Here is a 115,124-nt window from a genome sequence, read left to right as displayed (position 1 = left end):
TACACCCCCACACCCCACACTACACCCCCTACACCCCCTCAGGGTCTCCAGCCTGCTGCCACATGGTTACTAGCCCTGCACACAGCTGATTGGTCAAGGAGCAAACATGTGACTCAAGTGGACCTATCACATCCTTCCCTGAAATTTGTCAACTTGAGGTCTGTTTCTCTGTGGCGGTGACCTGCTCTAACCCATGGCATTTTCTACTCTGCGTACAGATGTTCCCACCCAAAGCAGGATTTTGTGCAGCCATGGGAACATAGGAGATTTGAGCTCAAAATATGTCAAGATCTTTGCCGAGGCTGTGGCAGGTTAGAACACAGGCTTTGGAGTTCATCCTGGGTTCAAACCTGGCCTCCATCACCAGTTTAGGGTGTGATCTTGGGCAAGTCTAGGCTTGGTTTTTTGTTTTAAATCTTAGAATGGGACACCAGCTTCGCAGGCTCCTGGATGGGGCAGGTGCTCAGCATTTGGCTGAGGCACTGAGGTCATGGAGTAGAAGGTGCTACCCAGAGATGAGCCCCTCCAGGCCAGCATGCAGCAGGCTCAGACCAGCTGGGTGGCCTGGGGTGAGTTACTCCACCCCCGGGGGGTGATTTCTGTCTCCATACAAGGTGAACGGGCTACACTGATCATGTGAGTGCCTAACCCAATGCAGCTCTCCCTCCCACGTCTCTGGAGGACAAGCTTCTAAAGCTGGACACATGCCTCCTTCCTTGACTGTACCAGCCACCAGACAGCCCTCATGCACCTCCCCGAGGCTGTGCCAGGCCAGCCCAGCTGGCAGCTCCTGACGTCAGCTGCTAATCCGGGAAAGCTGCCAGCCAGAGATAGGGATGAGCGGCAAAGAAAATCGGAAACAGGTTTGAAGGTGGGGGGCCCTGGCCCCCAGCCCCCAGCCAGCCCTTCCTGTGCTCCCATCAGCTTCTTCAGCAAACCCTCCCAACCCCGGAGGCTGATGTCTGGACATGGTGCTGCTGGGGCCTCTGGTCGTGAGCCACTGCTTCTCTGTAGCAAGAGCCGGGGCCGTGCAGTGCGCCGTGCTCAGCCGCCTCCAGCTCCAAGGCTGCAGGTGTCTCCAAGTTTGTGGGGGGGGCGGCACCACTCTGGCTTGGATTCTGGGCCGACTCTAGCTGGTCCCATGTGGGCTGCAGGAAAAGCAGAGGAAGGTGGAATCTCAGCCAGTCTTCGAGCCCAAGCCAGGAGCATCATTCCTCACTGCTCTCCTGTCATCTCAGCCTCACGGCACCTAGGATGTGTGTCCCATTTTACAGAGGAGGACACTGAGGTCATAGCTACTGAGTAGCTGAGCTGAGAGTCCAGCCCAGGCCTGGTCGCTCCTAAGCCCAGCTGTTCTGCTGTGTCAGTCATCTCCCGGCAGAGGTGCTGGCGCTGCCCGCGCCCATCCACCTGGGAAGTACACCCCCGCCTCCCACCTCCCCGACATCTTCCCGTGGACTGTCCAAGCCACCCTGAGCAGCAGCAAAGAGGCCAGGCACAGCTGCTGGCGGAGGGGAGGAAAAGACTGATCTTTGTCCCACACACAGGGCCAGAACCTTCACAGGGACTCCCACTGGGCTACTGTGTTCACTGAGGTTTGGAGAGGGCACTGACTCTCCTGAGGCGGACTGCGGCTCCTCCCCACCCCCCTCCCAACCTCTTCCTTGGTCCGCATCCAACCCCGGAGCAAGGTCTCTCTTTCTCCCTCCCTCAAAGCATGTCCTCTCCTCCTGGGTGCCAGGGTCAGAGGCTTTGGACAACAAGGACCTTACAAATTATTACCTCCAGGCCCTCCTGGAATGGCTAGGAGAGGGGCCCAGAGAGGAAAAGGAGCTATCCAAGCGCACGGGACAAAATGAGATTGGGACCAAGGGAGCTTGCAGCTCCACATGTCCTGGCTCCCTGAAGTCACGTGGAAGCTGGGTGTGGCCCCTCACTCAGGGCGGGCGGGGGCTGTTCCGACGCCTACCTGAGCCCTGAGTCCTTCACAGAAACTTGGGCTCACGTGGAACTGGCCCCATCCCGGGTCCATCTCCAACTTGCTATGTGCCCTCCTGCAAAGCACATCCCTTTCTGAGCCCCTTCTTCTTCATCAGCACCATCACCTTCCTCGCAGACTTGCCGCTGCCTGCAGTTCTCCCGTTAGAGAAGCTGGCTGGAGGCCAGAGAAAGAGAGAGAGAGGAAGGTAGAGGCAGGAGATGGGGCTTGAAGTCAGCAGGGTCAGGCCACTCAGCACTGAAGAGCCTGGCTGTCCTGCTGCGGGCTGAGTCCAGAACTGCTCCGACCCATGTCTGTGGCAGAGCTGGGCCGCACCCCCACTCCCGTTACTCTGAGAAGCTGCTAGACTGAGCTCAAATCACCTTGAAATCCTACCCCGAGAACCTTGCTAAGGCCCCAGGTGCGAGCCTCAGGGGTGTGACCAGAGCCAAAGGGAGGCACCCAAAGCTGGGCCAGTGCCCAACCTACCGTTGACTCACTGTGGCCCTCCTTGTTCTGGGCGTCAGTTTCCCCATCTGCCCGAGAATGCTCGGTACTTGGGTCTCAGTACTGATGTTCAGACTCCGTAACACCACAGGCCTTTGTCCGTGCTTGGGCAGGTCCAGCCTTTCCTTCCCTCTCTTCTCTGCCTCACAAACTCCTGGTCATCCCTCCAGGCCCCAGTCAGCCGTCACCTCTGCCAGGAAGGCCTCACCAACACTCCTGGGGACAAGTTGCCCCTGTTGCATGATTCCCCACCTCCTCCTGCAGGCATCCAGCCAGGCCCAGGCCCGACTTCACACTCAAGGTAAGGGGCCCGGGAGTGACAACACATGAAATCCTCAGAACAGCACCAGGCATCGAGCAAGCAGCCATATGCACCACCCCCACCCCGGCAACCCACCCCCTGTGTCTCCAGCCCCATTCCTTCCCTGAGCTCCTGACACTTCCCCAGCACCGCCACCGGGAGGTCTCACAGGCATTGCCCCCTAACCTGCCCAGAGGCTCTTGGTCTCTCCCAAAGCTGCTCTTCCTCAGTGTTCCCCACACAGTCAAGGGCCTGGCCATTCCTCAGGAGCTCAAACCAAAGCCTGATTCCCTGCTGTATCTCCCAGGCCCAACGGATCTGTCCACAAATCCTACCCATTCTAGAATCCAGTGTCTCCTTACGACCCCTATGGCCACCCCTGGCGTCTGAGCTGCTTCTGTGTCCTGCCTGGATGGTGGCAGCATCCGCCCCCCCATCCCCTCCGATTTCCTCTATTTCCACCGCACTCTGTTATCAAGACCTCCTTTCCGGTACCTACCATGTGCCACGGCTCCCATCACACTCAGAAACAAATCCAGGGCGCCTGGGTGGCTCAGTGGGTTAAGCCGCTGCCTTTGGCTCAGGTCATGATCTCAGGGTCCTGGAATCGAGTCCCGCATCAGGCTCTCTGCTCAGCAGGGAGCCTGCTTCCTCCTCTCTCTCTCTGCCTACTTGTAATCTCTCTCTGTCAAATAAATAAATAAAATCTTTAAAAAAAAAAAAGAAAAGAAACAAATCCAAACCCCTTCCCACAGCCCTTGACCTGCCCGCTCTCCACACACACACCCTTCCCCCTGCACAGGCTCTCACCACTGTGCCCTTGGGCTCCTCCCAGGTCACCCCCAACTCCTTCCCATCTCAGAGCCAGTGCACTTGCTGTCCACTCTGCTGGAGTGCTGCCCCCCAGGTCTTCTCGGCCTGGTCTCATTCTCCATGCCTGGTCTGCCCAGTGCTGGGCACCTGGCAGCAGCTCACTAAATGACAACAGAACCTGCCCCTGCCCGGACAGGGCAGCAGGAGCAGCAGGGCCGGGTGTTGGCAGGATTGCCGTGTCACCACTAGGTGGTGCTGCAGACACGTCCCTAGGCCGTGACCTCGGGTCCGGCCTTCAGATTTGTTGTCCAGCAAGCCTCCCCGCCTCCCTCCCGTGCCAGGCGGTGCTGTGGGCCACCAGCCGACTCGGCCCCCGCCCTCCCTGTCCTCCAGCGGCCACGGGCGGGCGGATGTGGTCCAGGGCTATCCACAGAGGGAGGGAGGGAGGGAGGCCTGGCTGCCTCCCATGGCCGGCACTTCTGGCTCTTTCTGGGGAGGGAGTGGGTGTGTTGGCATGAGGGGGCGGGGTGGGGAACCGGGGGCTCAGCCAGAGCAAGGGATCTGGAATGAGGAGTTCTGGATTTGTATCCTCCCTCCTCTAGTGCTCTGGCCCCTTCTGACAAGCCTGGTCCTGTCTCTGAGCCTCGACTTCCTCATCTGTCAGCAGGGGATAAAATGTGAGCAGGGACTGAAACCCTGTGCCAGGGAGCCGAGGTGGGCTGCTCTATCAGGAGGACGCAGAGGGGCTTTTTGGGGGGGACTCCCCAGTGATGTGTGAGTGGATGGTGTGTGCATCTGGGGAAGAGGCAGGTGGACAGGAAACTGGCCAACCGGGGAAAGTCTCCAGGGCCTCCCTTGCCTTGAACCCTGTGACCTGAAGCATGTGTGGTGCGTGTGTGTGTGTGTGTCAGAGTCCCTGGATATGTGTGTGTGTGTGTGTCAGAGTCCCTGGATGTCTGAGTGAGTGTGAGTATGTCTGTGTCTAGGAGCCCATGGCGGGGGATGGGCCGCTCACCTTGGCCGTGGAGGAGCAGGAATTCCAGGGAACCAGGGGCTTTCATCTCCCTGCCATGAGGGGCCCTCAGGGCCTGGGGCATCTGCTCAATCAGTACCAGGGATGGGGCCCTAAGAGGGCACCAGGGCACCCCACTCCTTTCCCAGCCCCCCACGCACCTGGTAGCTGGATCTTCTCTCCCCATTTCTCCCCAAGAGCACCTGCACTGCCTGATTTGCATACATTTGCATCCAGACCGTCTAGGCCCTCCTTCCTTCAGATCACAGTGTCGTTCTCATGCCAGTCAGCCCCATCACAGTGGCTGCAGACCTCCTGTGGGCGAGGGGCCAAGGGTTATGTTGGAAGGCCCTGTCCCCTGGCCCGCCCACTTCTTCATGCAGTCAGCCTGGCTCTTTCCCTCCTTAAGAGGTAGAATTATTAAGCACTTACTGTGTACAGATGTTTTATGTACCCGTTCATTCTATCTTCACTTTAAGGTATCTTTATGCCCATTTTACAGAGAAAACTGAGGCTCAGAGAAAGGAAGTGACTCGGCCCAGTCAGTCAGCTCTGGTGGACTTTTGCACACCCACTGGGGTGTGGGTGTGGGAGTGGGGGACACAGCCTCTCTTTCTTGGCTCCCTGCCTTCTGGGTGACAAGCCATCTGCCTTGCCACCTGGTTCTTGGCCTTTTCACTCAAGTGACCCCCTCAGGAGATGGGTGGGTAGTAGTAATGGCAGAAGACACAGGGGCTGCTGAGATTTTGGGGGTTCCTGAGCTGGCTCTGGCCTCTCTCCACACACCGACCCCAGTCTGGTCAGAGGTTTTCTCTACAATTCCTTCCCCCAGACCAGCTGAGCTAGCTGTCCCCCATCTCCTGATGGCCCTGTCCAGACACTGTCTGAAGAGGCCAACCTTCCAGGTCCAGGCTTCAAGATGAAGATTCAGTGACTATTTGCTTTAATAGTAATAATAATAATAATAATATCATCTGCCATCAGTTGAATGCTCACTAAGTATCCAGCCCATGCTGAGTGCTTTTCAGGCAGTCTCTCGAAGCAATATTTCCTGCAACTAGAATTGCAGCCTATTTTTTTTTTAATTTATTTATTTGGGGCGCCTGGGTGGCTCAGTGGGTTAAAGCCTCTGCCTTCGGCTCAGGTCATGATCCCAGGGTGTGGGATCGAGTCCCACATCGGGCTCTCTGCTCAGCGGGGAGCCTGCTTCCTCCTCTCTCTCTGCCTGCTTCTCCGCCTACTTGTGATCTCTCTCTGTCAAATAAATAAACAAAATTCTTTTTAAAAAAATTATTTATTTGGGTGCCTGGGTGGCTCAGTGGGTTGGGCCGCTGCCTTCTGCTCAGGTCATGATCTCAGGGTCCTGGGATCGAGTCCCACATCGGGCTCTCTGCTCAGCAGGGAGCCTGCTTCCTCCTCTCTCTCTCCGCCTGCCTCTCTGCCTACTTGTGATCTCTCTCTGTCGAATAAATAAATAAAATCTTAAAAAAAAATTTATTTATTTGACAAAGAGACACACAGCGAGAGAGGGAACACAAGCAGGGGGAGTGGAAGAGGGAGAAGCAGGCTTCCCGCTGAGCAGGGGGCCTGACGTGGGGCTACATCCCAGAACCCTGGGATCATGACCCAAGCTAAAGGCAGATGCTTAACAACCGAGCCACCCAGGAACCCCAAATTGCATCCTATTATTATCCCCTTTTTCAGGGGGAGAAAACTGAGGCACAGAGAGGTGAATAACTTACCCAAGATCACACAGCTAAGAAATGCCACAGACTGGTTTCAAACTGAGTCTATCTGGGTCTAGAGTCTATTGAGCTGAAGTGAACAGTCAAGAAATGGATATTCTTTTTTTTTTTTTTAAGATTTTATTTTTTTATTTATTTGACAGATAGAGGTCACAAGTAGGCAGAGAGGCAGGTGGGGGTGGGGTAGGGGAAGCAGGCTCCCTGCTGAGCAGAGAGCCGGATTCAGGACTCGATCCCAGGACCCTGGAATCATGACCTGAGCCGAAAGCAGAGGCTTTAAGCCACTGAGCCACCCAGGCGCCCTACGAAATGGATATTCTAAGAGCTCGTCCCCGCTAGTCGCTGTTGACTGCAGAGGGGTCTTAGACCACCGACCCCAGGCTGGGCTGGTCTGGCCAAGGCAGGTCAATCTCATGTCATGTGGACTAGAGGACAGAAGCACCCTGGATTCCAGCCACTGTGCAAGTCACTCTTCCCCTCTGAGCCTCAGTTTCCCCATTTGCTGAAGGAAGCTCTGGGCTTGCCCAGCCTCCCAAGGGCAGCTGTGAGGATGGGGTCCAGGCTGCCATCATCAAATAGATTTTTCCACTAGAACCTCATTTTCTACCATCATACCCGCAAGGCCAACGTATGAAGCTGATAAAAGGGGTGTTTCATCAGCATACATTTCTAAACTCAGGGTGCTGACAGGTCCTTTGTCTAAAGTCAGTTGAGAGAGTAAGTGTGTGACACTTGTGAGGGGATACACATCCTGCTTGGGGTGTTGGTGAGGGCTGTGGTGCCAGGAGCTACCGCAGCTCCCAGTCTCTTCCTGCAGCTTGTCTGAGCTACACCGCATCAAGGACGCCTTTCCTGCAGGCAGAAAAACAGTTTTTAGAAAATGAATTTTTTTTTAAGATTTTATTTATTTATGAGAGAGAGAGTGAGCACAGGCAGACAGAATGGCAGGCAGAGGCAGAGGGAAAAGCAGTCTCCCTGCCGAGCAAGGAGCCTGATGTGGGACTCGATCCCAGGACGCTGGGATCATGACCTGAGCCGAAGGCAGCTGCTTAACCAACTGAGCCACCCAGGCGTCCCTAAAAAATGAATTTAAATTAAGCTCAGGTGACAGCCATCCAGCCCAGCCAGGGGTTCCAGGTGTCTCCAGAGCCCATCTGATGCTGGGGGGACCCTGGGCAAACCCTTTACCCTCTTTGGGCTTTAGAAGGCACAGGAGGCTGGGGTCCACCTCCGGGGGCCCTTCTGTTTACCTCAGCAAGTCTGGAGTTGGTGATCAGAGACACGTGCCGATGACCAGGCTTCCCACAGCCCCTCAGAAGCCTGGCAGGTGCAGCAGCACACGTGTGTGTGGAGAAAACCTTCAAGGCCTGGCCTGGGGGCTCAGCTGGGATGTGGGAGACAGCTGGTGGGGGGGGGGGTGACGTGGGATGGGGAGGGAGCAGGGAGCTGACCATGCCCTGAGAGTTTAAAAATAAATCCTGTCTGAGTGCTATTCCCTCCAGCCAGACCCAGCTTTCCAGGCCCTGGTGACATCACCAGGGCACAGGATGTCCTTGGCAGGCCTGAGGGTGGCAAGGGGAGGGCGGAGGGGGTTCTGATTTGCCCTTTCTGTTATGTTTGGCGAGAGCCAGCCTGGGTTGTCCCCAGGACTTAAATGTGTCCCCACATTTAAGAACATTCCATTTCACATCTGAGAAAACTGAGGCCCCAACTTGGAGAGATTTGGCAGGTCCAGACCTCAAGGCCAGCAGCACTAGCTCTCAGGTAGTGGTTCTGAAGTCCAGTGAGCATGGGATGGGGGACCATTTGGGGAGAGGTCTCACTTGGAAGGAGGGCAGGGGGAGGCTCCGAATGAGCAAATGCCTAGCACTGTACTTGACATTGTTCGGGAACAAACAAGTTCCTCCTGACCATCCTCCGCCTTTGCATCTCCCTCGCACCCTAAGGAGGAACTGGCAGGGATTCATGCCTTTCCCATTTTACAGATGAGGAAACTGAGATCCAGGGAGACAGAACCACCCACTCTCGTCCTCACAGCCAGCATGTCATGCCCATCTGGGATGGTGTCCCGCAGCCCCAGCCCGAGCTGCTAATGCAGAGGGAGCTAAGGTGGAGCCAGGGTGGGTGTAGGGGCTGGGGCAAGGGGGTGGCAGGATACAGGGGACGGCTGGAAAGGAGACCCTGCTGCCTCTGCTGTTCGGTGCCATTCATTGGGCCTCCCTCCCATTGCTCTCCCTCCTCACCCCTCCTCTATGGGCTTCCTGCCCCCTCACACTGAGGACAAAGTCAGGCCTTGCCTGGTCAAGGCTTTCCCTGCAAATTCAGGCTCATCTCTCATCACGTACTTGACACACTCCAAGCCTGGGCCTCCAACTGCTTCTAGATCCCTACGGCGACTGCTATTTCAGGCCTCTGAGCATTTGAACAAGCTGTTCCCCCTGCCTGGAATGCCCCCTCCTGTGTCTTCCTGGGGAACTCCTATTCATCCTTCACAGTTCAGCTCTGAGCATCCTGCTCATCAGATCACAACCCTGATCCTGAGGATTGCTACGTTTGCTGCCCACCTCTTTTCTGGACCCGTAACTCTTTAAGGGCAGGAACCGTACTGTAATCCCCTTTCTGTGCCAGTGTTTGACTGGTGCTTGGATGAAGGGATCCAACTGGGTCCTGAGCCTGCTCGTTTCTTACCAGGGACTTTGTCCAAGGCACATCCCTTCTCCGAGTCTTGTTAGGCAGGGACGAAGACCACTTTGCAAGCTTGTTGGAGAATGGTGGGATCTCCTGGGTCCCTTAGTAGGCATTAAAGGGCTTTACCGGTGTGGGGGTGTTGTTCCACCGCCACAATTCAGTCTCTGGCCACAAACCGAAGTCTAACCCCCCCACCAAAGGTAGGCCCCTCACTTGCTTTGCCCTTTCCCCAGATGACCATCAAATGCAAGCAGCGGCAACCCCAACCTGACACCCTCCTGCTGCTTGCTTGCTACCCTCCCCAAGGCAACCCCAAGACAGCCCCTCAAACCTCAGAAAGCCCAAGATTCCCCTAGGAAGCCTGTTTCAAATACTGAGTTCCAGGCCTCATGACCAGAAGGACCACTCGGAGGGGTCTGGTGTAGAATCCCAGAATCATCGTTAAGCAGCCGCCCGGTGGCCCCGACCCGGCTTTTGGAGCCTCCTGAGGGCTGCATGGAAGCCCAACACGATGCCCTGACCTGGGGCAGGCAGGGAAAGCCAAGGCCATCATGAAGGGGCTGGGGGGTGGGGGCGATCTCAGGTGGTAGCTGCCTGCAGCCTTTTCTCCCTTTCCGGGGGTGGGGTTGAGGTGGGGACGCGAGTAGGCCCTAAGCTGGGGGCTTCGGCAAAGGACTTCCTCGGCCTACAGGCCAAAGGCGGACCCCCAGGCGGCCGGTGCGCGTGCGGGCCCCGGGCCGGCCCCGCCACCGCCTCCCATCAGAGCCGTCGGCTGCCGAGCCAGACGCGGATATAAATAACAGCGAGTCCAGGCCGGATGAAGTAAGTGCGAGCGGAGGGAGGCAGGAACCGCCGCCGGGGAGCGGGGGAGGCAGACGCGCGCGGCGGGGAAGGGGCGGCGCGGGCCCGGGTGACCTTGGAGGAGGAGGGCGGGGTCTCCGGGCCCGGAGGTGTGACGTCGCCCGTCCCGCGGGAGCTCAGGGGCGCTGCGGGGGCGACGGGCCTGGCCGGGAGGCTCGGGGCGCCGAATGCCGGCGCTGGGGAGCCAGCCAGGGGCTCCGGGTCCAGAGCGCTCGCCCGCCGGAGAATGGCCTCGGCCCCCGCGCACGCCCCGCCCGGTCTCAGCCTCTCTCCGCGGGTATCGGCTCGCGCCCCAGCCCCCCGTCCCTCTACGTCCCCGCCCGGAGGCTCGGCGCGCGCGGAGGGGGCAGTTCTAGTTTCGGAGGACGGAACAGCCGGGCTATTCCTGGGGGGCCGCCCCCATTGGCTGCCCTGGCCCGCCCCGCCCCCCGCGCCGCCCGTTACGTAACCCTTCCCCGTCTCCCCCCCCTCCCGCCCCCGCTGGGGTTGGGGGCCAGGATAGGAGAGGCCTCGGCCCCTCCCTGGGCGCGGTCCTGCGCTGCTCCGCGACCTCCCCTGCCGCTTCACGCCCAAGGGGAAACTGAGGCCGTTGCGTGGCGGGGCCCAGCGAGGTGGGTCCCTGCGGGGTTGGGGTGACCGTGCAGCCTAGCTTCCTTGGGCTTAACAGGGCAGCCCAGACTGTGATGGGCGCCTCAGCGCCGCCTCGGGTCACGACTTCCTCCTCTGTGCTAAGGTTCCCTCCCTGGCCGGGACCTTAGGGCACCCCCACCCCACCGAGGCCCCCGGCTCCGGGAACCTTCCACAGCTGCTCCCCACCCGCGACCACTGTGCCAGGGCCACAGTGTAACTTGAATTCCAGTCAGACAGTGATACCTAGTGGTGACTGGTTCCTCCCCATACCCCATACGGGTGACCTAGGGTGGACTTTGCCTCTCAGAGCTTCAGTATCCCCACTTTTAAACTCGGACTGCTTATGGGCCCTCCTTCTAGTGTTTTAGTGAAGAACCGAGGCATGTCACCACCTTCTGAGTACTCAGCGTGGGAACCGTGAACTGCTCTAATTTCTCCCCCAATCTCCTCCCAGGATCTGGCTGGCCGGTGCAGGACCTGAGCCCAGCCTTGGGCTCCTAGGCAGTGGGCTCGCTGTGGACCTTGGCCTTTGCCTAGGGAGCACATGGTCCAGGCCTGCGTGTGGTCTGGCCCACTGCTAGAGGCAGGGCTGGTCCTGGAGGGGCGATGAAGCAGGGGGGACCTTGCCTGGTACCTTCTAAGAGCAGATTTTGGGATGTGAGAAGCATCTGCCCGGCCCTTCTGTGTGCTGCTCAGACGCAGTGGGAGCCTCGGTCCCTTCATCTGCAAAACGGGGACGGTCACACGTTCCTCCTTCCCTTCCTGCTCTTCCTTCTGCCAGGGTAAGAGGAAAAGCCTCTATCCCCGTTCCCAGTTACTGGGCAGGGACTGTGGGCTTCATGCTTATTGTACCTTCCAGCAGGTGAGAATTGGTGTCCTTTTACAGTTGGGGAAACCAAGAGTAACTCCTCAGGGTAGGGTGACCGTCCTGGCTTGCCTTAGATGCAGGGGGTTCCTGGGACACAGCTCTTTTACTGGGAAAACTGGGAGTCACCCTGCCTCCAGGACACACATCCCACAAGGTACAGTGTGAGTCCAAAGTCTGGCAGTCCAGCTCCCGACTGTATCTCTCTCTATCAGTATTTGCTAAATGAATGAGCGCATACCTCCTGCAACCGTCCCTCAGCCTTTGCCGGGCACCTTGGCTCATGTATCAGGACAGAGTTTGGACTCTGCCAGAAGTGTCTTGTGGGAAGTGAGTATGGTCTCTGGGTTCAGCTGCCGGATTCCTAGGATCCCCCTCAGGGCCTCTGTGGTTCACCTTGACCTGAGGGAACCCCCAGGGTCTGCCCATCAGGCTCTTACCCTTCTTCTAGGGGTGAGGAGCCACTTGCTAATACCAGCTGTGTTTTGCTTGCCGGAGCTCAGTTTCCTCACCTATAAAATCGGGGAGATAAAACCTGCCTGCGGGTTGCTACAGGGATTCAGGGAAATGTGGGTAAAGCTCCTGGCACACAGGAAGCCCTCCGTACGTTGGCGTTATGGCTGCTGCTTCATGTGGTTAATTACAGCCCAGGACTCCCCCAGCAAGTCCTTCCTGGGTCAGAGAAATGTCTTAAATGCCCTCTGTGCATCTGAGCCCGAAGAACTGGGTGCTGTCTTTCAGCTGAAGGTCTGAGTTTCAGAGAGTCTGCGACCTGCCTGAGGTCACAGCCGCAGGGGGCAGGGCCAGCATTTGCCGGGCACCGTACCACAGCCGGGAGTGGCCTGGGGAGACTCAGGCAGACGTTAGGGAGGGATTGTGGAGGCCTTCACAGGGAGCCAGGCCCCCTCCTCTCCCTCCCAGACAAGCTGGTCCCCTCCTCGCCCTAGGGGGCAGGTCAGGGTGTACGGGACGAGCCCTTTGCTCAGGCCAGGCCGCTCCCCGCCCCCAGTCGGCCGGCTGCCCGCGCCCTCTGCCAGCTACTGTTCCCTGTCGGCCAGCCAAGCCGTGAAGCAGTCCAGGACTTTGTGTCCAGAGAGAGGGCCAAGCAGGCCCCCCTACCGGTGGCCGATGACCTCCTGCTCTGCCCCTCCGGGCCTCAGGCCAGCCTGGCCTGTCCCGCTCTGTGCCCGCGTGAGCTGGGCCCGACCCTGTAGCCACCCTGTCTGGCTAAGGAAGCTGAGCTGCAGAAGGAGGCCCGATTCTGGCAAAGCCACGGGAGCCCGCTGAGGCTGCCCCGCTTGGAGCAGGAAGGGGCTGACGGGCAGCAGCAACTGGGTGGGGGCAGGGCAGTCCTGGAGGGGCAGGACACACAGGGGACCCCTCTGGTTTTAGCCGAAACGCCACCCCCCGCCCCTCTCCTAGCTCAGAGCCCCTTTCCCTCACTTTCCTCCACCTAGTGTTCCTACCTTGTCCTCTGTTTTGTTTCCCTGAGGAAATCTCTCTACAAGCTTCTCGTTTGTGTATTGGATATTGTTGATCTTTTTTTTTTTTAAGATTTAAAAAAAAATTTATTTGACAGAGGGAGAGAGATCACAAGTAGGCAGAGAGGCAGGCAGAGAAAGAGGAGGAAGCAGGCTCCCAGCCGAGCAGAGCAGAGAGCTGGATGCGGGGCTCGATCCCAGGACCCTGAGGTCATGACCTCAGAGGCTTAACCCACTGAGCCCTCCTGGCGCCCCATGGGTATTGTTGATCTTGCCCTAGAGACTTGGAGCCTGGTGAGGGCAGGCACTTTGTTGTCCTCGCTGCCTCTCCAGGGCCAAGAACACAGGGTTTTGCACGTAGTAGGTCAACCTATATTTGTGGAATGGACAATCAAGTATTGGCTGTGCCCTTTAGTCACCAGAATAAAAAAGAATATATCCATTACCCCCCAAAGTTTCCTTGTTCCCACTTTTAATTCCTTTCTCCGTTCTCTTGCCCTCTTCTCCTGTCCCAGGCAACTACTAATCTGCATTCTGTTACTACATGATTAGTTTGCATTTTCTACAATTTTCTATAAATAGATTCAAATAATATGTTGGTTTCGTTTGTTTGTTTTGGTCTGACTTCACTCATTTTAATATTTTGAGATTCATTCATATTGTGTGTATCAGAAGCTCATTTCTTTTTGTTGTCGTGGAGTGTTCCACAAAGCGATGTCCTGTGTTTGTTTGACCCTAACCCCTTGAAGGACATGTGGGTTGTTTCCCGTCTGGGACTAATGCGTAAAGCTGCTGTGAGCAGTCGTGTGCAAGTCTTTCTACGGACATTCATGTTTCTTACAGGCAAATAATTAGGAATAGAATGGCTAGATCCCATTGTGTGTTAAACTTCTAAAGAATCTTCCAAATTATTCTAAATTACTCACAAAGTCTTTGTAACATTTTGCATTCCCACCAGCAGTGCATGAAAGTAACTAATTCCTCCACATCTTTGTTAACACTTGGTATTGTCAGTCTTTTAAATTTTAGCTGCTTTAATAGGTGTGTTTACTGTGGTGTTAGTTTGCATTTTTCTAATGACTGTTGAACAATTTTTCATGTGTCTATGTACCATTCATATAACCTTTTAAAAGATTTTACTTATTTATTTAGAAAAAGAGAGACCGTGGGAGGGGCAGGGTGGATAGGGAGAGATCTTCTCTATTTTTTTTTTTTTTTAAAGATTTTTTTATTTTAGGAACACCAGGGTGGCTCAGTTGGCTAAGCGTCTGCCTTAGGTTTGTGTCATGATCCCAGGATCCTGGGATCAAGTCCCACATCAGGCTCCTTGCTCAGCGGGGAGCCTGCTTCTCCCTCTGCCTGCTGCTCCCCCTGCTTGTGCTCTGTCTCTCCCTCCCGCATTCTTTCTCGGGCAAATTAAAAAAAAAAAAAAAATTCTTTTTTTTCTTTAATTTTATCTGAGAGAGAGAAAGAGCCGGGGGAGAGGCAGAGGAACAGGGAAAGAATCTCAAGCAGACTCCACAGTGAGCGCAGAGCCCAACAAGGGGCTTGATCTCATGACCCTGAGAACATGACCTGAGCTGAAACCCAAGACTTCGTTGCTCAACCAGCTGGGCCACCCACGCCCCCCTAGGGAGAGAGAGAGATCTTAAGAAGACTCCAAGCCGGGCGCCTGGGTGGCTCAGTGGGTTAAGCCACTGCTTTCGGCTCAGGTCATGATCTCAGGGTCCTGGGATCGAGTCCCACATCGGGCTCTCTGCTCGGCAGGGAGCCTGCTTCCCTCTCTCTCTCTCTCTCCCTGCCTGCCTCTCCATCTACTTGTGATTTCTCTCTGTCAAATAAATAAATAAAATCTTTAAAAAAAAAAAAAAAAAAAGAAGACTCCAAGCCGAGCATGGAGCCTGACATGGGGCTCGATACCACTATCTGAGATCATCTGAGCTGAAATCAAGACTTGGGCGCCCAACTGACGGAGCCCCCCATTCATGTTTCTTTTCTGTGAAGTATCTGTTCAGATCTTTTGCCCAGTTTTGTATTGTGGTGTTATAATTGAGAGGTGTTTAGTTTTGTTATTTATTTTCTTTTTATTTTTTTAAAGATTTTATTTATTTATTTGAGAGAGACACACACATACAGTGAGAGAGGGCACACAAGCAAGGCGAGTGGGAGAGGGAGGAGCAGGCTTCTCGCTGCGCAGGAAACCAGATGTGGAGCTTGATCCCAGGATCCTGGGACCATGACCTGAGCCCAAGGACTGAGCTGCCCAGGCACCCCTTGTTTTTGATTTTATTTTTTTAAGTGATTTTTTTAAAAAGATTTTATTTATTTGTTTGTTAGAGAGCATGCACAAGTGGGGAAGCGGCAGGCAGAGGGAAAAGCAGGCTCCCTGCTGAGCAAGGAGCCCAATGCAGGATTTGATCCCAGCACTCTGGGATCCTGACCTGAGCCTGAGAGAGACACTTAACCAACTGAGCCACTCAGGCATTCCTGTTTTGTTTTTGTTTTGTTTTGACCTATAAAATTATATTAGTTTCAGGTGTATAACATCATGATTTGATATTTGTATATATTGCAAAATGATATAATTGAGTTTTGAAAGTTCTTTATAGATTCTGTATAAAACACCTTTATAAGGGTCGCCTGGGTGGCTCAGTGGGTTAAACCTCTGTCTTTGGCTCAGGTCCTGGGATCAAGCACCCCATTGGGCTCTCTGCTCAGCGGGGAGCCTGCCTCCTTCTCTCTCTGCCTGCCTTTCTGCCTACTTGTGATCTCTCTCTCTGTCAAATAAATAAATAAAACCTTTTAAAAAATAAAAATAAATAAAACACTTTTATCAGATACATATAACTTGAAAATATTTTCTTCCAGTCTGTGGCTTGTCTTTTTGTTCTCTTAACCAGTGTCTAAGGGAGATTTCTTTTTTATTTTGATGAAGTTCAGTGTACCAGTATTTTCTTTCTTTTTTTTTTTTTTAAGATTTTATTTATTTATATGACAGACAGAGATCACAAGGAGGCAGAGAGGCAGGCAGAGAGAGAGGAGGAAGCAGGTTCCCTGCTGAGCAGAGAGCCCGATGTGGGGCTCGATCCCAGGACTCTGAAATCATGACCTGAGCGGAAGGCAGAGGCTTTAACCCACTGAGCCACCAGGCACCCACAGTTTTTTCTTTTATGGATCATTTTTCAGGAGTCAGAGCTCAGACCTCTCTGCCTAACTCAAGATCACAAAGATTTTCTCTTCTGTTTTCTTTGAGGTGGTTTTAGTTTTAGTTGCATATTTCTGCCTTTGGCATATCTCCGTGACTTCTCGAAGGGGATCCTCTGCACTTGCTGTGTCCTTGGCTCTCACTTCTCCTCTTCTGAGCCTTGTTCCTCTCCTCACCTCCCCAGCCTGGAGCCCCCCAGTGCTCACTCTGGGTGTCATCTTACCAGTCCACACCGGAGCACTTGGCCCGTGTCTTGTGCCATAACTTCTCACTCACCAGCTTCTGCCAACCCTCTGAAGGGCCTTGCCGGGCTGGAGCCTCCTCTGGGCACTTGGGTCTCCCTGGGCTTCCTTCTGGCATGAACCTGATCAAGGGGTTGAAGTCATAATGACCAGGTCTGTCTTCCATCACCAGACGTATCCCCCCACCTCCTCTGGCAAGCCCATGCCGGGCCTTTCATCCGTGTCCAGCTCAGAGGCTGGCACGAAGGATGGGCTCCGGGAAGGTTTGTTGATGGCGTGAGAGAACAGTGTCTCACTCTCTCTGCTAGATACAGATGGGGCAACCTGGGGGCGAGAGACTTAAATTTCATATATTTTTTTAAAGATTTTATTTATTTGACAGAGAGATCACAAGGAGGCAGAGAGGCAGGCAGAGAGAGGGGAAAGCAGGCCCCCTGCTGAGCAGAGAGCCCGATGTGGGGCTCAATCCCAGGACCCTGAGATCATGACCTGAGCCGAAGGCAGAGGCTTAACCCACTGAGCCACCCAGGCGCCCCAAATCTCATATTTAAGATAATATCCCAACTCCCCATCTGGGCTCCAGGGCCCGTGGGGTGGCCCTGAGGACCTCTTGACCTGATCTTGAGCTACTTGGCCTTGCATACTGCTGGCCTTTTGGTTCCCTAAAGGAAAGGCCTGTTTCTGCCTCGAGCTGGGAAGGGGCTGACCTCTCTTTGGCTCACTCTGCTAATCCTCTTGTAATTCAAATCTTAGGTTGAGAGCTCCCTGCTGGGGAAGGCCCCTTTTTCCTCTGACTAATCTAAAGGTCACTAGCTACCATTGCTGGCTGGGATTGTCTTCATGGCCTGTCCTCAAGGTCTGACATTTTCTCATTTATTTGTGGTTAATAGAACATGGTCTTTGGGGGAGCAGGGATTGATCCCCTGCTGTTCTCCCTTATTTCCCTCATTCTGGGAACAGTGTCCAGCATGTCTGTGGGCTCCATGTTGTGTGGTGAATAGTGAATGTTGAGTAGAGCCCATCAGGGCAGAGGTAGCCAGAGGACCCGGTTGTCTGAGTGGCGGTCCCGGGCCTCTTCCCCGCAGCCGTTCTCCTTGCTCAGCCTGCCACATCCCAGCAGTATTCTGATTGGGTCCTTGTGCCTTGCACAGGGGTTGGGGGTGTTTCAGCCAGTAGCCGTGTGGTCCTGGCCAGGACTTAGCCCATTACTCTTCCCTCCCCTCCTTGGGAAAGGTGCTACAGCACAGGGTCCTCATTACATCTTGGGAGCCACTGTGACAGGAAGAGGTGTTGGCCCAGGGGGTGGTTTAGCTGGCCAGCCCCCCCCCCCCAGCTATCCCTTGTTGTACAAGTGGGACAGATGTCAAGAGGGAAGAGAGGTGTTCAGGGTTACACAGGACCAGGAGCCCACTTCTCCTGCTGGCAGGGACATCCCCCAAATTAAAAACCGGGAGATCAGTAAGTTCCTATAGCCCAGGGGCTTGGAGACTTCCCGGCTGGTTCCAGCCTGTCCTTTGGCCCTGCCCAGGAAGGACTTGGCCAAACTGGCCAGGCCCAAGGGGAGGAGGAGGGAGGGTGAGAGTGTGCCCCTCCGCCCCTGACTCACTCAGAGGACCAGCCAGTGGCATCCCCTTGGCCTGCGGGCAGGCCCTGAGTCAGGCAGGCGGTGACCCACCAAGCAGGGTTCTCCTGCCGCCATGACTCACACCAACCTGCCCGTCTGCTCTCCAGAGGGAAACTGCCAGGAGGTTTCGGGACGCGGGTCGAGGACCGGTCCCATCCCAAGGCCCAAGGCTGGTTCCCTGCAGGGGACAAGAGGCAATGAGCATACTTTGTGGCACTGGGTCGGGGGCAGTGCTGGGGGACAAGCCGCTTCCCACCTTGGCAGAGGGCGGAGCAGTGGCCAGCCTAGTCCCTGCTCCGAGGATGGAGTTTCCTTTTGCTGCCTAGCCTGGGCCTGCTGCGGCGGGGTTGGGTTTCGGTGTGTTTGCTGATGCGTGGAGGCCTCTGGGAGCCGGCGGGCGGGTGGTGTCTGAGGATAGACAGGAACCGCCCTGGTGAAGGTGACACTTGTTCACTCTGGGCTGGTTGCTGTGCACAGCGTTTTCCACTCCTTGTTTCATTATTTTCACAAGTAGTGCAATTATTATCCCCGTTTTAGAAGGGAGGGACAGAGGATCCAGAATAGGTGAAGTGGTTTGCTTGAGGTGGGATTGGAGCCCGCGTCTTCTCAGGGTGTAGAGGAGTCTCCCCCACGATGGCTCCCCTTGGGGGACGCCTGGCTAACCTGTGCTCTAACTCCTGATCCCCGGGTCCTCAGGCCCCCCGTGCACGCCTGTTCTGTAATGGCCATCTCACCTGTGCTCCCAGGGCAGACTGGGGTGTTCATGGAGGATTTGTCGAGTGAGTAAATGAGACTTTTTCCTGAGGAGCGGAGTCTATTAGAATGCTCTTTCTTCCTCTGGTAGGGCAGGGGCCTCTCAGGGCAGAGCTCTCCAGAACGTGCACAGGGAGTGGGAATGGGTCCCCTTGGGCACCTGTTGTGACAGGACCTGTGCTGGGTACTTCGTTTCTGTTAGCGTAAGAAAGAGCCAGTGTGAGCCGGGCCCTGGGTCCCACAGGTAGGCTGGCAGCCTGTCCACAGGGTCACAGGGACAGGCTACACTTCTCCCTCGCAGGACAGGGGAAGGGGAGAACCCTGGGAGTGGCCTTACGTGCATCAGACAGAGGCTTGGGCATCCTGGGCAGGGGACTCCTTCTGCTTGATGTGCTCCGTGGGGAAGTAGCTTACGGTGGGGGGTAGGGGGACCAAGCTTCAAGAGCTCCTGGGACCCTGTGCAGAGGTTGGAGGCCTGGCCTGAGAGCTTCTAGGCCTCGCTCACACTCCTGTCTGGGGAGGGGTCAGTGTTGGCCTGTTTGGGAAATGAGAGCCACTGACGGCCCAGAAGAGCCACCAGCCCCCTGTGCCAGGCTGGGGGTGGCAAGGCAGCCCTCCCACCCCCTCCAGGGCAGCGGCACTCTTTCCCAGCAGCTGCCACCGCTCTGTAGGTGAGAATGTTCCATCCGAAAGCTCAGCTTCCCCAGTTAGTCTTGTGCATCCAGACTTGGAGCCCTGTTCTCAGTTGTAGGCCAGAGGGAACACCTCTGGCACCAGGTTGCCATGGGGGAAAGGAGATTCCTTGAATCCCTGGCCGCCCTCTTCAACCTGGGGGCCCGCAGGGCTGATGTGAACCACGGCCAGGGATCAGGTACCCCTGAGTAGTTTCCCCAGCGATGGGCCCTGCAAGAGGCAGGCGGCTGAGCTCTTCCCCAACCCCACGCAGGCCCTCCTGCCCCTATGGCAGTTCTGCAATTGCCTGGCCTAGAGAAGGGCCGAGAATCCAAGCCCAAGGGTTTGGGGACAGAACCTGATTTGGGTGGGCTCTTCTCGTCCTTACCCACTTCCGAGGGGGTAGCAGTCTGGGGGAGGTAAAACCCTAGATGTAGAGGAGGAGGGAGGCTGGTCCCTCCCTCAGCCTCCCAAGAACAGGCCATTCCTAAAAAAGCCAGGAAGAGATCGCAAGGCTCGGCTCCGGTACTGGCTCCCCAGCCTATCAGCAGAGGGAGCTTGGGCAGGTCCCAACCTCGGGGAACCGGTTTCCAGGGTGGAAAGGAACCCCTCCAAGTGGGGACTCTGTGTCCTGGGATGATACGATAGGGGGTAAAAGAGGCCCAGGGCACCCCCAGGCGGGAGGTGTGGACGACCAACGGTCTCTGGAAGCTGACAGGGGCCCCAAGTCAAACCAGCCAGGAGCAGGCAGCAGGCTATTATATATCATGCTTTTAATACAAACTTAAAAAAATCTGGAACAATATAAACTGTACAGATTTGATCAATCTTTTTGTTTTGTTTTTAAACTAAATCTCTAAACACACCAATGTCCCATTCCAAAATATTGCACAACATTCTGAATACAAAACGCCTGATTGTATTCCTCCTTCACTAAAGAAAACAAGTTCATTACCCTGCTCCCCCAAGCTCCTCTCCACGCTGCCTCAATGCCCTCCTTCCCATCCCTAGGGGTCAAACTAGAGAATCTGTAGCTCACTGCATTGAGAAAAATACATCATTCCGGACTGAAAGTTTACATTCTTTACAAGACGGTCCACCTTTTGATTTGTTCCTGGGAAAGAGGGGCAGACAGAGAGAGGATAGGGAAAGGGGAGAAATAGGTTTAATTCTCCTCTTTTTTTATTTTAAAGTTTGTTTTTCCTGAAAAAATATCTGTTTCTCTCCTCTTTTTAAGAAAAAATCTTGAAAAGAAAAAAATTACGTTGTTTTTACGTTAGAAATATACATATATTATATATACCTCTTACATTTTACAAATGTAGCAAATTATTCAATACAAACGGACACCAAAAAATGTAAAAAATAAAAAAAAAGTTTTCCTACGAAACCAGGTAAATTAGTGCAGGTTTTTGTTTTTGTTTCCTTAAAAAAAATAAAATTGAAGCAAAAATGCCTAGATTTGAGACGAGACAGACTGAACTGGGCCCAAGAGTCCAGCACGGGAGTCATGCTCCTGAACATACATTTTTCTTCGTATTTCAAAAGACACTAAGGGGTTGGTCTCCCCTCTCCCTAGATGCGGTGAGAAACAAGCCGACCGGGGGTGGTGGGTACCTGTGTCCTTGAGTGTAAGGGAAAGGGGGCCGGAAGAGAGCATAAATAAGGCAGCATCCAACCTTTCCCAGAGAGCAGCCATCTGCCTGGGCCTGTCACCTGTGTGGGAGCGGAGGGCTAGGGAGAGGGAAGCCCGGACTGGGCTGGCCCCTGAGAAACCTAGGGGACAGAGGATACTGGGCTGAGGAGCCAGGGCGTTGCCCCTCTGGGGGAGGTAGAGCTGGTGCCCATTGCAGGGGGAGGAGACTGGCAGTGTCTGTCTGGGCAGGACCCACTGCCACGGCGGTCGCCCCACTTGGGGACACTGAGGAGGGTGGGGTGGGGTGCCGAGGGCTTTGGTACTTTTTGGTTGATGGAGGGCCCTGATGCCACGTGGCCCACCAGCCAAAGCATCACAGCATGCGTGGAAGCTGGCTCACGGGGGTCAGGTGGGAGAAACTTCTCTCTTGGCAGACACGGGAGCCGCTGTGCTCCCGTAAGCCACGCATGCCACCTGCGATGGCCCAACCACCTGCCCAAGCGGGCCTGCCCGATAGACTGCTCCTCACAGCAGGAGGCCCAGCGGGGTCGGGTCGGGCAGTGCGGGGAGGGCAGGAGGTACCGAGAAGTTCTCACGCAGGCAGGGGCAGAAACATACTAAAATCACATCTACAAACAAAGGACTAAGAAGTCTCAGTTCAAGGCTCAGGACTGCCCACTTGAGGCGATGACCCCAAACTCCCACCCTGGGTAAAGGTCACGAAACAGGAGGATCTGAGTCCGGGGACTTGTCTTAGGCATCAGGGGCTGGTAGGCTGGTATTCCCTCAGCCCATCACAGCCATCTCCCCCCTTTTTTGGTCAAAAATAAAAGTGCAGATCCCTCCGCAGTCTGGAAACCAGTTCCTTCTGCAGTATTTTCCCCTGGGAGTGTCTCAAGCTCAGCCAACACGTGACCCACCCTACAAAAGGACTGACAACCCACCCGGCCCGTTCCCCAACCTCCTACATAAATAAGCACGTCCCACAATCTGGAATCATGTTGGGGGCGGGGGGTTCACATGGCTTGGAATCCTTTAAAACAGGACAGCAAACCACGCACGCGCTCGCACACACACCCGCCCCACCTCCTTCCCCACAACCTCAGGCCCAGGGAAGAAGGGGCTGCACGAGAGGCCACAAGTGTCAACGGCTGAGTCCCCAGGGCCACAGTGGGGGTCTGGGCGGTGGCGGGGGGTGGATGGGGGGGGTGGGGGTGGCGGAGGGGGGGCGGTGGTGTAGGGCCACAGGCCAGAGATGAAAGCAATTCCACTAGACAGAGTGCTACCCTCCCCGGAGCCACAGACTCCGCTCTAGCGGGAGGGTGTCCAGTAGACAGCCCGCAGCTCCCCGCGGCTCAGGCCTGAGAGGGAGCGGGGCGGGGCTGGGGTCAGACCTATTTGGGTGGCAGGGCCCAGAAGGCCTGCTGAGGTTGGATGGCTTTGAGTGAAAGCAGAGCTGGGGGACAGAGGCAGTGACACAGGGCAAACTCTCCCTGCTGCGGGCAGGGTCAGGCCCCAGCTGTGGCTCTTCCTTCCCTGTGAGCGTGGACACACCATTCCTCAACCAGGCGTGTGCAGGGGAGGGAGGGAGGGAGCGGGAGCAGCATTCACATCTGGACCATTCTTAGCACAGGAAGCCGCTAATTAAAGATGTTATATAGAAAACTACACGTAAAAAAAAAAAGAAATAAAGAAAAAAGAAAAAGAAAAAGAAAAAATATAAAACCCAAACCAACCAAATAAATCAGAGGCAGGCAGGGAGACAGCAGGGGGTTGCTTCAGGAGCCCCCTCCCACTCCATGCCTGGGCTGGATCTTTTTTTTTTTCCTAGAAGCCAGAGTGAGAAGACTGGGAATCTTTCTGTGTATTTTTCTTTTCCTCTTTTTTTGGCCTTTCTTTTCCTTTCTCTTTTCCGTGGTCGCGGGGTCAGTTGGCCAACACGACGGGCTGGAAGGGCTGGCTGGGATACTGCATGGTGTTCAGGTTGTAGCTGAGGCCTTCCACGAAGGGCGTCTTCTCCAGGAAGAGGCTGTTGGCACCGCCCCCAAACACCTGCGCCACGTCGAAGCTGCTGCTGTTGCACGAGCCGGCCCCGCTGGCCCCGCTGGCCCCGCTGTCGGCCCCATCGAAGAAGAGGCTAGGGGAGCCCCCGCCGTTGTACACGAACTCCTTGGCATTGGGCGAGAGCTGGGACTGAGGGCCCGGGGTGGCCGCCATGAAGTTCAGCGAGTGCAGGGACAGAGACAGGCTCTTGTGCTTCAGCAGGCTGCTGGTGGGGGAGCGGGCCAGGCGGGGCTGCGGCTGGGGAGGCTGGGGGCCGCTGGCCCCACCGCCCGTCACCCCCCCGCTGCTCGCGGCACCTCCCCCCTTCTTCATCTTGGTGGAGCCAAACTTGGTGGCCGCGAAGGAGGCGGTGGTGAAGGTGATGGGCTGGGCAGAGCGGGGGATGAAGGTGGGGCTGGGCGACTGGCCAAGCGACGGCGACGGGGAGTTGGACAAGGAGCTGTCCTGGCTGCCAATGGGCACAAAGACCTGCGCGTCGGGGTTGAAACTGCTCTTGAACTCCTTGTCCAGCTCTGGGGCGACACAGCCCTCGCTGTCATCCAGGTACAGCACCTTCACTGCCCCCTTCTCGCCGATCTGGTAGGACACTTCGAATGGGTCAATCCAGACACTCAGCTCCTCAGGCACGTTGGCCCGCACATCCTCCACGGCCAGGCCACTCCGCCGGGCCGCCAGCTCCACCACGGGGTCCACGAGCTCCCCGATGTGAACACAGCGAAAGCCAGAGCCCTTCAGGGGCTTGTCAGGGTACCAGTGGCCTTCGTATTTCTTTTTCAGGAGCCGCTCCAGCTCCTCCCCGAACAGGTCTGCCCGGCGCCGGGGCAGCTTGTTGTACAAGTAGGAGATGATAAAGTTCAGGGCCACTTTGATCTCCAGCTGCATGGTCCCCTCCGAGGCGGCAGATCAGCTCCGGGCACGTGTATGCAAGCCGAGGGCAGTGGCAGATGATGGAAGGTAGGCAGGCTCCGGCTCCAGACAGCTCTGTGAACCGAGAACAAAGGGCATTATGAGTAGATGTGCAGAAAGCCAGGCGGGGCTGGGAGTGGGGTAGGGGGGGCTCATGCAAGGGAGAGCAAAGCACCAACTTTAGATCACGCAGACTCAGGGCCCCTTTTCTGCTCCACTAGTGACTGGCTTGCTTGTGTGGCTGAGGGCTCACCACTTTCTTCTGAGCCTTAATCTCATCAGTGACATAAGGTTACCATGAAGAGTAAGTTAGCTCAAGGATGTAAACTGGCTCGCAGCAAACCTGCTATGTAGAAGACACTTGATAAGATGAGCTATGGTTTTGTAAGGAATTCTAAAGAAACAGGCGTGCTGTGGTTTCCACTGTTGAGAATCCAAGTCACTATACAACTACTATTAAAAAAAAAAAAAGCAAAAACAAAACAAAACACAGACAAAAAACAAGACCCTAATTCAGCTGGAGAAGGGGAAGCTCTTGCTAACTAATCTTCATGATGTCTTAGTGAAGTCGTGATCTCGAATGGTCACAGGCCAAGATATAAGTTCAAAGTCCTTAGTTTTTCTCCTTAAATGGAAAGGGCTATGGATCACTGAACAGGAAGCAGCACTGCCAACTTTTCACTGGGGGCTCCGGCTCTTGTCACATCCAGTCTGTCATCCTGGGCCCCGTCACTTCTGTGCTCTCTGGCTCACTCTGGGTTTGCAGAACTGATGTAAGAACACAGTGTGACCGGAGGGTGCATTTCCCTCCAGGCAGCCTTCGAGAACGGAGAACACGATCCCCAAGAAGTCAAGACCTGTTACAACCAGAGGTGTGGGCCAAAAGGGACCGCTGACCAGGGGCTGTTTCAGGGAAACCGAGGAAATGGAACGGAGGCAAAGACCCCGTAGGCTGAAAAGTCCTTAAGCGCAGCACTGGTGCGGCCTGAGGGACTCTCTGGCTTTTGGCTAGGGGGTAGGTGATGAGGGGGCAAAGAGAAGAAATTTTCCACCACTCTACAGCCTCCAGCTGGGGACTCATCACCACTCAGTCTCCTGGGGACCGTCTGACCACCTGTCCTTGGCACCAGATCAGACTTCTCAAGTGTTTGGAGATCCCCGGAGAGGAGACAGCCCAAGATAAACACTCAGATTGTTATTTTGGGATTCTCTCACAGCCGGCTCCCACAGAGGTCAAAAAGGTTTACTCCTGAGGTCTGGGCCAGGCTCATGTCTCAGGAAGATGATCTGTAAAGTCCTGAGAGCCAGTGATCACTTTCTCCAAAAGGCAGCTCCAGGGTCATGCGGTGGGAAGACTGAGAAGGACCCCCTTCAAGGGTCAGCGGGGCCGGAATTTGCTCCCAGGCCTCCAGGTGGGAAAGTGCTGCTGAGCTCAGCGAAGAGACAAGACTAATTCATGATCCATCAAGGGCCTCTTCTGTCCTGTAACAGATTTGGAACTGGATTTTCATTAAAATCCCTTCTGGGTCCTGCACAGAGTATTCAGGGGCTAATTTGAGGCTTGGGGGTCTTGAGTACCTTTTTTGAGTACTGGCTCAGCTCATTTCCTTATAATTCTCTGGACTGGGGCCATGGCTCCTAGGGGTACTGTTAGGACTGGATCCCTGGGCAAAGCTCTCTTGGGTGAATATCAGAGAAGAATGGCGTATCATAGGACCCCACCCTCATTTCAGGTCTGAGCAGAGGGTCACATGGGGATTCAACAGAGAGGCCATGAACACAGATCAATTCCAGAAGGTTTAAAGAGAGAGAAAAAAAAAATGGTAAAGATAGGGGGCTTTCTGTTTATAAGGATTGGGTTCATCACCAGATGCAAGGCTGGCCACCAGGGCTACAAGCCTCCCCCAAGAGGAAGTCTACAAGGGCCACAGCAGCCCTCCGGAGGTGTCCAACATGGAGGAGATGAAAAAGTTGTGAAGAAAGTTGGCACTGGTTCCCCAAGATGGGCCTGGAGTTAAAGACAATGTTTTCAAAGTGTTTTTGAAAAGTAAAACAGACTTAAATATGACATGACACTTCCCCAAAGCACCACATGGCCTCTTGGTATATCACTCACACTAAGGGGCTCCTACACCTTTCTAGGCCTCCTCAACCTTTGCTGTGTACATGCCTTACCAGCCAACCTCCCCTGAAGTGTTCAGCCTCAAATGGAAGCATTTTTATTTATCTATTTTTTTAAAATTAGGTTTTCCTTAGTTAACATACAGTGCAGTATTGGTTTCTGGAGTAGAATTCGGTGGCTCATCACTTACATACAATACCCAGTGCTCACCACCACAGGTGCCCTCCTTCCTCCTCCTCACGCATCTAGCCCACCCCCCACCTCCCTCCGTCAACCCTCAGTTTGTTCTCTTATCATTAAGTCTCTTAGGGCTTGTTTCCCTCTCTCCTTTTTTTTTTTTTTTTCCTTTTCAAAACGGGAGCATTTTAAAATGCAGGCCAAAGTCATTGGGAAATAAGCCTCCCACCCCAAAATACAATAGAACCACTGTCATCAGCCCTGCCTAGCTAACCATTTTCTGCAGCATAAGCAACCAAGGCTGCACACCAATTTCTACCTCAGTGATGCTGCCACACAAATAAGGAAGCATATAATGCCATCTTTGCCTCTTTAATTGGAGAACAGGCCTGGCCAGATGGCTGTGGGGTGGAACCTTTCAAAAATGCTGGACAACCAGAATGAGATTTTCTGCTCTATCAGCTCAGGCTCTAATTTTGACTTCAAGAAGCTTATGGAACAGAGGATTAAAGGACTGGTGCTGTCTTGTCTTTAACTAAAGATAGGAGTGACCACTCGGATGAGTTTGTTCATCTTTTTTTTTTTTTTTTTTTTAAGGTTGTGGACAAATTCTACACTCATATATAAAATATTCATAGAATGTGGTAAGATTAGAAAGCTTAGTAGTAACTACTCTTCAGTACAAATAAGAAATAAATTCAAGTTAAGAGGGAAGAGAGAACTCTAAGATCTTCTCCAACCCTGGCTCAGGTGCAAAAGGCCAGAAAGGTGGCAAAAAGTGAAAACAAGAACAAGAGGAACCAAACAACCCCCGCCCCCAAAACACATCAAAGACAGGAAAGTGTTTAACAACAGCAACATCTACCTTTTGTTAATGTATCAAAAAGTTGCGAAGGGCAGTGCTGTCCAATTTCATTAGAATCCAATCCTTCTTCACTTTTTATTCCCAACAGCAAAATTAATGTGGGATTCAGATCCCTTTTGCTGACTTGTGTTTTTTTTTTTTTTAAGATTTATTTATTTATTTGACAGAGAGAGATCACAAGTAAGCAGAGAGGCAGGCAGAGAGAGAGAGAGGAGGAAGCAGGCTCCCTGCCGAGCAGAGAGCCCGATGTGGGACTCGATCCCAAGACCCTGAGATCATGACCTGAGCCGAAGGCAGCGGCCTAACCCACTGAGCCACCCAGGCGCCCCTGACTTGTGTTTTAAAGAGTGCTTAAGAGAAGGACAAAAATGGGGTAAGAAAAGTGGTTGCTGCAGTCAATGATATGGTAATGGAGTTTCCAGAAAAAGCTTATGACAAAAATGCGAAGGAAGGTTTTTTAAGAAGAAAATCAGTGTTTTAAAGGGGAAAAGGAGGGACGCCTGGGTGGCTCAGTGGGTTAAGCAGCTGTCTTCGGCTTAGGTCATGATCCCAGCGTCCTGGGATCGAGTCCCACATCGGGCTCCTTGCTCTGCAGGGAGCCTGCTTCTCCCCCTGACTCTGCCTTCCACTCTGTCTGCCGGTGCTCGCTCTTGCTTGCTCTCTCTCTGACAAATAAATAAATAAAATCTTTTTTAAAAAGTGGGGGGGGGGGGGAGGAGGGATAATGGTAAGGGAACTCCTCGGGTCCCAAACCATGTATACCTATAAAAATATCCAGGCACCTCAAGTCTTAACATCCAATGATCCTACAACCAAGCACTATCAGAATCAAATGAGTCCCGCAAGAGGAGTCGGGTGAAGGGGTCCTTAATTTTGACAAGGCCACCAGGTGTCGCAAACCGGATCCCAGGGAGTGAGAACCAGGGGGGAGCACCAGGCCCCACCCCGCCAGTGTCAGAGGCAGAGACCCACACCAGCGGGTATGCTTGACGGCCTTCCAGGACTTGTGCGGACGGACCGCAACACCCTGCAAGTCTCGACCACGTCCCTCAAACATGGACCAGGCAAGCCCAACTCTTCTGACTAAGAAGGCCCTTTCTGGGGCACTCGATTCCTGTGAAGCCAGGAAGACTTCACTGAACTCCAACGTAGGCCGGCAGCGAAGGCACGCTCTGCACGCTGGGAACTGTAGTTTTCCGACACTTCACGCTCAAATCGGAGCAAGTGACCTACTTTCTCTGCAAACTACACTTCCCTGCGCGCTTTGCGAAGGTTCAGCCAGCGAATTACGCATGCCTGGTAAGGGGAGCTGGCCGAGGTCCGAAGGACCGAGGAAAAGTTTCCGATGCACATGCGCGCTGTGGTGGACGCCCCCCCTCCGCCCACCGCCTAATACATTTTATATGAATTTACCCATAAGGCCTACTCCCCGAATTGTACCACCCCACCGTATTCACGTCTTGGTCTCAAGAAAGGCAGAACTGCCCCCTCCCCCCTTTCACAGCCTCCCTTGACTGTTCAATTAAGGATCTCCATCTAATGAGTTTTTTCTGGGTGAACACGGTGGGCTGGGACAGATAAAGGTCACACCACCGCCCCCCCATTCCCACCCCGCCCCTGCCGCTTAATCTGTATTCCTTGGGCTGGGTGGTCTCCGGCTGGAGTTGCTGTAGGGACGGTGAATTCAAAGAGGAAAAAAGCCTTTTCACTTAATGCCCGGCGGGCTCAGCTCCAGCACCCTGACAGCCAGAAAAGGCAGGAACTAAACCCAGTTCTTCACTCCTCTCGGCCAAAGAAATTCCCAGTTAAGCTGCGGAGAGGGGCCGGGCCAAAAATCAGAAGGCCCAAAGCCAGCAGGGCCCAAGCCTCACCCCTCTTCTAATCCAAGTCCAAGTAACTAGACCCAGCTAGGGAAATGGGAAAAGGTTCCGGCGAGGGAAGGAAAAACTGTGCCTCTGACACCCGAACCACATATTCTAATTCTTGAAATTGTTTGTGAGTCTCCTCCCATTGCAAGGCCTGCTCTATGACCAGACTTACCAGATCCTCGGCAAAGCTCCCCTACACGGTGTTAAACCTCCCTAATCCTTCCTCCCACACAAGCTTCTTTCCCCCACTGCTTAAGAGGGGGATGGGGACAGGCGCCCAAGAAAGCAATAGGAGTGTTTTTCTGCTGGAAAATCAAGGATGAGGGGGTCACTCCCAAGGGAGGGTGGATAGGAAGGAAAAGAAGAAATGTTAGACACTGAGCAAGGCACCCGAGACCCCCTCCGCTGGCCCAAGCTGAAGCCGGCTGTGTAGTGTTCTGGTTCCTCTGCGGGGTGGGAAAAGGCCAGCCAGCTGCCCCTCCTCCTTCTGCTCCTTCCTCCCCTCCCTCTCTGGTCAAGGGCACAGTCCATCCTCTGGGCAGGACGAGAACGAGCTTGGAAGTAGGGCTCTTCCTCCCAGGCATCTCCCCGGGATCAACCAGAATCCACTCACTGGTATTGCTGTAAAGGCACTTTCCCCCGCCCCCCGCACAGTTTTCCCTTAAAATACTAAAGCCAAAACAGTAAATTCTGGTTCAGCCGCCGGAGGACAGTCACCACTGACCGGTCCAAAAGAGGATGTCTACCTTCTATCTCTCAGCTCCACAGGGCCAGAAATAAGCCCTATTAATTATCACCACCCCCTTCCCAGCACACGGGAAAAGAAGCAAAAAACAAGGCCTGGATCCCCTTCCTTCCTCTGATTTATTTCGTGGTGATGGAAGTTATCATTTGAAGGTGGTACAAGAAAAAATCTACGAGGGGGGCGGAGAGGGGAGGAAATGCACCCCACCCAGGAGGGGGCCACACTCAGAACACCGAGCGGAGAGGAGCACCGGGGAAGGGGGGTGTTCTATAGGGGCGATGGAAGGGGAAAGGAACGTGTTAGCCAGTCCTCGGGGTGGGCGCACGACAGCAACGTGCAGCGAAGCAAAGAGCGGGAGTGGGACGGGGGTGGGAGAAGGCGTCTCAGGGGTCCCCGCCGCCCGCACGCCCCCCGCTCACTCACTCGGGTCTCCGCGGTGGCTGGGCGGCTTCTCCCTCCAGGGTGGTCCTGGGCGCGGGGCGGACGTCGCTCTTCCTTTCTGGGCGCTGCTGGGCAGGAGGCTGATGGGTCCTTTTCTTCGTTGAGGGTTGGGGGGCAAGTGAGGGAGTTTGGGGCTATGACTCTCAATTCTAATTCTTTCAGCTTTTTGGAGGTCAGGCTCGGTGGAGAGGGGACGGAAGGCGGGCGGGCGGGCGGGCCGGCCGGCGGCGACGGCGCGGGGATGTCGGACCGGAGGGCGGCTCGTGTCGCGGGCGGTCCTGCCCTTCTGGCCCCGCGTCGCCCAAACCACTCGCTTCTCTCCCGCGACGACCCGCACCTTCCCGCGCCCCGGCCCGAAGTGAGCAAAGTCAATGAAAAGTTTCACCCTTAGCAACCCTGCGCACGGATCCTGCTTCCCCACCCCTGCGTGATGCGTCCCTCCGCCCTGCAGGGGCGGGGCCGGGCGCCGGGCCGGGACTACTTCGCAGCCCGCCGGGCGGCTTAACCCCTCGCGCCGCGCGGTCCCTTGTGCCCCCTGCCCACCCGGGGTTCCCGGGGACCCCCTCCCTTCCGCCAGCCCTCCTGTGGCCGGCCTCTTCTCACTCAGATCCCAGCCCAAATGCCAGCAAGGCCGCCTTTAGCCGGTCTGATGATGCCTGCCTCCCCGCCCCAGCACGGCGCCGTGCCATTTATTTTCTTCATGCCCCAAACCACTCTGAAAGCGTGCTCCTGGGGTACAGTGTTTCCCCAGGTAGACAGCGAGCTGCGGGAGGGCAGGTCCTGGACTGGAACCGGGTGGGTCACTTTAAATGTGTGAGGTGAATGGATTTCGCGGGAAGGGGAACTCCCTCCCCCAGCTCCCTTGGGCCCTGCACCTGCCCCAGAGCGGGTCGTCCGGCGCGTCCCCCGGGGCCACCTCGGCGAGTCCCTCCGGGTCTGGGCGTGTGACTGGCCGACCACCCGCATGGCTCTCGCACCGCCCCAGTTATCATCCTTGGCGGGACCGGGAGCTAAAGGGATGGCGCGAGCTTGGAAGAGGTTTCGCTCCTTTATTAACTAACTCAGGTTGGCTCGAGTCTTCCGAGCGCCCCCTGCCTCGGCTGGGGATGCTAACGTCGAAGGGAGGCCGAAGGGGAAACGGGGGTCTGGGCACGCTGAGCGGGAGGAAGGGGAGGGAGGAGAGGCCGGTAGGCCGGGGAAAGAAGCCTAGCGCCACATAAACCTTCTACTTGTCACCTCTGGCTCCCCGATCACCTCGGGGCCGGAGAAGGCGAGCGCCGGCCCCGCGCAGGCGCGCTCCCGCGCCCCCGGCCCGCCCCGGGCGGGGCCCAGCCGTGCTGCGCGTCCTCTCGTTTGCAACCACCGCTCAGAGGACTAGAGAGAGCAGCATTTCTTCAATGTAGGAGCCCCGCCGGCGGGTTGTGGCGCCTGCCTGTGCCAGGGGCCCTGGGCTCACGCACCCGACGGTCCGTGGGGTTGCAGACCAAGGCCCCCTGGCCCTGAACGGGCGCGCCAGGTCCGCGCGCTCGGTCACTTTTGTGACTGCGGGGCGCGGAGCTGAGGGGAGGGAGGCCTGTGCCCAGGTGAGGTCACAGGCGGACCCGTCTGCCAGGTGGCGAGGAGCGGAGCCTCTAGGAGTTTGCGCGTTAAGGCCTGTGCCGAGACGCCCATTCCCCAATTCTCTCCCCAACCCCCGACCTTTATTCTCATTCCAGACGGTTCCAGCCCAGCGGCAGTCGCCGAACCCACGTGGGGTGGCGAAATCTGAAAGTTTCCAGCTACGAACAGTTTGCATGTTTGTTCCTCGGTCACTTTTTCTGGCAAGGCCAGAGAGCAACGGTAGCGTGGGGGTTTAAAAGCGCTTTCCTTGACTGCAGCAGAAAAACGCTGGACTGGAGGGCAAACTCCAAGGGGACAGGGAGGCGCGAGGGAGCCGGAGCCCGAAACCCCCCATCCCCCACAGTGTGAGCGCTTCAACCCCTGGGGCACCTCCAGGGACTACTTGCCTCGTGCGTCAGCGGGTGGCAGAGCGTCACATATACGCCCCCCTCCGCTATGCCCCACTGCACTCCTCCCCTTCTTTTTTCCTCCCTCTCCACCTCCCTCCCCTCCCCATCTCTCCCCGCTCCTCCCTCGCTCTCCCCTAGCGTGTTCCACGCGAGCAGTGAAACCCGGCCGACCCACAGGGTGCTAGAACGCAGAAGAGCTAAAAATATAACCGGGGTGCTAGCAACAGCCTTCCGGTTGGTCGGCGAGCAGGGAGAGGCGGCTTCTGATTGGGCTTTCCATCCCACCGCTAGGATTAAGAACGGGGGCCAAAAACTCTGGCGCCGGGCCCTTGGGAAAAGTGTGCGTTTGCGCAATGGGGCGTTGCAAAGGATGCTGGTATTTGAAGTCATTAGAGGGAGCAATGGTTTTGAATCCCAATTGTGTCCAACAACCGTGTTATCTTGATTTAATGGTAACAAATCTCTTTACATCATCAAACGTGCTTTTTTGTTCTTATATGGAGACTGTGTGAGGATTAAATAGGATATAGGATGTAAAGCGTGGTTCAAATAGTTGGTATCCTTAATTTAAAGATGACCGTTCAGGCCAGATTGCCTCCTGCGTACCCTGTGCACGGTTCGGTATGTATTCCCGAGCAAGAAACCTTAGTATACAGAATGATGAGAAAGAAAGGCTACGGTGAGCGGAATCGAATTCTCCTAGGGCATCTCAGGAAGGAGGAATGGAGTCCATATAAGTAGATAAAGGGTAGACATCTCTTACCTAAATTTAGTGCAGGCTGAAGGAGGGCGCACAGAATCCCTGGACAGAAGGCATAGGATTTCTGCGTGTTCGTGCTTTTGTTCTAATTTCCCCTGCAGTGCTGGAGACACACCAGGCCTGAGCAACTTAACTAAAACAAAACTGAGAAATCCAGCCTCCTTGGCAGTTGGGAGCTCCGGGTAAAGGGTTGGCATATATAGGAAGGGATAAAATAGAGGGGCAAAAGGTAATCACCATTCTTAACTGATGTCTCCGCTTGTCACGTGGCGAGGAGGAGAGAGGATGATTTCTCTCCTCCGTGTGTGACTTCATCTTGCCAGGGCCTAATTGTGAGCTTAATTCCACTGGAGCATTCCACAGCCCCCTCCCATTTTAGATAATCATAGGTTGAAAGGTACACACGGTGTTTTCAACGTGGTGAGCTTTAGAAGCAACTCCCCTGTCTGAGAGTAAGTTACACCAGATGTTTTGTTGCCTTGACAAGTCAGGCTGGTGATAATTAACACCAATTAGCTCTCAGGGGTGAGTCACTCTCTCGTACACGCATGCCAGGGCGAACTATTTTGTACTTCCTTTTGTGTTATCTAAGAAAATAGCTCCTCATGTTTGATTTTTTCAGATGCCCTGATCCAGCTGGGCAGAAGCAAAGACAACCCCAACAAAACTGGCTTCGGAGAAATATCTGGATGCAGGGCAAAAGGTTCGCTCTTTATTCACCAACGAGGTGAGAGAACAAAGCTTCCTAAAGTTTTGCTAGGACACTGAAACTGCAGTGTTCAAAGAAAGTAACATTTTAACCTTGGTGGTAGCCGGCCACTTGGGATGGAGTTGATAAGCCCCACATCGGGCTCCCTGCCTGCTTTGCAGGGAGGCCTGCTTCTCCCTCTTCCACTCTCCCTGCTTGTGTTCCCTTTCTCGCTGTAATAAATAAAATCTCTAAAAACAAAACAAAACAAAAGAACCCCAAACTGGTGAATCTTAAAGATTTTATTTATTTATTTATTTATTTATTTATTTATTTGAGGGGGTGTGGGGGAGGGGCTGAGGGAGAGTGGGTGAGAGAATCCGGAGCAGACTCTGAGCTTAGTGCAGAAGCAGATGGGGGCCTCGATCTCACAACCCCCGAGATCATGACCTCAGCTGAAATCAAGACTGGGCCGCTCAACCTCGGGCGCACCCAGGCACCCCTAATCCTAATTTAGGAGCTGCTAATTGGCAGGCCAGTGTCCACACCTGGTGGACGTATTGTCTTGGTATATACTAACACATTAACATTTTAAAAAAAGATTTTATTTATTTGACAGAGATCACAAGTAGGCGGAGAGGCAGGCAGAGAGAGCAGGGGAAGCAGGCTCTCTACTGAGCAGGAAGCCTGATGTGCGGCTCCATCCCAGGACCCTGCTTTCATGACCTGAGCTGAAGGCAGAGGTTTAACCCTGACCTACCCAGGTGCCCCACACATTGACATTTTTTTTTTCCCACACATTAACATTTTTAAAATGAGTTGACATTTGGGGCCTCTGGGTGGCTCAGTCGGTAAAGCGACTGCCTTCGGCTCAGGTCATGATCCCGGAGTCTTGGGATCAAGTCCCACATTAGGCTCTCTGCTCAGAGGGGAGGCTCCTTTTCCCTCCGACCCTCTCCCCTCTCCTACTCTCTCCCTCACAAACAAAATCTTTAAAAATAAATAAACGAAATGAGTTGACATTTTAAAAACGGGGAGATTGCACAAAGATATGTCCATTTGCTACTTCTGAATTCATAGGATCTGAGCATCCAAGCGGGCACTTGCCTGGAGTTGAATGGCGGCTGCCTGCTTTAGGCCGAGCCTATGTTCTTGGGTTCTCCAAGTCCTCACCACTCTCTCCTATCCCAGACACTGAGGCCAAGGGTCATATGCCACCGATTGTCTCATCCTGTGGTATTGGGGTATCTTTTACACCCCTCTGTTTTCAATCAATTATACTGCTCACTTAGACTCTTGAACTTGTGACCCATTTTTCAGTTTAATGTAATAATTAATTGAGTGATTATCCTGCAGTGGTGGAAGAGGCAGAAGAGTTAAAGGATCTTACCTTTGTTGTTAAACTCTGGGCTGTGATTCACAATCGTCAGTGGGGTCATGGAATCATGTGGCTTAGTGGATTTCAGACAAATTTTAGAATAGGATAGAATAAAATGAAAATATTGGAGTGTGTTTACATAGTAAAGATTGTTTTGTGAAATTTATTTCTGTTAAATGCGTGTACTAGGCCTGAATAGCCCAAGTGGGAGAGATTGTTCTGGGGTATGGTGCATCTGGAAACATTCATGAGCTGTCAGGAGCTTAGAAGGAAGAGGTACCCAGTTGGCTGGCTCATGTGATTGTGGGAGACTATTTTGAACAAAGGAAATAGAGAGCCAAGAGGACAGGATATGGGCAAGGAATGTCCCTTTAACTGCCTGATGGAAGAGCACAGAGAGAAGCGAGATAAGGAAAATCTTGGGGATAGGGAAGAGGGAACCATTTTGAGGACCTTCCATGCCAGGGCTTAAATGCTTACCTATGAAAAAGTAGGAACCCACTGTAAAAAAAATTACCATTTATGTGAAGACTTCCCCAATAAGGGTAAGGAACTTACAAGGTCAAATTTAATTCGTACAACCTGAAGAGCTAAGCCTTGTTAACCTTATTATTTATTTTTTAAAGATTTTATTTATTTATTTGACAGACAGAGATCACAAGCAGGCAGAGAGAGAGAGAGAGGAAGGGAAGCAGTCTCCTGGCCAAGCAGAGAGCCCGATGCGGGGCTTGATCCCAGGACTCTGCGATCATGACCTGAGCCGAAGGCAGAGGCTTTAACCCACTGAGCCACACAGGTGCCCTTAAGAAATTAATTTTTTAAAATATCTTATTTATTTATTTGAGAGAGAGAGGGAGAGAGCATGAAGAGGGCGGGGTCAGAGGGAGAGAAATAGAATCCCTGCCGAGCAGGGAGCCCAACATGGGACTGGATTCTGGAACTCCAGGATCATGACCTGAGCTGAAGGCTGTTAACCAACTGAGTTAACCAACTGAGCCACCCAGGTGCCCCACTTTTTTTTTTTTAAAGCAAGAGCACATGGAGTAAGTATAATGTTTAAAGGAAATTAAGTACAGTATACTTGAGAAACTGGAGGACACCCATCCTTTATAAAGCCTAGAAATGAATATCAAATACTGAATACTTGATAAATAATAGTAATACCATAAATCTAGGAAAGGGCACTGCTTTCTCAGGCTGAGCATGATGAGTTCAATTATTTCAACTAGACCTATGTAGGTATGCTTGTTTATTTTTTAGGTAGTGCTTTTTTTTAAGAGGTGGGGAGGAGTAGAGGGAGAGAATTTTTTTTTTTTAAAGATTTCATTTATTTATTTGACACACAGATCACAAGTAGGCAGAGAGGTAGGCAGAGAGAAAGGAGGAAGCAGGCTCCCCGCCAAGCAGAGAGCCTGATGTGGAACTCGATCCCAGGACTCTAGGATCATGACCTGAGCTGAAAGCAGAGGCTTTAACCCACTGAGCCACCCAGGTGCTCCAAGCACTTAATAATTTTTAAGACCATTCTGATTTTTTGTAGACATACACAGTTGACTGAGATCATTTTCTAATTTTCTCCGCAGAATTGTATATATAGTTGAGGTTAAAATTCGTTTGTAAGTTATATTTTCCCAACAGCAGATAATTTGGTACTATTATTATCCTAATTTTTAAAATTGAAGAGGACTGAACTTGAAATTCCAAAATGGACAATTAAGGATTTGAACTTCAAGGCCATTCACTGGATCACAGGTGTTCTGAACTCATTCATCGTATTGTTCTCTTGGCCTTGGAAAGGAAACAAACCAAGAATGGGATTATGAAAGTAGGTGACAGAGGAGCAGAGTTCATGAGAATTCACTGGGTTGAGGTTGAACTTGCCCTATTAAGCAACGGAGCATGGAGGGGGTATGTCCTTGAAATTGGGCATTCATATTAAACTTGCAGTACCTTTCAGAGGTTCGCTCACGAAGGCTGATGGAGCACAGTTGAAGTGGTGTTTTGCTGAAACTAAGGAGTAGCTTTTGATAAATTTGCAAATGCAAGATGTTATATGGACCAGGGGGTTAAGAAGCAAATTTTAAAAGTTGATTTGTCTTTATCCAGACAAAACATCTTGACTTACAGTACACATTGAAACTAAAATTACTTTAGGAAAAGTGACACATTCTTTTTTTTTTTTTTAAAGGATTTTTATTTATTTGACAGAGAGATCACAAGTAGGCAGAGAGACGGGGGAAGCAGGCTCCCTGCTGAGCAGATAGCCTGATGCAGGGCTCAATCCCAGGACCCTGAGATCATGACCTGGGCCAAAGGCAGAGGCTTTAACCCACTGAGCCGCCCAGGCGCCCCATCAGTGACAAATTCTAACCTGAAAATTACCTGGTTTCTACAATTTTGACACACCATAATCCTCCTGACCCACACCTTAGGATTGCTCAAGTGCCCCCATCATGAAATTTCTTGAAGATAGAGATTATTTTATAGTTTAATTTTTGACCCTCAATATATCCCAATTAATCAGGTGTTCTGTTGATCCTAACCAAAAGTCTGACAAATGGTCAGAAGACTGTAATTTTTTTCCTTGGCTTTGCTGCTAAATTTCAGTGTAAACTGGACTAAACCCCAGTATTCCTAAGGACTCAGAATGTGTTTCAAGTCCATGGTGTTAAAGACCACTTGACTTAAACCTCAAATTATGGGGGCATCTGGGTGGCTCAGTGGGTTGAGGCCTCTGCCTTCGGCTCGGGTCATGATCCCTGCGTCCTGGGATCAAGCCCCGCATCGGGCTCTCTGCTCAGCAGGGAGCCTGCTTCCTCCTCTCTCTCTCTGTCTGCCTCTCTGCCTGCTTGGGATCTCTGTCTGTCAAATAAATAAATTAAAAAAACAAAAACAAAACAAAAAACACAAAAAAACCCTCAAATTGTTTGTGCCTCTTTCGGATAACCAGCTGACCTCTAGTAGGCAAAACGTATAGATGTGTTAGGGTAAAGAGTATGTCTGGATTTGCCCTTATTCTGTGTATTTACTTAAAAAAAGGAAGGGGGAGACACATAAGTATATGTTCACTTTGTGTTATGAATCGACCAATTTCTGTTCTCTGAACTCATCAATTTGAATACATTTTGTCTCACTCCTGTGACCATTATCAGAAGTCATTTCTTCAAAATAAAGTTGAACAGGAAGAAAAAAATAGCTTCTAAAAACAACCTTGATTTATCTATAATGAAGGGCACCAATGGTTCAGAATCCCTTCCAGCAATACTAAGAAAACACGGTGGTTGATGAATCCCAAGACGTCTATCCTGAATCACAAATTCCTGGGTGACTAAAATAAATTCCTAGAGCCAAACTTAAATTGGGACTGTGACCGAGTACCAGAAAAGAAACACCTGCTTTATTAACACAACAGCAACAGAAAGGGTTTCCAAGTTCTTCGAAGGAAAATAACATGAACAGGCAGCACCTGCTAAGTGTTACAAGACTCAGTGCCCACGCTGATTGTTCGAGAGCTCCCCCCACCCCGCAGATGTCTCCTCCCTCAGGGCTGCTGCCAAGAACAGGCTTCTCACTGCGGTAGCGTCACAGTTAATTCCTCAAACAGGAGACTGAGAGGGTATCATTCCTGTTTCAGAAGATCTTGGTGTTAAAGAAGCGGCGGCAGCAGCAGCTCTTAGTGTAGAGAACATAGCCATTTGGAAAACATGCTTGTTTCTTGAATTCAAGAAAAACCATGAGCCAATCTATCAATTCTTCTCCGCTCTGGTCTGCCAGAGTGGGGTCTGAAGATTCCTTTTCTGTCGCTATCACATGTCTGGGTAAGAGGAGGAAAGGTGGAGGGGGGGCCGTGGACGAGGGCTCTCCTCCCTCTGCGCTGGTGGTGGTCGCTATCTTTTGTGGCAGCTGCAGTAGCAGGGGGGTGGTGGGGAGGCCACCCAGCAGTCACCTCTTCTTGAAGCCATACTTTTTGCGTTCATAGAAGAGATCGGTCTTAGAGCTCCCCAAGTTGACAATCTTTGGGCAACCATCTCTCTGGAAAACAGGATAGAGAAGTTGTTAAAAGCCTCTGAGTCTGAACTGAGAGGGACTGAAGATAAAAATAACTTTTCGGGGGCGCCTGGGTGGCTCGGTGGGTTAAAGCTTCTGCCTTCGGCTCAGGTCATGATCCCAGGGTCCTGGGATAGAGCCCCTCTGCTCAGCAGGGAGCCTGCTTCCCTCCGCCCCCGCCTGTCTCTCTGCCTACTTGTAATCTCTGACTGTCAAATAAATAAATCTTAAAAAAAAAAACTTTTGGATCAGTGGATTTGGCCATTTACTTTATCTGTTCAGTTGTCCTAGTCAATCAATCACCAAGAATTTATTCCACTCTCCAGCCAGGGAGGCCCCCACTTCGAATGCTGGATTCTCAGCCCACTTCTGTCGTTAATACGATGTAGCTGAGGTAGAATTTAACTCTTAAAGATTCCAAAGGGTTTTCTTCAAGTGAAAGGTAAAAACCCTGTAATGATCCTCTATAGATCAACCTCTCTAGATCTCCACTATCTCAAGAAATAGAAGAAGACCTCCAAGGCAAAAAACCCTACAGGCTTTAGGAGATAGTACATTACATGTTAAATACCATAGGGCTTGATGTGTCCTTAATTCATTTAATGTGACACACGGTCTTGGGGGAAGACTGCCCCTGTGCTAGAGATGGCTACTGAAGGTCTGTACTCTGATTTGTAATGACATATTCCCCTGGCCACTCTGTGAGCTTGAGTGGTTTCAGTGAAGCCCCTGGGAAGCTGTGTTCTGCAGAGATGAGGACTACGTAAGTTGCTCGGGGATGATGGGAGGAAAATTGGGGAAGATGCTACTAGACTAAAACCTTCACAGTCCTGATTTTATTAAAAACTGCTGTCAAAGGAGGTTGCTCCCTGGGACACTGGACTTTAGAATGAATTAATTGATCAAGTTCTTAGACGTCACATTTCTAACTTAGGTGATACCTCTTTTGGGGGACCAATATCAACAACACCATACAAAAATCTCTAGGAACACACAAAGCCAACAATAACATTTCATTATTTTATAAAAACATGTAGTATGTATTACTTTGAGGACTGCCGTCTGACAAGTTCAGCGTGCTGAGGGAGCCAGGGAGTGGGCCCAGCCCCAACAGCTCCCGATGTGAACTCAGGCTGTGTAATCTGTACTGAAAGTTCTGGTACAAATGAGGGTGAACCTGCCTCTTATGGTGGAAGTGGCCTGATACCAAACACACGGGTGCTCTAAGCTCTTTATCTTTAGAGATGCTATGAAATTTTGTGCTAGCATAGCCTGTTTAGTCTTATTATCGCCTTACTGACTTATCCCCAGATTCTACCAATACTGTATGAGGTGAGGATGTGCTCTCTGGATCGGGCTGGCTTTTGTTGAATATGCCTGTAAATGGGTAGCAGGAAGAGGAAGAAGGAAGAACTGTTAAGAAATCTTGGAGGCTGGGGCACCTGGGTGGCTCAGTCCATTAAGCATGTGCCTTTAGCTCAGGTCATGATCCCAGAGCCCTGCTTCAGGCTCCCTGCTCAGTTGGGAGTCCGCTTCTCCCTCTTCCCTCCCCTCTCTTGTGCTCCCTCTCTCAAATAAATAAATAAATAAATAAATATATATTTAAAGATCTTATTTATTTGACAGAGAAATCACAAGTAGGCAGAGAGGCAGGCAGAGAGAGAGAGAGAAGGGGAAGCAGGCTCCCCATGGAGCAGAGAGCCCGATGTAGGGCTCGATCCCAGGACCCTGGGATCATGACCTGAGCCGAAGGCAGAGGCTTAAACCCACTGAGCCACCCAGGTGTCCCAATAAATAAACTCTTAAAAAAGAAAAAAAAGAGAGAGAGAGAGAGAGAGAAAGAATCTTGGAGTGTGGGGGTGCCTGGCTGGCTTAGTCCAGGTCATGATCTCAGGGTTGTGAGTTAGAGCCCCAAGCTGGGTATAAAGATTACTTAAAAATAAAAAAATCTTAAGAAGAAACAAGAAACGGGACGCCTGGGTGGCTCAGTTGGTTAAGCAGCTGCCTTCGGCTCGGGTCATGATCCCAGCATCCTGGGATCGAGTCCCACATCGGGCTCCTTGCTCAGTGGGGAGCCTGCTTCTCCCTCTGCCTCTGCTGCCACTCTGCCTGTGCTCGCTTGCGTGCGCTCTTTCTCTCCCTCTCTCTCTCTCTGGCAAATAAATAAATAAAATCTTAAAAAAAAAAAAAAAAAAAAAAAAAAAAAAAAAAAAAAAAAAGAAGAAACAAGAAACAAAAGAAACCTTAGAGTATGATACAAGTATTTATGAGCTGAGCTAGGGGATATTTTAAAAAATACCTGCAAGGGGCGCCTGGCTCAGTGGGTAAAAGCCTCTGCCATGATCCCAGGGTCCTGGGATTGAGCCTGGCATTGGGCTCTGCTCAGCAGGGAGCCTGCTTCCCTTCCTCTCTCTCTCTGCCTACCTTTCTGCCTACTTGTGATCTGTCAAATAAATAAACAAAATCTTTAAAAAAAAATTAAAGAAAAATAAAAATACCTACAGAAGTCTGCCTTATGGCAGTAGTTCTTTTAGCAACTTCAATGTCTGAATACTAGAAATTTTATCCTTTCTCAGATCCCCCCCAGAGGACCGACAGATCTCCCCATTCCTAGCACAGGGGCTTTTATTTTTATTTTCAGCAGCTGTAGTTTGAATTGAAGGCACCAAGTAAATACATCTTATGGCCACTTAATTTCTAAAATTTCATTTTAGTAGACACCAGGGGCATCTGGCTGGCCCAGTCTGTTGGGCACTCACCCTTGATCTCGGCATTGTGGGGGGCACCAAAATATCAAGTGCTTGTTTCAGTTATACTAAATGTGTCCACTGAAACAACTCTGAAGAGCCCTAGGCTGGGCTCCTGTCATGACCACCAAGCAGAACTCAATGCCAATGGGTTTCCTTCCTGAAGAGGACTGTATTACAAGTCCATTTCAGCAGGAAAGAGAGCTACAAACACTACCCTGACCTAGTGACAAAACCCCAGGACTTTCAAGTAATATTTTATTTTTAAGAAAGCTCTACACCCAGTGTGGGGCTTTAACTCTCAAGCCCACTATGGAGTCAAACGCTTCACTGAGCCAGCCAGGTGTCCCTCAAATAATATTTTATTTTACTTTATTTTTTAGTATTTATTTATTTGCGGCATAGAGTGTGAGTGGGGCCAAGGGGCAGAGGCAGAGTCTCAAGCAGACTCCCCACTGAGCATAGAGCCTGATGCGGGGCTTGGTCTCACTTTAGATGACCTTAGCTGAAACCAAGAGTTGGATACTTAAGGACTGTGTCACCCATGTGCCCCCCACAAGTAATATTTTAATTTTAATTTTTTTAATTTTATTATTATTATTTTTTTAAGATTTTATTTATTTATTTGACAGACAGAGATTACAAGTAGGCAGAGAGGCAGGCAGAGGTAGGAGGAAGCAGGCTCCCTGCTGAGCAGAGAGCCCGATGTAGGGCTCGATCCCAGAACCCTGGGATCATGACCTGAGCCGAAGGCAGAGGCTTTAACCCACTGAGCCACCCAGGCGCCCCAATTTTTAAAGACTTATTTATTTGAGAGCGTGAGCGAGCACATGTGCACAGGAGTACGCAAGCTGGAGCAAGCAGGGGGAGGGGCAGAGGGAGAGGAGCAGACTCCCCACTGAGTACGGAGGCCGATGCAGTTGCAGGCTCAATCCGGACTCTGAGATCATGACCCGAGTCAAAATCTAGTTGAAGGGTGCCTGGGTGGCTCAGTGGGTTAAAGCCTCTGCCTTTGGCTCAGGTCATGATCCCAGGGTGCTGGATCAAGCCCTGTGTTGGGCTCTATGCTCAGCGGGGAGCCTGCTTCCCCCTCTCTCTCTGCCTACTTGTGATCTCAGTCTGTGAAATAAATAAATAAAATCTTAAAAAAAAAAAATCTAGAGTTGAAGCTTAACTGACTGAGCCACCCAGGTGCCCCAAGTAATATTTTAAATCCAACACTTCTCATTTCCAAAACATATAACACACCAAATGGAAATATATACAAAACTGAAATGTAGGAAAAGGCAATTAAAAAAAAGTCTGAAATCAGAAAAACAATTACTGGGGCACCTGTAGGGGCCGCTCAGTCAATTAGGTGTCTGCCTTTGATTCAGGCCATGATCTTGGGGTCCTGGGATTAAGCCCCATGTAAGGCTCCCTGCTCAGCGGGGAGTCTGCTTCTCACTCTGCCCCTCCTCCCTGCTTGTGCTCTCTCTCCCAAATAAGTAAATCTTAAAAAAAAAAAAAAAAAAAAATTATTTATTTATTTGACAGACAGAGATCACAAGTAGGCAGAGAGAAGGGAAGTAGGCTCCCCGCCAAGCGTAGAGCCTGAAGCAGGGCTCGATCCCAGGACCCTGGGACCATGACCTGAGCCGAAGGCAGAGGCTTTAACCCACTGAGCTACCCCGGCACCCCTCAAATAAGTAAATCTTAAAAATAATGAAAAATACAATTACTGAAAAGTGGATCCACATCTTTATTTCTTACAAATGATAGCAAAGAATTATGAAATGAGTGTGCCTAGGTGGCTCAGTGGGTTAAGCTTCTGCCTTTGGCTCAGGTTATGATCTCAGGGTCCTGGGATAAAGTTCCTCGTTGGGTTCTCTGGTCAGCAGGGAGCCTGGTTCCCCCTCTCTGCCTGCCTCTCTGCCTACTTGTGATCTCTGTCAAATAAACAAACAAAATCTTAACCCCCCCCCCAAAAGTAGTAGGAGTTGTAAAGGAGGTAAATTTCTTTTTTTTTTTTTTTTTAAGATTTTATTTATTTGACAGAGAGAGATCACAAGTAGGCAGAGAGGCAGAGAGAGAGAGAGGAGGAAGCGGGCTCTCTGCTCGGCAGGGACTCGATGCGGGACTCCATCCCAGGACCCTGAGATCATGACCTGAGCCAAAGGCAGTGGCTTAACCCACTGAGCCACCCAGGCGCCCAAGGAGGTAAATTTCTAAATTAATTTTGAAAAGTACCAAGTGTCTCTCTCCTTTTTTTTTTTCCAGTCTAACGGCTCTGCTGTTCACTAAACAGGGGGAAGAGAATGATGTAAATAGCAAGAGGGAGAGGCACATACTTGACCACCCTGAGAAGAGCAACACAGTGCGGGGTTTGAGAAAATGCTTTGACTTTGACCACCCATTCTTTTTTTATTTTTTAAAAAATTTGATAGAGATCACAACCAGGCAGAGAGAGAGAGAAGAGGAAGCAGGCTCCCCGCTGAGCAGAGAGCCAGACACGGGGCTCAATCCCAGGACCCTGGGATCATGACTTGAGCCAAAGTCAGAGGCTTCAACCCACTGAGCCACCCAGGCGCCCCTGACCACCAATTCTTTTTTTTCTTTTTTTTTTTAATAAGATTTTTTATTTATTTATCAGAGAGAGAGAGGGGGAGAGAGCGAGCACAGGCAGAGGCAGAGGGAGAAGCAGGCTCCCTGCTGAGCAAGGAGCCCGATGTGGGACTCGATCCCAGGACGCTGGGATCACGACCCGAGCCGAAGGCAGCTGCTTAACCCACTGAGCCACCCAGGCGTCCCCTGACCACCAATTCTTAAAGGTGATAAAACCATCTTCAATATTACCAGTTTGTGTTTATCTTCACCCAATGAAATCTTATTCCTTAGGACTTAATTTCTCTCGTTAGAGGGAAAATATAATTTGAATTTTAACCTTTCTCTTGGGGTGGGGAGAGGCAATAGTGAAATGAAAAACCTGAGAAACAAGGAGCCAGACAACTTGGGTTCTAGGCCTGGATCCGCCACTGATTAGCCATGTGACCTTGGGCCAAGTTGTTTAACATCTGGAAGCTTTAGTTTTCTCGTTTGTATCACAAAGACCTGTTAGAAAAGAACATTCAGCACAGCTTGGGGCACACAGCAAGAGCTCTACGAAATGTTAGTGGCTGTTCTCCTTGTCTTCTAGTTGGGAGAGCTGAGGAGAATGTAAGTAAAAGAGATAAATCGAGGGGTAAGGAGACATCAGATGAGAATGATGCTGCACTGTAGAAACTACCAATGAGTCCTCTGGCAGCAGTGGCCCCAGACAGGAGTCCTGAGTAGTCTTGATGCTGAAAAACTAAGTGAAAACACCCATTTAGTCCACGGGTCTAATTCCCTTATAAATTATGAAAGTGGCAGGAAGAGGAAGGAGTATGAGAACTCCGGCTTGCTTTGATGGCAGGATTTCTGCCTAGGAAAGAAGTCTGAGGGACTTAATCTCCATGAAGATCTGTAGGCTGAGAGGCTGGATCAGGTCACTAAACTGCTCTGTGTCTCCTGGAAACTACTGCTGAATAAATGTAAGCTAGATACCGTCTCAAGTATCCTCAGAACACTCCTGTACGTTGTGAAGAAGACGGAGTGATGTCTAGAATAATTCTCAGGAATGGAACGAAGCACAAAGATCCAAAGGTATCAGTTCACATACCACATGCAGACAAGTCAGACAGTAATTAACATTTATCAAGCACTCTGGTTACAAGCTTATTCCAGACAAGAACTCCAGCTTCAACCATGTAGACAGTCAAAAAAATGTTGTCCTTACGGACTCTGGAGCTAGTTTAAGACCTACTCACGTTTTCTCATCATTGCTGTTGCCTTCCCGCGGTTTCACTGCTTACAGATTATAAATGTCAAATACTGCAGACCAGACACTTTATATGGGGCACTACTAGGGATGGCTTACAGAGGAAGCACCGAAATGTGGACCATGCCTGTAATACACAGACACTAAACCAAGAACGTGGGAAAAGAGAGATAAACAGCGAAACCAAGCTCCGTTCTCTAAAGGGGTACAACCCAGTTGGTGGGTCAGATGGACAAAGATATGCTTTGACACACAAAGATAAATGCAAATCAGAGTTCAGGACAGGGTAATGTTCAAATCACCAACTGAAGTTAAGTTTTTGGTATTTTATCTATGTCCTTTCTCACCTCCCTAAAAAATTAGAAGACATAATGGTGTAAGAAACAGTTTCATCTGGCCAGATACGTCCCCCTTCCTGGGGCTAGACAGGCTCCAAATATACAGAATCAGGAGGCTGGGTGTTTCTACTCAACATGGGCACATCCTCCCAGAAGGACTCACAAAAGGATGACAAGGAGTAATGGGGACACCACGAGCTTTAGTCAGACAATCTGCACCTGCCATTTAATAGCTGGTGACAGACTGTAAAATGGGGACAACGTGGGACGCCTGGGTGGCTCAGTCAGTTAAGCATCTGCCTTTGGCTTAGGTCACGATCCTGGCTTCTTGGGATGGAGTCCTACATGGGGCTCCTTGCTCAGCAGGGAACCTGCTTCTCCCTCTGCCTGCTGCTCCCCCTGCTTGTGCTCTCTCTCTGATAAATAAATAAATAAAATCTTTTTTAAAAAGGGGATAATAATAATCCCTATTTAACAAAGTTATTGTGAAGAATAAAGGATGACATCTATAAACTACCTACTGTGTACGTGGGAACGTTAAGAATCATGTATCTTTTTTTTCTTTTAAGATTTATTCGAGGGGCGCCTGGGTGGCTCAGTCAGTTGAGCGTCTGCCTTCGGCTCAGGTCATGATCCTGCCATCCAGTCCCAGGCTTCCTCTCATCCCGCGGCCTGCTTCTCCCTCTCCTTCTGCAGCTCCCCCTGCTGGGGCTGTTGTGCAGGCACACACCTGTGTGTGCACTTGAGCACCCTCAATCTCTCTCTGTCAAATAAAATCTTAAAAAAAGAAAGAGAATTAAAAACAAAAGTAGGGAGGCAGAGAAGCCTCAAGCGGACTTCCTGCTGAGCGCAAGCCTGACCCCAGCTAGTTTCCAGGACCCTGAGATCATGACATGAGCTGAAACCAAGAGCTGGCTCCTCATTCTACCAAGCCACCATGGCATCCCTCATGTATCTTTTGCCTTACCCCAGATTTAGGTAACCAGGAACCTTCCATTAGTGATACTATTATGAACACTTAAATTTTTTTAAAAAAGACTTTGTTTATTTGTCAGAGAGAGAGCATAAGCAGGAGTGGCACAGCAGGCAGAGAGAGACGCAGGCCCCCTGCTGATCAAGGAGCCCAATGTGGGGACTCCATCCCAAGACCCTGGGATCATGGCCTGAGGCAAAGGCAGACGCTTAACTGACTGAGCCACCCAGGCGTCCCACGTTGTCCCCGTTTTACAGTCTGTCACTCAGCTAATAAATGGTCCTGGGATCATGACCTGAGCTGAAGGCAGACGCCTAACCAACTGAGCCACCCGGGCGTCCCCACACTTTTTAGTGTGTCATACGTAAGAAGAAGAAAACAAGCAGATTCACCGTCCCCACCCTCTAAGAAGGCTCCTGCTTCCAACCTAAACAAAAACAGTAAAACTTGCTTTTATTATAGATCTACATGCCCCCTATCCTGGCATTTGACTAAAGGAATTGAATAAGTAGCCACCGCCACTACACAATGTCAAGGAGCAAAAATGTCACGAGACAGAATCACAATCCTGCACTATCAGCCCAAAGGCATTCTTTAGCCAGTTAAAGTGGAAATCAACTTGAGGTGTCCCAAATTCAACTGTCACCACATCCACTCAAACAATCTTTCATGATAGGAAAGAAAATGACTGAGCAGCTATTACCTACTGTGCACTGTGCCTGGATTCACAAAGGCAGGATATTGTTTCTGAAGAAGGATAATCAGAGGGGTGCCTGGGTAGCTCAGTGGGTTAAGTCTCTGCCTTCGGCTCAGGTCATGGTCTCAGGGTCCTGGGATTGAGCCTCGAGTCAGGTTCTCTGCTCAACAGGGAGCCTGCTTCCCCTTCTCTCTCTCTGCATCTGTCTCTGCCTACTTGTGATCTTTGTCTGTCAAATAAATAAATAAGCTTCTTAAAAAAAAGAATAATTAGAGAGAGAGATCAAAGGAGTAGAGAGAAGGCTCTCCAAATTGCTGACGTTGACAAAGTTTTGTTTCTGTTGCATTTCAGCCCTCGATGCAAAATAACTGCCTTTTATTGGACGACACCCAGCTGACCTCACAGAACTTGAGGAAATTATAACCTGCGTGCCTAGTTGAACATAGTAATCTCTATGGGCCATAGGAGTTTGCCCTGGTTGGCAAGAGTTACTAAATAAAAGCAGCAAAGATCAGATGGAAAGCTTAGTGTACACTCACATCCTTCTCCTGGATGGTGCACTCCTTACAATAATAGGCATCCGAGACTCCAGGGCCTCCACAGATCACACAGCGCCCCTGGTAAGAGCCATAATTACACTCATCACATATGCGCACCAGAGTGCAGGGACGCACGTAGGAGTCACAGATCACACACTTGCCATCACCTGGGAAGAAGAGAGAATGGAATTACGCCCACATACAAGTACCTCCTTAAGTCTACTGCCCTGCTCCTGCTATGGGGAAAATACAGTGGTCTCCACCCCCTAGTGACTTTAGGACTCTCTATTTTGGTATTACAAAACTCAGCTAACCCTGTGTCCCTCTCAATCCCTTCAACGAGTAAGTTAACCAACTAATATATAAAGAGATTAGAACATCACCTCATAGACAAGAAGTCTCCATCACTACTGGCGAAGAACTGTGTATGGGTGGTTTGGGGACAGGGTCAGGCTATCTCCTGGCCAAAGCTACAAATTTTCTCAAAAACCCAAACATAATGTTTAAAACGTGCAAGTTGCAACGGAGAGATGGAGAGGGCTTTGGTTGCAGCCTGGTACTCAATGTTCACAAACTTGCAGGCACATCTGCCCAAAACCCTCTTTGTGGCACTGCTGGAAATGCCCGTTTGCTGGCTTTAAACAAACTGTGAGGGGAAGGAGTGGGGGTGTTTGGGAGGGCGTGTTCACTCACATTTTTCACACAGTCTTCCGATGGCTGCAAGATCAAAGATGGTAAAGAGTACAATTAGAACTGGTTTTGACGAAGAGGGGAAAGATCCTCGAATCTGGGGTGGCGACACAGCAGGGACTGCAGTGAGCCCTAAGGGCTCCTATCCATCTAACCCTCACCGTAAGGTTCCATCCGAAGCAAACCCACACCCTTCTCAGCCCGCTCCCAGGTCCTGGGCAATCTGAGCTTCCACGGACCTCACTCCCGTCGCCTGCCTGACTCTCAGCACGCGCGCCCCCGCCCTCTTTGCATCAGAGACCACAAACGCGCGCGCTCCCATGCTATCAACCGTGAGGCGGGAAACGTGGCGCCTCCGAGGCAAAACCCGAAGGATGAGATCGGAACCTCTGACCACCTCCTACCCTCCAGCTCCTGACACCATCCCCACCCTGACAGCCGGGGGCAGGAAGCTGCCTCACCAACACCAGCCTGCTTGCGGCAGAAAATCAAATCCGGATGATGTTTAGCCATAGTTCCAGCGCAAACCGGCCACCGGAAACTTAGAGAACTTCCGTCCGACCTTTAACCTCCATTTTCCAGCCCCCCGGTCGCCGTGATTGGTTCTCCAGGCTTCATCAAGACCCGCTCGCGCTCGCTCGCCCGCGCTCGCTCTCGCGTGATCTAAGCCTTAAGTTAAAAAAATAGAGGGAGTTTCCGTGCGTGCTTGGGAGCCAGGTCCTGGCAGATGCATGGAAGTCATTAAAAAATTTGCCTTTCCCAGATTTGGATGGAAGAGACAACTGAAATTTGCCCTTCGATAGCACATCTATGTGTCTGGTATTTATTTCTGCAAGTGTTTTTATGCAGCTCTTTCCCTTTCAGGCGTCCGTTTCTAACACGGGAGCTCCGCCCACTGCGCTCCCCGCGCTCTCGTTCCTCTACCGAGGCCCCGCCTTTACCATTACGCGTTTCTCTTCCAGGCCACGCCTCTGCCCCCAAAGCTTTAAGTACGCCGTGGTTTACGTCATCTTTACGCGACCTCATCTTTGTCAGTGCACAAAATGGCGCCTTACAGCCTACTGGTGACCCGGCTGCAGGTGAGCGAGCTCAGGGCCCTCTGGGTTCACGAGGGCGGGGAGCCTCCTACTGAGCCTGCAGCTGTGGGCGAGGCAAGGCGAGGCGGGCCCGACCTCCCGCCGACTTTCCGTGGACCTGTCCGGGCCGCGGGCCTTGCGCGGGTGTCCGCTCCTCCCGCGCCCGAGGTCAAGGCGTCCCCGGCTCCGCTCTCCCAGTCCTGTCCCCGCCCCGTGGGAAGCGTAGGTCCAAGCAGTGGCTGTCAGGTGAAGAGTGGAGGCACCCCTTTCTGAGGACTCCACTCCGCTCTCTTGTAGGGTGTCTTTCCGTTCCTCAAGGTGAGGACAAGGTGACTGGGGGGCGCGGTCGTTGTGGAGCCCGCTAGGCCCAGAGTCTGAAGGCCTCACTTCCCATCTCTAGGCAGCAGAGCCCTGCTAACCAGGGGCTTCTACGATTGCCAGGCCTGGAGGCTGTAGACGAGATTGGTACCCTGTTCCATTTTAAAAGGATCCTGCGGAACATACAGTCAAGAATGCGAGGGGGCTTTCTTGGCGCAGACCTAGTAAATAGTAAGGGTAGCAGTAGCCTCTCATCTTTGCAAGATTGCAAGACTGTTTTAATTCCTCATCTTATCATTTGATTCATATAATCATCTGGTGATATAATTCCCATTGGATAGGCTACAAAACTGCTAGAAAGTAGGTGAAAGTTTGTGCTCTCTTGAGTGTCACCGAGGTGCTGTTTGGAGCATCTGCCCTATTATACCCTTTTGTTCTTGTTCATGTCAGCCTGTCTTCTCTAAGCCAGAGTGTGATCCTCGAGCTGACATTGTATTTGTGAGAGTACCAGTATAGAGTATTTTGAGCTCAGTTCCTTTTCATTTAGGAGGTAGGAGGATAAAGAGACTCAACAGTTTGACCTTGACTCTTCTGTTACGAACCATCTAGAAAACTGACTGTGACTGCCAGATGGTTTTCTTCACTCCTAACTTGATAACACTGGGAAGGTGTTACATGGAAGGTTTCAATGTCAGGCATGTATTTTATTAATAAAAGTAAAGCAAGCAATAAAGTCGACATTCTCTGACAACCTTTTACATTTAACTTTGTGAATCTGCTTTGAATCAAGTGGCATAGCTTTGATTATAAAATTAAAGAAGTTATGTGCTATACTCTCAGGAAGCATTGTGTTACTAGGGTTTGTTTTTGTTTGTGTTTTTTAATCACGTTGCTTAAATTTAGACCATATGGTTTAAAATGAAATCATCATTTGTCTTAAATACTTCTGATCTCTCAATTTTGGACAAAGACAAGGGGTTTGCCCTAATTTGCTTTTTAGAACTTTTGATTTTTTAGGTTAATGATGTAGAAAGAAAGGTAGTTGTTTTTTCCTGATCCTGCTGCCCCGTGATGTAGTGAAGTCAGGCAGTATTATTTGATGGTTAAATGATTACAGACTTAGTGATCTTGGAAGAGAGAACTAATATCACAGTATTTTAAAAAAAAAAAAAAAAGGATTTTGGAAAGCTTTTAGTGTTAGACCAGTATAGAAAGAGATCTGGTCCATAGTTCATATTCTTTCCTGACCCTGTGACCTTGAGCAAATTACTTTTGGATTCTAGTTTCCTCACCCGACAGATCACTGGGGATAATCTTCATTGACAAATGCTTACTGAGTACTTGGTTCCATTCAGATTGTTATGAAGTGATAAGAAAATGGAATATATTTGTTTTTGATCATCATGTAGTCCAGCCTCCTCTTTTACAGATGGATAATCTAAGACCTTGGGTGACTTCCAGTAGCAGAGTCAGGATTAAAATCCAGGTGTCCTCGTTTGTTTATTCAGCTAAGATGAATGAAAAGCTGTATACCACACTGCCTCTCAGTAGCCAAGCTATCTTAAATAATGGCCTGCTAACACTGTCCTCAGAGAACCTTGTAAATTTACCTTTTTTGTATTTAGCTACATTTGAGAAGTAATGGTGCTGCTTTAGTTGTCATGTCTGTAGAACCCTGTCCATGCATTCAGTTTATTCCGACCTCATTCCATGCATATTCATTGAGTACCTACCACTTGCTTCAAATACAATAATAAGCAAAGCAGACAGTCCCCATTTTCATGGAACTTCTACTCTATTCTTCTACCATACTAGATTCTATTATATAGTCCATGTGTTTTGCTGCAGAGGGCCTTGAAAATCTTCTCAGCCAAAATATTTTTCTTCTGCCCTTAGCTGGACCAAAGGTGAAGGTAAATAATAGAATGAATGATGCCAGTTTCTACTGCCATTAAGAGTACCTAACGTTTACCTTACTGTGTGCCAGTAATCCCACAGGATGCCGTGAGATAAGGCAGACCTGTTGGCTCTAATAGACGAAGAAACAGGATTGGAGAAGAAACACAGTATGATGCTTAAGAGCTGGGTTCTGGGGCGCCTGGGTGGCTCAGTGGTTTGAGCCGCTGCCTTCGGCTCAGGTCATGATCTCAGGGTCCTGGGATTGGGTCCCGCATCGGGCTCTCTGCTCAGCGGGGAGCTTGCTTCCCTCTCTCTCTCTCTGCCTGCCCCACATCTACTTGTGATTTCTCTCTGTCAAATAAATAAATAAAATCTTTAAAAAAAAAAAAAAAAAGAGCTGGGTTCTGACGTCATACTACCGGGACCTGAAAGCTGACTCTAATATTCCCCAGCCATGACTGAGCAGATTACCTGACCTCTCTACCTGTTCCCTCACCAGTGAGATACAGATAATGATAGTACATCTGGTTTATTTGATTATTGTATTATAGTTGCAAACTAGACCCCTCCCTGTACCTAGTAAGGGCTGTATAATTAAGTACAATTAAGCTAAGTAACATGAAATAAACTTGCCTAGGGCCTTATTATTAGTCATTAGCAGGTGTGATTTGAATCTGTACCTTTTTTTTTTGGTACCTTTTTGATTCCAGGGTCTGAGTTCCTAGCACCTGTGCTATGCTGCTTCCCTTTGGCATCAAGACTCAGCCTATCCACCAGGGTACTGTTAATGCTTCCTTACCTGGGAACAGATCTCCTTAAGTTGAAAGTATTCCACTGTTTTTTGTTTGTTTGTTTTTTAAGATTTTACTTATTTATTTGACAGATAGCGATCACAAATAGGCAGAGAGGCAGGCAGGGGAGGGGTGGGAAGCAGGCTCCCCCTCACTGAGCTGAGAGCCCGATGCGGGGCTCGATCCCAAGCTCAATCCCTGAGATCACAACCTGAGCCAAAGGCAGAGGCTTTACCCACTGCCCCCCAGGTGCTCCGAAAGTGTTCCACTGTTTAACAGTGCCGGCCACCAGCTTGTAAAGTTAGAAACCGAGAAAAAAAAATGGAGGTCAGCATTTTGAAAAGCCCCATTTACTCTCTGGTGTTTATTTTTTATTTGTGTGCACACAACTGTGGATGGTAGATAAAAGGGGTTGGGTGCTTGCAAATATGTTTCTTAGGTCTTTGGTTTTGCCTTGAGGTGCTGAGTTGCTGAGTTCTTCATCATGTAACCTCACATGCAAATCCGAGATGGCCATTAACTACAATGGAATCTGACAGATTTGGCAGAAGTTAAGTTCTCTGTCAAGTGTCAGGTTAAAACAACCACCACCACCTTGGGAATTAGGAAATGGGTCATTCTGGTTGCATGTCCCTGTGGTCCGGTCTCGGGTATCCTGTAGTCAGCTGGTGACTGGAGTTGAGTAGATGAATGAATGATTGAACGGATGAGTAAGCAAACTTCAACAAACGTCAGGTCTAAACTTTGGGCAGAGAGAGTAGAGTCACCATCTTGAGAACTAGGGGAGTGCATTGTTGCCTTTTGAACTAGCTGTTTCCAAAATGTTCATTGAAAGCTTTAGTATATGACTTAACACTATTCTAGACTCTACGAGTGCAACAGTGAACAAGAATAGTGGATCTTATATTGTAGTTCTGGGCAAACAGAAGATAAACAAGTAGATAACATTGTAGCTGCTAAGTGCTACCAGAAAGGTAGATTAGGAGCCTGTGGTAGAGAGGGTCAGGGTGGGCATGTGACATGGCCTTAACTGGGGTGGGTGGCAAAGGCCCTACAGAAAAAGGTGATATTTGAGCTGTTACTTAAATGACAAAAAGACAGCCTTCAGTATTTTTTTTTTTTAGATTTTATTTATTTATTCGACAGAGAGATCACAAGTAGGCAGAGAGGCAGGCAGAGAGAGGGGGGGAAGCAGGTTCCCTGCTGAGCCGAGAGCCCGATGTGGGGCTCAATCCCAGGACCTTGGGATCATGACCCGAGCCGAAGGCAGAAGCTTTAACCTACTGAACCACCCAGGCGCCCCTGACAAATAAAATCTTTATTTAAAAAAAAAAAGACTGGGTCTAGGGAAACTGCTTGTTCCTTCCCTAATCTCCATGCAGGTGCTGCTGTAAGAGTTGGGGAGAAGAGGTAGAAATGAATCTGTCAGCTTCTTGATTTTATTCTCTAAGTTGATGTGCAACTTTGGGAAAGTGGACTTTACAATTACTTTTGTAATATATATTTTTTAAGATTTTATTTATTTGAGAGTGAGAGCAAGCGTGGGAGCATGAGTGGGGCATGGGCAGGGGAGAGGGAGAAGCAGACTTCCCGGTGAACAGGGAGCCTGACGCGGGACTTGAGCCCAGGACCCCGAGATCATGACCTGAATCGAAGTCAGATACTTAACCGACTGAACCACCCAGGCTCCCCACGTTTGTAGTATTTTCATCATCAAAGTCTGGGTCCTGGGAGAAGTTGGGCCCGGTGGGAGTATTTCTGCTTCTATCCCGCAGAGAGAGACTGGGGCAGCTTCTGATGGGGAGCTTGAATTCTGGGGCCGGCTGCAGGAGGACCTAAAGGGGTCTCAGAAGCCCCTCTAATCCCCCGCACTTCATGCTGTGTCGCTGGGTTCCTTCACCTTCTGCTGGACATTCGTGTTCTTAATTGTTCATTGAGGGAGCCGTAGAGCTGGTTTAAGACGAGGGCCCGGCCTGTGGAAGAGCTCATACGCTGGCGAGGAGGAACTCACTTCCTAACCGCCCAACACGCTGGCCTGAAGCGAGGAGGGAAGGGGTGACTGGGCCGTCGTAGAACTTAGGTGTCTTGGGACGCGTTTAGTCTGTGCCACACACATCGCTGGTGTTAGAGATACCAGTCGCTGAACTAGGTCTTATTTTACAAGGACTGCCTCATTTGCCCTTCACAACAGCCCTAAGAAGTGGGTGTCATTAGCCTGAGAACCAGAGGGGCTGAGCAGCTCGTCTGAGGGCACAGCTAGCGTTCGGCCCGGCCAGATTTTGAATGCAGATTCGTTTGCTTGCAGAACCCAGGCTTTTGACCACTCTGCTGAACTGTTTCCTCAGAGTACTACCCCCGGGGCTGGAGAGTCGAAAGTAGACCTTTGTGGAGGAGGCCAAATGCAGGGGACACAGTTCAGTTGGCTCCCTGCCCTGCTTGGCTCTATGTTTATTTGGGGCCTTGATTGCCTCCTGCCCCAAATACCAGCCAGGCCTGGGAGGGTGAGGCCAGAGGGCTGAGCCCCACAGAGGCAGCTTTATTCCTTGCTGGAGCCGCTGGGCAGCCGCACAGGCCACCTATTGAGTTCTCAGAAGCCGCCCTTCCTGAGTGTGTTAGTGTGCAGCGTTGCCCCGGGGCCCTTCCTGAGTGTGTTAGTGTGCAGCGTTGCCCCGGGGGCTGGATTCAGGTTCAGATTTGTATGCAGTTCACAGTGTGCCTGGCGTCTCTGCCCCTGCCACCGGCAGCAAAGGACAAGCGGGCCCAAGAGTGAATCTATCAAACAGTTCCTTAAAGAACCCCTCCCTGGCCTTACATACACGCGTGAGCGCCAGCTGACTTGGAGAAACACAGCTCCCTGCCCCCTTCCTAAGCCTCTGAAAAGGACTGCATCACCTTTTGTGCCTGCCAGTTGCATAGCAACCAAGCTAGCTGATTGCCTCCTGGGCGGAGGGGGGGAATTGTTTAGCTCTGGAGAGGAGCCCAGCGTCACCTCCCAGGGGTGGGAGAGAATTGTTCCAGGCAGCAGAGGTGTGGGAAGATGCTGCTGCTTTGGAGGGTGCTGACTGACAGGCATTCCTTGTGGCCCACCTAGCCAGAGCCTGCCTGAGGCTTCCCTGCCAGGAATGGCCTGGCTGTTGCAAGCTAACAGCTGTGAGCCTGAAGGCTGCTGAATGAAGGTCATGGTCAGAGGAACCAGGGGTCTTACCCTGCTGAGACTGTGAAGTCATCCTGCTGTTGAAATGGGCTGCCTTGTAAGGTAGTGCGTTCCCCCACCCCTGGGCACAGGTTGGATGGCCTCGTGTTAGGGATGCCCGGGCAGCATGAGAGGGTAGAGGAGACCTTTTCAGTCCCATTGCTTTGCTGTGTGGCCCTGGTGCTTGGGATCTGCTCTGGGGCCCCTGGTCTTTGTGAGCTAAGAGGGGGGTAGAGGACATGGTGGGAAACAGCACTGCTTCGTCCTTTCTGTAATACACAGGCGGGCAGTGGGTTAGTAGCAACATACCCTCCCGGGAGAAGTGAGATAGCCTACATGTATTGAATGCCTATCAGGAATCCAGACTGAACTCTGTGCTTTGCTTATATTTTTTTTCTTTAAAGAATGTAGTATATTCATAAAAACCCTCTTTTCACTCCAGTCCCCAAAGGCAAACACTGATAGGAATTTTGTGTTTAATCATTCTAGATTTTTTTTTCTCTACATTTACAAGCAGTACATTCTTTGTAAATCTCACAAAAACCTCTGCTCTTTTATCCCATTTTATAGAAAATAAAGGAAACTGGGGCGCCTGGGTGGCTCAGTGGGTTAAAGCCTCTGCTTTCAGCTCAGGTCATGATCCCAGGGTCCTGGGATCAAGCCCCGCATCGGCTCTCTGCTCAGCAGGGAGCCTGCTTCCTCCTCTCTCTCTGCCTACTTGTCATCTCTGTCAAATAAATAAATAAAATCTTAAAAAAAAAAAAAAAAAGAAAAGCAAGGAAACTGAGGCTCAGAGAGGTGGAAGACCTTATCTGAGGTCCTGTGGCTAGGGGAACCAAGATTGTAAGCCAGATCCATCTGGCTCTAGAGTGGATGCCCTTTCTTTGACTTGGCACGGGTAGGACTGTTTCCACAGTGGCCCTCGACAGGACTGCATGGGGTTGGTGGCTGCTTTGTCTCTTGCTGAAGCAGTTGCCTCAAGAGACCAGGCATCTTCTAGGAGCCCAGCCTGTTGGGACAGCTCAGCCATTTCTGCTTCTTGGCTTGCTCCGAGTTCTGGTGCTCAGCGACATGTGGCTCCCTAAGGCAGCGCTGGCACATAGGCCCTGCCTCACCGGGTGGGTGAGAGGTCAGGCTGGCCTCCTGGCCGAGAATATGTCAGTCTCTTTGGTTTGGACTGTTCTCTTGATACAAATGGTTCCAAGGGAAGACTTGTGTCCTTTGGGAAGGGAGAGTAGCATGTCTGACCTTGGTCAGTTGGGAAGTCCAGAGTTTCGAGTGGGGAAGCACGTAAGGTGCCACAGCATGGATCCCCTTTCCGTGCGCTTGCTTCTGTAACTGGGCGCGGCCAGCTCAGCACCTCGGCTAGAGGCACTCACAGTGTGAATTTGAAAGCGTGATGAAGAGGCTTGTGTTCAGATTGTGGCTCTGCCTTTGTCCCTCTCATCACCAAATATTTTTTCAGCTTCTGTGTATCAGACATTTTTCTAGGCTCCGAGTATGCACGGTAACATGACTACACAGGTTTTCTGCCTTCAGGGCACTTACAGTTTAGTGGAATTTACTTTCTCATCTGCCCAAGTCTCCATTTCCTCTCTATGCGCGGGACTGGCTGACCTGTAACAATCCCACTTGGCACACTTGTTGGGAAGGTGACAGAAGATAACCTTTGTGATCTTGCCTGGCACAGTTTTGTTTTGTTTCTTTTCATTTCTTGCCAGGCTCCCCATTGGGGTCCACTTTGGGTATGTTTCCTCCTCCAGAATTTGTTCTGTGTCAGCAAATGCAGGATCAACGGTGCCTCCCTTACTCCCTTGGAGCCCTGGAGATTTGGATCGTACCCAGTAAGGGAGGGGCACTACCGAGACCCAGGAGCCGGACTCCACCAAAGACACTTTGGTTTAGCAGTTGGGACCAATAGCCCCCCACCACTGAGGGCTGGGCCTGCCTGGCTCTTGGGCCAGAGCAGAGGCTGGGAAACACTTTCTGTAGCACAGTGAGAAGACCATGGGCTCTGTAGGTTCCCAGCTGTGTGACCTTGGGTCGGCCACTTCCTGTCTCTGGGCCTGTGCATCTTCAGGGCAGTTAGGGAGGCTGAGCTTTGTATAAGGTTTAGCAGAGTAGCTGGCACAGAGCAGGTGACCGCTGACAGCTATTTACTCCAAAACAGATCTGTGAGCATCTGGCTACTATGGGAGACTCCCACCCAAGTGTAAAATTAGGGAGTTGTTTGGTAGCAGAGGAAATGCTGTGTGGATGCTTAGACTGTTGAAGACACGATTAAGGTTTTCAAGGATTTGAAAGGCTGAAATGTGGAAGAGTGTCTAGGCTCATTTGAACTGGTTCCAAAGGTCAGGGCTAGGAAGTGCGGCCTGTCATGTGTCAGGCACTGGACTGGGTCCTTCCGTAGGTGCTCTCTTTGAGTCCTGACTGCAGCCTGGGAAGGTTAGCCCCGCTTAGAGGAGAGAAGGTGATGTTTAGATGCTAAGCCTCTCAAGGTTACATGGCCTCTTGGGGACAGAATCTCCAGTGCCGGAATCTGTGTTCTAATGTGACTGAGGCACGTTTCAGTTCAGTATAAGAAGCAGTTGTAGCAGTTGGAAAGTATTAGAACTGTCCAGGAGTGGAATAGGCTTTCTGGAAGAAACTGAGCTTCCTGGTCCCATCCTGTTCAATCAGGGGCTCAGGGAGTTTGCCCAAGAGGGGTTTCTGCTCAGCCGTGCTCTAGGCTCCTTTGTTCCAGAGGAAGTGGAGGGTGAGGGCTTTGTGAAAGAACCCCTTCTAGATAAGGGCCTGGCGTGTACCCATGAAAATTTCACAAGACCTGGACTTGGGCTCCAGGTATGGGAAACAATTTTCCTGTCTTCTGGTTGTTGCAACATCTGGGTTGGTAGGCCTTACGAGTGATCTCAGGAATGTTTCTGGGTCCCAAGGCCAGGTGGAACTGAGCGTTTGAGTATGTTTTACTTTTGGATTTAGGAAAGAAAAACAAAATCTTAGTAGGTTATTATTATTTTTTTAATATGCCCACAAATCATCATCCTTCTTTAAATAACACTGATCCAGGAGCGTTTGGGTGGCTCAGTTGTTGGGCGTCTGTCCTTGGCTCGGGTAGAGATCCCAGGGCCCTGAGTCGGACTCCCTGCTGAGCAGGAAGCCTGCTTCTCCCTCTCCCACTCCCCCTGCTTGTGTTCCCTCTCTCGATGTATCCCCCGCCCCTGTCAAATAAACAAATAAACAAATAAATAAATAACACTGATCCAGACTACTTGACCCCCAGCCACAGTGGCTGGCATATTGTAGGACTCAGTAATACCTGTTTTTAAGGTGAAATTGATTTCTTAACTTTTTTTCTTGTTTATGAAGGTCATTACCCATTGTAGGAAACTTGGAAAATACAGAAGTATAGAGAATATCATAAAAGTTACCTATAAATATTTGTAATACCCCACCTTTACCCAGAGATAACTACTGTTAACATTTGGCATATGTCTTTCTAATGTTTTAAAATTTTTACAATCCAGATTAAAAACATGTACAATAGTATGTGTATTTATAATCATAAAAGCAGCAATGAGGAGATTCTTTTTTTTTTTTCTCTAAAGATTTTATTTATTTGAGAGAGAGAGACAGAGGGCAAGTGCAAGTGCAGGAGCTGGGATGGGGGAGAAGACGAGAGGGAGGGGGACAAGCAGACTCCCCGCTGAGCAGGGAGCCCAGTACGGGGGCTCTATCCCAAGACCCTGAGATCACAACCTGAGCCGAAGGCAGATGCTTAACTGACTGAGGCACCCAGGTACTCCAACAATGGGGACATTCTTATAAACACTTGAACACCCCCCCCCTTTTTAAGTAATCTCTATACCCAACATGGGGCTCCAACTCGGAACCCAGAGGTGGAGAGTTGCATGCTTCACTGACTGAGCCGGACAGGTGCCCCTGAATACTCTTGATAAAACTAAAATCTTTCTTTCTGCCAGCCTTTTCCTAAACTTTTCTCCTTCCCCAGGAGTAACAGCAGATCAGTGTATGTCCTCTTAAGTGCATGTCTGTGAACATTCAGTACATACATAAATAGTGTTAAAGCAAATTGCTGTGTTTTATATCTGTAACTTAACAGTGAATCTTAGAGATTTTTCCTAAAGTGTTACAGTATTCCACAAAATGGATAAAATGTAACTTAAAAAAGAGAACATTTAAGTTTTTTCTAATTTTTTTAAGATTTTATTTTTAAGCGGAGCGCCTGGGTGGCTCAGTGGGTTAAGCCTCTGCCTTCGGCTCAGGTCATGATCCCAGGGTCCTGGGATTGAGCCCCGCATCGGGCTCTCTGCTCAGGGGGGAGCCTGCTTCCCCCCCTCTCTCTCCCTGCCTCTCTACCTACTTGTGATTTCTCTCTCTGTCAAATAAATAAATAAAAATATATAAAAAAAAAAAGATTTTATTTTTAAGTAAACTCTCCAGCCAGTGTGGAGCTCCAGCTCACAACCCTGAGATCAAGAGTCACATGCTCCCCCAGTGAGCCAGCTAGGCACCCCTAGGTTATTTCTAATTTTTTTTTTCAAGATTTTATTTATTTGACGGGGGTGGGGGGGTGGGTACAACAACGAGATAGGGAGTGCAAGCAGGGGGGTTGGGAGAGGGAGAAGCTGCTTTCCGTCAAGAAGGGAGCCCAACGATGCAGGGCTCGATCCCAGGACTCTGGGATCACAGCCTGAGCCAAAGGCAGATGCTCAACGACTGAGCCACCCAGGCGCCCCTATTTCTAATTTTTTAAATATTTTGCTTCATGGGGCAGTGAACGTTCTTGCAGCTGCCTTCTTGTGCATGTGTGTGGTGCAGGGGTGCCTGCGGAAGCGGACTTACTCAGTCACAAGCGTAATGAATTCTGGTAGCTATTGCCAGTTCCCACTGACGAGACTTTACTAGTGTTCTCAGATAGCAAAATTCAAGGTTATTCTTTCCTCTAGACTCTTGCCAGCACTTTCTGTTGTAAATCTTTGAGATTTTTGCCAATTACTTTTGTATAATGGCGGTGGAGGGAAACAGTCATGTTCTTTAAAAAACATCTGCCAGGGCGCCTGGGTGGTTCAATGGGTTAAAGCCTCTGCTCAGGTCATGATCCCAGGGTCCTGGGATTGAGCCCCGCATTGGGCTCTCTGCTCAACAGGGAGCCTGCTTCCTCTCTCTCTCTTTTTCCGCCTGCCTCTCTGCCTACTTGTGATCTCTGCCTGTCAAATAAATAAATAAATAAAACTTACCAAAAATAATAATAAAAAAAAATTTTTTAAATCGGCCTTCGTTCTTCTGCTTTTTAACAATCCGGAGTAGACCGCCAGTCATAGGAAGCAGTGTGGTGCTTAGAAACCAATGATATCTGTTTCTTTAAAAATATTTTTCTGATCCTAAAACTAATGTACATACAGTTTTAAAGGTTCACACATGAATTTAAAAAGTTCAGATGTCTCCGTAAATTCACACTCCAGGGAGAGCTGCTGGTAACAGTTTGGCATTACTTCTTTTTTTTTTTTTTTAAAGGTTTTATTTATTTATTTGACAGAGAGAGATGACAAGCAGGCAGAGAGGCAGGCAGAGAGAGGAGGAAGCAGGCTCCCTGCTGAGCAGAGAGCCCCATGTGGGGCTGGATCGCAGGACCCTGAGATCATGACCTGAGACGAAGGCAGCGGCTTAACCCACCGAGCCACCCAGGCACCCCGGCATTACTTCATTTTGATTTTATTTGGTTTCTTTAATTCATTTCTGTCCAGATCTGTACTTAGAATTGCCAGGGAACACTTGGAGGGTTCGGGGCTTGGGCTTTAGAGCTAGGCCGTGTTTGAATGCTGGTCTTACTGTTCACTATCCGTGAGAACTTGGGTGAGTTGTCACCCTTCTCCAGCTCTCAATTTGCTCATCTGTTAAATGGGGCCCATATTATTACAAAAGGGCTCTTCCTCCACGCAAAGCTCTTACAACTTGGCACTTGGTGGGAAGAGTTAAATATTTCTACTGATGGTCTTTGCTTAGAATCCTGTTCAGTGTGGGTATAGTGGGTTCAGTGGTGCCAGGAACTGTGAGGAGGTGGATTGGCCATGGAATAGGTGTTTGCTGCCTCCCTTGGAGTCACTGTGTATTTAACACCTCTGGGTACCTGGTGTCAGGCCATGGAGCCCTCTGGGAGCTGTGGTGGTGGTGGCGGATAGCCCTGGATGAGTTTCAGGGAGTCTGTGAAATTGCATTTTTATGTGTTTTGTAAATTTTCTCTATAAAATGTGTCCTGCTTTTTAAAATGGCTGGAAAAGGGGGCCTGGGTGGCTCAGTGGGTTAAGCCTCTGCCTTTGGCTCAGGTCATGATCTCGGGGTCCTTGGATCGAGTCCCGTATCGGGCTCTCTGCTGGGCAGGGAGCCTGCTTCCTCCTCTCTCTCTGCCTGTCTCTCTGCCTACTTGTGGTCTCTGTCTGTCAAATAAATAAATAAAATCTTAAAACAGGCTGGAAAAACCCTAGTAAATGCTATTTTTTTTAGTCTGCTTGTAGCGTTTCACATACTAATTGCTATTTGAGAGGAACCCATTCATGCCCTTTCTAGGCTCATATAATACTCAGCTGCTCTCTTTTTCTAAATGAGGAAACCAGGTTCAAAGGTGAAGTGCTAGTAAATGGTAGAGCTGGCTTTGAAGCTGGATCTAAGTTCTTTTCACTGCGCTGCTATAAACCATGGGTTATAGTCCCAAGTTTAGGATAGTCAGCCACACCCAAACTGACCTTCCACTATTTCCTGCTTTGTCAGTGACATCCTACCCTTCTCTGTGCTTAGTAGCTTTTGCACACTTGACTTGATGGTTCTGTATCTTTATATGCTTTGTGTCTCTTTCGGTGTCTTCCAAACTCCCGTGTGTCCTCCACAGCCCTGCTCGAAGCCCTGCCCTGGCTCCTCAAGCCGAGGTTATGGTTCCCTCTGCAGCACTCCCGCTTCTGGCCTGTGCTTCCTTTTTGCACAGTTGGTTACATTTACCTGCTCGTCTTGGTCAGAGTAAGGTATCTTAGCTTAGGGACTGTCTTCCTCTTCTTGGTGTCTGTTCCTATTGCCTGGCACATAGTAGGTGTTCAGGTGTCACAGTGGGTGTGGACACCCCTTTGCTAGAGGAAACAGGTTACAGGATAAGCCACCATCAACCTGTTTTCCTTTTGCCTCTCTTGGATGCATTACCTACATAGTAGCCACGGTGACTTTTTTTTTTTAATGCAAATCTGATCCAGTCATGATCCTGCTTAAACCTTCTGTGGCTTCCCACTGCTTTTAGGAGCAAGTTAAACATTGAACATGTCCTGCTGTAAAGCTCACACACACTTACAAGACAAGGTCAAGGCCTGAATGATTGGATTGGTACAGGTACAGTGAGGCGCTTTTGTGTACAGACAGTTCATAGCTGACACAACAGAAGAACAAGCCAAAGGTGCCAGCTCCCTGGGTCCCAGCCCCGCACACCAAGTGGAGCACACCAAAGCTGAAGGAGCCAGAGGTTCATCCATGTTGTAGCACATGTCTCAATTTTTCAGGCTTTTAAAATTCCTTTTCTTGTGGCACCTGGGTGGCTCAGTGGGTTAAAGCCTCTGCCTTCATCTCAGGTCATGATCCCAGGGTTCTGGGATCGAGCCCTACATCGGGCTCTATGCTCAGAAGGGAGCCTGCTTCCCTTCCTCTCTCTCTGCCTGCCTCTCTGCCTACTTGTGATCTCTGTCTGCCAAATAAATAAATAAAATCTTTAAAAATTAAAAAAAAAAATTCCTTTTCATGGATGCCTGTCTGGCTTAGTTGGTGGAGTGTGCGACTCTTGTTTTCAGGGTTGTAAGTTTGAGCCCCACATTGAGTGGAGAGGTTACTTAAAAATACAATCTTTTGGGCGCCTGGGTGGCTCAGTGGGTTAAGCCGCTGCCTTCGGCTCGGGTCGTGATCTCAGGGTCCTGGGATCGAGTCCCGCATCGGGCTCTCTGCTCGGCGGGGAGCCTGCTTCCCTCTCTCTCTCTGCCTGCCTCTCCATCTACTTGTGATTTCTCTCTGTCAAATAAATAAATAAAATCTTTAAAAAAAAAAATACAATCTTTTATTTATTCCACTGGCTGAGCCAGCCAGGCACCCTAAAATTCCTTTGCAAGGAATATTCCATCATACAGATGCATCACACTTGGGTTGCTGACATCTGGCTGTTGTGAACAAGACTATTGGGGGTGTACGAATCTCGCTCTGTTTTGTTCTTTGAACACAGCAGTTACCACCTCACTTTAGAGGTCCCTTAGATTTTCTGTAGGGGATGTTTTTCTTTCATTCTGTAGGTTGGCTTGTACCTTTTGTCAGCTCATTGTTCAGTGTCACCTTCTCGGGGTGTTCTCTTTTAAATGGCACTGCCCCCACTGCCCTGGCTCATTTTCCCGTTGCTCCTGCTTCCTTACCTATCATTGACACTTAACAACATCTGACTGAGGTTTTACTCTTTTCCGTGTTTCTGTCTCTCTGTCCGACTTCCTCTGATGTCTGGGAATGTCAGTTCCAAGAGGGCCGTTTTGCTCATTGCTGTATCTCCAGTGCCTAAAACAATGCCTGGCCCCCATAACCTCTTAGTAACTATATGATGGGCAGACAGGTGAGTGGGTGAGTGAGTGAGCAAGGTTCGGTCGTAGAAGGGAAGAGGGACACTTTGAGCGAACAGCAATGAAGACAGATGTTTTTCCCCAGTCAGCTGTGCTCACCGCTTCTCAGATTTCTGGCTGCTACTGCAATTCTAAGGGTAAAACTAAAATCTTAGCTTTTTCTTCCACGTGTCTTCTCCAGTGACTGTACCTGCCCCCCCACAGGCAGGTATGCTCTGGAGAAGTTGCATGATACAGAACACCAGAAAGTGCACACAGAATTGGCGGGATCAACGTGGGGTTGCAACTGTTAAACCTCTGCAAGTAAGAGTCCCGAAACACCACCTTCCCCCACCGCGTGCCCAGCAAACCATTATCCACTGTCAGCATCCCTGCTTCAAAGAAAGGGCTTTTTAACGTGAAGGCATAGGAAGGCAAGATTCAGAACAAAAGTCATGTTTTAAATTTAATAAATTAGACTTTCGTTTTTTCAAAGATTTTCTTTATTTGGAGAGAGAGAGAGCACAACAGCGGGTGAGAGGCAGAGGGAAAAGCAGGTGCCTCGCTGAGCAGGGAGCCCCGTGTGGGGCTCAGTCCCAGGACTCTGGGATCGTGACCTGAGCCTAAGGCAGATGCTTAACCAACTGATTCCCCGTTAAATTAGACTTAAAACAAAACACACTTGCTAGGTTGTCTTTATTTTTCTGATTTTCTTGGTGGAGAGTTGTGTGCAGAGAGGGACCAAGTGGGTGGCAGAGGCTTGGGTGCCTCTGGCGCCACGGACTGAACCAAACGCTGCAGAGATCCTGACAGTGCTCGGCACAGGCCCGGGGCGACCGTGAGCATCATTCTTCGGCTGTTTGGCTCAGGCGTTTGTGGCTCTTTGTTTAAATTCTGTAAGGTGTTCAGATTGCCTGTCCTGACCTGTCATCAGGTAATGAAATTAATGGGGCGCAACTTGCCTTCTAGGAAAGATAATCTAGAATGCTAAAGGAAAAAGGCCAGACACAAAGAGCCATGAACTGTATGATGTATATGAACGAGCTAGAATAGTTAGTGGTTAGAATAGTTAGAATAGCTTAGTGGTTAGTGGTTACCAGGAGAGTGAAGGGAATAAGGAGCAGCTGCTGGATGGCTATGGGCTTTGCTTTGGAGTAACGAGTGATTCTGGGACCAATAGTGCTGGTTCCACTGTGCATGTGGAATTTACGGTGGTAAATTTTATGTTATGTGTGTTTTACCACAGTATAAACAATAATAGAATGAGAAGTATTAGTTGGGGCACCCGGGTGCCTCAGTCGTTGGGCATCTGCCTTCAGCTCAGGTCATGATCCCAGGGTCCTGGGATCGAGCCCCACATCAGGTTCTCTGCTCACTGGGGAGCTTGCTCCCTGCCCCCACCTACCTGTGATCTCTGTCAAATAAAAAAATAAAAATCTTTTAAAAAAATTTAAAAAATAAAAAATAATTAGTAGAGCACATGACTCTTGATCACAGGATCATGGGTTTGAACCCCGCACTGAATGTGGAGCTACTTAAAAAAAAAAGTCAGCATGCATTGCACATGGTGAGTGTCGTTTAGTGAAACTTGTTTTGTTTTTATTTATTTTTATTTTTAAAAATATTTAATTGACAGAGAGCACAGCAGGGGGAGCAGCAGGCAGAGGTAGGGGGAGAAGCGGGGTCCCCACCAAGTAAGGAGCCGATGTGGGGCTCAGTCCTGGGATCATGAGCTGAAGGCAGACACTTAACGGACTGAGCTGCCCAGGCGCCCGGTGAACCTTGTTTTAGTTACGCCACCCTGGCAATACCTTTGGCCTGGATCACAACATAAAATGTATTTTGTGTGTATGTGTGTTCTCAGTCAAAATGTGAAAGCCCCTTGGGGCGCCTGGGTGGCTCACTGGGTTAAAGCCTCTGCTTTCGGCTCAGGTCATGGTCTCAGGGTCCTGGGATCGAGCCCCACATCGGGCTCTCTGCTCAGCAGGGAGCCTGCTTCCTCCTCTCTCTCTGCATGCCTCTCTGCCTGCTTGTGATCTCTGTCTGTCAAATAAATAAATAAAATCTTAAAAAAAAATGTGAAAGCCCCTTCTCTAAGGCTTCTGTTAGAACATCCCATGGCCAATATTTGAAAGTTGCTAGGACCCTCCCTCTGAGGTGACTACACGAGGATACAGTGGACTTTGAATGACTTCCTCCTTCCATCAGGACTCCACAAATGCCACGCGATTTTAAGTGAGTCGTTCTGTTTGGCTTTTGCATCTGTAGCCAATTTTTTTTAACTTGAACTCAAACATGACCTTGGAGAAAGGTCTTGGCCTCTTGTTCACTTGACCACTCATATTTCTGTGCCTTCGCTGAACCTTAGACCTAATGTCACAAGAGCAACTTTAATAGGACCATACTTGGTTTCCGTGTCTGTCTTACCCCACCAGGTTGTGATCCTGCCTGTAGGGACAGCATGGGCGTGTTCTGGGGTTTAGTGGGTACAGCTAAGCTTTCCTCAGGTGTGCTCTAGCAAATAGGACACAGGTGTGCAGAGATCCTGACCCCCACCCCCACCCCCACCCCCAGGTGCCTTCCAGCAGCAGCCTGGTCTGTCTGCCTAACTGTGATGTCCAAAATGAGTTACTTTGTTCGTGGGCCTTAACTTAAAAAGGTTTGGGAACTGCCCGAACAGTGCTCGGAACCTAGGTGTTCATTGTTAAATGAGGTGGTCTGGATAGGGGTTATTCTCCCTTATTTTATTAATATTTTACAACAGAAAGAGTCCGCCGTTTGGCCAGTCATCAGGGGCCAGTGATGAGCAGCTAGTGTGCCGAGTGTGTAGTGCTCTGTGGGCCTCCACGTCGGGCTGGGTTTCACGTGCTCACACCCACAGCTCCCCATGGGGAGGCGAAGGCCAATGCAGAAAAGCCTGAGCTCAGGGGGTTTTCCTCCCTGGTACAGGTGCATCTATTCTGACATTGTTGCATTTTCCTCTGGGCCTTTGGGGAACACATGGGCTTCTCTGAGAGCCCTCGTGCCAGGGAGGAGTATTTATAGAATCTGCGCCGGACAGAACTTTGGAGAACATCTAGTCCAGTGGTTCCCAGACATGGCAGCGGCATGAGAGTGACCTGGTTGTCTCCATCGACGCTTGGGCTCCACCCCGGGGGACTCTGACCGACTGGTCCAGAGTGGCACAGCCGAGAAGCTGAAACCTCTCAGGCGGCCTTGATCCACTTCTCCCGAAGTGGAAAGGGAGGCACAGAGGGACGAGATTATTGTAAGGGTACCTAGTGACTGAGCTAGGAGGCCAGATCCCTGGACTCCCATGCCTGGAATGTTCCCTCTCGTCACGTGGGGGCTTTCACTGTTCTGTCTACACACGGGCAAGTGCCCCATGGGGCAGGCTCGCCCCGGCTCTTCAGCCATCTGAGCGTGGTGCCCTCACTGGAATGTCAGATTGCAAAATTGGAGTTCAGGGACAAAAATACAGTGACACTAGGGGCCTTCAGCTCTCTCTATGCCAGCTGAAAAGAGTTTGCTGTCAATCTCTTTTCCACACATCACCTTAATACAGATTTGGAGAATTATAGGCGAAAATAATTTTCCCTCTTAACCCAAACATTTTTTTTTTTTATGTTGTTAGTGCATTTCCTTTTGGTTCCCCCCCCGCCCCCCCGTGAACATGAGTTTTATAGCATTGTAGTCTGTGTGTATGTAAACCTGCTTTTTCTTATATTATTGTATCATAGACAATTTCCTGCATTGCTACATAGTACCTAAAACTATCATTCCTGGGGTGCCTGGGTGGCTCATTTGTTAAGCATCTGCCTTCAGCTCGGATCATGATCCCAGGGTCCTGGGATCGATCCCCACATCGTGTTCCCTGCTCAGCAGGAAGCCTGCTTCTCCCTCTCCCACTCCCCCTGCTTGTGTTCCCTCTCCTGTCTCTGTCTCTATCAAATGAATAAATAAAATCTTAAAAAAAAAAACAAAACAATCATTCATGTTTAGAATTATTTCTCCAGGGTAAGAGTTTCAGGTATAGAATTGCTCAGAGGGTGTAGGTGTTCCTGTGGGTTTCATATTGACAAGCTGCTTTATGAAAAGTTTAATTTGCTTTTACTCCGCAGCAAGCAGTCTGTAGGAATATTTATCTTTTGGTTTTGAACATTTAATTTTTTTTTTTAAAGATTTTATTTATTTATTTGACAGGCAGAGATCACAAGTAGGCAGAGAGGCTGGCAGAGAGAGAGAGAGGGAAGCAGGCTCCCTGCTGAGCAGAGAACCTGATTTGGGACTCGATCCCAGGACCTTGAGACCATGACCCGAGCGGAAGGCAGCGGCCCAACCCACTGAGCCACCCATGTGCCCTTGAGCGTTTAATTTTTTTTTTTTTTAAGATTTTTATTTATTTATTTGACAGATCACAAGTAGGCCGAGAGGCAGGCAGAGAGATGAAGGGAAGCAGGCTCCTGCTGAGCAGAGAGCCCGATGCGGGGGGCTTGATTTCAGGACCCTGAGATTATGACCTGAGCCGAAGGCAGAGGGGGTTTAACCCACTGAGCCACCCAGACGCCCGGAGCGTTTAATTTTTAATTAAAAACTAATGTTTATAATTTTTTCTAATTATAAGAAGTGTTGGAGTGCCTGGCTCAGTAGGTAGAGCCTGCAGCTCTTGATCTCAGGGTCATGAGTTGGAGCCTCATGTTGGGGGGTAGAGATTACTTAAAAAAAATTTAAACCATAATTGGTATCTTTCTCAAAATATTTTTTTGTTATAAATATTTGCACATAATTAAAAGTTGGGGGTGCCTGTAGTTCAGTGGGTTAAGCATCTGTGTTTGGCTCAGGTCATGATCCCAGGGTCCTGGAATGGAGCCAGGTGTCAGGCCTATTGCTCAGTGGAGGGTCTGTTTCTTCCTCTCCCTCTGCCCCCCGCCCCCGCTCATGTGCTCTCTGGCTCGCTCTTGTTCTTTTCTCAAATAAATAAATCTTTTTTTTTCTTTTTTTAAGATTTTATTTATTTATTTGACAGAGATCACAAGTAGGCAGAGAGGCAGGCAGAGAGAGAGAGGAGGAAGCAGGCTCCTTGTTGAGCAGAGAGCCGGATGCGGTACTCGATCCCAGAACCCTGAGATCGAAGGCAGCGGCTTAACCCACTGAGCCACCCAGGCGCCCTCAAATAAATAAATCTTTTTTTTTTTTTTTTAAAGATTTTATTTATTTATTTGTCAGAGAGAGAGAGCAAGAGCGAGCACAGGCAGCGTGGCAGGCAGAGTCAGAGGGAGAAGCAGGCACCCTGCGGAGCAAGGAGCCCGATGTGGGACTCGATCCCAGGACGCTGGGATCATGACCTGAGCCGAAGGCAGCTGCTTAACCAACTGAGCCACCCAGGCGTCCCCAAATAAATAAATCTTAAAAAAAAAAAGGAAAAGTCGAGAATAGTAGCAAGGACATCCACATACAAACCTACTCTCTTCCTTATTAACGACAGATTCCTGTAAATTAACTTGCTAAAACAAAGGGTTTGCACATTAGGAAAAAAAAATGACAGAGAACATTGTTGATTGCCAAATTGCCGGTAAATGATTGTGCTGGGCCACTCCACAGTCAGCATGCTTTCTGCATCTCTCTGCCTTGCTCCTTTTTTCCTGGTTGCAAAAGGAACTCCTATCATGTCACATTTAAAAGTTACAGAAAGGGCACCTGGCACCTGGGTGGCTCAGTCGTTAAGCATCTGCCTTCAGCTTGGGTCATGATTGCAGGGTCCTGGGATCGAGCCCTGCATCAGGCTCCTGGGATCGAGCCCTGCATCAGGCTCCCTGCTCAGCGGGAAGCCTGCTTCTCCCTCTCTCACTCCCCCTGCTTGTATTCCCTTTCTCGCTATCTCCTTCTCTGTCAAATAAATAAAATTTAAAAGTCTTAAAAAAAAAAATAAAAGTTACAGAAATACTTGGCCTAGAAAGGAAAAGTGCCCATAATTCTAATCCGTAGAGATAATTGCCATGCACAGTTCAGACATTTCATTTGTTAACATATCTACATGTGTGAATTATGATTTATTATTCTATAAGAGCTCTCATAATACTGTCTTGCTACTTAATTTTTTACCCTGAATGTGTCATGGAACTTTTTCTCTGCCGGTAAAGGTAGATCTACCTTTTTTTTTAATTACAGTAAAATGTATGTAACATAAATGTTCACATTTTAACCATGAGTAAGTATTCAGTTCGGTGGCAGTAATTACTTTCACAGTGTTATGGGACCGCCACCTTTAATTCTTTTTTTTTTTTTTAGTTTTTAATTATTTAAGTAAACTCTGCACCCAATGTGGAGCTTGAACTCAACGACTCAGAGATCAAGAGTCACAGACCAGCCAGGCACCTCTCAGGTTAATTCTTTTTAAATAGCTGCAAGATGACATTCCTTGGTAGATGAACTAGAATTTATTCAATCAGTGCCCTCTTATTGGACAGTTGGGTTGTTCTCTTAAGAATGGTGCTGCAGAGAATCGCCTTGCTTGTCTCAGTGCTCAATTATGTGAGCATTTTTGTGAACTAGCTTTCTGGAATTGAGGAAAGCTGGTTAAAGGGCATAAACATTTTACATTTCAATAGGTATTACCTAATTGTCTTTCAGAAATGCCTAACCTGGGGGCGCCTGGGTGGCTCAGTGGGTTGGGCCACTGCCTTTGGCTCAGGTCATAATCTCGGGGTCCTGGGATCCCGCATCCTGGGATCCCGCATCCTGGGATCCCGCATCGGGCTCTCTGCTCAGCGGGGAGCTTGCTTCCCTCTCTTTCTCTCTGCCTGCCTCTCCGTCTGCTTGTGATTTCTCTCTGTCAAATAAATAAATAAAATCTTAAAAAAAAAAAAAAAAGAAATGCCGAACCTGGGGGCCCCTGGGTTGCTGTGTTGTTTAAGCCGGTAAGCGCCTGACTCTTGATCTTGACCCAGGTCTTGATCTCAGGGTCCCGAGTTTAAGCCGTCTTGGGCTCCATGCCAAAAAATGTTGAACCTGTTTATACTCTAACCAAGAGCGTCTGAGTCTGGTAAATTATTGATTTGTTAACTCTTTGCTCTCACAAGATTAACCAAACCTGCCCTGTATTTAACCCTGTTCAGTGTGGTTCAGTGGTCAAGCAGAAGCAAGTTTTGGTTTGATTGATATTTATGTAGCACCTCCTGTGTATCAGACCTAGTGTTCAGTCACGGGATATTTATTATGAATAAATAGACCTGTCCCTCGCTGATGGAACTTACAGACTAGTGGAGACAGATACCGTCTCACAAATGAATGTGAGTTTTTTACTGGCCAGTAAAAATTCCAAAGTGATCTGCCACAGGACCTTTGTACATGCTGCTTGTGCAGCTTAAAATGTTCTCTGCCTACCCTCATTCCCAATCTGTGCTTTGTCTAGGTCACTCCTACTGAACTTTCAAGTTCCCAATTAACAGGGAATCCTTCCTGAACTCCCAGCCCAGCCAATGTCTATCATCTATGCCTACTTAATACTTCTCTTTTTTTCTTTTAAAGATTTTAATTTACTTGACAGACAGTAAATTTTTATTTACTCACAAGTAGGCAGAGAGAGAGGAGGAAGCAGGGTCCCTGCTGAGCAGAGAACCCGATGCGGAGCTCAGTCCCAGACCCTGGGATCATGACCTGAGCAGAAGGCAGAGGCTTAACCCACTGAGCCACCCAGGCGCCCCGGGCCACAGCAGCTTAATGATGCTGCAGGGCTGAGCAGTCTTGAATACAGATCCTCAGTCCGGACCAACCATCACACCGTGCCACCTTCAGTGAGAAAGGGTGGGCTGTGAGTTGTGAGAGAATGGCAGAAGCCAGGGGAACAGACCCATCTCTGGAGACAGACCTGAACTTGCATCCCAGATTCCCTGCTCTCCACTTAACCAGTATGTGACTTCTGGCTTAACCTTCCTGCTCTGCAGTTCCCCCATCTGTGAGACCAGAAGAGCAGTGACCTGGCCCTGTTGTCATGGGAATTCAAAATTAGGCACAGAAAGTGCTTGGCACAGAGCAGGTGCTTAATAAGTAACGGCTGTTTTATTCTTATTCCAGAGGGTGGGGGTATGGATACGTGTCAGTCACCCAGAATGTACTCTTCATTTTTTTTTTTAATTAAGATTATTTATTTATTTATTTGACAGAGATCACAAGTAGGCAGAGAGGCAGGCAGAGAGAGGTGAAGGAAGCAGGCTCCCCGCCAAGCAGAGAGCCTGATGTGGGGCTCGATCCCTGGACCCTGAGATCATGACCCGAGCCGAAGGCAGAGGGCCAACCCACTGAGCCACCCAGGCGCCCCTTTAATCTTCATTTTACATGTGAGATTTGTGGGGTTCGTGAATGATTGATACGTGATGTCCTTGCCTTTGAGACCCGTCTCTGGGGTAAGCATCTTGGTAATGTGGTGCTCTCCAGAGTTCGCGCAGGACATTTCATGCACGGCCGCCTCACAGCACTGAAGGGGGAGCAAGGCTGAGATTTCACCTGTTCTGGGTGTGAAAAACTAAGGCCTTTAGGGATGAAATGAATTGTGTGAAGGTCTCACGGCCAAAGTAGCATCTTTTCCTTTTTGGGGGGGATTAGTTTTGTGAGTGTGAGTACTGATTTCTGCAGGGAGTTCGGCCTGTCAGGCAGGCAGTCCCTAACAGCAAAATAAACAAGGCCTGAGTGACAATGCACTGAGGTGGCTCTTGGGGCGCGTGGCTGGCTCAGTCCACAGAACATGTGACTCTGGGTGTCCACAGAACATGTGACTCTGGGTTCAAGCCCTACACTGGGCATGGAGCCTACTCGAAAGAAAATACAGTTGGGCAGCTCTTGCAGTGGACGAAAGACCTGGAGAGTTGCTAAAAAGACCTGCAGAGTTGCTAAATAGACCGCTGTTGACCTGACCAGACGTGTGCCCTGTGGAGCCCAGCCTGGAGTGGGTCCCATTGAGGCTTGGATGAAGAGCCTGAGAATTGTCCTGTGTTTGTGGCTGACATGCCCTGGGAAGGCCGGCCTGGCACGACATGGGGTGACTGCCCAGGGCTCCTGTAGACTCCAGGGGCAGGAGGCAGATAGAAACAGATGATGAGATTAAATCAAGATGAAGGTAGAGCTTTGCAGAGAAAATCAAGGTTCCAAGTACCGCGAGGCTCTGCGGTCTAGGAGGAAGATGGTCGGTCGGGTGTTGGGCCGTCTGGAAGCGAGTGTGTGTCCACGGTGAGGCGGGCTCTCTTAGGCTGGTAGCAGCCTTGAACAAAGGCTTTACCCTCGGCCCTGGGCAGAGTAGGGTTGTTGCGGAATTGGGAAACCTGCCATGTAAAGGGACGGTTGAAAATAACTCTGGGTCCCCTTGGCCAAGACGAGATATTAGAGAAGATGACAGGCTGCGGTGACTTCAAGTAGGTGAGGGACCCCACCCTGGAGACAGAGTCATTAACGTGGGTATGGTGTGGGAGTCTGTATTTTTTTTTTTTTTAAGATTTTTTTTTTCTTTTTAATTTGACAGAGATCACAAGTAGGCAGAGAGGCAGGCAGAGAGAGAGAGAGGGAAGCAGGCTCCCTGCTGAGCAGAGAGCCCGATGTGGGGCTCGATCCCAGGACCCTGAGATCATGACCTGGGTGGAAGGCAGAGGCTTTAACCCACTGAGCCACCCAGGCGCCCCGGATTCTGTATGTTTAGACTCAGGAAATGGTGATGCCTCTGAGATCTGGGAGCCGTCGTCCCGAGGAAGAGAGCGGGGTCCCGGAGGGTGGACGCCGGCTGGAAAGCAGACCGTGTGAGGATGCAGAGCTGGGCTGAGCGTGCCGGAGAGGACTATGAAATCGTGCAGGAGTGGGTTGGGTGGTTGTGGTTGTGCGGGCTGATAAGCTCCTGGCGTGGGGAGGTGTGTGTGGGTGGCGCTCCCAACTTAAAAACATAAAGGGACCTTTATAGAAAAAGGGCTTTAAAGAACATGCGAGTTGTTCAGGCTTCCGAAAAAACGCTTTCGCTCCTTATTAGTATATAAACCTGAGGCATCCCATGTGGCAGCTTCATTTTAAGTTCATTAAAATTGAATAACATTGAAAGCTCCTGAGCATCACTCACCACCCCCCAGGGTGCTCTGCAGCCCTGTGTGGCTAGCGGCCAGGGTCCTGGTTGTGCAGATCTAGAACGCCCCCATCGTGGCCGGAAGTCCTCCTGGCCAGTGTTGGCTGTTGTGCCCAGATGTTTGGAAAGCAGAGCCCATGGCAGTCAAGGGCTGAGCAGGCAGTGATTTTCTCTGTTACTAACAGAGTTCACCTCTGTTTTGGAGGGAAGGCTTAGGGAGTTACGTAACCTGCCCAGGGCAAGGGCAGGTAAGTGGGTCAGTCAGGCTGGAATCCAGTCCTGCTTGCTACTCTGTGGCCTTAGTCACTTGTTGCAAGCCTCAGTTTTCTCATTTGGAAGATGGGCTAATCATAGGCGACACTTCACTGGATGGCTGTGAGGGTGAGAAGATGTAACGCTTGCAAAACACTTAGCAGAGCGCTGGCATCACTGGGCATTAATAATTTTCTCTTATCCATTACTTGTAGTCTAGGTGAGAACATCTGATTTTGTCCCTTTATTCTCCAGTTGGCATTGTTTCTTTCTTTTTTTTCTTTTTTTGAGAGCGAGAGAAAGAGCATGAGGCGGGAGAGGGTCAGAGGGAGAAGCAGCCTCCCCACTGAGCAAGGAGCCTGACTCGGGACTCGATCCTAGGACTCCAGCATCATGACTTCAACAGAAGGCAGTTGTTTAACCAACTGAGCCACCAAGGCGCCCTGGCATTGTTTCTTAACCCTAATTTTTTGGGGGGGCGCCTGGGTGGCTCAGTCATTAAGCAGCTGCCTTTGGTTCAGGGTTCTGGGATTGAGCCCTGGGGAGCCTGCTTCTCCCTCTCCCACTCCCCCTGCTTGTGTTCTCTCTCTGTCAAATAAATAAATAAAATCTTTAAAAAAAATTAGTGCAGGCAGCGGGGCAGGGTTGGTTGGGGAAGAGGAGAAGGAGAGGGATAAGCAGATTCCGGGCTGAGCCTGGAATCTGCCACAGGGCTCCCAGGGCTCGTCAATCCCACCACCCTGTGATCGCGACCTGAGCTGAAATTGAGTCGGATGTTTAACCGACTGAGCCACCCAGGTGCCCCTTTATTCTTATTTCTAAGAAACCTAAAGCTTAGGACAGTTAATTTATAGAAAGAAAGATAGATGTCTGTGGACATTGGAAAGGTGTCTGAGAGGTGTTGACAAATGAGAAGAGCGAGTTGCAGAACAGAACAGCTTGTGTGGTTTCTCTTACAGGGGTAATAATAGAAACTGTGCCAGTACTTTATGTAACTGCTAATCCCCACAGTAGCTCTGTGAGGAAACGGGTGCTTAGGGTAAATTGACTGAGATGACTCCATAGTCACTGGCCGCCAGCTTCAGCCCGCTTTCCCCATTCCCCTGCTGTGCAGGGGCCCCTGGCTGCTGTCGCCCGTGTATGTGCAGGCTGTTGAGAGTCTTTTGATGCGCCATTGGTGGATTCTTCATACCTATCCCCTGAGGCAGATAGTGAGAATCCCCTGGGAGGGGGCAGGGGTTCCTCAGTCTGCACTGGGGAGGACCCTCCTGCTGGGGCGGTCCAGTGGGTGCTGGTTGGGGTGCCGTTTCCTAATGGGGTGGGCTCTCACTGATGAGTGCACCTGTCTTGGCTCAGATGCCAGCGTTGGCAGAGTTTGGATCTAAATGTTGCGGTGACGGAAAGAAGGGGGTCTGGGGTAGTGGCTGGAGCTTTGCCTCTTTTCTTACCCGTCAGTAAGGGAAGGGTCTACCCGTTAGCGGATAGACCCTGGTAAGTAAGGGTCTACCAGGAGCATCACCTAGAAGGGAAGCAGCCATCCCCTTCCCTCTCATTTTTGGGGTTCCTTTATTTTTCCACGATCATAGTGCACCCTATAAAGGTTGTTGCAGTTTAAAATGAACTAAGAGGGGCGCCTGGGTGGTTCAGTGGGTTAAAGCCTCTGTCTTTGGCTTAGGTCATGATCCCAGGGTTCTGGGATCAAGACCCACATTAGTCTCTCTACCCGGTAGGGAGCCTGCTTCCTCCTCTCTCTCAGCCTGCCTCTCTGCCTACTTGGGATCTCTGTCAAATAAATAAATAATATCTTAAAAAATAAATAAATAAAATGAACTAATATAGACCTCATCCTCACAGCCCCTTACCTGTGACTGTGACTGTAAAACAAATTGCCCCCTCATTTAAAGACTTAAAGCCATCAAGATTTCTCACTCACAGTTTCTTTGGACCAGAATTTGGGAGCAGCTCTGCTGGGTGGTTCTGGCTTGGGATCAGTCAGGAAATTGCAGTCAGATGTCGCAGTTACCTAAAGCCTGGATCTTGGGCTAGGGCACTCAACGTGCAAGGTGGTGCTGGTTACTGGCAAGAAACCGTGGATCTCCTGTGAGTGGACCTCTCCCGTCTTCCCCAGCACTGTGCAAGTGTCTTAACGCAGTGACTGTCTTCCCCGAGAGCAGTCAGAGAGGGCTGGGCAGAAGCTATCCTTTATTTAATTTTTTAAAAAAGATTTTATTTATTTATTTGACAGAGAGCAAGAGAGCACAAGCAGGTGGAGCAGCAGCAGGAGAGGGAGAAGCAAGCTCTCCGTCGGGCAGGGAGCAGGTGCTGGGCTCGACCCCAGGACCCTGAGGCAGATGCTTAACCGATTGAGCCACCCAGGTGCCCCAAGAAGCTATTTTTTTTTTTTAAGATTTTATTTATTTATTTGACAGAGGTCACAAGTAGGCAAAGAGGCAGGCAGAGAGGGGGGTGGGTGGGAAGCAGGCTCCCTGCCGAGCAGAGATCCCGATGCGGGACTTGATCCCAGGACCCTGAGATCATGACCCGAGCCGACAGAGGTTTAACCCACTGAGTCACCCAGGCACCCAAGAAGCTATTTTTTATGATGGTTTTATCCTTTACTCTTTAGGATCAGTCTTGGAGATCACGTGGCCTCCCGCCCCGTTCTAATCGTTAGAAATAAATCTGTCTGCTGCACATTTAAGGGGGCCTCCTTTGAAGGGATGAGGAAACATCAAAGCTCATGCACAGGGTTTTCCTCATTTTTTCAGCCATTCAGTAATTATTCTCAAGTCTACTATGTCCCAGGAGTCCAGATACAGAAATGTCAGACAAATAAGGCTTGATCGCAGCCCCCGAGGAGCGTGTCGTGCAGGTAGAAGGACAGCTGTGGTTCGGGCAGTGCTTTACAGCCTTACTGAGGACTTCCATGGATGTTCATAGTTAACCATCTGGTAATCTGGTGTGATCTCTGTGGCCAGTGGTAACCCCACTACCTTGTCCTCTGGGGCTCAGATGCTGGGGGGTTTTCTTAAGCTGATAGAACCTGACTTTGATCCCAGCAATTCTGACTACGAATCTCTTGCACTCTCTGCTGCCACGGGCTGTGTTCCATGGCTGCTGGGTCATCCCCTGCCTCAGAGGAGGGCACGGAGGCTGCGGTCCCTGGGGAGCTCTTGCTACTTCCACCTCGCTTTTTTCACCACACGGAGCTGTCCTCCAGGGCAGACAGGGTCCTAGTCCTCCATTGACAGTCGCTGTTGTCTTTCTTCTTGCAGAAAGCCCTGGGTGTGCGGCAGTACCATGTGGCCTCAGTCCTGTGCCAACGGGCCAAGGTGGCCATGAGCCACTTTGAGCCCCATGAGTACATCCGCTATGACCTGCTAGAGAAGAACATTGACATTGTTCGCAAACGGTAAGGGGTAAGGCTGTGGGGAGCGGGGGGCTGTGGAGACTGCCCCAGGGGGCTGCTTCTGCTTCCTGCCCCTCTCAGGCAGGGCAAGAGGTGCTTGGCAAAGGATGGCTGGTGATGGCGATAGGATCCAGGCCTTTGGGGTACAAAGTTCCCTGCCGAGGGAAGGCACTGCGGGTTGGTGATGGGCCTCGGCCTTCTCTGCCAGGGGAGAACCCACCGTCAAGGAGCCTGGTGATTTGGGCTCTGTGTAGGGAAGGTCTCAGACGCTCTTTGGCGCTGTGGCCTGAACCCTCCAACAGCCCTTTCCAGGGCAGACCACTGACCCTGAGCCAACCCCCTGGGATCCGCCAGGCCCAGAGGCTGCAATCTGTATTTCCTCTTCGGTGTATAGGTCTCGAGGAGCGCTCAGGCTTGAGACCCAGAAGGAAACTCAGGTGGGGTCTTGAGCATATCTTTTTTTCTGGGCCTCTCTTTCCTCTTTGGTGGAACGGTGGCCATTTTGCACTACTGTCCTGTGTGCCAGGTCCTGCGCCAGACGCTGGCACCGGAAGGATGCATGTGACACCACAGGAGGATGAAGGGGGAGTGCTGGTAGTACAGAGCAACCAGCACTGCTCCCGGAGCTTGAAAGACTGTAGACAGGACTGGGTGCTTGCCCACCTGGTGACCATGACCCTGGGATTAAGAGAGAAGAATATGAGTCTATCCATTTATAGCCAAGGAACAGGCTCGGGTGGAGAAGCAACTTGCCAGGGGCACACAGTGAGCGAGCAGTGGGACCGTGTCTCCCTGCCCTTGTCCACTGCTCTAGCCACCATCCCACGCTCCCTCTCTGCCGCCACTTAGCCTCCTCTTTACTGGTGTCCTCATTTCGGTGTTGAGTGGGGAGGGACTATCACAGTCTTCATCTCCAGCAGCCTTCAGCCAGGCGTCACCTGATCAGAGTAAGAACTGAGGAATGTTCACCAGGGATGGCTGTGGGAATAGTAGCTGCCTGTGTGTCTAGTTCGTTCTAGGCCCTTCACATACCTTTCTTTTTTCTCAGCAACCCCATAGGTTGTTGTTATATCTGCCTCGCCATTTGCTGATAAGGACAGCGAGTGTCAGACTGGGGAAGTCCCCGGTCTGAGGTCATAGATCTGTTGAGTGGTTGGACCCAAACTCAACCCAGGTCTGTCTGGCCCCATTGCCTTTCGCTGTTTGTTTTGGCATCGTTGTGGTTTTGTCTAGGGTGCCCAGGAGGATCATCCTGGAAGCTTTTTCTTTTGTAAGATTTTATTTATTTGAGAGAGAGAGCGAGAAAGAGAGCATGAGCTGGCGGAGAGGCAGAAGGAGAAGGAGAAGCAGGCTCCCCCCTGAGCAGGGAGCCAATGTGGAGCTCGATTCCAGGACCCTGAGCCGAAGGCAGATGCTTAACCGCCTGAACCACGCAGGCACCACCTTGGAAGCTTTTATTCATCTATTTTTAGAAGATTTTGTTTTTGTAGAACATTTTATTTGTTTTATTTTGAGAGAGAGCAAGAGAATGCATGCATGGGCAGGGGGAGGAGCAGAGGGGGAAGGAGGGAGGGGGAAAGACCTCCAGCAGATTCCACCCTGAGCTGGGAACCCCTTGTGTGGCTGGATCTCAAGACCCTGAGATCATGACCTGAGCCGAAGCCAAGAGCTGGAAGCTTAATTGACTAAGCCACCCGGGCACCTCTAAAAGATTTTGTTTTTAAGTAATCTTTCCATCCAGTATTAGGCTCAAACTCACAACTCAAGGTCAGGAGTCCACCAATGGAGCCAGCCGCGCACCCCACCTCAGAAACTTCTAGAACTACTGACACCTGGGCCCCGATTCCGATTCAGTTGGTTTAGGCCTGACTCCTCCAAACGTGGTCCGTGGGTGAGCAGCACCAGCCGCACCGTGGGAGCTGGCTGGAAGTGAGGCTGTTCAGAACAGAGTCCAGTGGATGGAAATGTGAAAGCCGTCAAAGGCTCGGAGACGTGCGGAGGGACTCTGCCTCCACCTTGCGTTCGTGACAGAGGGGGCCCAGTTCTGTTCTCGGGAAGCCAGGTCTCTGTCAACCAGTAAAGCCGAGGGACAGATGGACGCAGAGGCCCCGTTTGACCATCCCTAGTTAATCCTTAAGGAAATGCGGTCCTGAACTCGTCCTTCGGCTTTTGTCATTGTCAGGCTTTTTTGTACAACATCAGGCATTCGCTGTCAAGGTCTTTGGTTCTAAAGCCCATGTGCTATTTTTCGTCTCCCTTGGGGCCGGAAAGGGGCTGTGCTTCGTGCCGTGAGTCACTGCCCGTACCCCAGCCTTGCAGACGCTGCCACAAAAGGGGGCAGGCTGTACCTCAGGCCCGTGCTATTTTTACTCGAGGTTCTCATGACGGCAGAACCGTAGAGCTTTCCAGAGTTGCCGGTTGCTCTGCTGTTGTCCACGGAGCCAGCTCCTTGGCAGCTCTTGCTCTCAGGGCTGGATCAGTGTGGGAGTGAGGGGCTGGAACTCAGGCCGGCGGAAGGGAGTGTCTCTGCTTTCCCAGCAGAGTCCTAGCGGTGCGGGCCCTGAGAGTGCGAGTGATCGAGCACTTTCCAGAGCCTGGGCCTGGTTCTGGCTTCCAGGTGTTCCGGAGGGAGGGATGGCTGGGCCGCAGTGCTCGGCTCCTGGCGTCCTGGCTCTGCCGCTCGCTGGCTTGTGCACGGGGCAGGTTCCTTCCCCTCGGGGCGGAACAGGCTCCCTGTCCATGTCTTGAGGAGCCAGAGGCTTGTGTACATTAAGGCACTTAGAGCCATGCTGAGCTAAAAGGATGTGCTGTGAGCAAATGAATCCGTGGTAACAGAAGACAGGTCACTGGTTGCTCGGAGTATGGGGACAGGGGATGACAAAGGGCCACAGGAAAACTTTCGGGGGTCATGGATGTGTTCTTAGCTTCATTGCAGTGGAGTGTTCACAGGCGTGTATGCACGTCAAGACTAACAAATTGTGGCGGGGGGGGCGCATGGGTGGCTCAGTCGGTTGAGCGGCTGCCTTGGGCTCAGGTTACAATCCCAGCATCCTGGGATCGAGCCCCGCGTTAGGCTTCCTACTGGGTGGGAGGCCTGCTTCTCCCTCTCACTCCCGCTGCTTGTTTCCCTTTCTTGCTGTGTGTCTCCCTCTGTCAGATAAATAAAATCTTTTAAAAAATTAGTGATCAGTATGCTGGAAAAGCAGGTATCCTTAGAAAAAAACAAGCCTGCCCACTTCTTGGGATATTGTCACCTACTCATCAAGTGATTTTTGGAGCACCCGGTGTGTGCCGTGTGCCAGAAGGACCGCAGCGAGCAAGACAGATTCGTGCCCGCCGGCATGGAGCGCAGGCGCCCTGGCCGTGCCCACCATCAGGGTCGCCGCGGGGCAGAGAGGGCCTGGCTGTGGGTGGGCCGGGGCTTGTGCAGCCAGCGCCCCTCCCTCTCCCCCCAGATTGAACCGGCCTCTGACCCTCTCAGAGAAGATCGTGTACGGACACCTGGATGAGCCAGCCAAACAGGAGATCGAGCGGGGCAAGACATACCTGCGGCTGCGGCCCGACCGCGTGGCCATGCAGGACGCCACGGCGCAGATGGCCATGCTGCAGTTCATCAGCAGCGGCCTGCCCAAGGTGGCTGTGCCGTCCACCATCCACTGCGACCATCTGATCGAGGCCCAGCTCGGCGGGGAGAAGGACCTGCGCCGGGCCAAGGTGAGCGGAAGGGGCACCGAGGGCCAGTGCGTGTGGCCTGGGACGGAGGGCAGAGCCCTCAAGCTAGGCTCTTTGTTTGAAACATTTTTGCTGTTTCCTAACTCTGAAAATACCATTTGCTTATTGTGAGGATATTAGAAAATACAGAGAAAGCCTTAAAAAAAAAAAAAAGCTCAAAACCCCCCAATCCCTCTTAATCTTCCCGCATTAAAGGCATCTTTTTGTGGTCATTTTTCTGTTCTGTTGGGAAAATCATGCAGCCACCAGGTTCAGCAGCAGCATCTTGCTGCTGCTCTGGAGAGGGTGACTTAAGCTTCCCTCCTACCAGCCTCAGCCATCCGCTCACGTGTCGGCTGATTCTTGAGGACCCCAGCCGGGTGACGGGCAGGTGGTGTTGCTGTTTGTAAATCCGAGGGGGCCGAGGCCCTGTGCAGGGAACACCCCCCCCCGTCTTGAGCGCTGTCTCTCACTGATGGGCCTCTTTGGGGGCTCTCCTCTGGGAGTTTGCGTCACGAGGTAGAAACAGTTGTGTGCCATGTGGAACCGTTTATTTCCTTGACTTCCCAGCCTTCCGTACGGAATGAGATTGCCGCTCCTTCCCCCAGCCCCTGCCTGTGGTACCTTTGTGTGTGGCTGCCCTTGACCACGGCAGATCTCTGCCAGCTCTGGGCGCCACCCTTTCCGCCCCCTGCACTGGAAGTGGACCCCCCTCTTGGGGGGCCGCTGGCAGGAGCTGAATGCTGGCAGGGCCGCCGTTGAAAGTGCTCCGGCTCCCAGGGTCAGCACAGCTCACAGAGCCTCTCAGACCCATGGGAAACATTCTTGTTTTCCCACTCGAGCCCTGCCTTCCCACCCTGGCCTGTCAGTCTGGGTCCTGGCTGCCAAGAGCTCTTTTTCTGCTCTTTTTCTATGGAAAAAGCCCAGCCTGCTGGCCAGAGGTTTCCCAGTTAGCAGCAGCTGGGGGTGTTGGGGGGCAATGTTATAGGGGCCCCTGCAGTGCTGGCAGCTGGCTGTGGCCAGGAACAAGGTCCTCTGCAGCCCTGGGAGTGACTGATCACTGCAGGCCACCACCTTCAAGGTCAGGCAGGCCCTCCCTTTACTTTATGGATTCCGAATCTACCTTCTGGAAATGCCATTCACAGGTTCATGGGATTTCAGTGTTTACTGACCACTAGTGATGTGCTGGGCGCTGTGCTAGATGCTGGGGATGCGGTGTGGACAAGACAGGGGCCCTGCCTTCTTGCATCTCAGAGGCTGGTAGGGAGACAGACGCCAGACCATCACACAAGCGGGTCATTGCCGATTCGGATGTAGCTTATGAAGGGGAGACAGGATTCTGAGAGAGTATAAGAAAGAAGTGTAATTTAGACTCTGAGGGGAAAGGGACAATCTCTTGAGAATGTGACATGTCAGCTAAAACTCACACAGATAAGCTGATATTCACTGGAGGAAGAACATTCCAGGCAGAACAGCGTATGTATAAACCCTGAGGCAGGAAGCAACTTGACGCATTTGTGGAGTTGAAAGGGGGTCCGAGGAGGAGAGGGTGGTGTGAGCTGGGTGGGGGCAAGCGGCCCTGAGGGCCCTGGGCACCGTCCTGGGAGTCCCCGAAGGGCTTAAGCAGAAGAGGGTTATGGTCAGATTTGCATATATTTGTGGAGTCCCTGTGGTTGGGGATCAGAGTGGCAGAGTGACCTATCCAGGATCACACAGCCAGAGAAGGCTCTAGGCTGAGTTCAGGCCGAGACTCTGCTCCACCATTCTGTCCCCCTCCACCACCGCCACCACTTGCCCAGACATGAGAACACGCACTCCCACAACCACTGCCTCCTGCCCGTGGTGCCAGTGTTATATAAGTGACTGATTTGAATGAAAAAGCTGTCTTAGTAATTATTAATCAAGAGAAATGGCTCCAGGGGCCCAAGTTTTTTTATGCTGTTTGTTTGTGTGGGGCTACTGATGGAACTCAGAGGGATGCATGGTTGGTCTGGAGTTTAAATGAAGGAGACTCTGTGGCCTTGAGGGTCTCTGTTGAGGGCCCGGGAGCTGACAGTGAGTCCCTCTGCCTTGGAGCGTGGGTCTCCCATGCCCAGAGGCCAGCCCATGTCATTGCCTGGTTCTTCCTTTGGGACTCGGTGCAGTCTGCCCCGGTCCCTTCCCTTTTGTGACTGGAGTTTCCCCTGTCCAGGAAGACTCTTCCTTTAGTCTTCCAGATAAACCCTGAGCTCACATCAGCTGTGCTGGGAAGCCTTCCCTGCCCACTGAGGAAGCTACCTACCAGTTCCAGGCAGAGTGGGCACAGCCTGTCCTGTCGTGTTGAAATCTGCATTTTAGCACATGGTCTATCAGAGTCTTTCATTTGGGGACCATCAAATGTATTACCGAATTCTGAGCACCTAGAACGTGCCAGGCGCTGGTGTTCCTAGATGTCCTCTTCCTTATAAGGGAGGTAGCTCTATCTTATGTTGGAATGTAACTCTTGGGTGATGTGGCTGCACAGACCTGGTTTCAAACCCTAGGGTTTAATTCTGGGATCTCCAGCAAGTTAGATCATCTTTGAGCCTCTGTTTTTTGCATCTGTAAAATGGCCTCGAAGACAGTGCCTTCCCTCTTCGGTGGGGGGGACTGTAAGCATGTGTAGTGCAGTGGGCCTTCAGTAAATGTCCGCCAGGGTTGCCGACGTTGCCTTAAGTGAGGCATCCGAGGCTTAGGTGGAGTAACAGCCCCTCGCGTGAGCTACAGTGGGACTGGACCCCACACTTAATCCCAGGCTTCCCTTAGACAGCCCCCTTCCCCCGACACCATATCCCAGTTAGATGGTCCTGTGGTGGTGTGCCCCTCACTGCTGGCCTTGACGGAGGACTTGACTGCCAGAGGGACTGTTGGAGATGATGTAGCGAAGTTCCTTCCACAAATGAGGAAACTGAGATCGGGGTAGAGTGCCAGACCCACTCCCTGGCCAGGTGTCACAGAACTGTCTCTGCTCCCTTGCCTTTCTCCCTAGGCCAGCCAGCTGAGACGGGGCCAACCTCCAGGCCCTTTTGGAATTACTTGTAGAGGCCTGCAGGAGAGGGCCTGTCTTCATAGCACCAGCATTTCCGAGTCGGGTGGCGGTGGGTGGGGAGGGTGGGGTCAGCAGGGGTCACCGGGACACACACTGTGTTACTAATGTTCTGCTTATTGACTTGTCTCAATAGGACATAAACCAGGAAGTGTATAATTTCCTGGCAACGGCGGGTGCCAAGTATGGTGTGGGCTTCTGGAGGCCTGGCTCTGGGATCATTCACCAGGTAAAGCTGGGCTTGGCCTGCCTTTCTGGGGGAAGGGCCCTTAGGGACTCAGAGAGCACCTCCTGGCCTACAGGAGCACAAGGCTAGAGGCTCAGGATGGGGGAGGGGGGTTGTATTGGTTTTTTGTCTTGTTTTTTCCCACGAGTGTTACTCCTTGTTGTGTGGACACCTGAGATTTGATGGGTGTTCTGTGTGCTGGCACTAGACTTAGCACTTGACAGATAATAACTTCCATCATTGTTCACCACAGCTCTGTGAGGTGCCTCCGGGGGTCTGGCCCCAGAGCCAGAGCTCTGCCCCATGTGCCGCAGGCGCGCCTCCGGTCACACCAGGCGTTCCTCCCCCCTCGGTGCGCAGAGCGCTCCTTAGGGTCTTTCTGGCCCTTCTGGCCCCTGATTCTGCAGGATGGAAGTACCCGAGGTCACATGGCTATGTTAGCCAGGGGTTTTTCCAGGGTTTCCTGGATGGATGATCTTTGATGGGCGATTTTGTCTCTGCGAGTGCAGGTGTGTGCCTGTGTTTCTGGGGAGATCGGGGCTTCCCTTTCACCCAAGGTGACTGGTGTCTGGGGTGTGCACTGGTTTGCGTGTCCGTTTGCCGTCCATCCTGGATGTGTGAGGCCTGCCTCTTCGCACCTTTCCAAGGTGACCCTTCTCCCCACCTCTGTCCCAGGCCTCCGTCAAGACGAGCTGAGTCAGGCTGTAATCTGACCCTGCTCCAGCACTGCCCCGCTCCAAAACCGGAGCCCACGGATCACTGCTCTGCCCTTTCGAGCCATTGCCCTTGCCAGGAAGGGACTGCCTGGGAACGGCAGGTCACAGCTGTGTGCCGGGCGTAGAAGGCCTCTCTGGGCGGCAGCGCTGGGGAGTCAGGGAGATCCAGCTTTGGACTTTCATCGTGAGGGACACCCTAGTCCAAGGGTCTCCCTTTCTACCCTGTTAGAAACACACTGGCCGCCAGCTAAGTGTACAGCGTGATATATTTTTCCTTTATTTTATTTTATTTTATTTTATTTTATTTTTTTTTTTTTTTAAAGATTTTATTTATTTATTTGACAGAGAGAAATTACAAGTACACTGAGAGGCAGGCAGAGAGAGAGAGAAGGAAGCAGGCTCCCTGCTGAGCAGAGAGCCCGATGCGGGACTCGATCCCAGGACCCTGAGATCATGACCTGAGCCGAAGGCAGCGGCTTAACCCACTGAGCCACCCAGGCGCCCCTATTTTTCCTTTATTTTAAATTGCTATTTTATTATTTAAAAAAATTTTTTATTAAAATATTTTATTTATTTAGACAGGGTTGGGGGAGGGGCAGAGGGAGAAGAGAATCTCAGGCAGATGCCACACTGAGTGTGGAGCCCGACCTGGGGCTTGATCTCAGGACCCAGAGATCATACCTGAGCTGAAACCAAGAGTCAGTTGCTTACGGACTGTGCCGCCCTGACACCCTGATTTTTTTTGTTTTTTTTTTTTTAATTTTTTTTTTATTCATTTGAGAGAGAGCAGGAGAGAGTTTTCATGTACACGTGCAGGGGGAGGGGTGGAGGGGAGGGAGATGCAGACTCCCCGCTGAGCAAGGAGCCTCCATTCGAGGACCCCAGGATCATGACCTGAGACGAAGTCAGACACTTAACCGATTGAGCCACCCAGGTGCCCCTAATTTTTTCCTTTAAAAAGAAGATTCCCTTGAAGCCTGTGATCTCTGTGCAGCTCCGGTTTTTCTCTCCCCCACCCCCACCTCGATGTCAGGCCATCAGCAGCTCTCACCCACCACGTCCAAACCAGACCTTAACCCCTTGCCTCCACCTTGAATGTCCTGTGCCCAGGCCCAGCACATCCTTCCTCCCCATCTCTGCCTTTTGGTTACCTCTGAAGGCCCATTGCCCTCGGTCCCGGCATTAGAGCCCCCTTGTGTGACCCTCTGTGGATCCCCTCACATTATGACCCCCGTACGTGCAGGTGCTTGTGCCCTAGACCTTGTGCTCGGGGGTCAGAGACTGCACTTCACCGAGTCCTCTGTAGCTCTGGGCCTGGGCCCAGGTGGGTACAACTAGGTCCTCGGTACACCTGTGTGGATGGCTGGCTGACGGACACTTCTCTCCTCCATGCATGTCCAGCTGCCTGTGAAGGTCACAGTCACAGCCAGCTTCATGGTGACACTTTGTACAGTCCTAGGGTCTGCACTAACCCCTTCCTTTTGGACAGGGACTCATGGGTGGTCTCTACTGTGTAGACCACACCGAATTCTGTGTGTCTGCTCTACATGGATCAGACCTGCAGAACCTTCAGGAGCCTTATCTTTTTTTTTTTTTAAAGATTTTATTTATTTATTTGACAGAGAGAGATCACAAATAGGCAGAGAGGCAGGCAGAGAGAGAGAGGAGGAAGCAGGCTCCCCGCTGAGCAGAGAGCCCGATGCGGGACTCGATCCCAGGACCCTGAGATCATGACCTGAGCCAAAGGCAGTGGCTTAACCCACTGAGCCACCCAGGCGCCCCAGGAGCCTTATCTTAACGAGTTTTAAACTTTGGCTTATGGCTGGGGCCAGGAGGCCGGAGAAAGGAACCAGTTGAGCAGTGTCCTGTCCAGCAGCTGTTTGTCCAGGATTTCCTCTCTCCCGGCCCTCTCTCCCGGCCCGTTGCCACCCTCCCGGGGAAGGAGCCAGCCCTTCTAATGGCTGGCAGTCCTGAGAGGCAAGACCCCCTCTCCTTGCTGAGTCTGCTGGGAGACGTGTAGCCCAGCGCAGGGGTCCTGGGGTTTCTGTAATGTTCCATGGAGCCTGTCCACCATGAGGCAGGCGCAACCAATCATGGAGCCTTGCACGTCTCTGACCACCTTGCCCCTTCCCAGCATCCGAGCGTGTGCTGCAAAACAATAAACAGAAATACTGCCTCTCCCAGTAATACACACAATCTCATGGAGTTAGCACTGTGAGCACTGCTGGCTGTTTCTGTCGATGCGCAAACAGGTCTGGAAGGTGAAGTGACTTGCCCGAGTCCCACACCTACCGGCAGGTGGTGGGACGGGGGCTCAGGCTGAGGGCCCCTGGGCCGGGGCTTTCCCAGCAATATCCTGTGGGCTCTGACGCCTAGATTGGGGGCAGGGCTCTGGGATAGCTGCACCTCTGGAATCCGGTGTCTGGGGAAATGCTCACTGCCAGCACCTTCCCAAGCTGGGAGGAGGCCCCGGACGCGGGAGCCCCTTGCGGACACTGGAGCCAGGTCCTGAGGGAATCGTCTCTCCTGAGAAGCCCGGTGGGCACGTGCCACACAAGGTGGGGAGTGGTGTCAGGCGCTCCTGTGGACAGCCACACCTGTCACAGAACACACTCCTGTACCCCCGCTTGTCTGGTTCGTACCGTGAGTCCACGGTCAAGGCGGTGCAGGCGTTCTTGGTACCGTGTCACAGACATGGATACTGGGCACGAGGAAGCCCTTGCAAGCCCCAGTCAGACAGTCCAGGACTGTGGGAGCTGGTCAGGAGCCCGGCTCCCTGTCTCTCTTCTGGCCACCCTTGAGAGGCCCTGTCCTGGAGGGATGCCTGGGAATGGCCCAGGGAACAGCTTTGCTGACCCCTTTGGTCCCTACCTCCATTTTCTGATGAGGCTTTTAGGCTGAAGATCTTCGGGTCTTTTTCAGATCATTCTGGAAAACTACGCGTACCCTGGGGTTCTTCTGATTGGCACTGATTCCCACACCCCCAATGGCGGTGGCCTGGGGGGCATCTGCATTGGAGTCGGGGGTGCTGATGCAGTGGACGTCATGGCCGGGATCCCCTGGGAGCTGAAGTGCCCCAAGGTAAGGAGTAGGGAAGGGCTCTTCTGGGGGTGGCTGCAGAGCGGTGGTGGGTGGGGAGGCGTAGGGCCGCTGAGACCAGGTGAGGTGAGGGAATAGTTCAGACTTAGATCTCTTTGGGAGAGGCAGCGTAAATAAGCAGGAGTGCGAACCCAGCAGGCTGACCCTTCGGCTTCCCGGCTGGAGCATAACACATGGCGCCTGTAACTGCTGTCTCGCTCTGCCTGTTCAGGTGATTGGTGTGAAGCTGACGGGCTCGCTCTCCGGTTGGACCTCCCCCAAAGACGTGATCTTAAAGGTGGCGGGTATCCTCACCGTGAAAGGTGGCACAGGCGCGATTGTGGAGTACCACGGGCCTGGTGTGGACTCCATCTCCTGCACCGGTGAGGGAGGCGGCCATGGGATGCGGTTGTCAGCCCGTGTTGGGCCTGATGGGGCCTAGAGTTGAGCCATGGAAGCAGGGAATGGCCTTCCCCTGAGAATCCATCTAGTCTGTGGGGACTTGGATGGACACCTAGAGGTGGGGAGGGTATTATCTAGTCAAGGTCACTCAGTAAACTTCAGCTGCCATGGCCCTGGGCTTCCTTGGGTGATCCAGAAAGGGAATCCCAGAGGTGGTGTTGGGAATGGGCAGTCAGAGCCACGGCTTCATTCATGAAGCAGCCCCCTTCCCACATCTTCCCGGGACCCTCACTCATTTCCCTGGAATTAGACTTACCACCTACTAGACTCCAAGACTTAGTAAGTAGGAGCCAGCTTCTACCCATCACTGCAGGTGACCTGGCTTCAGTGCCTGGGTGCTCCGGGATGTAGGAAGACTTGGAAAAAGCCTTCCAGGTGGTCCAGTCCAGACTTCTCAGCTCCACGGCAGCCCCACGGGACTTGCGCCCCTCCAGAGATGGGGGCTCAGTCTTATAGGGAGCCCTTACTACATTGGACAGCGCACTTTGGAAGCGGATAGCAATCCTATCCCCACGCCCCAGCAACCCCAGGAGACTAGTATCCTGATACAGTCAAGACATCTGTAAGCCTCCCCGGTTCTGTGTGAGGCTCTGTGGTCCAGACAGTGGCTGTCCTTCCAGTCTAGTTGCTGGAAAACCTGAGACCCAGGAACATTTCCACACAGCACCGCAGTGTGGCTGAAAGGAGAGCAGGCCTGGACACCAGGCAGGTGGGCTAGACCTGAATGCCACTGCCAACACCTGACCTTGGACCTCTCTGAGCCAGCTTGCTCACCTGCAAAATGGCCACAGTAACAGCTGGGCCATCTGACCAGGTCAGCCTTTGGTACACAGTGACCGTCCCGTCTGCCGAGCAGGACCGCCAGGGCCAGAAGTGGAACCCGACTGGGAGGGGCTGAATCTTGTGTTCTCTTCGCTGGCCCTTGTATTAGCCCTGGGCAGCGAGGGACGAGTCTGCCGGCTGCCACTAGATGGCTGTGTGAACAAGGGAACAAGTGACACCAGCTCCCCAGGGTGAAGATATGTGTGCCCACCCAGCAGGTGTGTAGGACCTGTGTCCAGCTGCTCCGTCCCCCTCACGGGCTCTGCTTCTCTCCAGGCATGGCGACAATTTGCAACATGGGCGCAGAAATCGGGGCCACCACATCAGTGTTCCCGTACAACCACAGGATGAAGAAGTACCTGAGCAAGACAGGCCGGGAGGGTGAGCCGGCTGGGCCGGGGTGTGGCGGGACAGTCGTGGTACAGGGAGACCCTTGAGCTAAACTTCTCCCTTCGGGGCCGGAGTCTTTAATCTCGTGTCTCCAGACTGGCTTCAGAGTGGTGTGGAAAATTACGTGTGTGTGTTACTGTTGCGGAGTAGGGTGTCTGCAGCTTCAGCAGCTTCTCCAAAGGCCTGTCATCTAAGTTTGTGATACCTTTGCCTTGGGATTGGAATTGAGTTCCACCTGAAAGGTTGGCCAGGCCCAGGGTCTTTTTGGTCTGGTCCCTGGTGCCCCCTACAGGAAGCTCTGGAAATGACATGGTTCTGGTTCTCTGATTAGTAAGTAGGAGGAAAAACATTTGGAACCAGAATCACTTTGCCAGTCTCCCCCACAATCTCCTTGAACTTCTAGCCTGGCTTCTTTGAAGCTCAGAGGAAGAAATTGGGCCCATGGGAGGGGTCGTTGGAGCCATGAAGGGAGAGGATCAAGGGTGGCTGTCGGATCGAAACGCCAGCGATCGTGGCGAGAGCTTGTCCAGTTGCTTCCAGAGGCGCCGAACACATGGGAGTGCTGCCTGGCAGTGCTGTCCCTCTCTTTCCTGTCAAGTACCTTCTCCTTCAAAATTCAGTGCTGCTCATTTCCAGGAAGCATTCCTGGACTCGGAACCTCGGTTGTTACATCTGTGTTCCCTGTTCCTGTGTGTCTCTTGTATTGTAACGTAACTTCCAGCTCACTGATCGCTCCTCCATTAGATTGCGTGCTCCTTGAGGGCAGGGACTGTGTCCGGTGCTGTTTTCATCATTTCTTTGTTTGCTCAGTCAGTGCCATGGCCCTGTTTAGCAGGTGCCAGGGAACTGGCTTGAGGGGGGGTGGGTGTGTGCGTGGATGGATGGATGGACGGTTGGATGGTCTCATGACCATGTTCTGTCCCACATGCTTTAATCTCCCTCCCTTATTGGTTTCAGACATTGCCAAACTAGCTGATGAGTACAAGGATCACTTGGTACCTGACCCTGGCTGCCATTATGACCAACTGATTGAAATTAACCTCAGCGAGGTGAGGAAGGCACTTGGCTCCAAGGAATTTCTGTGGGTGGCGAGTTCAGGCCCCGGTCGGGTGGGAGAGGTGCTGGGGCTGGTGATCCAGAGGCTGGCTCGGTCTGCCTCCACCTCAGCGTCAGCAGAATCCAAGATTCGGCCTTGGAGGTTGCTTTGTTGTCTCAGTTCATAGGTCACAGCCCACGACTCCCAGGCTTGGGCAGTGTTTGGCACACTGAGACCCGCAGACCAGAGTGAGCATCTAGAAGGCCGCAGGAAAGGAAGTGGCCAAGTAGACTGGTTGAGGGTTTAGGCCGGTCTTTATGAGTTCCAGTCAGAATTCCTGACCCTGCCAAGTTAAGCCTGTGACCTTGAGCGAGTTCCTCAACCTCTTTTGGCCTCACTTTATCATGTGTAAAGTCTCAGTTGGCCATGGGACTTAAATTCACTGATAAATTCACTTAATAATTCAGTTGGCCAGGGACTTAATTTTTTTTTTTATTTTTTTTTTTTTTATTTTATTTTATTTTTTTTTTTTTAAAGATTTTATTTATTCATCAGAGAGAGAGAGGGAGAGAGAGCGAGCACAGGCAGACAGAGTGGCAGGCAGAGGCAGAGGGAGAAGCAGGCTCCCTGCTGAGCAAGGAGCCCGATGTGGGACTCGATCCCAGGACGCTGGGATCATGACCTGAGCCGAAGGCAGCCGCTTAACCAACTGAGCCACCCAGGCGTCTGGCCAGGGACTTAAATTCATTAATTCATGTAGTAATAATTGGGCATATTGTACTGAGAGCCGCGTGCACTTTGCCAAGTTTTTTGCATTTATTGGTAAGTATTATCATAGACAAAGCACCTGGATTTAGGTCTGTTTTTGTGCTGAGATTGATTACAGAGCACAGCATAGGAGATGGACTCATGATGCTGAAGTCCTTCATTCGTTCCATGCTCTTGCCATCTCCTACTCTGTGACCTAGAGCGACCTTGGGCAAGGCATGCCACCTCTTTCATCTGCATGGAGATAATATACACCTGGCAGGGTTGGAGGGATCCCGGAGCTGACACATGTACAGAGCCCACCGCTCGGGTGTTCCTGGGTTTGAGCTAGAAGTCAGCCTCCTGGGTCCTCCATGAAGCCCTGGGGGAGAGGGAGCCACGCAGCCTCTGGAGAACAGTCTTAAGAGTTCCACCCTCCATGAGTTGTTCTCTCCCCTTTCTGTTTCTTCAGCTGAAGCCTCACATCAATGGACCCTTCACCCCTGACTTGGCTCACCCTGTGGCAGAAGTTGGCGCTGTGGCGGAGAAGGAAGGGTGGCCCCTGGACATCCGAGTGGGTGAGTCGCTCCTACCCTGCTGGCTTCGGAAGGTCGGGACCAGGGCCTGCAGACGCCTGCCTGCACCAGGGGCTACTTCCTAAAGGTCCCAGGCGCTTTCTGAAAGAGTCTGTTTCTCCTTTAAGGCTTTTTTTAAAAAATTACTTTTTATGTAATACCAAAAAGAAGTATGTGCTCATTGTAGTGGATATTCGCAAACAAATGAATTTTAAAAACTCCTCGTCTTAACCCCCCAGCCAGAAACCAGCTCGAGGAGCTCCTAGAGGGGTTCTTTCCACATATGTATACATATCGATGTGTGTCTGCTTTTGTTTTACGAACATTTCATCGGCCCAACCCCATTGCCTGATTTCCGTTCACACACTACATGTACAGACGCGCTGGCGTGTCATTGTGACTAGCCCCTGCTCTTGTCACTGGACAGTGTGTCTACAGCGTGGATCACAAAGCCAGGTACCACAGAGCTGGGCCTGAGCAAGTTACGTTACCCTCCTGTGTCCCCGTTCCTTTTCTGGAAAACAAGGCTGATACTGTGTTTACTTGTCAGTGTGGGCGGGGTGGGGGGGCCAGTTAACGCGGGCAAAGCGCTTCCACAGTCTGTCGCAAAACAATGCCATGGGGTGTGTTCACACTCAGCAGTTGAAGCAAATGTGAAAAAAAACAGTGGTGGTTTCATTAGAAGCAAAATTGCTAAACTGATGAGTCAGACTGTCTTGAGGTCTCTCAATAATATATCATCCAGTCTTTGACTTTTTGAAGAATAATCATAGACTTTGAAAAAAATTCTGTTTCTCTCTGATTATAAAGCAATTAAAAAAGGGGAGAATACTCAAAAGTATAAGAAACTTTTTTTTTTTTAAAGATTTTATTTATTTAACAGAGGGTGAGATCACAAGTAGCCAGAGAAGCAGGCAGAGAGAGAGGAGGGAGCCTGCTTTCTCTCCAACCTTCCCCGATGCGGGGCTCGATCCCAGGAACCTGAGATCATGACTCTAGCCGAAGGCAGAGGCTTAACCCACTGAGCCACCCAGGCGCCCCAAGAAACTTTTTTTTAAGATTTTATTTATTTATTTAAGAGGAGAGAGACTCAAAGGGAGAAGCCACTAAGTGGGGAGCCCGATACGGGACTCAATCCCAGGACTCGGGGGTCATCATCTGAGCTGAAGGCAGTCACTTAACTGAGCCATGCAGGCGCCCCTAAAAGAAGAAACTTTTAACTATCTCCTAAAAGCCCTGCTCAGCTGTGGTCACATACGGTATTCTGGAGCGAGTCCTCTGACTCACATCACTGGCCGCATCGTCTTCCCCTTAACGGCTGGGCCGTGGAGCAGCCTGTCCTGTGTTGTTAGAGCTGGACTGCTTCCAGCTCATCTCCGTTAAGAACAGCCCCAGGCCTGGCATGGTTGGCGAACTCTTGACAAGGTCTGGATAGTTGAGGTCAGGTGGAGACCTCTGGTCCTGACCCCTGGCCCCACCACCCACAATGCACCAGGTCTGATCGGCAGCTGCACCAACTCCAGCTATGAGGACATGGGGCGCTCGGCAGCCGTGGCCAAGCAGGCGCTGGCCCATGGACTCAAGTGCAAGTCCCAATTCACCATCACACCAGGCTCTGAACAGATCCGTGCCACCATCGAGCGGGACGGCTATGTGAGTGCCCACACACCCCGCCCCTGGCTCCTCCTCCCCACCGCGCAACCTGGCTTGTCAGCTGGGACCGACTGGGACAGGTACAGGTCTTTCTCCACCACCCCCACCCCGCAGCTGCCCTGGGGCTCCAGAACAGCTCTTCATCACTCAGACTCCTGACCCACCCTTGCCCATCAGCCGTCAGGCTGCCTCTGACTGTGCCGGTCCTCCTCTCTCTGCAGGCACAAATCCTCAGGGAAGTGGGCGGCATCGTCCTGGCCAATGCCTGTGGCCCCTGCATCGGCCAGTGGGACAGGTGAGAGGCTCACCCCTGATAGGGCACCTGCGCCCGGAGCCCCAGGTATTGAGGGGGGAGTGTTACTGGGCGGAGAGAACAGACTCAGACCCAGGCCTCTAGCTTCGGGAGCTACTGCACATTAGAAGACTCTTCTAGGAAGGACCGGAAAGTTGGGCTGGAAATAAAGAGAAGGAGCAGCCACCTGGCTGAAGCCAGACGCAGGCCAGGGGCTCTGACGGAGCCATTTGAGCGGAGGCAGCGGCCCCCAGCCAGGAAACTTGGGCCTTGGTCTGGGCTCTACCTGCCTTACGTGTGATCCTGGGCTCCCTCCTGTGTCTGTGTGAGTCCCAGGGAGGAGGTGGCTGTTTCGGGGTCTCTCCGTTGCCCTGTTCTCTGTTATAAACCAGGCGCGATGGGCTTGGTGACAACGGCAGACACGCTTAATTTAACCGTCTCCTCTGGCCTGGCAGGAAGGACATCAAGAAGGGGGAGAAGAACACCATCGTCACCTCCTACAACAGGAACTTCACCGGCCGCAACGACGCGAACCCCGAGACCCACGCCTTTGTCACGTCCCCGGAGGTGAGCCTGCCCATCGGGGCCGCGACCCGGGACGGCCTCTGGGGCCCTGCCGCCCCTGGCTGGTGGGTGGGGGATATGGAGCCTGGGGCCGGGCGTCTGACCCTGCGGGGCTGCGGCCGGAGGGTTGGCATTGCAGAGCAAGGGGCTGTCTGGGTGGAATCCAAGAGCCTCAGGCCTCAAGCGTCACAGTTAGTCACGAGCCGGTGCTTGGAGTCACTGTCCGGGAGAAAGGGCAGCTCTGCCTCTACCCAGTCATGTGAGCTTGGCTGTGTCACACTGCTCTGTGCCGAGGATCCTGTTAGGGTCACAGGATGAGGATGGAAAGTGCTTGACTGTCTCCACCGGGCAGGCGGCCTCTGTGAAGAGCACTGCGCCAAGTGCTCGGGGGCTCGGCGGGCTTTCAGCCTCAGCCATTGTCAGTGCATGGCCAGGCTTTCTGGCCTTTTTATCTTTTATGTAGATGGTTTTGAGTAATGTCTACACACGATGCAGGACTCGAACTCCCACCCCTGAGACGGAGTGACACGCTCTGCCGCTGAGCCGGCCGGGCAGTTTCTTGACTTGAGATGAGTGTTCCAGTACTTACGTTTGCTAAAAATGACTGAGGAGGCGGCGCCTTCCTTCTTCTGTCTTCAGCTGCCCATTTAGGAAGATTTTGTTTTAGCAGCTTATCTCGGTGTGCGGGGAAGACTGCCCCCGGGAGGGTATAGAGGCCCAGGCCCGTGGCCCAAGCCCCCAGAGACATCTTGCAGCTTTGGCCTCTGGGGAGGACTTACATGGGGAGGACTCCGGTGTACCTGCTCCATACTCTGTTTCCGTCTGGGCTCCTGCTCGGGAGGGGGGCGTGGTGACAGGAGTGGTGTTGGCTACTAATCAGCAGTGGGCCACCTCCATTCCAGATTGTCACAGCGCTGGCCATCGCGGGCACCCTCAAGTTCAACCCAGAGACTGACTTCCTGACGGGCAAGGACGGCAAGAAGTTCAAGCTGGAGGCCCCAGATGCGGACGAGCTTCCCCGGGCGGTGAGCAGGCGCCACTGCCCTGTGCTCTCGGCCGCTGTGGGCCGCTCACTCCGGGGCTAAGACCCTCCTTCCGGGCATGCCAGCGTCCGGGCGCTGCCCCTCCTGGGCACGCAGGACCATCCTGGGAGTGAGAATGAGGCAGCTCCGTGCATCGGAGGGGAAGGCAGGGGACACGGGAGGCCGTCTTCTACGAGCACCTCTACGTGGGGACTGAGGACTCAGCCCCCAGCACGTCCCAATCTTCTGCAGGAGTTTGACCCTGGGCAGGACACCTACCAGCACCCTCCCAAGGACAGCAGCGGGCAGCGAGTAGACGTGAGCCCCACCAGCCAACGCCTACAGCTCCTGGAGCCTTTTGACAAGTGGGACGGCAAAGATCTGGAGGACCTGCAGATCCTCATCAAGGTCAGCATCAGTGTCGCGGGGCTGGGGTGGGGAGAACAGCCCTGGCTCACCCTGGCCCTGCCCTCCGCCGGAAGGGTGGAGAAACCACAAGTTTTCCCCTGGGCCCCCGTGGGGAAGGTCAGGCCGGGGACGGGGCCTCCCAGTGTTCCTTTCTCTTCTACCCCCTGCCGGGCTGAGCTGGAGCTGGCTGGCGGTGTCTGGGGTGCTCTGCGGCCACTCGGGAGGGCCACCAGCAGCGGCCACAGGCAGTGGGTGCCGTGCGGGGAGGACCAGAAGGGCACCAGGTCTCCATACCTCTGGCTTGACCACCTGGGCTCCGGAAGCCATGGAGTCCTCTGCTCCCGCGGTTGGGTGTCAGTCGGCCTGGCCTGTGTTAGGGAGCCCGGCAGACGCAAGCCTTTGTGGTGCGCCCAGAGGCCTGGGACCCATCACGTCAGCCATGATGTCCTGCTGTTGATGGAGGGCCTTCAAGCAGCGGCAGCCCGTGTTAAGCCCACATGATAGATAGAAGTGGTCACCAGCCAGGACACCTCCTCGGACTCCTCTGGGTCCAGCCTGAGGTCCTGTAGCTGGTCTTCCTGCCGGGGCAGCACTTGCCAGGGGGCTGGGTCTGAAGACTGAGCGAGCAGACCTGCCTGTCCAGCCCCTGCCCCTGAGAGTGTCCTGTCCCAGAGCACTCACTGAGCAGCCCAGGGCCTTCGAGGGGTTGGGGACGGTCTTGCCTGAGCCCTCGTGGGCAAAGTGTGGGAAAGCCAGGGCGGCACACCGTGTGTCTAAAGCCAGACCTGCTGCCCTCAGCACGCCTCCCGGGTCACAATTGCTGGGCGCGCTGCAGCCTCTAGAGGGCGTCTCCCTCCCTCCGCCTCTCTTGCGCCTTCCCCTGATCTCCGTCCTCTCTTCTCACAAATCCAAGGTCAAAGGGAAGTGTACCACTGACCACATCTCGGCCGCTGGCCCCTGGCTCAAGTTCCGCGGGCACCTGGACAACATCTCCAATAACCTGCTCATCGGCGCCATCAACATCGAAAATGGCAAGGCCAACTCGGTGCGCAATGCTGTCACCCAGGAGTTTGGACCTGTCCCCGACACCGCCCGCTACTACAAGGTGGGTCCGAGGCAGGGGTGGCAGGGGTGCTGTCTCCCCAGGAGCCCACACCAGTAGCTGCGCGGTTGAAGGGTGCCCTGGTGCCCATCCCGTGTCCCCTCTGTCATATACTCCTGGGCTCTGCTCTCACCCTGTGGCCTTCCCCCCACTCCTGCCTCTGTCCTGAGCACGTCCCCAGGCCCCGTGCAGAGTCAGGGCCCACATCTGATCCCTTCCATCCCCTCAAGGCCTCTTCGGGGCCCGATTCACCTGATTGCCCAGGCAAGGAGGGGCCTCTCTAGCCCCTTGACCTGTGAACCTCGGGAAGCCCAGGGGCAGCAGGCGGGGGCCAGCGCCCCTCACACTGGCCTCACTTGCCCGACAGAAACATGGCATCCGGTGGGTGGTGATCGGAGACGAGAACTACGGGGAGGGCTCGAGCCGGGAGCACGCGGCGCTGGAACCTCGCCACCTCGGGGGCCGGGCCATCATCACCAAGAGCTTTGCCAGGATCCACGGTAAGGTGGAGCCCGGGTCCAGCCACATCCGCCTGCCCTCACCGGCAGCCCGTGGTCCCCCGCCCTGCCGGCGGCGGGGGCAGGCCTGGAGCCACACACACGCTTGGTTTCCACGCCGTGTCCGCGGCTCCCATTTTCCACCACAGTCTCCGTCCCTTCCGAGTTCCGTTGAGTCCCCGGCCCACAACTTCCCGAAGTGGGAACTTGCTTCCAGACTTGCAGACCCAGCAGCAGTTGACGCGAGCGTCTGCGGGGAGGCCAGCGGAGACCCCAGCGGAGACCCCAGCCGGCGCGCTGGGCTCGGCTCCGGTGGAAGGGACCCCGTCTCCGGGGCTGTGGCCGCCCCGGTCCTTCCAGTTCCGCGCCGTAGTCTCCAGACGGCAGGACCCGGTCCTCTCTGTCCCAGCGCCCTCGCTGGGGTTAGAAAAGGAAGCTCGGGGCACCTGGGTGGCTCAGTGGGTTGAAGCCTCTGCCTTCGGCTCAGGTCATGATCTCAGGGTCCTGGGATCGAGTCCCGCATCGGGCTCTCTGCTCAGTGGGGAGCCTGCTTCCTTCCTCCTTTCTCTCTGACTGCCTCTCTGCCTTCTTGTGATCTCTGTCTGTCAAATAAATAAAATCTTTAAAAAAAAAAAAAAAAAGAAAAGGAAGCTCTTAGGCTGGTGAGGCTCCCCGAGCAGAGAAGCAGGGACTGGCGCTCTATGGACTCCGTGTGCCCTTTGCCTTCTAGAAACCAACTTGAAGAAGCAGGGCTTGCTGCCCCTCACCTTCGCCGACCCAGCCGACTACAACAAGATTCACCCTGTGGACAAGCTGACCATCCAGGGCCTGAAAGACTTCGCTCCTGGCAAGGTCAGGGGGCCAGGGAAGGAGGGCGGGTCGGGGACCCCCAGCTTGCTTCTCTTCCACCGGTTTCTGGCCCCAATTGCTCCTCCTCCCATGAGCCTTTGTTTCAGCTGGAAGGGCCCTTAAATTCTCCAGGGACCCCCCCCTTGGAGGGAAGAAAGTACCTTCCCCGAGACAGGGTGGAGCCAGCTTAGGCCCCCCTCGTTAGCTCAGGCCAAGAGCCTGCACAGAGCAGGACCCTCTTGGCCCTGGGAGTTACGCCATCCACGTCTCACTGTGGCCACCCAAGCCTGGGCCTGGCCTCTGGCCCCCAAGTTTCACCTCGAGTGTACCCCACCTTGCAGACCCTGCAGCAGAGCTCAGGGCCATGTTCCTAAGAGCCTCCACCTCCCCCCACTGCCTGCAGCCCTTGAAATGCATCATCAAGCACCCCAACGGGACCCAGGAGACCATCCTCCTGAACCACACCTTCAACGAGACCCAGATCGAGTGGTTCCGCGCCGGCAGCGCCCTGAACAGGATGAAGGAGCTGCAGCAGCATTAGGGCCCGGCTCTGCACCCGCCCGCCTGCTCCTCCGACCGGCTCCCGGGTGCCCGTGCGGCCCGTGCCTCGTCAGAGCCGGATCTGCCCCAATCCAGCCATGGCTTCCTGCCCCGAGACGGTGTGGTCAGGCCTCCTGGCCTCCCCGCCCTCAGCCCGCCGAGTGACCCATGGTTGGGGGTGGGTCTTAAAAGAATGTTCCAGCCCCCCTGCCTTCCCATTTGTAGTCTGATTCAGACCTTGAGCAGCTCCATTCAACTGTATTTATTTTTATGACGAGACTCCCATCTAAAGTGTTCTCCTGCCTCATTTCACTGGTGGCTCAAGGATTTTAAAGAAACTTTTGCTCTTGCAAGGAAAATAAGAATCCAAACTCAGTGACTGTCCCTGTGTGTGAGTGGTGGTGTCTGTACTGTTGCCGACTCCGCGGCTCAGGGGTCTTTGTAGCCGGTTGGCAGAGGCCCCCCCCCCCCCTAGCCAGCCACGCCACAGCAGACCCGCCACTGCCGTGAAGGACACATGAGACGGTAGCTTTCCTGTGTCTTGTCGGCCTCCCCCCCCCCCCGCACCCCAGCATCCGCACAGCCCCCCCTTGTGTGCCAGGAGGCTGGGCCCGACATGGCATTTCCCCTGCCCCTGGGCACGGAGTTACCCCTCCAGACACCCTGAGGGGGACCGAGACCCCTTCCTACAGGCCACCTCACTCAAGGCCACGGCTGGGCAGGGGTGGGCACCGTCCCCTGCCCTGTGGCACCAGGCGGCGGCGGGCGTCGTTCTGCGGCTGCTCCCCACACCCACCCCGTGCACGGGCAGGACCTACACCTCCACGCCCTGGTGCCTGTGCGAGCAGAAAAGGCCAGAGCAGGAGGCGGGCTCCGAGGAGGGCCCTCCTCAGTGCGAGATTTGCCTGACAGAGACACCGCGTCCAGTGAGCGCCATAAAGCCGGGCTGCGGGTTCTGCGGAAGCGAGAAGAGGTGGGCGGGGCTGGCAAGGCCCTGCTGCTCAGTCAACAAGGCGGGGTTTGCGCTCGCCCGGGGTTTGGCGTCGCCAGCAGGCCCCCACACGGTTCCTGGTGTGGCGGAGGTCACAAGTGACCGCTGTCCTACTGCGGGGAGGGATAACACAGCTGGTCACCAGCCCGGACCTCAGGCCACCTAAGCCCATGGCCTCCACTTTCCTGACGGGGCTGGTTTGGCTGAGTGCAGGCCCCCAGCTTCGCCCGCTGGTGGGGGAAAAGGCGGTTGTCCCTAAAAGGTCAAGACCTGACAATAACTAGTAGCTACCCCAGGCCAGCCTCTCGCTCAGTCACTTTAGAGCCACCAGGCTTAGCCCAGAGCCCAGCCTGAGGCCCACACTCTGTCAACCCCCAAGCCCTGCCAGGGTGGTGTGGGGGCAAGAGGGGTGTCCCCTACAGAAGGGAACCGGGAGAGGCAGGACATGTGGCCCAGCTTTGGCAGCTCGGTGATCTTCAATCACGGAGACAAGGGTGGCTCTTCCCTGACGATGCCGTCTGTTTATTAAGTCTGTGCTGTTGCCAAGAGGCAGAGGTCCAGAGAGACGGTGGGAGTTTGGGGGCAGCTCCAGCAGGGACGGGGCCAGGCTGGCGGGGTGCACACTCCGCTGCTCGGCATCTGTGGGAGCAGCTGCTGTCCTCACCGCTAGCTGCTCGTCCACCAGGAGAGAAGGCCCAGGCCCGGCTCACTGATCGATCCCTGTGGGAGAGAAAATGGGCACATTCCATCTGCCTTCAGGGCTCAAGCTACCTCGGGAGATGAAGGGACCAGTGGAGCCGGCACACACCAGCCAAGAGGATGGGGGGACATCAGGGGCCACCCCAGTATGCCTGGCTGGCACCTGGGAACACAGCCCACCTCCCCTCTCCCGCCCCAACCTCTCCTGAGGCCTCTAAGGAAAGCGCTGGTTCTCTAAGGGCATGGCCTCTGACCTCAAGGCCTCAGCTAGATCCGGTTCCCTTCCTCGCCCCCAGGCCCTGCCCAGACAGGGGCACCGGCTGCCGGGCCTGGACATGCTCTCAGTCCGGCCAGGAAGGCCCAGTGACCGTGTGCCCCAGCCTCCAGACATGTGGGGGAGGGGGTGCCCTTGGCCACCCAGATTTTGACAAAGCAAACCACCCACAGCACACATCCAAGAAACCCCTACTAGCAGGACCCAGGAATCTGTCCCACTTCATCCTGCATCGCTGTCGCTTCATGAAGGTAGACGACCCAGGGAACCCCAGTCAGATCTAGACCCAGGGAACCCCAGTCAGATCTAGTCGCGGCTCCCCTGCTATCCTGTGCATGCGCCTGCTCGGTAGGGGAGCCCGAAAGAGGGTCACCCCTCCCCCCCGCAGCCCCACCATCGTGCCTGACGCACTCCCAGCAGCCCTTGTCACTGGTGTGGGCTCCGTCCTCTGGCTATCAAGAGCCTGTGGCTCCCAGTGTGGGGCCGTGCCTGGCCTCGGACACAGGATCCCTAAGGCGAGGTGACTAAGAACATCCCAGGGACCTGCGCCCTGACCTAGGGGAAAGGCCCCAGGCCAAGAGCAAGTCAACACCCCCAGCAGCCGCTCCCGGCCTGGCTTCTCCAGCACGCCCCCCCCCCCACCGCTGCCCTCAGTCTTGGCCGCGGTGTCAGCGTCTCACCACGAGCGTGTACGGAGCCTCCTTCTTTGGCAGCTCCTCGCTGGACGACGTGGCCTCGGCCGAGCTGGGCCCCGTGGGGGACGTGTCCACGAAGCTCTCGTCCACCACCCGGAAGCGGATCTCCTCGCCGGTGTCCATGTACAAGTCGTGCGCTCCCTCCTCGGTCTCGTACTCCCACACCCACACCTGCTCGGCCTCGTCGCTGGCGGGGCGCGGGGTCAAGGCACCAACCAGGCGGGAGGGGGCCCACGGGTGGGGGATTCCTGCCCCCGGGGAAACCCGATCAGGGAGATCACCTTGGCTGGGGTGTCCAGGAGAGGCGGGCCCAGGCCACACGCGAGCAGCCAGGCTGGGCAAGATCCGGGCTGCGGAGGGGGGAGCGGGAAGTCTGGGGGGCACAGGCTCCCCCACCCAGACCCACAGCCAGGTGGGCACAACCCTCGGCCCCAGAGCAGGAAGGAGGCTCAGCAGCAGAGCGAGCCCCACCTCTCGAGGCCTCTTGCGGCCCGGAGTGCGCTCCCTGCTGGGTCTGACTCGGCCCATGCGTCCTCTCGGGGCGGCTGCCACGCTTGGAGCGGCTGTGCCCTGGGTCCCCTGTCCGCAGAGACTGTGGCAAGGCCTGCCCTCGTGGGGCTGCAGTGAGGGGGGCAGGAAGCAGTGCACCCAGAAGGTGCTTCCCGCGGGACCCGCCTGGGGGGCCTAAGAAACCGGGGGGCCTGGGGAGCCGCCGGAGCAGGGCTGTGCCCCCACACGTCCCACCCCGCAACCCTTCCGCTGCGCCCTGAACACGCAGCACAAGGAGCTTCCCGGTGTTAGGGAGGACAGCACGGCAGACGGAGGGTCACCCGCCTGAGGGCCCACAGCCAGCGCGAGGCCAGGACCGGGTTCCCTGACAGGCCCCGGCGTCCCACGCAGGCCAGGCCTGAGCGCAGCACCTGGGCCTCCCGGCAGGGCCCGGGTCCTCCCTCAGCCCACGCCGCAGCGCCACCGCGCCCTCTAGTGGCCGTCACGCGCAGGGTCGCGCCCCAACCCCTGGGCGCCAGGGCCCCTACTGGGCCGCAGGGGACACAGTCCTGACCAGATGGGGTCCCGTCCAGGGAGCAACCTCAGCGAGGACGCCCCAGAAACACACAATCCCAATGCTGCTGGGCCAGGGCTGGGGCAGGGCAATGGGGGAAGCCAGCAGAGGGGAACAACTCAGCCCAGGACCGCAGGGCAGTCAAGGCCTTCAACCATGTTGTCCACACAGCAGGGAGGGGGAGAGGGAGTGAGTCGGGCAAACCTCCCCAGAGCGGGGATCTCCGAGATGATCCCTGAGACGACAACCTAAGCCCAGCAAACAGCACACCCCCTACAGAGCCTGCGCTCGGATGGGCACCGGTGTGGGATGCCACGGGAGCTGCCACGGGAGCAGGGGCAGGTCAACACCACACACATGCAGACCCAGGGGTGAGGGTGGACACACAGGTCAGCAGTGTCAGATCACAGGCCCCAGGGTCACCCCAAGGAGCGGGGACTGTCCTTTGGAAAGACCTGAGCTCCCCTGTGACCCACTTCAACCTTGGGAGGATACAACTTGGCTGGCTGCTGCAGCGACTCGGGGGGGATGAGGATGTCATCGAAGAACCCTAGAGAGACTGGAACATGTGAAGAAGTGACAGCATGGGACCAGGGCGGTTGTCGCCATGGAAATCTGAGCCCCCCACCCCGCTCGGAGCCCCGTGCCTCTACCTATGCCTCTCAGCCCCCAAAACCTGCAGCGGCGGACACCACACAAAACAGGGGCCAGAAGGTGCCGGGGACCCCTGAGTGCTCGCCCCGAGGTCCTGAGTTACAGCCTCACGGCGAAGCCCAGGGCTGGCCGAAGCCATCCCTGAGCACTGAGCACGAGGGGGCTCTCCCTCCCTCCCCGGCTTCCCTGACAGTGTGGAAGCTTCTGCGTCCGACCCCTCCCCTGACCTGCGGCCCAGCACAGAAGCTGAAGGCAGGCCTGCTGGTCTGGCCACTGGCCCCAACGAGCTCCCAGCTTCGTCTGAGGAGTTGGGGCCGCCGTTACCGTGCACTCCCTCCGGGCTGCAGCCTTTGATCTTGCCGATCAGAATCTCATCCAGGAAGGGATGGAACACCACGTAGCGAAAATGGACTGGAAGTGAAGGCAAAGTATCAGGGACGAGCTGGCAGGTGAGGGACGGCCGCTCGGGGCGGCCCCGGCTTCCCATGTCGACCGGACTCGCCAGACCCGGAGGCCCTGCGGCTAGCTGGGAGTCTGCTACCCAATACCCCTGGGGGTCCAGATCCACGCTGGAGGGACCCACACACCGTCCCCTCAAGGCCACAGTGTGGCCCCCACAACAGGCCAACAGCAGTGGCCCTGAATGGAGAGCCCCCAAGCTCACCAGACAAGTCACTCCTGAACCCAGATTCTGGGCCGCGGATGACTCCAAAGTCAACTCGACCCTCCCTCTAGACTCACTCCCCTAAATTCTAAAGCAGAGAGAAGTAACGGGCAAAGCGAGCCGGGCTCAGGATCAAGTTCACCGTCTCCCTCTGACGTGAAAGTTTGCCCCAGGCACAGCTCTGACCTGGAACAGGAAGTTTAAAATGCCCTGAAATGGAAGGGGCCATGGGGAGGCAGAGGCGCGGGGGCAAAAAAAATGCCTCTGGGGGTTCTCATGCGCTGCCTTTGGTGGTCCCCACCCAGCAGAACCCCAGGAAGATGTCAGCTCAGGTCCGTGCCCACATCACAGATGGACCCCCTGGACATGGCAGAAGCCACTGCCTTGTCACTCCTGCCCCTGACACCCCCAAAGGGGTGACCGGCACTGTCCTGAGGAGAACCGTGAGGCCACGTCCTGCCGGTGACACGGGGCCCACCGTGGCCCACCCGTGTCGGTTGTCATACATCTCCGCTGTGAAGACGGGGAAGCAGCTCTGAGGGCTGCGTCACCTGCTCCCAGCCACACAGCTCTTCCGCCCTGCTGTCCCCGGGGAAGACGCGGAGTCCTTCCGGACCACCAGACAGGGCACAAGGGGATGCTACCGTCCTTGGTCACCTTTCATCCCCAGGCAGGCTCCCGCCACCAGCATCCTCGGCCAGCCGCTCTGCCCATCCTGCCCTCAGGCCAGTCGGGCAGACGGGGGCCCCAGGTCCCTGCCAGGCGGCCTCTCTGGGGCCCCGCCGGGCAGGAAGTACGAGGGAAGAAGGGGGGAGCTGCTGTCCCCGCCCTCCCGGCGACGAGAGCCTCATGCTGACCCTGCAGATTGCAACTGGGGGCAGCCAAGGGTCGCTCATCCACAGGGTGGGAAAGCCCCGTCCCCCATGTGACTCGATGCTCAGTTCAGCTTACCAAATGCCCACAGAGCCTCTCCCGAGTCTGTGCCAGGGCCGGTGTGGGCACCAGGCTTATGGGGACAGAGCAGCACGTGGGCCTGCGCCCAGGGAGCTCTGGCCCGGAACCACCACACAGGGTGGCCAACCCAGGCGTCCATCGACGGACAAACGCAGAAACAGTGTCCCCACATAACGGGACACCATTCAGCCTCCAGAAGGGAGTACAGACACCCGCCACGATGGGAATGAAGCTTGCGGACATCACATCACACAGAATGAGCCCGTTGCTGAGAACCACATACCGCGTGATTCCATTTACACGAAATGTCCAGAAGAAGCGAATCCAGAGACAGAAAGCAGATCAGTGCCTGCCAGGAGCTGGGGGAGGGGGGAACGAGGAGCCACTGCTGACAGGTACGTGGTTGCTTTTTTGAGGCAGGGAAAATGTTCTGGAATTAGATCGTGGGGACAGTTGCACCGCTCTGTGAATATCCTAAAGAGCTACTGAGTGGTAAGCTCTAAAAGGGTGAATTTTATGGCATGTAAATTAGATGTCCATTAAAAACAAACAGGAGGGGCGCCTGGGTGACTCAGTGGGTTGGGCCTCTGCCTTCAGCTCAGGTCATGATCCCAGGGTCCTGGGATCGAGCCCCGCATCAGGCTCTCTGCTTGGCAGGGAGCCTGCTTCCCCCCACCCCGCCTGCCTCTCTGCCTGCTTGTGACCTGTCAAATAAATAAATAAAATATTTAAAAATAAAATAGGAGGCTACAGACCAGGGCGAGAGCCGGCCGGGTGAGGCTGTACTGGGGCAGGCAGACAGGAGCCGGGAGAGGCAGCCAGGGCGGGTCCGCAGGACCATCAGGGGAGGACCTGCTCTCAGGTGCGGGCTCGGGCCAAGTCCCGGGAGAAGCGTGGCTGCCTCGGGATGCACTGGGTTTCTGCAAAGGGCAGACACGGCACCTGTATGCAGGACCCTGCGGGGTCAAATTCACAGCGACGGGAAGTGCAGTGGTGGTTTCCAGGGCCTGGAGCGGCGACTGCGGGGGAGGGGCAGATCTTGGGGCTGGGAAGGTGACAAGGCTGGGGGGGCCACACGGCCATGACTGTACTCGGTGCCACTGAACTGGCGCGAGAAATGGTTAACAAGGTGAATCTTGTATTTTACCACAACTTATAAAAAGAGAAAACAGAACAAAGCAAAGTCTGGGCACGAAGACAGTCCGCTCTGGAGCTCCGAGCAGGCGAGGGTGGCGGGGCAGGGCAGGGGGGTTTCCCCCGGGGGGCGGGGCCGGCCGGCTGGTGGGGCAAGAGGAACACGGCACGGGTGCCACGTGCAAGTACCCTAAGTACAAGAGCTGGGGCTGCGCACCTGGGCGCAGTGTCACAGTCACGGACGCTGACGTCCTGCGAGCACCTTCTGAGAGAGGAGAAGCGATCCAGCCCGGGGAGAAGGGTACAAGGCAACAAGCAAACCAAGAGTCCTCAACGCAGAGGGGGCGGCGTGGTGCTGGGGCCTCCTTCCGCGCGCCCTGGCCGCAGCCCTGGGTGAGGCAACAAGGACGGGCCCGGCGCGGAGGATGAGCCTGGAAGCGTGGCCATGGATCCCCGCGCCAGAACGTCACTCTGCACGGCGCTCCGGGAGCACGCGGGCTTCACGGCTCCAAGTGCTGACCCCATTTTACAGATGATGAACCCGAGGCCAAGACAGGCAGAGTTACCTGCCTAAGGCCCGCATCCGGCGACGGGGGTGGGGCAGAGCCAGAATTCAAATCCAAATCCAGGTCCATGTGACAGGCCTGACGCGGGGCCCTGATCCTCACATCTCATTTCCGAGGAACGAGGGGGCCCAGGGCACACTGGGGGTGTGGAGTGGGGGCTATGAAAACCCACAGTGAAAATCTTACACCAAGTGGCAGAAACAACCAAATGAAAGAACAGAATTTCCTCAATTTATAGAATTTATAACTTTTTTCTCCCAGGGTTCCTTGAAGTTCTGGTGCCTCTTATCACTCGTCCCCTGGACAACCGTCTAAGGGCAGAGGCTGGGCTCAGCTCCAGGGCACCTTTCTCTGTAAACAGAGGCCCCGTGGTCCTGTTTTCACGTCACCCGTTTTATTTTTCCGCGAAGTGCTCCTAGTGCGTACAAATTCAGCCTGTCTCCTGGGGCTGTCCACAGAGCACCGTGACATCTCCGTGAACTAATCAGGTCTCTGGATTCCTGGACACAGACACCAGGCAGCCACACGGCACGTTCCGGAATGCTGGACATCTCTGTGCCCAGAGGCTGACCAGGACGGCTAGGGCTGGGCTCCTGACCCTTGGCCTCGTGTGAGAAGCCCCGGGCTCCTTGCTAAAGCGCCGTCCGCGGGCTGCCTCCGGAGACCGTGAATCAGCAGCTCCGAGTGATGCCGCCCTGCAGACCTACCCTCTGGGAAGCGCGAACCACCTCCGAGCCCCCCCACCCCTACTTCTGATCCGGCTGGGTGCAGGGAGGAGAGAGAGCGCCCCACTCCCTCCCTGAGACCCTAGCCAAGGGGACCGTCCCTCTACACGGTCCAGGACTGGTACCCAACCGGCCCTGCCCTTCCCAGGGTGCACCCTCCTTTGCTACTGGATAGCAGTTCCTCCCATCCGAAGGCGGAGTCTATCTGCCCCTCCCTTGTCTCAGCCTCAACCACGTGATCTGCTCTGGCCAATGGACTATAAGCAGAGGCTTGAGAAGTTGCTTGTAGGCTGGCCCAACGGCACCGGCACCGGTATGGGAAGATGGGACCACTTGCTGAGAGACGAGCCCTCCCCAGGAAGCCTCTCCCCACCAGCTAGTCTGCCAACCACCGGACACTGAGGCCACCTGCCCCCATCCAGCCCGGGACAGGACAGGCTAGCCCAGAAGAACCCATTTAGAGGATCGACAGAATCAGGACAAACAGTTCAGATCAAGGAGCCCCCGAGCCCTCACTGTGTGCCAAGGACGCAAGGACTGATCCTAGGACCTTTGCACATACTAATTTAGTATTCTTACAACAGTCTTGTAATATAAACTCTATTGTTAACTACATTTTATAGGCAAGGAAACAGCAGCACAGAAAGATTACATATTCTGCAAAGGACACAGAGCAGTAAGTGGCCAAGTTGGGATATGAATTCAGAGGCTACACTTAACCATTATGTCCTAGTGCCCCACAAAGTCCCCCACCCTCAGCGAGCCTCCTCCCCAAGCGACAGATGCACTCACCTCTGCTCTCCATTTTTAATTCTTTTTTTAATATTTTATTTTTAAGTAATCACTACACCAAACAGGGGTCTTGAACTCACAGCTCCCAGATCAAGAGTCACCTGCTCTACCAACTGAGCTGGCCAGGTGCCCCTGCTCTTCACTTTTAACGCAGCAATGACCACTCCAAGTGCCCCCACCTGTCCAGCCACCCCCCAACCAGACCGGGCAGCCTGACGGCCAGGCAGAGCAGAGCTCAGTAAGAAATGAGACCAAAGGGAGCACAGACACGGAGCCACAATCGCAGAGCGACAGAGGCCGCCAGATGTCGAGTATCTGGCTCGGTCGTGTAGCGACAGACTCTTAGCTCAGGTCTGGATCTCAGGGTCGTGAGGTTGAGTGGGACATCGGGCTCCACATTCGGTAAGGAGTCAGCCTTTCCCTCTCCCACCACGGGCACGTGCACACTCTCTCGCGCTCGCTCTCTCTCAAATAAATGAATGAATAAAATCCTTAAAAAAATAAAAATTAAAAACAATCTCCTCGGGCACCTGGGTGGCTCAGAGGGTTAAGCCTCTGCCTTCAGCTCAGGTCATGGCCCCAGGGTCCTGGGATCGAGTCCCGCATCGGGCTCTCTGCTCAGTGGGGAGTCTGCTTTCTCTCCCTCTGCCTGTCATTTCCTCTGTTTGTGTTCTCTCTCTGGCTAATTAATTAATTAATTAATTAAAAAACAAACAAACAAAAAAACAATCTCCTCATCCACCGTTTCTTACAGATGAGGAAACCAAGGCCCAGATGGGAAAATTCTGCCCACTATCACCTGGTCAGTTCCTGGCAGTCACAACTAGGCCTCAGGTCTCCCAATCCCTAGGCCAGGATTCCCACAACCAAAAACCAAACCCCAAGAAACCCAATGCCAAAGAGGAAAGGACAGGCCGCCCGGGTGGCTCAGTGGGTTGAGCCTCTGCCTTCAGCTCAGCTCATGATCCCAGGGTCTTGGCATCAAGTCTGGCTTTGGGCTCCCTGCTCAGCCAGGAGTCTGCTTCTCCCTCTGCCTCTGCTGTTCCCCCACCCCGCTTTTGTTTATGGGCTCTCTCGCTCTCTCTCTCTCTCAAATGAATAAATAAAAAATCTTAAAAAAAAAAAAAAAAAGAGGAATAGGCACCCACCTTTGGTGTGCGACGCACCATCCCCTGGGAACACGTAGGCGTCCTCCAGCTTGGTAATGTCGAAAAGACAGATGCAGAGCCCCACGTTGTACACGACCTGTGTGCACCCGTGGACACACACACTGTGACACTGAGGTCCAGCTCCCCAGCATGCTCTCCTGAGACCCTCACCACCCAGGGCCAATATGATTACCCCCGTTTTATAGCCAGAAATGAGCTGGGGCACCGTCGGAGGTAACCCTGGGTCGGGGCCTCCCAAGGGTGTGGAGCTCTGGAAAGAGCGGGGCGTTTGTCACAAGGCAGATCCTGGTTACACTGCCAGTTCCAACACGCACTGCGTGACCACCAAGGTCACTTCTCTGAGCCTCAGTTTCCCCCATCTGCAAAAAGGGACCTCCCACGCTGCAAGTTTGTTAAATAAGGAGAGAGCATGGATGTGACGCCCCTGCTAGTGTCTGGCTCACATGTTAGAAGTAAGCACTGTCAACCATGGGTCACTGTTATTATTAGTCAGGATCACTGATAACTAGGGAACCCTGGTTTAAACCTCCACGTCCTAAAGTCCCCAGATCCACGCTGGAACTCACAGCTCCGTGTCAGAGTCCTGGCTAATCCCCACTCTGCACACAAAGTAGGAGACACAGCCGTGGCCACAGGGACTGCAGCTGGCAGAGTGACACATGGCCAAGGGCCGGAGACTAGGCAGACAGCATCCCATGCCCCCATCCCCACCCCCACAGTGCTCCAAACCACTGACTCGCTTGGTATCATTTTATCTGCCACCAGTGTCATCACCTCCCAATTACAGATCCTGCAGACTGTTCAACAATTAGCAAGAAGCTCAGAGAACTCAGGGTCTGGGCCAGACCTCACCACGATGAGGTCTGGCTGGCTTCGGCAGCACAAGACCTGTGCCGTTGGCTGGACCACGGACCTCTTCTGTGCAGCCTCCTCTCAAATGACTCAAATACAGAAAACTCATCTCAGGGCGCCTGGGTGGCTCAGTGGGTTAAGCCTCTGTCTTCGCCTCAGGTCGTGGTCTCGAGGTCCTGGGATCAAGCCCTGCATCGAGCTCTCTGCTCAGAGGGGAGCCTGCTTCCCCCCTCTCTCTCTGCCTGCTTGTGATCTCTTTCTCTGTGTGTCAAATAAATAAAAAAACCTTTTTTAAAAAAAGGGGGTGCCTGGGTGGCTCAGTGGGTTAAAGCCTCTGCCTTCAGCTCAGGTCATGATCCTGGCATCCTGGGATCGAGCCCCACATTGGGCTCTCTGCTCGGCGGGGAGCCTGCTTCCTCCTCTCTCTCTGCCTACTTGTGATCACTATCTCTCTCTTAAATAAATAAATAAAATCTTAAAAAAAAAAAAAAAAAAAAGACTCATCTCAACAGGTCACTGAAGGCCCCAAAGGGACTTCATTTCATTCTTGGACTTTTCACAGCTTCTCTCACCACGATGCTTGCACTTCATCCCACCACAGACCCCCTGGCCTTCTAACTCACAAAGCAGCCAGAAGCCATCCACTAAGGACTTCATGAGTTCTCTCCACCAACAGCTCCCCAGATCCATACACTTCCCTTCTATGACCTCACTCTAAGGAAAGGACCATCTAAAGCCAACCAACCTTCATTTTGGCTGGCTCCTTCTAAGCCTATCACCTCCTGCTGGTCTACGGATGAAGACCAGTACCACCATGATATCCTGCAGGCCCATGCAGCTTGGTTCCTGCCACCTTTCCAGTCTGCCCTGCCCTCTCTTTCTGCGCCCAGGCCACACCAGCCTCCTCCATGTTATGATGGGTCAAGTATTCCCTCCTGCCACAGGACCTTTGCACATGCTGTTTCCTTTGCCTGCCCAACTCTTCTCTCTGCACAGCCCTATCCCACCCTCAAAAATGAATCCCCTCTTCAGCATCATCTCTCAGCTCAAGCACAAATGCCACACCCCTAACAAGGCTGCTCTCTCCCTCACTGTAGGCAGAGATCTCCTTGTCGGAGACTTGTGAAGACCTGTCCTTCACAGCACCGACCTCAACCTGTCATCACATACTCAACTGTGGGTCCCTCTCATTCATATCTGCTCTCCTCACCATACTACAGGGCAGAACCTTGTCTGATTCATTCAGTCAGTGAACAATTATGGAACATATGCTGTGTGCCAGGCTCTGGCCAAATATGAAGGCACCATGTGGGGAAGACAAAGGTCCCTGCCATCATGGCGCTGGAAAGAAAAACCATAACCATCTAAGAAGGAAAGAGTGATACGACACAGAGTAACTGAGGGAGGATTACTTCAGAAAAGGCAGTGAGAAGGCCCCAGACCAGCGGTCACTAAGGCATGCTGGGCCTGGCACATAAAAGGTGCACAAACACTTTTCTGCAGGAATGAATAAACAAACCTCCTGACCGTTAACTCTAAACCACTCTGTCCATCTTCACAAAAACAGTGCACGATTAGGCAGCCATTATTATTTCCATTTTACAAAGGGAAACTGAGGCCCAGCGGGGGTAAGCGACCTGCCCAAGACTGCAGAGTAATCTGGCAGTGTGGAACCTAGCATTTCCCAGTCAGAATGGCCTTTTTCAACCCTTTCAACCCCCGTTTCTTTTTCGATTCCCTCTAACATCCCATATGCAGGGGGATTACCCCCACCCCACCTACAGGTGAAGAAACCCAGTTCTGCGACGTTAAGCTACTTGCCCAAGGCCAAGGTTTGGCACGACCAAGGCCAGGCTGCAGCGGGCAGGTGGGCAGTGCCGGGCCCTCCGGTGCCAGGGCCTGTCAGCGACCCCGTCGGCCCAGTACCTTGTTGGCCAACTTTTTGTTCAGCTCCTCCGCAATGGAGTCGTTGAGCTTCCTTTCAAACTGCCACGGGGGGATCCGCACAGTGTCCACCATCTCCACCAGGACGAACATGCCGGCCCGCGCTGGGGCCCTGGGCGCCGGAGGGTCAGTCGCGCACCGTCTGGGGCCGAACCCCCTCCGCCCCGTCCCAAACGCCGAGACAGCCCCGACCACCACCACCAAGGCCGGCAATACGGCTGCGCGGTAGGGCACCCGGGGCCCCGTGCGAGGCGTGCTCAGCTTCTGCAAAGTGAGGAAACTGAGGCTCAGCGGGAGAAGCCCTTACTCGGGTGGGAGGGGTGCGAGCACCCGCCGCACGACCCCGCGCTGCCCAGCCACGAGCCACGCGCCGCGGCCACGCACCACCTTCCCACACGCACCCGACTCAGGGCGAGATTCCGAATCCCGTCGCTTCCGGAGAACAGACCAATAAGAAGCCTTTGCCCGCCCCCCGACGCGGCGCGGGGCGGGGCGGGGCCTCCCCCTCTGCCGGGGCGGAGCTGACCGTCCTCGGGCCGCGCTTTCTGGTTGCTAGGCGACCGCTTAGGGTTCCAGACTTCACCTGCTGGGCGGGTGCTTTACTCTCTTATTCCTGGTCTCAGGTGGTGCTCTGTGCCACGGCCAGAGGGATCCTTCCAAAAGCCGGCACAGGATGCTTAGACCCCTCAGTACCCCGGGGGCGGGAGAATTAACTGGAAAGGGGCAGGCGGAACCTTTCTGGGGGTGACAGAAATGTTTCGTTATCTTCTTCTTAGGGGTGGGTTTCACAGGTGCATGCGATTGTCCTGGTGCCTGGCTGGCTCAGTTGGCAGGGATGCAACCCTTGATAGCAGGGTCTGAGTTCAAGCCCCAAGCTGGGTATAGAGATTACTTAAAAATAAAATATTTTTAAAAACCTCATCAAACTCAGCAGTTAGGATCTTTGCATTTAATTGCAGGCAGATTACATCTCAATTGAAAAGTGGCAATAAATTGGGACTAAAAAACAACCTCGGTAGTTTCCCATTAAGCTAATAATAAAATAATAAACTAAATATATAAAAATAATAATAACTAATAATAAAGTCCGAAACTAGGCAGGCTCAGTTGTGGAGCTGGTGACTCTTGATCTCCAGATTGTGAGTTCAAGCCTACACCTTGAGTATAGAGATTACTTAAAATAAAACCTTTTTAAAAACCTCATCAAACTCGGGTGCCTGGGTGGCTCAGTGGGTTAAGCCGCTGCCTTCGGCTCAGGTCATGATCTCAGGGTCCTGGGATGGAGTCCTGCATCGGGCTCTCTGCTCAGCAGGGAGCCTGCTTCCTCCTCTCTCTCTCTCTCTCTGCCTGCTTTTCTGCCTACTTGTGATGTCTCTCTGTCAAATAAATAAAATAAAAAATCTTTAAAAAAAAAAAAAACCTCATCAAACTCAACAGGATCTTTGCATTTAAATGTAGGTAGATTACATCTCAACTGAAAAGTGGTAATAAATTGGGACCAAAAAACAACCTCAGTAGTTCCCCATTAAACTAATAATAAAGTCCGAAACTTGGCTGGCTCATTTGCAGAGCTGGTGACTCTTGATCTCCAGATTGTGAGTTCAAGCCTACACCTTGGGTGTAGAGATTAC

The 115,124-nt window shown here is 52.6% G+C and overlaps 4 protein-coding genes and 1 long non-coding RNA gene across 9 annotated transcripts; 2 read left to right on the top strand and 3 right to left on the bottom strand.

The window, feature by feature from the left end:
• Positions 1–20,133: 20,133 nt before the first annotated feature.
• Positions 20,134–30,630, bottom strand: TOB2 (transducer of ERBB2, 2). Its single transcript, XM_004771243.3, has 2 exons — positions 30,184–30,630; positions 20,134–24,058 (listed from the first exon to the last, which is right to left on the bottom strand). The coding sequence occupies exon 2, from the start codon at positions 23,957–23,959 to the stop codon at positions 22,940–22,942; it is 1,020 nt and encodes a 339-aa protein (XP_004771300.1). The 5' UTR covers positions 23,960–24,058; positions 30,184–30,630; the 3' UTR covers positions 20,134–22,939.
• A 52-nt stretch (positions 30,631–30,682) lies between these two features.
• On the top strand, positions 30,683–48,198 carry LOC123393081. 4 transcript variants are annotated; one of them, XR_006607802.1, is made up of 4 exons: positions 30,683–31,266; positions 31,917–32,040; positions 33,593–33,697; positions 48,028–48,198. It is a non-coding gene; the product is annotated as an uncharacterized LOC123393081 (long non-coding RNA). The 4 variants fall into 4 exon arrangements; XR_006607801.1 differs by having other exon boundaries at positions 30,685–31,784; XR_006607803.1 differs by lacking the exon at positions 48,028–48,198 and adding an exon at positions 38,189–38,316 and having other exon boundaries at positions 30,683–32,040.
• Positions 38,412–49,508, bottom strand: PHF5A (PHD finger protein 5A). Its single transcript, XM_004771244.3, has 4 exons — positions 49,367–49,508; positions 48,909–48,932; positions 48,216–48,382; positions 38,412–39,068 (listed from the first exon to the last, which is right to left on the bottom strand). Exons 1-4 carry the CDS (start codon positions 49,416–49,418, stop codon positions 38,979–38,981), a joined length of 333 nt encoding a protein of 110 aa, XP_004771301.1. The 5' UTR covers positions 49,419–49,508; the 3' UTR covers positions 38,412–38,978.
• A 359-nt stretch (positions 49,509–49,867) lies between these two features.
• Positions 49,868–100,701, top strand: ACO2 (aconitase 2). Its single transcript, XM_004771246.3, has 18 exons — positions 49,868–49,984; positions 78,430–78,566; positions 82,019–82,277; positions 85,475–85,567; positions 89,203–89,361; positions 89,591–89,741; positions 90,919–91,023; positions 91,990–92,081; positions 93,288–93,393; positions 94,886–95,043; positions 95,265–95,338; positions 95,791–95,902; positions 96,802–96,924; positions 97,174–97,329; positions 98,243–98,434; positions 98,799–98,931; positions 99,659–99,780; positions 100,181–100,701. The coding sequence occupies exons 1-18, from the start codon at positions 49,949–49,951 to the stop codon at positions 100,316–100,318; spliced, it is 2,346 nt and encodes a 781-aa protein (XP_004771303.1). The 5' UTR covers positions 49,868–49,948; the 3' UTR covers positions 100,319–100,701.
• Positions 100,702–101,803: 1,102 nt separating this feature from the next.
• POLR3H (RNA polymerase III subunit H) lies at positions 101,804–113,933 on the bottom strand. 2 transcript variants are annotated; one of them, XM_004771241.3, is made up of 7 exons: positions 113,895–113,933; positions 113,476–113,757; positions 110,677–110,773; positions 105,018–105,104; positions 104,535–104,598; positions 102,962–103,163; positions 101,804–102,028 (listed from the first exon to the last, which is right to left on the bottom strand). In XM_004771241.3, exons 2-7 carry the CDS (start codon positions 113,584–113,586, stop codon positions 101,975–101,977), a joined length of 615 nt encoding a protein of 204 aa, XP_004771298.1. In that variant the 5' UTR covers positions 113,587–113,757; positions 113,895–113,933; the 3' UTR covers positions 101,804–101,974. The 2 variants fall into 2 exon arrangements, with proteins under 2 accessions (XP_004771298.1, XP_044939720.1); XM_045083785.1 differs by lacking the exon at positions 113,895–113,933 and having other exon boundaries at positions 104,535–104,589; positions 113,476–113,888.
• Between the last annotated feature and the right edge of the window lie 1,191 nt (positions 113,934–115,124).

This window comes from Mustela putorius, unplaced genomic scaffold (assembly GCF_011764305.1).
Source record: "Mustela putorius furo isolate JIRA1106 unplaced genomic scaffold, ASM1176430v1.1 tig00000738_pilon_pilon_pilon, whole genome shotgun sequence".
Taxonomy (NCBI): Eukaryota; Metazoa; Chordata; class Mammalia; order Carnivora; family Mustelidae; genus Mustela; species Mustela putorius.
This window is presented reverse-complemented; position numbering and strand designations above follow the sequence as displayed.

Coding starts and splice junctions, on each gene's coding strand:
- TOB2 (XM_004771243.3), bottom strand. CDS start 23,959: ATGCAGCTGGAGATCAAAGTGGCCCTGAACTTTATCATCTCCTACTTG.
- PHF5A (XM_004771244.3), bottom strand. CDS start 49,418: ATGGCTAAACATCATCCGGATTTGATTTTCTGCCGCAAGCAGGCTGGT. Junction 48,383..48,908: donor CGGAAGACTGTGTGAAAAAT/GTGAGTGAACAC, acceptor TCTTCTTCCCAG/GTGATGGCAAGTGTGTGATC. Junction 39,069..48,215: donor GCACCATCCAGGAGAAGGAT/GTGAGTGTACAC, acceptor CCTGTTTTCCAG/AGAGATGGTTGCCCAAAGAT.
- ACO2 (XM_004771246.3), top strand. CDS start 49,949: ATGGCGCCTTACAGCCTACTGGTGACCCGGCTGCAG. Junction 96,925..97,173: donor CGGACGAGCTTCCCCGGGCG/GTGAGCAGGCGC, acceptor AATCTTCTGCAG/GAGTTTGACCCTGGGCAGGA. Junction 98,932..99,658: donor GAGCTTTGCCAGGATCCACG/GTAAGGTGGAGC, acceptor TTTGCCTTCTAG/AAACCAACTTGAAGAAGCAG.
- POLR3H (XM_004771241.3), bottom strand. CDS start 113,586: ATGTTCGTCCTGGTGGAGATGGTGGACACTGTGCGGATCCCCCCGTGG. Junction 105,105..110,676: donor TGGTGCGTCGCACACCAAAG/GTGGGTGCCTAT, acceptor CTTCACTTCCAG/TCCATTTTCGCTACGTGGTG. Junction 103,164..104,534: donor CTGCAGCAGCCAGCCAAGTT/GTATCCTCCCAA, acceptor GCGCCCCGCCAG/CGACGAGGCCGAGCAGGTGT.